This window comes from Mustela putorius, unplaced genomic scaffold (assembly GCF_011764305.1).
Source record: "Mustela putorius furo isolate JIRA1106 unplaced genomic scaffold, ASM1176430v1.1 tig00000083_pilon_pilon_pilon, whole genome shotgun sequence".
Classification (NCBI taxonomy): domain Eukaryota; kingdom Metazoa; phylum Chordata; class Mammalia; order Carnivora; family Mustelidae; genus Mustela; species Mustela putorius.
In genome coordinates, this window is record NW_025421273.1 from 20023099 (window position 1) to 20167277 (window position 144179).

Here is a 144179-nt window from a genome sequence, read left to right on the forward strand (position 1 = left end):
GCTTCCTGCTAGGCGGGAAGCCTGCTTCTCCCTCTCCCTGCTTGTACCCTCCCTTGCTGTCTCTCTGTGTCAAATTAATAAACTCTTTAAAAAAAAAAAAAAAGCCCCACATTGGGTGCAGAGATCACTTGAAAAAATAAAATCTTCGGACACCTCGGTGGCTCAGTCAGTGAAGTGTCTGCCTTGGCTCAGGTCATGATCCAGGAGTTCCGGGATCAAGCCCCAGCCCTATGGCCAGGCTTACTGCTCAGTGAAGACCACCCCCCACCCTCATGGTGCTTTCTTGCACTGTCCCTCTCAAATAAATAAAATATTTTTAAAAAATAAAATAGTTTTTAAAAAAGAAGGAATCAACTGGAAAGCAGTTGCTGTAGGTTTTTAAACCTAGAAGTCTATATACTGAATTTATTTTAAAAGCACAACTGCCGTTGCAAAAAATGTACAGAACATGTTGCAGCCAAGGTTTCCAACGAGGGCTAACTGTTCTTCTGTTCTGATTGTTTTTATAATCACTCAACACTGCTTGTCTATCCCTTCCCATCTCCACAGATAAGTTTCTTTAAATAGTAAATGTCTTTGTTTAACTTGGCATATAATATTATCTATTAGGCTGTGAGTATTTCATGGTGCCTACTGTTTAGGTGCCTATTCCCTTATCTTCGTGGCAGTGGGGGTAATTTTCCATATTTTCAGCAGAGCAACTCCTTTTGGGTCTTCATCAACCATCTGGTTCCAAATCCATGCTCTGTCCCCATAGGGTTTTTCAGGAGGTAGATTTTAATGCCTTCCCTCCTGGAGATGCCTGGGTTCAGCTTCTCCAGCTAAGCATTCGGGAAACAGCACCTTCTTCCTCTTTGGGCGTTACTCATGGAACCCGAACTCCTTGCTAGTGAGATTCAATGGAAATGGGCTGGAGAATACATTCATGAAATATAAGACACTATACAGTAGGAAATTTTCATCTAAAACCATGTGAAGGGTCACCTGTGTGACTCAGGTTATGATCTCAGGGTCCTGAAATTGAGCCTGCGTCAGGCTCTCTCCTTAGGGGGGAGCCTGCTTCCCTCTCTCTCCGCCTGCCTCTCTGCCTGTGTGTGATCTCAATCTCTCTCTGTCAAATAAATAAATAAAGTCTTTAAAAAAAAAAACCCAAATACCTCTAATTTAATCTTCAAAAAATAAATAAAACAAAACCATGTGAAGGGGCGCCTGGGTGGCTCAGATGGTTAAGTGGCTGCCTTACTTTCAGGTTGTGATCTCCAGGTCCTGGGATTGAGCCCCACATGGGGCTGCCAGCTCAGCACGGATTCTGCTTCTCCCTCTGCCTCTCTCCCTGCTTATACACTCTCTGTGTCAGTCTTTCCCAAATGAATAAATAAAAAATCTTTAAAACAATGAAAACATGTGAGTGCCAGACCCCGAGTTGGGAATCCAGAGACCTTGAGCCCTTTGTCCAAAGCAGCTATCCCAACTAGCAGCACTGTGTTTAGGTGTGATCATAAGACGACCCGGGAAGAAGGGCAGGTAGGATCCCAAGTTCACCTCAAGGCCTATAGGGGAAGCAGTTCTGCCCGGGGCCACTGAGGCCCAGCGTCCCCCATCCCCCACCCCTTAGGTCTGTCTCACCACCAGATCCACCACAAATACCTCTCCAAGGTTATCCCCATCCACCAGGCCTGGCTCTGAGCTCTGCAGGGCAGCTAATGCTCTCCAATTTCCAAACTGGAGCATTCTCCCACCCCACTCCCAGCTCCCACCCCCATATAAATCAGCAGTACAACGTTCATTCAACACCATGGTGTTTTTCAGCCTTCAGCCGGTCAGGCATGGTATACATTTTAATAGGATCATGTCTGAGATGATGAGATGATTTGTCAAGTTTGCTCAAAGCTAAGGTGGTACCAGGAAGAATTTGAGCCCCAGGCCCGAGAGCTTGACCCCAAGACATGAGGGGGTCTCCTGCTCAGACTCCCAGGACTGGTGCCCATCTGGCCAGGAGAAGACCTTGATGAGGTTTGGGAAAGCTCCGCTGGCCGTCCTGCCCTTGGCTGGCTTCTCAACAAGATCTGTGGGTACGCACTTGGAACCAGGAGGGAGGGATGTGGTGGGGGCTGACAAGGACAGAGCTGAAAGATTCTGATCCTCATTCATGAGTGCTTCAAATATGTATCCAACATCCAAGAGCAACAGTCTCCATGCTAGGCACTTAGGGCCCCTGTGGGGGCAGGCCCTAAGACCTCTGGACCTGTCTTCCCAGAGGTTCCAAGGCCAGGTCAGACCATGCTAGAGCTCGGCACTGAATCCAGTATTACTTATCACTGCAGCAAGTAGGTGGGACAGCTTCAGGAGCGACATTTAACTGAAACCTCCCAGGAGGGTTGACTCAGGAAGGCCTGAGACCTGTAAGTTGAGACTTGCAGGGACATGGAACTTGGGCAGGCTAGGTCTTCCCATTAGCCTGGTTTTTCTCTCACCTGCTCTGTGTCCTCGAAGGTCTTTCTCCTCGTTGTCACGACCTTATACGTGTGTGTGTGTGTGTGTGTGTGTGTGTGTGTGTAGCTTCCTTTCCCACAGTTGGGGGTGGGGACCCCAGGCCTAGTCAAAGAGGGATTCCCAGAAGTCATCACCCTAGTGACACTCCTGCTCCAGGTCTAGGACGCGTGTGGACCAAACCCAAGCGGCCACTGTCCTCAGGAATACCTGAGACACCTGTCCAAGAAAGGAGATTTTACTCTTTAGTTTTCGATCCTCAGGGAAGAGTGTCAGTTTCACGAGCAAGAGTGTAGTAGGGCGGAACAAAACCCCAGGCCCGCGGGTTGCTCGAAGCTGTGGGGACACTTCAGTGCGGCATTGGGTCACTGGAGCTCTTTGGCGACTTCTGACCCTGTGTAGCCCTTTTGGGCTGCACGCATCAAAGCATGGACCAGCGGGGGACCCCGAGGTCCTGAGAAAATATTGTGGGCACAGCCTGGCAGCACCAGCCTGGACAGGGCGCCCTGCGCAGAGGGCAGCAGCGCTGGCTCCGTAACGTGCTTGTCCTTGGGTAAAAACCTCCGAAAACTCCGCCGCAGAACTCCGTAGCTCCACCGAGGGAGGCCTTGGCTCACACAAGGGGAGCCATTCAAAAATGTTAATAAGCTTATTAAAATAATCGGTTTACTGGCTCTTGTTTTACAGCTTGCTGCCCACCCTTGGTGGACTTTGGGAGAGAAAGTACTAGTGGCATTAATTTTTTTTTTCCCTTAACGTATTTTCCGTGTTTTCCGTCCAGGGGACTCTGCGGGGCTCATTGCGGCCACGGAGGCGGAATAGCCTCAGGCCTCCCACCTCCGGAGAGGGCGGTGCGTGGGGAGAAGTCTAAACCGAGGACCACAGCTGCCCAGGCTCGGGAAGTGCAAAGGAGGCGTAGAGATAATAATTTTGGAGAGACCTATGGTACTGGAATTGGGGGACCCAGCTCTTTTTAAACAAAAAGAAGCAAAACAACCCTCCTTCCAAAATCTGTGCACGAAGGGCATGGCTCATTATTTGAAATGTTTCTATTTCCCTCCATTCCAAGCCAGAGGTCAGTGTGGACTCCAAACATTACTCAGATTTAAGGAGCATCTCATACTCCCCCCCCCTTTTTAATATAGATGCGGAGAAGAGAAGTTAATTGCCTAGGATTCATCAAGTCAGTGGCAGAGTTGCCTCCAGCCTGTAGACACAGGACCCAGGTAGAATCACCTAATGGATCTTGGAGGCCATTGAGCCCGACTTGACCACTTCCCGCCCCCAGATGTGCTGGCTGCAGGGAGACACTCTCACGTTGGTCTCCCAGACGTCCAGAACCGCAATCACCTAAGGGATAAGGCACACGCCAAGTCGTAGGAGCCCTCCTCAGCTAGGTGGCCTCAGTGTGACAATCAGAAGCAGGCCAGGCTGGGGAGGAGAAGGACTCACTGAGAAGCCCCCAGAAACCTCCAGAAGCTCTTGTTGCGATTGTGGAAACCACTCGGAGAGATGTAGGTACTCGTTGAAGACCCTGAGGCCTAAGCAGAGACCACGCCCTCTGGGCTCCGCAGGCGCACTAACCCCTGGGCTGCGGGGGGCCTCACCGGACCTGTGGGCGGGGCACCCAGGGACAAAACAGGGTGCTTATGGGAGGCAGAGTGGAATGAGTGGCGATGGGGGTGAAGGGGCGTGGGGGGAGGAGTAGGAAAAGAGGCAGCTTATCACACACAGTCCCAGCAGCAGGGGAAAGGATGAGCCCAGGAGCTAGCTCACCTTGCCAGAGGCTCCGGGCAAAGTGATGGCTCCGCTCCCGAAGCCACTGTGTATTCCCTTTAAACTTGACCTTCCAACAGGAACCCCTAAGTGCTATTCGCTTGTGCGGCAGATTCTGGGTCAGCTCCGATCCGCCAAAAGCCAGGCGCCCGCCGGTCTTTCCCTGCCCGCCTCAAAGCAAAAAGTAACAGTAACAGCAGCGCTCCGGAGGGGTGCGGGGCGGCAGGGCCGTTTGCCAGTTCTCATGTCCGCAGTTGACCCAAATTTGGTCGTTGGACGTTTCCTTCATAGGTGGCATAGCCTTATACACACCCAACAGGTTTGAAAGAAGTTCATCGTTCAACTTAACCTGGACTCCATACCGGACCACCCCTGCTTGAAAGGCCCTGGGAATCAATCTCCTTTTATAAATGTTTTAATGATTTGAGCAACCTAGTTTATGTTGAATAACTTCTGTGTGTAACTACAGAAAAAATTAATTTATTACATGATGTAACCATTTACAATATAACACATTTTTTTTTTTTGCAACCTGTTTTGGTATTTCTTCATTTTAAAAAACGTATTTATCAGGAGACTTGAAAACTGGTGGAAGCTTGGAGTCTCTACCCCTCTAAGAGACTCTCTGTTGAGCACACCGCAGGTCACTTGGAAACTTCTGAAGGGTGCAAGCGTTTAAGGAAGATTGTTTCAGATCAGCTTACTAAGCATTGCCCAGAAGTTTGTAATAATAAGAATTATAATGATGATGATGGCAACATTAGTAATAAGTCCATACCAGCTTTACAGTGCTTAATGGTTTTCAAAACACACTCACCCTTAGTAATCCAACCACCCCAAAGTCAAACCAAGAGATGCTAGTTCTAAGGGACTATCTATCCACACTGCCGGCCTCAAATACTAAAATATGCTTCTGAACTTTGAAAGACCCTGAAAGGCCTCCTTATGGCCTGTGACTTCGGACACCGTATACACAACTGTAAAATGGAGGCCATGTTCACGCTGCTCAGGCTGCCTCAGGAAAACAGTGCAGAGCAGAATGCAGAAGCACTTTTCCACGTGCAACGTCCCAGACAACCGAACAACCGAATGTAGTTATAGATATTTGTTGTTGTTATGTGTTGTTTGGCTGCTCTCCAGGTCGCCCTCCGATTAGAGCCTCAGCTCCTGCTACATTCGAGGTTCTGGGCGCGGCCTTCCCTGGAGGCCAGGGCTTGTGCAGTAGCCACGCGCCTCTAGCGTGTATAACTACCTGCCCTCAGCGCTTTCTGACTTACAAAGCGCGTTCAAACATTTGCTGTGTCTTGCAGTTCCCCCGCAGCTCGGTGTGATTCCCAATTAAGACTGTTAGCGGAGTGAGGCAGGTCGCCCGCCAGTCAAGTCCTGTAGCGCCTGGGCAGCGGGGGCCCCCGCGCGGGTCGGCGTCACTTCCCTCCTCGTCCTTTGCGGACCAGGACCTCCTCTGCCAGTATTCAGCTTTCAGGGAGATGTCTAAATTTCTCCGCGACTCAGGATCCGTCGGTGGCGGCAGCTTACCCCTGAGGCAGAAGTCTCTTCGTCTGCCTAGTAGAATTCTGTGGACGCGCTCGAGGCTGTATTCCACCCTTTTCCTGGCAAAGACCGACGGAAACGTGAATGGAGTGGCCGCCTGGCCAGGACACAGTTCCGGCGGCCGGCTGGGGAGTTAAAGTCACAGCATCCCGGCCCGAGAGATGTCTGCAGGCCTTGGAAGACGTCTTGCTTCTGTGAGATGCTTGGTATGGTGTTTCCAGGTTTTGCCAGTTTCCCTGCAAAAGCTCCCCATTTCCCGGAAGCCCTCAGACACCGCCCCAGTAGGGGCCCAGCCCTTAGGGGATCGGGGATTCCGGGCAGATGATATCTCGTTTGAGCCTTCCTCGGACCTTCTCCCATAAAATCAGATTCTCTGTCAACCTCTTACCTTGGGCTAGTGCGGAGGAGTGGAGAGAGCACTTGGATTCTCAGTGGCGGGGAAGTCATCTATTTCCTGAAATGCAACCCATTCCCAAACTCCCACTGCCTGACCCAGCTCTTCTGAGATTCTCCTAGGGGTCCCAGGGCCCTTCCTACCTAGAGGTTTACAGTTAGACGCAGCTTGGGAGAGTCGATACCAACAGGCCAGGGATTTTAGTTACACACATGTGCGCGAGTACACACACACACACACACACACACTAGCGATATTTGGTAGTAAATGGATCTCAAATTGCTGGCCAGAGGAAGATTCATGGGCTAAGCCTGACTCCTTGGGATGGATTTCAGGGCTGGTCACAGTGTGTCCTCTTCCCAGCTCTTCCTCCAGGCATAGTTTACCCATTTAAGTGTGCGGGTCATACCCAACTATCTCCAAGGTCAGCTCTGAGATTCGCTAAGGACCCAGAAGGGCGGAGAAAGGTGAATAGGTCCAAAGGCTCCGCTGGCTGACTACTCTGGGGGAAATCAGGCCCCAAGCAAGCCGACAAGGAGCACTGCGCCCCAGGAGCATAGAGAGTGGTGGAGGAAGAGCCTCCGTCAGAAAGCAAGGAGGCCAAAGAGCTCGACTGACTCTTTCTCATCTTTAAAGAAGAAGAAGAAAAAGAAGCAGCAGCGGCGGCGGCGGCGGCGGCGGGGGCGGCGGAGGAGCTGGAAGTGGAGAAGGAAGAGGAACTTCAGAAAGCAATAGCGCCGATTTCCAACAGGAGCCTTGTCAATGGTGGTGGTGGGGGAACCCCAGGTAAAGGCACCGGCCTCAGGTCTCCAAATGAGAGGGGAGTTCTTCGGAAGCCCAGCTGGCCCCACGGGCTGATTCCAACTCCACAAATTGGATCTAAAGGTGCTGCTGCCAGAGCCGGGTGCGGGGCAGCTCAGAGCGAAACTGCAACAATCTGGGGCAAACTGAATTCGTTTGAGTCCTTTTTCCCCGGGCGTCTGGAGCAAGCCCGGCATAGCTGGTCCAGACGGGGAGTGCAGAAGGAACGGGAAAGGGAAGGGGCGCCGCCCGGCCTACTTGAGAGAAAACCCCTAGTTCCCTCAACTTCCCAAATCCGCAGGGTTGGAGGACAAACTCACCTCATAGGATGCAGTCACAACCCAATGCCATTTCAGGAGGGGGGCGGGGAGAAAAAAACAAGCTTCCTCCCCCAAAACCCTCAGTAGTGGCGATCTCTGCAGAGAGGAAGGGAGGGAATTCTAGCGTTATTGGAAATGTTCTTTCTACAGGGAAAATGCATTCATGATTAATTATGAAGCTTACATGGAATTTTTAAAACATGCCAAAAAGAAATAAAATGATTGCAGGAACCATTTAGAAGGTGGTTGGACTTGGGGGTAAGGGCGTGCACATCCCGAGGACATATGCCTTTCCCTTCTCGCTTTGTTGTTTCCACAAGCAGGAATCTTCTCCAAAAGCACTTGTGACGGGGTGGGGGGGCCGAGGGGGGGTTCGCGGGGGGTTCACAGACCCCTGGCTATGGATTTTGGGATACAAAGGCCTGGGAATCCTGAGGCTGGAAAAGGTTGCCGACCCTGAAAAGGGCAGGTAGGCCTTTCTGGTTGGGGTAAAATTGAAAGTAGCTGGGGCCTGGGATTGGCAACTCCCGGCTTCCGCTGGCTGCTGGAGGCCTCTGAGCCTGCAATGTGGCATTAACTCTTCCTTGCTCGACCAGACCCAGAGCGAGGGGAGTGAAGCCTAAGCATTTTGCTCTGGCGAATCCATGACAGCCTGGGGAATTGTGCAATGGGGGCGGGTGTTCGTCTGTAAAATGTAAATAATAAATAACCCTGGCCCTAGTCCTCCTATGAGGGCTCACATGAGACCATGTCACAGACGGAGGTAGTGGCATCACTCTGAAACAATGTAGAGGGCCATGTGCACCCTGCCGGGGTCAAAGCTCAGCTGACCCTCCCCAAGAGACCTCTAATAGATCTGGTTATTATAGCCCTCAGAATTTCGGCGAGTTTTTGCTAGCCTATTCTCCAAACGAAATGAAGACAGGGTCAGTTCCAGAAATGCTGGGAAAATCAAAAGCAGAGAGGATGTGAGCAGGTGAAGGAGACAGCAGGTTAGGTAGGGGTTGAAACTGGTTGTGGGTTCAGCTATGGACACTTTCCACACTCTGAGACCAATCCCATGAGGGAGGGAGAGAGAGAGAGAGAGAGAATCCTAGCCATTTGCTCCTTATTCAGTGGGATTCAGTTGTGACTTTTGCGAAGTCCCCTACTTGCAATTCCCTGAGCTGAGTGGATTTAAACACTTTCTTCCTGATGGGCAGCCAGGCCGCTCCCTAGAGGGAGGAGACATTCTTGGTCCAGGACTGAAAAGTGGTTGGAGAGGAGCCCCAGACATTTTTACCATACAGCTGGACAGAGAGGCTCAGAGACAACACGGTGTCCAGGAGGGCATGTGAAACTAAAAGTTTATAAATTAAAGGAAAAAGAAAGATAAAGCGAACAGAGCTTCCAAACTTCACAAATCTTTTTAAAGTTAATATTCTAGTTGAGTGCACAGTGCCCTTAAGGAGGCAAAAAGCGACAATATTGACAGGATCATCTGTCTTAGGGACAGGGGCTGGAATGGAAGAATCTTGGGTCAGAATGCAGGAATCATGGAGAACGTTAGAAACAGAGGGCCCGGCATCTGAACTGCAGGATACGCTGGGAAAAGGCCGGTCAGGGATATTCACATTGAATACAAAAATAACCGTTATTTGAATACAAACAACCGAAAAGTGCTACACGTTTTAACCTCCTTTAAAAAAATAAAAAGAAATAAAAGAAAGTTTCTGCCAAGGGCTGCTGGGTTTGCCCTTTCCTGATTCCGGGTTCCCGGAAGCTCCCGAGTTGTTGGTGGACTCCGGAGAGGAAAGATTTTGGGGGGCCTCTGCACAGCCCTGTGCTCAGAAGCTCCCTTCTTTACATTCAGCACCCAAAAGGGCGTCCACACCCCAGCTCTGACATGGGGAGGAGTGGGGGCAGAGGGCCCAAAAAGCAAAACTTTCACGTTCAAATCAACCCTCTAAGGCTCGGGGCTCCTTGGGGCTGTCAAGGTTCTGCACCCGTTCCTTACAAATGCAATTTCCAAAAATAATAGATATGTAGATAAACATAGATTGGTAGCATGGATACCATGAACTATTGTGGCCTACTGCACGAAGCTCCCAGACAGCCTGAAATTCTGAGGATTCAGGCTATGTGGATCCAGGAGTTCTCTCCGCTCCAGAGAAACGCCGTGTCCTGGCAGATACAATCCAAATCCAACTTTGTTGTGATAATAAATAATGTCCAAGAGCTTCCACGCAGGCAACGGGGGAGCAAGAACCCTAGACCATAGGGTCCCTCCTAATTAGGCAAAGGGTGCCTTCAAATTAGAAAAAGGCGCCCCCTCTGGACAGACTCAGTCCCGCTGCCACGGAGCACTCCTGGATTTTGAGCCTGGGCTGTACTGCAACCTCCACTTGCCCCTTCGCCGGGGCGCCCTCGTACAGAGCACAACCTGCACAGCCGTCAGCGGCCGTCCGGAGCTGGGACCCGGGGATCGTTTGCTGCCTCGACCCAGGCCGGCTCACTGGGTGCCCGCCGCGGCTGCACACGTGGAGAGCGCCCAGCCCGGAAGGCAATAGTAAGGGTAATAGTAGGAGGGTTGCAGTGGCAGCAGCGACGGTGGCCGCAGCACCTCGCCAGGCAAGTACTGTCTCTGGTCGTCGCGCACCAGCACTTTCACCGCCACCTTCTTGGCGGCGGGCGCTGATGCCAGCAGGTCGGCAGCCATCTGCCGGCGTTTGGTCTTGTAGCGACGGTTCTGGAACCAGATCTTCACTTGCGTCTCGGTGAGCTTCAGCGACGCGGCCAGGTCGGCGCGTTCCGGCCCGGACAAGTATCGTTGGTGGTTGAAGCGCCGCTCCAACTCGAAGACCTGAGCGTGGGAGAAGGCGGCCCGCGAACGTTTCTTGCGCGGCTTGGGCGCGGCGGGCTCCTCCTCCTCCTCCGCGCCGCCCGCCGGGCCGCCCCCGCCGCCGCTTCGGCTGCACAGCGCGGGTACGCGTGCACTTCCGGGGCCAACAGCGTCGTCTTCGGCCCTAGGGCTGCGGTCGCCTGCGAACCCCAGTGGGAACAGAAACAACAGACTGTCAGCGCCGCAAACAAAGGAGGTCTGGCCCCAACTGCGGGGGGTGGAGGAGGGGGACGAAAATACGCTTTGATCCCAGCAGAGCGCTGGGCGAGGGTCTGTAAACCACGGATCCTTTAGACCGGACTCAGAACCCTGTTCTACTAGCTTCTTACATCTAGGCCTGTCCACTCGGGAAGGGGACTCCGCCGCTGTATCAATGCTGTGTGGCCAAGATCCAGCTCCCTGCCCTCACTGTGCCCCAGGCTTCCCTCAGTAATGTGGGGGCACCAGGCCTAAGCATCCTCACAAGCCTTATAAGTATTCAGCGCTGAGCTCTGGGGTGAGGGGGGGAATTCTTGGTTGCTCTCTCCCTGGGTTTACCCGCCACCGACACACTCAACGCTCATACATACTCATTGGTGCAACACACACGTGTCAACTGCACGTAAGGGGAAGATGGGGGGCCGAATCCTCGGACAGATGTATTCCGAGTCTTACCCTCAACCCCCTCAACCTCCCGGAATTGTGTGAGATCTGTGGCAATAGAGCAACTTTGGTGGGCTTCTGTCTCTCTCTTTGCAAGGAAATGAGAAGATTGAGGGGAAGAGAGAGAGGTGTCCCTGCTTCACGTCTTTGAACCCTAATCTGACACCAGCTCCTCAGCCCTTCCTGGATCTCCCCACAGGACCCTAGCAGAGAGGTTCAGAGATCTGGCCTCGGGCAAGTACTATTTACTTGGAGCCAGGGTGAGGCCTACAGCAGCGACCAGCCCACAGGGGAGTGGGTGTGGGGTGTCTTTCTGACCCAGTGACCTGCCAGCTCTGGCAGGGGATGTTCCTCTCCGTGCTACTTGTGGAATGACCCACATTAAGCCCCCCTGCCTTCAGCTGGCTGCAGGGTGTGCTGTCAGGTATTGGGTCCTCAGCCCATCCCAGCTCCCCTGAACTTGGGGTCTGGGAAAGCTAAATAAGTCCTCCCCCCAAAGCCCAGGCTTGGCACATGCATGTTCAGTACCACTTAGAGGTATCCCTCACCACCTATCCTTAAGCAGAGGACCTCGGAGCCTTGGGACCTGGAGCTGGGAGCATTTCTGCTCTATGGGCTAGGGACCATGACACTGACTACTCGAGGTCTCCGGGCCCCTGGATCTTCCCTGTCTCTGATTTGGGGGATTTGGACATAGACAGGGCCGAAGCACTGGCGATGGACTTAAAGGCAGGGTGCAGTGGTTTTCTCTTAGTGCAGTCTAGGGCACAATTGCCCCCAGGACGTCTCAGGCCTCGCCCCAGGACGCAGGCTCTGAGGAGTTTCTCGGTTCTCTCTCGGGCTCGGTTCCCAGAGAATTAGAGCAGCCTGCGCCAGCGCGAAGAGCTTCGGGTCCTGGCCAGCCCCAGGGCCCCTGGGCGTAGGGTTCTCACAGCAGGCCCACCCCATTCGGCATGTTTTCCCTCCTTGCCAGCCCCTCTGCCCGGCCCCCTTCCCCACCAAGCCTCGGCAGACCTGAGACGCTGGCCGACATCTCGCTGTCGCTCCTGCCTGCGGCTTCCTCCTCTAGGTCCTTGGCGGCGGGCAGCTCGCAGACCGGCTGGCCGAGGCCCAGCGTCCCCCCTGCACAGCCGGCCCCGCTGGCCCCCGGCGCGTCCGCACAGCGCCGCCCGCCCTCGTTCTCCTCGCTCAGCGCCGAGTCCGAGTCCCAACCAACCAGGCTCTCCGCGGTCCGCCCTGCAGCCGTTCTGGTCCCGGCAGGCGACGCCAGCAGAGAGTCTTCCGCGCCCCCCAGAGCGCCCGCGTCTGTCTCCCCGAACAATCGCCAGCAGCAGACAGCGGGAGCCTCAGCCACCGCCACTGCGGTGCCCCCGGGTACCGAGCGCCCCTCTGGCGCGGGCAGCCCTCCACGCTCCTCTTTCTTGTTGAGGATTGCCTGGATGGAGAAGGGCGTCAAGGTGTTGGCGCCGCGCACAGCCATCTGCTCCGTGAGCCAGAGCGGCCGGCCGGCCGGGCGGCTGGGGCGCGGGGCAGCACGGAGCTGGACGCAGCGCGCGGGCCGCCGCAGCGCGAGTGAGCCGGCTCGCGAGGCCCCAGCAGCGCACTCCTGCGCGGCCCAGCAGCCCCCGCCTCCCTCTGGCCGGGGATCAGCGCCGACCCTCACCCCCACTTCCGAGGCCCACCCCTCCCGAAGACCCCCTCCCCCCCAATTCAGAGCCAGACGCTCGACTTTCGAAGCTCAGCTGGATTATCTCATCGCCTCGCGCCCTTAGGGGCGGGCCGGGGTCTGCCCCCTCGGAGGATGTTGGGGGCGGATCGGCGGGGCCCCCACCGCGGCTGCAGTCCCCTCCTGAGCGCCTCCGGGGAGCACGGCCGGAGTCACTTTTTCTTTGCGCCTCGGTCTCTTCACTGGCTGCAGGATTTCGCTCTTGGTTAGTCCTTTCCTAGTTGGTCCGGCTCTTCCGGAGCCCACCCCCAGTGACGGCGGCGACGACGGCGGCCTCTGGATTCTGAGAGGCGCGGGGCACCTTTTTACCCCCTGCTCTGGTTTTATCTGTTTCTTCTCTCTTTCCTTCCCCGGCGTTCCACCGTATCCCCCCTCCCGCTCGGGTGTCATTCCTCACCGCTGAGTGACAGCTTCAGGCCACGCCCCTTCACTGGGTTGTCCGGGGCCCTCCCGGCCGCCTATTGGCTGGCTCCAGCTGGGCGACGTTGACTTTTACAGACCTAACCGGGCACGTTGCGCGGAGAAAGTCAGGGTCTGGCTTAACCCCTTTCCTCCCAAGCCTGGTCCTCGAAGCATCCTCCAGCAACCGGAGGCTTACCCACCTACACACCGTGTCTGAGAAACCGCGTTTCTTATCTCTGCAGATGTATCCACCCATTCCTGCGCTTTTGTGGAACACGATATTTGATAGTCTAGTCGAAATCTAGGCTTGGGAGTGTGGGGAGGGGGGAAATCCAAGATAACGCAGTTCGATAAACCGCGCGCTCAGTTTTCTGTTTTCTAGGAAGGGTCAAAGATAAGAAAAAAAATTTTTTTTAACCTTTATAGTTTCAGGGCTTCCTGACTGCTAATTCTTTTCACTGAAATAATCAATTAAAATCACTAGAAATATATTTTTTCCTTCACCTTATTTTACTTGATTCGAATTCTATGGAGGAATTAAAAAGAAAAAGATGGTACAGTTAGAGAACTAAAGGCAGGCGAGAAATGAGAAGTCATCTTTGGGAGAGTTTCTGGAAATTGCGCGGTCATTTCCCTGGACGGTTAGTACTGAATTTAATTGGAGTTTGTTAAATTTTACACCAGGAAGGAGGGAAAAAATATTTCAACTTGTTATTTAAATATTCTGTTACTAGTGAGTAGAATAAGATTAGAAAAGATATGTGTTTGTTTAAAGGACTATGTGGGAATTACCGTACTCATGATCCTGAACTGACGGCATTAAATTAATTTTCTTAAAAAAATAAGTAATGAATTGTTTCATGAAATAGAAGGAACCGTGCTATGAAACACAAATATTGTAATATAAAAACGTTTGTTACTTATTTACGTTAATTATTTTTAAATAAAAAATTTACTCAAGTAACATACTTTACTGCCTTCCATAAATTTTACAAAGGTTTAACTTAACACTAAAGACACAATCTGAACCATTAAGTTTAAAGAACTGTGATTTTAGTTTAGTAAATTTGTGCTCTTGGTGTCACTAAAATAAATAGCATTTCTCCCTGTTGCTTTCTTTTTGGTGGTCCTTGTGCACTGCAGTACAAAATACACACACTCTTCATAGTTTTCAGCTCGGTGTGTTGGAGGGGAAGAGGGCTTTGCAGCATCTGTACTTTCCAGAATTTTAGCTACATGATGCTTTTTTTTTTTTTTTTGCATCCTCAATACACTACAGTGTAGATCCTGTAATGTACTTGGGCTACAAATTCTAACTTGAAAAGATCATTGTCCTTTCTAGTTCTTTAGGGTTACATCACTTTTGAGGGAAAGGTGCTTAAATTTGGTGTCAGTATAACGCAAATATAAGAAACGGGATGCTCTTCAGGCTGGGAAGGAAATAGAACAGAAAGCTTCAGAGGTTTCAAAAGAAAGAGTGTCCTTTCCTTCCTCCCGCTGACCTTGATTTACTCTTTAAATTACCTCCCTTTAACAGGATGGTGGATCTTGTTACTCTCTGGGGATCACGTCTAGGGGAAGATTGACACAGGTGCCCCAGAAGGTGAGAGATGAACAAGTGTGAACTGTGTGCCTTTGTGGGGTGAGGGCTTGGTGTGGACAAATAATAGGGTGAGTTCTGTACACACAGGCAACGGAGATGTTCTGAGGGCTGAATGACCTAGGATAAGTAAGTTTGGGGGCTATACAAAGACTTACTTGTAAATAGCAACTACTATGTAGTTGCCCCCCCCCCCAATATATTTTTAAAGAGAAATCCGATCCACGGTAGGATATGCCCTTTGCCACAGTCTTCAGCAGAGGTCGTCAAAGCATTAAAGATGCAGTTCCGAGGAGGTTTTGAGTTGTCCGTTTTCTGTGAGTCCCCAGACTGCAAGACAGTGGCTGCATTCCGAGACTTCAGCAGGCACAAAGTGAGAGAGACCCGTGTCATCGCTGGGCAACTGACGCCGCTGTCGACCTCTAAGTCTGGTGAGTGGCTGCAGGCAGGGCCAGGAGGTGTGTTAAGTACCCTGGTCTAGAACTACAACTAAAAGTTGCTACTAAGGGGCTGGGTGGGGATGAAAAGGTTTTCGGAGACGGTGAGCAGAAGTGGTCGTAGGCAGAGATTGTCCCGGACACGCGCGGAGTAAAGGCCGGTGAGTTGGGGTGTCTGCCGAGGGCTCGGCAGGTCAGCGGGTGCCAGAGGGCCGGGGGTCCGCGGGGAAGGGGCGCGTCCGCGCGGGCGCAGCGGGGCCCCCACTCCCAGCCCTCTGAGGCCATCTGCCCCGGGAATGGCCACGAGCTCCTGGAACCCCGCGGCTCCTTGACCGCGCCTGACCTTCCGTCGGCGCCGCGCTTCGGCCTTGGGCCCGTCGCGGGAATCGGCGGAGCCGGGGAGCCCCGGCAGCCGGCCAGCCTTCAAGGAGGAGGCCGGGGAGCTCCGCTCCCGAGCCCTCCTCCCTGGCCCTGCGTTCCGCTCTTTCCTAGTCTTTTTCCTCTCCTCCCTTTCTTCTCGCCTCCCACTGCTCTCTCTTCTTTCTCCTCCGCTGTTTGGTTCCTGCGCGCCCCTGGCGTGCCGCGCCCCCTCCGCCCCAGGAACGGCCCCGGGCCCGAAGCGCTGCGGGGCAGCGAAGCTTCGGGCGGCCGCGGGCGCAGGATGGGAGGGCGGTGGGAGAGGCGCGGGGACCAGGAGAGGGGAAACCCCGGCCCTCCGGCGCTAGCCGAAAGTTGCTGAGCACGCGTCGTCTGCGCCCCTGCCGCCTTCCACCTGCTCCTTTGGCGGTCCTCGGTCTGAGTGGAGGGGAGAAGAGAGACATTCTTCTGTGCGGGGGAAGAGGCCCCAGGGAGTGAGGCCACTCCCGCAGCGGCTGTGCAGTGGGAGGCCACGCGGGACTTGGCCCTCAGAAACCGATGACCTTGACAGAAGTCACCTGCTTTCTCTAGGCCAGGGTTCCCAGTCCTTTAAAACGAGGGCTTGTGTGAGGCGTCTTCCAAGGCGCCCCTGAACCGCGCACACTGGCGTGCAGGTGAGAGGAGGAGGCGTGCAGGTTCGTCAGGGCCAGGTCTAGGCAGAGGTCGCGCCCAGGACTGACCGTCTGTCCCCATCCGCGGGCTCCTGAGGGCACTCGAAGCAGCCGCAGCACCCCAAACTTCAAGCTACACGCCACTGTCCCGCCAGCAGACACCAGCTCCTGTGTTCCTAAATCATCCGTTTCCCTACCTCACTAGGGTTTTTCATGAAGATGGTTCAGGTATATTAGACTGAAGAGAGGATTATTATGGGCCAAGGAGGTTCTGTATTTAAACAAGTGTCGTTTACCAACAATATACCAGGAGCCACAGCCTATTGTTTTACTTAGTCTACACAACCCTGGGGGTGTGGTTAGGAGAAAACATGATTATCCCCATTTTATAGATGAACAAACCGAGTCTCAGGGAGTTTAAATGACTTGACATCAGCAAGTGGCAAAATCAGTATTTAAATCTGACTGTCTAATGCCAATCTAGTTGGGTTTTCTACTCTAATCGTTTTTTCCCCCCCCCATTAAACCTTCACATTTTTTCTCGTTAAACCTTTCCCATAGTCTTCCTTACCCACTTCTGTGCTACTCATTCATCAGAAACGGAGCTCGGAACTCAAGGAAATCAAAGAAAGGATCCAGGCAGGCGAATATGACGATTTTTCTGTTCCGAGCGTTTGAAAATAAAGGACTCTGAGGCCTGCAGATCTGAACCCAAACCTTGTTACATACAAAGAAAGAAACACCGTTTTTATTTTAATCAATAAACTAAACCGTGTGTAGAGGGAGACAGCCAGGTGATGGAAGTTAGCTGGGTTCAGAAATATGAGGACCTGAGTTTGCTCGAGGCTCCAAGATGCAGTGATACGGCCTCACGGAAGACACTTTGGAGCTTCGTTTTCTTACCTGTAAAAAGCCTCTCAGGTTTAAAAAGAATTGTCCGGGCTCCGGAACCCGCCTGGGTACAGTGGAGGACGAGCGCCACCTAGCGGGCACCCCTGAGGGATGTATGGCGTTCTCCTCTAGAGAAGAACACGTTGGCTTCGCAAAACGGCATGTTTTTGCTCTTAGTTTTATGTTTCCCCAGTCTCGCATTGTCAGTGATGTCATAGCTGAGGTGTTCCATTTTAAAAACTCATGCAGACACTGTCCGGAACCCCACTGGAGACTCCCCGCACTCCAGGCCAGGGGAAGATGGGATTCCCCCAGGGTGTGCCAAGAGACCAGTTACAGAATGGAAGTGGTTGCAGTGGGGAGATCCCAGAGACCTCCCGACCTAACAGCACCTCCATTCCTGGATACTGGCTCGGTAGGCTGACTGCTTGACCAGGCTTCCGATGGATGGTGATTTAGGACACACACATACGAAGGTTTTCCTGTTTCTTCAGGAGCTAGTTTCTTTATGAGACTAATAGGGGTATTTCACCTCAAACATCAGAAAGTTCAGGCATTACAAACTAGCCCATCTTGTCCCTCAGGTTTTATTTTCTCATTTGGGTTGTCTATTGGACAGTGGGCAGATGATGGCGCTAATTGAGGGGAGGGCGGGTAAGTCTGAGGAGCAAGTTTGAGTAGGTAAAGAGGAAGATGTTATATGCCATTGCTTGTGTCGAGTTTGAGGTGCTTATAAAATACAAGTGGAGTCTTCGGATTTTATCCTATTCCTGTCTCTGCGTAACTATCCTGGGGGGCCTCAAACCCTTATGCCAGTTTCTCCTTGCAAAAAGTTCCAACTTCTTTACCTTTCTCTAGTTTCTTCCCTTCATTCATTTCCTATTCACCGAATATTCCCTGAACACTTACAGTGTCTCAGGAGAGGTTCTAGGCCCTGGGGTTGAAGGCACTGTAAGGCACTGCTCCCCACAGGTTAACATTCTAGTGGAGAAATACCATTCAGAAACAAATGTCTATGAAAGCAGCAGAGCAACATCAGATGGTGTTAGGTCTGGGAAGAGAAGGAAGCAGAGTGATGTGGCCAAAGGTGATTTGGGGTTGCTTTAGATGGAGTGAGATTCGAGGCAGAAAGAGATATGGAGGGTAAGATTTTCTGAGGGAGAAAGTACTACACAGGGCATACAGTGGGGAGAGTCCGTGTGCTCTGGGGACGGGGGACAGGACATTCCTGTGGCCAGAGTGAAGTGGGAGGGGCAGAGTGGTCAGGGACGAGTTGGCATGGGGCTTTATAAAACACAGTCAAGGAAGTGAACTTTATTCTAAGTGTGATGGGAAGCCACGGGAAGATTGTAAGCACAGAGCTAATGGAATATGAGTTTCATCTGGTTGTTCTGCAACAAAAAGATTCCGGCTGTGGCAAATGGAGAATCAGGGAGACCCGCTAGAAGCTAGTGAGTCTTATGCAGAGATGGTGGCCTGGGTTAGGTGGTGCTGGAGATGGAGAAAATAGACAGATTTGACATCTATGTTGGTAGTGTTCTTTTTTTTTTTTAAGATTGTGTTTATTTATTTGACAGAGAGAGAGATCACAAGTAGGCGGGGGGAGGGGGAGCAGGTTCCCTGCTGAGCAGAGAGCCCAATGAGGGGCTCAATCCCAGGACCCTGAGATCATCACCTGAGCCGAAGGCTGAAGCTTAGCCCACTGAGCCACCCAGGCGCCCCTAAGATTTATTTATTTTAAAGGCAGAGAGAGCAAGTGGGGGAAGACGCAGAGGGAGAGGGAGAGAGAATTTCAAACAGACTCCTCACTGAACTCAGAGTCCGAGGTGGGGGTTGATCTCCCAAGCCTGAGATCATGACCTGAGCAGAAACCAAGAGTTGGTCATTTAACTGAATGAGCCAACTAAGCACCCCTTAAAGATTTTATTTTTAAGTAACCTCTACCCACAACATGGGGCTCAAACTTACAACATGGAGATCAAGAGTTGCATGCTCCACAGACTGAGCCAGCCAGGTGCCCTCGGGGTGTTTTTTAAAAAATAATTTCTTTAAAAGAATCATGGTAAAATGTGCATAACATAAAATTTACCACTTTACCCATTTTTAAGTGTGCAGCTCATTGGCATTAAGTACACTCACATTGTTGTGCAACGATCCCCCCCATCCATTGCCAGACATTTTCTTCTTACAGAACTGAAACTCCTAGAACTGTATTCATGAAACAACCCCCTTCCTCGACAGCCTCCATTCTAGTTTCTGTCTCTATGGATCTGACTATTCTAAGTCCTGCATATAAATGGAATCGTTCAGTATTTTTCCTTTGGCAACTGGCTTATTTCACTTAACATCATGTCTTCATGTTTCATCCATGTTGTAGCATATGTCAGAATTTCCTTTCTGTGTTAAGATTGAATAATATCCCATTGTGTGTGTATATACTACGTATTAAACAACTCATTCATCCATCAGTGGATACTTGGGTTGCTTATATGCATTTTCACTATTGTGAATACTGCTGATGTAAACATGGGTGTACAAACAACTCTTCAAGACCCTGGTTTCAGTTATTTTGGGTGTATACCCAAAAAGGAAATTCCTGGATCACATGGTGATTTACATTTAGTTCTTTGAGGAATCCCAATATTATTTTCCATAATGGCTGCACCTTTTTACAGTCCCACCTACAGTGAGCAAGGGTTCTAATTCCTCCACAGCCTTGCCAACACTTACTATTTTTTGTTGTGTTGTGTTTTTGGTAGTAGCCATGCTGTATGAAATGATATATCACTGTGGTTTTAATTCTTTTTTTTTTAAGATTTTATTTATTTATTTGACAGAGAGAGATCACAAGCAGGCAGAGAGGCAGGCAGAGAGAGAGAGGAGGAAGCAGGCTCCCTGCTGAGCGGAGAGCCTGATGTGGGACTCGATCCCAGGACCCTGAGATCATGACCTGAGCCGAAGGCAGCGGCTTAACCCACTGAGCCACCCAGGCACCCCTGTGGTTTTAATTCTTGTTTCCCCAGGGGTTGTTTTTGTGGGCTTATTAGCCATCTTAATATCTTTGTAGACAGTTTTGTTCATGTTATCAGAGTGGTTGTTTTTGTGGTAGTGTTGGGTGAGTTTTAGTCCTCTGTGTATTTTGGATATTGATCTCTGATCAGATATATAATTTGCAAATATTTCTACCACTCTGTGGACTGTCTGGCAGTATTTTTGAAGCATGCAGTCAATTGGATGGAGAGGCGAGAGAAAAGGATTGACCCAAGCTACCTCCTGGACTTGGGCTCAGGTGAGTAGGGTTGCTGCTCACCTAGGTGGGACAGACTTGAGAGACTTGTTGCGGGTGAGAGTGAGAGGAAAGTTCCATTGGAACATATTATGTCTGAGGTGCTTTATAGACATCCATGTAGAGGTGTGAAGGCAGCCAGTGAATATAACATGTCAAGAAGAGGTCAGGCCAGAAGCAGAAATTTGAGTATTTTTCAGACAGTAGGTAGCATGGATAGAACTGGGTGAGGTCACCTAGGAATGAGAGAGACTTCCAACCTGGGTTCTCCAACAGGTTCAGCAATGAAGGGAGACCCACCAAAAGAGACTGAGAAAGAATCACCAGTGCAGTAGAAAGATCCAGGAGAGTTCAGTATTTGAGGAAGCCAAGAGAAGTCTGTGTTGGCACGGTGAAGGAGATTAGTATGCTGCATTCAAGTAGCATGAGACAGAGATACGGTCATTGGGTTTGGCAAATGGAAGTCATTGGCCAACTTGACAGGCACTGTCTTGCAGCGTGTTGGGAATTAGTTGAAAGAGGACTAGATTGGAATGAGTTCAGGAGGGGAGAAAGGGAACATAGTAGATATAGACAACTTTTTTTTTTAATTTATTTTTTATTTTCAGCGTAACAGTATTCATTATTTTTGCACCACACCCAGTGCTCCATGCAATCCGTGCCCTCTATAATACCCACCATCTGGTACCCCGACCTCCCATCCCCCACCCCTTCAAAACCCTCAGATTGTTTTTCAGAGTCTGTAGTCTCTCATGGTTCACCTCCCCTTCCAAACTTTTTAAAGAAGTTTGACCATGAAGGATTATAGACCAATAAGATGGGAGTGGAGGGGTTCTTTCATCTAGAATGTCAGTTTTACATACATGATGCTAGAATATGCTTATGTATTTGTGTAAAGAATCTAATAAAGAGGGACACTTAATAGTTCAGGAGAAAAGAGAGAATGGCAGAAGTGAAGCCCTTGAGAATGTGAGGGGGGCTGATCTCTGGTAAATAGAATGCTGGAAGGTAAGGTCGAAGGGATAACAACGGTGGCTGGTGTTTACTGAGCACATGAGCCAGGCACTGTTCAGGTGATTTATGTTTGTTTGTTTGTTTTTTAAATAAAGATTTTATTTATTTATTTCACAGAGAGAGTGAGAGAGAGCATAAGCAGGTGGAGCTGCAGAAGGAGAGGGAGAAGCAGGCTCCCCACTGAGCAAGGAGCCCAATGTGGGGCTCGATCCCCAGATTCCGAGATCATGACCTGAGCCAAAGTTGGACGCTTAACTGACTGGGCCACCCAGGTGCCCCAAGTGCTTAATGCTTATTACTTGATTTCATTCTCTTAACTGGAATGGGCTAGATGAGTGTGGACAGTGGGGCAGGAAGGACTGGGTGGGGGCAGTGAGGAAGTGAGAAATAGTCACTTTGGACAATGGGATAGGAAGATACCAGGGTGAGGTAGAAGAGCCAAGCAGGACTGAGGGCTTGTTTGAGATTCACATGCATGAACTTGTTTTTTTTTTTTTAAGATTTTATTTATTTATTTATTTGACAAAGATCACAAGTAGGCAGAGAGGCAGGCAGAGAGAGAGGGAGAAAGAGTTTCCCTGCTGAGCAGAGAGCCCAATGCGGGGCTCCATCCCAGGACCCTGAGATCATGACCTGAGTGGAAGGCAGAGACCCACTGAGCCGCGCAGGCGCCCCCACATGCATGAACTTGAAGTGTGACCAGTTAGCACGGATGTGTGCTTCTGTCCAGCAATGTTTCCCTGCTCTGGGTAAAACAAAACAAACCCAAAAGTCAAACACCAAATAAACAAACAAACGAAAAACCAACAACAACAAAAAATCACCCCCCCACCCTGCCAAAACCCAAAATAAAAAAAACAAAAAAACCCCAGCGTAGACCGGGTAGACAGTTGGACTTGCCGAGGTTAGGGCATAATGGGGCCACTTAGAACGAGAGCAGGCAGGGCTTCAGGCTGCCTGTAGGGGAGGGTTTATAATCAGGAAACCAAGAAGTCTAAGCTGGATCAGGGCAAAAATAACGACGAGAGCAAGGTGACCGATAGATTTAGAATAGATTTAGGCTTAGAAGTCTTGGAAGAGTAAGATACTTCATGGAGCCTGAATATCAGGGATATGAGTTGGAAAGAGCCATGGCCATAGATCTGAGGACACAGTCAAGATTTCAGAGGTGCTCAGGTTGTTGGTGATGCTGAGGTCAAGGGTGGGTGGAAGCACTGATGATTAGGGGTGCTCTCCTGCCTTCTAACACAGCCATGTGATGTTGTAATGTTCCTAAGAAGCCCCTTCAACCTTGGCTCCTATTTCTCCCACCTCCCACCTTCTGCCCTGGTACTTATTGTGGAGATCCCACTGACCCACAAAGTCTAAAAAAGAACACGGAAGAAGAGAAATGTACATTTCTTTTTTTAAAGATACTGTTCTCCACCTGCTAAGCTCAGCTCATATATTGCTTTCATTCTGAGTCCTAATGGGACTCTTCCACTTGTACTGTTGTGATTTTTTCCTCCCAGAAATGGGGAAACCCAGTGGTTTAGGATAATTTGCTGAGGCACCTGACCTGAATACTTTGTCTTTAATTAAACTGACTCATCTGGGGGAGCCTGGGTGGCTCAGTGGATTAAGCCTCTGCCTTCGGCTCAGGTCATGATCCCAGGGTCCTGGGATCGAACCCCACATCAGGCTCTCTGCTCATCAGGGAGCCTGCTTCCCCCTCTCCCTATCTGCCTGCCTCTCTGCCTACTTGTGATCTCTCTCTTTCAAATAAATAAAGGAAAAAAAAAAACAGTGGTTTAGGATGATTTGCTGAGGCACCTGACCTGAACACTTTGTCTTTAATTAAACTGACTCATCTGGGTAAGTTGCCACCCAATGATGATAAACAAAGATATTTAATTAGAAAGTGTGGGTTATTTTTAGAATAGCCTTTCCAAAATTACCATCGTTTGGTATGTTTTCACATTTTTTTAAAAAAAGATTTTATTTATTTATTTGACAGAGATCACAGTAGGCAGAGAGAGAGAAGGAAGCAGGGTCCCGGTGGAGCAGAGAGCCTGATGCGGGGCTCGATCCCAGGATCCCGGGATCATGACCTGAGCCAAAAGCAGAGGCTTTAATCCACTGAGCCACCCAGGCGCCCCTGTTTTCACATTAAAAAAAAAAAAGATTTAAATTATTGATTCTACAGAGGGAGACACAGAGAGGGAACACAACCAGGGGCAGAAGGAGAGGGAGAAGCAGGCTCCCCACAGAGCAAGGAGCCCTATGTGGGGCTCAATCTCAGGACCCTGGGATCATGACTTGAGTCAAAGGCAGATGCTTAACAACTAAGCCACCCAGGTGCCCCATCATTTTCACATTTTTTGCCATCCGAAGCCACCTATAATCATTAGTTACTTAACATCTTTATCTAAGTGATGTGCTTTTTTAAACTTGAAAGAGGTTTATTTTCAAAAGAACCTTTGTATAAAAAACATATATTTATATATAAGTATATAAAAATAAATGGAGCACCAAGAACCTCTTGCCAATATAATCTGAAAAAATACTGGATGCTGATAAAACAGTGTTAGTAAAAGAGCTAGATATAATGGGATGCTGAAGATGGGAGCCCGAATTTGGCTCCCTGTTATAGGGACAGCTTCTCTTGCGGTGGGGAGGTGTTGCCACACGCTAGCTCCAGCCGGAGTCTTTCTGACCTAACAAAAAAGACTGAAAGGGAACCGACCCAACAGAAATGTGTACATAAGTTTGCCAAAGACATATATCAGTATGTCCATAGCCCTGTTTTCTAGTTTCCAAAAACTGGGAAATCACTTAAATGCTCATTATGAGTAAGAAGGATGGGGCACCTGGGTGCCTGAGTCGATTAAGCATCCCAGTCTTGGTTTGGGCTCAGGTCACGAGATCGAGCCCTATGTTGGGCTCCAGGCTCAGTGCAGAGTCTGCTAGGGATTCTTACCCTTCCTTCTCATTCCCCCTCTGCTCCTCCCTTGGATCAGGTTCACTCTTTCTCTCAAATAAATGAGTAAAATCTAAATAAAAAAGAAGAAGAAGAAGAAGAAGAATAGATGGATAAATCTAGTCTGATAGAGTCCCAGAATAAGATCCTGTGCAGCAATGAGAATCAGCAGTCTAATCCCACGTGCAGCCACGTGAAAGGATCTCATAAACACGGTGTTTAAATGACTCATGGTTGGATCTCCAATACCTGGGAGGGGCCTGGCACCTCACAGGCCCTTAGCAAATATCGATTTCCTGGATGGTCTCATTTTATCCTCACACAATGCTGGAGACCGGTGGGGTGGGTATCAGAGTTTTTAGTTACAGATGTGGAACCCAAGACTCAGAGGGGCCAAGTGGCCTTATTCAAGGTCATGCAGAACACGGCCACTGCATTAGGGAGCCTGCCCTGTAAAACGTGTGAGCTCTCCATCATCTTCGGTTACAGAGCCGTTCTCCTAGGTTTTTAGCACAAATAACATATTTCAGTTTCTTCTGTTGTTGTTAAATCATCTTTGAGACCTAACTTAGAGATGTTTATTTCCATTATGGGATATTTTGGACCGGGCTTTGAAAGGGAAGGGCCAGAAGGCTGTGCTTTCAGAGAAGGGGTGTAGGGCAGGGGAGAAAGCTCACTGGGGAGATTTATGTTAAGGAATTGCAGCAAACTGTCATTCTGTCTGAGTAAGTGTGGCTAGAAACAGGAAGGGGAACACAGGAGATCGTGGTAGCATGCGGACTTAATGGAAAGTCAGATGAACAGATGGGACCGAGCTGTCCTGGGAACTGTCAAAAGAAGACGCTCGAGGCGGCTTTGGAGAAATCCCTGCACAAACGCAGGTGAACTGGGCTGGAGACAAGTGTCTCTTGTAGGCTCAGAAAGGATTCTTAGTGAAGTACACAAAAAGAAAAGCAAAGGCACCTCCTGTCCAAACCGTGGCTCTATAATTAGTCCAGATTCAAGGAAGTGGTGTTTTGGGGGTGGGAGGCTGGATACATTTATTGAGACATGTATTTCACTTAAAAGTTAGATTTACTTTTTTAATTTTAAAAACTCAAAATGACCCGCTATATCTTTTAATTTTAATTTTTTTAAAAGGTTTATTTTAGAGAAAGAGAGAGAGGAGGGGCAGGAGAGGGAGAGAGAGGATCCCTGGGCAGATTGCCTACTGAGCTTGGAGCCCAAAGTGGGGCTCGATCCCATGACCCTGAGATCATGACTTGAGCCAAAATCAAGAGTCACTGCTCAACCAACTGAGCCGTCCAGGCGCCCTCCGCTGCCAAACTATATCCTTTTAAACTCTAATAGTGTTTCCTGGGAAAAGGACCAGAGGACTTGAAACTGACAGAGATGAAGTGAACAACAATGTTTGAGGGTAAACAGGGACACATGAGCCAAAATAGGAAAACGCAAGCTCTTATGGAGTACTTCCTTTCAATTGAAAAAAAATGTTGACTCTTTCAAGTAAGGCTTGGTGAAGCCCGACAGGTTGGTTTCCACAAATAAAAACAAGTCTGTGTTTTGATGATAAACTCATTTTGAAAAGATGATATTAAAAAAAAAAAACATTGCATGGATTCTGTTAGTGGTCATAAGGAACACATTTATTATAAGCTCACAGAGAGGCTGATCCTTCAGGAGATATAAAGTGAGTGAATGAGGACACCAACGATTTCTGCAGAGGATTTGAAACATGTATTTGGAGTCCCCACTTTAGAAAGCATGCCCTAGTAGGAATTCACCAAGGCCATACTGCAGCAAAACACCCAGATGCTAGGTGATACACACTTGGATTGCAGACTTAAATGCATTGCTGATCTTGCTAGAGAATGAGGGAAATGCACAAGCCACCTATCGTTCCTGTACTGAAATTTCAGGATGTATAGCATGGCGTGGGGGGTGAGTAGTCAGAAGTGTGGCATGTGCCGATTATTAAGCTATTGTGCTTTTTAAAAATATGTATTTATTTAAATTTTACTTAGTTAATATACAGTGCAATATTGGTTTCTGGAGAATTCAGTGATTCATCATTTACATGTAGCAGCCAGTGCTCATCATAACAAGAGCCCCTCTAAATGCCCATCCCCCATCTAGCCCACCCCCCAGGCATCTATGTCCATTAGCCCAACAGTTTGTTCTCTATCGTTAAGAGTCTCTTATGGTTTGTTTCCTTCTTTCCTTCCTGTCCCCTCAGATGTTCATCTGTTTTCTTTCTTAAATTCCACATATGAGTGAGATCATGTATTATTTGTCTTTCTCTGATTGGCTATTTCCTTTAGCATAACACACCGTAGTTCCGTTCATGTCATTGCATATGGTAAGATTTCTTTCTTTTTGATGGCTGAGTAATAGTCCATGGTGTACAGATGCCTCATCTTTATTCATTCATCTGTCTATGGCCATTTGACCTTTTTCATAGTTTGACTATTGTTTTTCATTTTTTTTAAGATTTTATTTATCTGTTTGAGAGAGAGAGAGAGAGAGAGAGAGAGAACATGATTGGGGGAGAGGGGCAGAGGCAGAAGCAGATCCCTGCTGAGCTGCTGAGCAGGGGGCCCAAGGTGGGGTCCTATCCCAGGACCCTGAGATCATGACCTGAGTTGAAGGTAGATGCTTAACCAACTGAGCCAGCCAGGCATCCCCGGCTATTGTTAATAATGCTTAAGCTATGAATTCTTAGCTCCTGAGCCAGGAGGTCTCCTCAGTTTGGTGGTCCGGAACCAGCTCTCTGCAGCCCGACTTCCTCCCTATTCCGCTGGCTCTCTGTAGTCTGTCACTGGAGGCACTGAAAAGAGACAAAGGCTGAAGCTGGGGAAGGGGCTTGCTGCTTCCTGTCGGCTCACTCTTTTGTTAGTGTCACTCCTGCAACATTTCTTCACCCCAGTGGTGGCAGCTGATGGGTCACAATTGACTTCAGTTTCCAGTTTGCCCCACTTGCTTGGAATGGGTCTCCCTGTCCTGTGTGGGGGGAGCCAGTGCCGAATGGGCAGCACCCCTCTGAGTCTGAGCCCCTGAACTCTTCTCTTTCTGTCTCCTGCCAGTCACGACCTTGCCTTTGTGCTTCCCAAGCCACACAGTGGTGATGGTGGCTTTCTGATGTTACTCTGCTTTCCATCTGTGTCACCCTGGTGCTTGTGAATCAAAGCCAGTTCCCTAGATTGAGTTATTCATTACAGTAACTGATGTGTTTTCTCATAGCTGACTGAACCAGGATGAAACAAGCTTCAAATTATTTGCTATAATGTCATATGAAGAACATGAATAACATCAGGTCTTTATCCAATACTGAGAGAGACCCTGAGAAAGAAACAAGGTGACCTGGAGCTGGAAGTTCTTAAAAACCTGCTAATGAGGGGCCCCCAGGCAGACAAGTGATGGTGCTTGCTGTGGGAGACTTGATACTTACGGAATGCTTTTGGCAGGATGTACCTGGTCCCTCCAGGATTGCTTATAGCAACAACAGAACAAACAAACAATCCCTGTTTGGAATCTATGATTTATGGGGATAGCTCTCTGGAAAAGGTCACACAAGCCACATAATCATCTGAGGAGGGCTGTTGCATGATTGAAACATCTTCTTTCCGTGTAAATAACAGAGCTGTAGGTGGTTTTCAGAGACCTGCACTCATAAGGGTACATGGGTGTCCTGATGAGAAGGGACCGAGGGAGTAGGACCTGGCCCAGACCTCTGTGCTTCCTTTGTGTCCAGCAACGACGCATGTCCTTGACCTAATTGGTAACACGTGATGCTGGGTAAGAACTCTGATACAGATGAGTCTGATTTGACAGTTGGTCCTTCATGTTATTACAGAGGCCATTTCTCAGAATGCTACTCTTGCTTCATCAAAATAGGGGAGGAAACAACAGCTGAAGATGTAGGATACAGGCCTAGGGCATCCAAGAGATGAGTGAAGGGCATCCTTGGGGCAGTGGGTAGAGGACCCTGGATGAGGGGGAGGCCAGTTGGCACTGGAGGAGCGTGACCCAAGAGACAGTAGATGGGGAGCTGTTTTCAGCAAGAGGCCTTCTGGCTTTGGGCTGGGAGAACTTGGCTCGATTTCTTCATATACTTGGCTTGCCTGGGTCTCGCGCTAATACAGCCCTTGCTTTCCTTTCCATACCCTAAACCTGAGAGGCAAAACATCAAAACTTGTAGAATATCTATTTGATCTCAATCTTAAGATGCAAGAGCTAACTACAAAATGAAATTTATATTCAATTACATTAAAATTAAAAACTGTTCACGAAAAGTACGACAAAGAAAGATAAACCACATAATATGTGTATTGTGTGCATGTGTGTGGGGTGTGCATGTGGTGTGCATGTGTGGTGTGTATGTGCATGTGTGGTATGTGTGTGAATGTGTGGTATGTGTGCGCATGTGTGTGGTGCGTATGTGCAGTGTATGTGTGTGCACGTGTGTGGCATGCGGTGTGTGTATGTGTGTGTGCTGCATGCATATGTGGTGTGTGTCTGTGTGGCATGCATGTGTGCAGTGTGTATGTGTGGTGTGTGCGTGTATGTGTGTGCATGCGGTGTATGGTGTGTGCGTATGTGTGTGGTGTGTATGTGTGGTGTGTGTGTGGTTTCATGTGTGTGGTGTGTGTGTGTGGTGTGCATGTATGTGGTGTGTGTGTGTGTGTGTTTGAGGGCATGGTATTTATGACACATATACACAAAGGTTATTGCCCCAAATACTAGAGATATATATTTATATCTTTCTGTAAAGATTTATTTATTTATTCAGAAGGGAGAGGGGCAGAGCAAGAGGGAAAGGGAAACCGACAGAGGCTAAGCACTGAGCCTGGCATGGGACTCGATCTCACAACCCTGAGATCAGACCCCAGCCAAAACCAAGAATCAGATGCTTAACTAACTGCACCTCCCAGGCACCCCTGTATTTATATCTTTATGTAAGAATATATAAAGAACTCTCACAAATCAATGAGAAAAACATAAAGAGCCAAATGGGAAAATGAACAAAAGCCAGGAACAGGCATTTCACAGAAGAGGAAATAAGATGGAAAATAAATACATGAAAAGATAGTCGATCTTGAAACCTGTGCAAATAAAAAACCCAAATAGGCAAAAATCAAGAAGTTCTAAATTTACTAAATGTCAAGGGAGAGTAGTACCTAGCTGGTGGGAGTACAAGGTGGTAAAAACGTTTGGGAAACCCTTTGACATTACCTTGCAAAGCTGAAAACATGCTTACCCTGGACATCAGTAGTTGTATCCCTGAAGCAGAAAGCTGGGTATGTCTTGGTGTGGAAAAGAGGGACATATTGATCTTCTAGCCTTCAGAGTGGACGGCTGACCTGGTCCTCTGGTTCAAAGGCTGGTCTCCTCAGGCAGCAACCAGCCTTGTCTTCTGCTTATTTCAGTGTGCCTACAGATAGAATTTTCTGTATGTACAATGATATTAAGGTCTGCCTACAACATATTCATAGAATACTAACAGCACCACTGTTTACCTGGGAACAGCCCAAAGACCAGGACCAGGCAATGAAATGGCTTTAGTATGTTGCAATACTGGCTTTCAGTGGAATACTAGACAGTAGTGAACATGCACTAACCTGAGCTACACCCATTACCAGAAATGAATTCCAAAACACAGTATAAAAGGAAAAAGCAGGTCTCAAATGATCCTTAAAATATGATTCTATTTATGTAATGTGTATAAACATTCACAACTTAAAATGGGTAGAGTTGTATACATATGTAGTTAAAATGATAAACTTGTATTTAGAGTGTTGGTAACCTTGGGGACATGTGGAAGCTTCCAAGATGTTGCTATTATTCTGTCTCAAGCTGAAGGGTAGGTAAATGGGATTTAAAAAAACCAGTTGTTTATATAATATGTCATACATATATTATATATATGTATATTATATATATATAATCTTATAGCATGTGCATATACACATGATATATTATGCTTATATATACATATTAGATATACAATATTCTTATCTACTTGTATATATACATATGTATATGTATATATATAAAAGCTCTCTTTCCTTTTGATTATAAGAAATATTCCATATTGTTGTACACTATTTCAAAAGTTTTTTTTAAATCAAAATTTTAAAATTTTAAAGTTAAAAATCATTTAAAAAAATATTCCATAAAGTTGTATAATATTTTTAAAAGGGTATAAAGAGGTAGATAGGTAAAAATCCCACTTTTTTTTTGTATAAAAGAAGTATCTACGTATTTCATTAATTCAAAGGCACACTTTTTCTTTCCACAGTTTAACACCCATGAAATTAGAAAGTATCTTAAAATTGCCACTGAACAAGCAGCACTTAGGCTATAATCACCATTGTCATGTGTTCTTGTTTCTAACTATTGATATTACTGTCACTTAATTATATGCATCATTGATTCTATGCGCTTTGATTTTAAATACCACTTAAAATGTCTTTAAATAGACTTCATTATAATTTGGCAACAAGCCAGGGGTACTGTGTACACAGGAATCTGGCAACAAGAAATATATTCTATATCGGGGGGGGCAGTACTCAGTGTTGAAGAAATATTTGTGATCTCATCTCTTCTTGCAAAGTAACAGCCAAGGATCTTCTGAGACCTAAGAAAGGAAGATATTCCAGGGTAGTGAGGCCGTTGCATTTTGTTCCTGATATATGCGCAAAGGTATTATCCAGTACATTCCCAGTCACACAGCTAATGGTGAGAGGAATCATCAAATCCCCTGGAATAGAGGAAAGACATTTCAAAGCAACAGCAAGTGGATATGATGGATTGATGCATCTGGTGAGACTGTGATTAATTTTTGTGTCACACTTTTAGTTTTTTTTTCCCCTCAGGAGTATATAAAGTGTACTGTCAATAGCATCTTAGATGAGATGAAATACAGTATGTGAGTTCTGGACTTAATAGAAAAGTCTGGAGGAATTGGCTATCAAAGAAATAATACATTTGACTTGTGAATTTATAAGTGATTTTTTTCATCGTTGCCTATGGCTTTTTTTTTTTCCCCTACAACCAGGACATTACTTTGAGAACAAAAATACCATTATTGAGCAACATTCAGATTTCATATAAGTTGTTAAAAAAAAAGGTCAAGCATACAACTAAGAGAATGTGACAAAATGGTAACTGACGTGCGCCCACAGGTCACACGGATCCTGCTGTGGCAGGCACTGGCAAAGTTGCTCTGTGGAGAGAGGTCTGATGAGACTCACGGCATCTTGGTTCCAGTCCTAGCAGTGTGTAATGTGTGTGTTCTCAACAGTGAGTTCTAGAACCTCTGGGCTTCACCTCCCCCAACTGTAAAGTAGGGGGTCTGATACAACTTTACAGGGCTGTTCACACTGAATGTAGTTTTCAAAGTTTTGTGTATCACCAATGTTCATGGATGTTGTTTGCGTGTGCACAAATGGGGTGAGGAAACAGGGGTTTTAGGTTTAGTAAGGAAGGAAAAAGTTAACCTGATTTCTTGGAAATTTATGTGTACTATTAATGTGTCCCATGAATATCGCAGAAGGGCTGCTGTTTGAGGAGTAGCTCTTGGGACTAGTATTTTGTATGATGTAGAGCTATACAGTGATTATCTGTATGTCATTACCTCTAGTTCTCCCTGATCCTCAGTTTCCAAAATGTCCTCATCTCTAGGTTCTAACCTTGCTTAAAACTCTATTTTATACGTTAAAACCAAACCAAACCAAAAACCCAGTCTTCCTCATCTGTCAGAAGTTAGTCCCTTATCGGCTTCCCTCAGGAAGATTTTCTTCCCGCAGTGTGCCCCGTGACTGGACACCAATCCCAGTGCGGCACAGCTATCTGCTTCTTGGAGCTGTCACCCCTCAAGACTTGCATTCCTGTGCTGGGCATGACACAGGAGCTCATCAGTCAGAAGATGGAGGCTCTAGAACCATTTCCTTCCCCTGAGAGAAGTGTCTGTCTGTGAATAATGAAAACTGCTTTGTTCTTGACTCAATCATAGAATGATAGGTAAGTAGTAATTCTGGGAAATGTGGTAAAGTGCTCTTGCACACAGGGTGAAGAAAAGACATGAAAATAAAATTACAGAAAGCGAATCTATTCAGTATTTCCGAATTCGACTTATCAACCTCCAATCTCAAATTGGTTAGATTTCTCACACAAAGAACGCTGACCTGAGCATTTGAAGAGTTGAGTCTCAACTTTGCCACCAACTGTTGAGTGTGAGATCTTGTCAGGTAGAGGAATGTCACATGATGGCCATTTCTAATTGGAGTGCTTAGGACAAGCCATAGTTAGCAAGTCTAGGTGGTGTGGTGGCAGTGGTGGCCAAGGGTCGTAATGCTGAGAGGCCTGAGGTAGGGAGGGAAGGACTGTGCCTGTGGGCTACCAGCTTCAGCTGAAGAGGAATTAGTCCCATCACGTTTAAGTTTATTTTTTCAGTGTGCCAAGATTCATTGTTTATGTACCACACCCAGTGCTCCATTCAATACATGCCCTACTTAATACATACCACCAGGCTCACCTAACCCCCACCTCCCTCCCCTCCAAAACCCTGTTTTTTTCTCAGAAGAAAGGTCGGGAAGGCTACACCTTCTACAGTGCACAAGATGATCTTTGCATCCACAAACATCTATGCCAAATGCCCATAGCTTCCCCCTGCAGACACACTGAGAAACACTCCAGACCATTGCCATACTTGCCACTGCCTGGTCTCGGCTCACTGCTCCTCCATAAACAACTCAAAGAACAGCACATCTGCTTTTTCCCTTGCATTCAGGTTGTTTATGGAGGAGCATTGAGCCGAGACCAGGCAGTGGCAAGTATGGCAATGGTCTGGAGTGTTTCTCAGTGTGTCTGCAGGGGGAAGTGATGGGCATTTGGCATAGATGTTTCTGTGGAGGCAAAGACCGTCTTGTGCACTGTAGAGGGTGTAGCCTTCCCGGCCTTCCTTCTATTAAATACTAGAAGGACCGAGTTATCATGATGACCAGGAATTGCAGCAGTTCTAGTGCCCCCTAGGATGGTATCTCTTTCCTACCTGTGTTTCAGAACAACTGGAAGCCAAATGGTCTAGTTGAGTTCCCACCAGAAAATTCATTATTCCAGTGTCAATATTTAGTTCCAACTTTAAGAGGTAACATATCTTCACAACCCAACTGTTTGGTCCCTGTATGCTCAGAGCAGGCGTGACGAAACTGAACATGCTGAGAACACATCTTCAGGTGTGTAACCAACCTCACACTCACAGGGCAGAGATTGTTGGTCAGGAACTTTGGAGCCTGGGAACCTACTGGGGACCTACTCTGGCTTCTCCTGACCAACTTTAAGAAAAATCACTTTCGCATTTTGGGCTTTGGTTAAATTCATCTTGTTCCTTGTCTCTAAGGTCCCTTCCAGATCCAACATTCAATTCTACCAGGAGGCCATCATGGACTCATATTTGAACGTGAAAATGGAACAACATACCTAAGACCAAGTATTTGGAGAGAAGAAATGGTTTCCACAGGGAGAAAATTTAAAATATAGAAAAAAAATTCTTACCACTCAAGTTTTGGAAACATTTTATAATTTATATATAAATCTTGTAAGAAACCATGTAAAATGACAGAAATATCCACCTTACATTAAGAGTCAAAAAAAAAAATTCACACACACTGAATGTAAATTTTAATTATAAAACAATATGAACAAAACATTTTAAAATAATCTCAATTATTTGGCAACTCATCACATCATTGCTAGAGACAAATTTGATCTTAAGAAAAATTTAATTTTATGAAAAACTTAAGTTGGACAGTTTGTTCATATGGGAGTTAAAACATGTTTAAAAAAGAATCTGGCAATAAAGCCAGTTTCTATCCTGAAATAATTGCATATAAAACAACATAAAATCCTGAAGCTCGATAGACATGAGTGACCTAATCTCGATGCATTTCCCTTCACTGAAAAGGACAATATGGAAAGAGAATGGGCAGAAGCCTCAGAAAAGCACAGAGGGGAAGAATGAACAATGACAGAGGCATGTTTGCTGCAGGTGACAGGATGTAACTTTACCTGAACCAGAACCTTTCACACCAGTGGGGCTGGAAGTAAAGTCATAGATGCGAGCATAATCTAAAAACAAGTTACATTCTTAAAAACAGTCACAACTGTGAACAGAGGAGCAATGCAGACCCTTTCTTGAGCTAAACTACTTCACTTGGATACATGCGAGAAGATTCTGTATTTCCTGCCAGATCATATTTCAGAGAGTTACAAGGCAGGCAGCATCCTAAAACATTTCTACTAATGACTGCATAGCATTTAAAACCCCCCCTTTTTTTTATAAAAAAAAAAATAATAAAATAAAATAAACAGATATATAGTAAAGTTCACAGATAAGTTTTCTCTGTAAAATAAATAAAGTGTTCATTGATTAGCATCATACATAGAGTAAAATACAACCTATTTTTACATGTTTATATACTGTACACAGATTACCAGTAGGCAGCCTGGTGTCTGATGGGCTGGAAGGGTTTGCATTAGTGATGTGTCACATCGGGAAATCCCAATTTCAAATGTTAAAATATACAACTACTTTGTTTTGAGTTCAGATACAAAGTAAACTTATTTTCCTTTATCTGAAATAAATGTACATAATATCTTCTATGAACAATAGTTTATAAAGCTGTTTAAAACAGAACGAGAAAAAGCTTGCACCTAGGAACTTAGAGCACATGCATGTCCTTTCCCTGGTTTAAAAAAAAAAAAAAAAAAAAAGCTATGGCCCCGAGGCTTGATTCTCTTCTCTTGGCTGTGTCCCCAACAAGCCAGGGGCAGTGGAGGCCAGGATTACCGCTTGGCCTTTTTCGAGGGGGCTTCTTCCACCCTCTGCTGGCCTCTGGTTCGGGCTCCGGGGGGGCTGGCTTCCCTCTTGCGCTTGCTAGAAGGGGAGAGCTGGGCCTTCGATCTGCAGTAAACAAAAATCAAGGTAGTGGTAAGAGCTGAAAGGAGCGGCTTCAATAATTTGGGAATTCTTTAAAACAGGGAAAGTTTCTGACTTGAGAGCCAGGAAGAGAAAACCTGGGTCACATTTATATAGAAGAGGAGACTCTAGAAGAACAGTGCTAATTGGTCATCTGCTGACCAGCTCACACCCAAATGGCCCGAGAGGAGCTTGGAGGCCCGTGCTCCGGTTCCAGCTTGGTCACACTCCCGGTGCTGGCCTGTGTCAAATCTACCTTCTTCTCTGGGTCCTAGTTCTTTTATCTACAAAACAATCAACAGCCAGTCAGTCCTCCACAAGCTGTCCCAAGTTGAGGCGACCAGTGGGAGTAGAGGACTGTGGACTATGTCTGAGTGGTGCCCGATCATGTCTCATGGGACAGTGTTATGGAGGAGAGCCGGCAATGTCAGAAAACGCATGGGAATTTCAGAGCAGCATTCTGGCCAATTTCCCTGCTACCAGCCTATCCCTGCTCTCCCATCTGCCAGATTTATCTGTCAGAAACCCCAATGAATCAGGTCACTGTCCTGTTTATCTTTTATACGTATATTCCTCTTGATTATCGGATGCCCTCTGGATCAGTCATCCTGAGAATTCACGGAGTCCTTTATAATTTGCCCTGGCTTCTGCACCACCTTGGGCTACAGTCCTGCCAAAATACGGCCATTCCAAACACAGGACATTCTTTCACATTTTCATGCTTTGGCATGTGAGTTTTTAGAGATCACCCCATACCTCCCATCTAGCAGACATCCTCATCTTTAAGTCCCAGTTCAAAAGCAAGCCCTCCAACCCTTCCTCACCAGAGAGTAAGATGCTCTCTGGATATCCACAGCACTTTGTGTCTTCAACAGAGTGCTTACCACTGTCAATTACCTGATGGCTTTTGCCAGCTGTAGGATATAGTCATTATTTTGAACAATGTGCAAGTTTTGTTGCAGTGATAGCGGCAGAATGTGAGCATTCTGCAAATGTACTGCAAAACAGAGGTTTAGTGTGGGTGGTGCCAAAAAAGCTTCCAAGTCATGGACAAATATCCCCGCTAGGATCCTTTTCCAGGGCCACTGCTGGGTATTACTCCTTTTCCTCTCCCCAGTATGTTGCACAAAGGCACATATCAGCAAGCAGCCACAGTTCTATCCATGAAGAAAAAGGCCTGGAAAACCAAGACTGCAGGAGATGGACTGATGGAGCTGCACTGATAAGACAGGTCTTCTTATTGTTCTTTTGATGGCACAAGTGAGTAAACTCGAACCGAGTCGCTCGATGCCGCATAGGATACAATTTCGACATACATGCATGTACCGAGAGGGCCGAGAGCAGTGGGCACGCCAGTGCTGTGCAAGATTCCATGTAGCAGGGGACAGCAGCTCGGAGTCACGGTGCATCCTCTGGGCTGTCTGAGCTCAGGGGGTCACCCAAGCCCTTTCCTGCACCCTAAGTGTAGTCTGTGACCAGTGACACCAGCATCACCAGGGAGCTACTAGAAATGCAGACTCTCAGGCCCTACCCAGAATCTTAGCACTGAGTTTTCCTGACTGGTCTGCAATTCCATTTTGAGAAATATGGACCAGACCTTCCTGAGATTCCTTCCCTCACTTATAAAATAAGGATAAATATGACATTTCACTTAATGAGGATTAAGTGGGAGAATGCGTATGAAAGACACCTGGCACTTTACTGTGCTTCCCTTTCTAGAACATGGGGCTGATAACACATACTACATTATCCATATGCGAGGAAGACCATGACAGTTTTTGTACACTGTGAAGAGTCTTTTAGCTCTGTCGATGCTAAAATGTACAGAAAGTAAGACAAGACTCAAGGAAGAAGCTTAGAGTTCAGAGACGGCATACACCACCATCCTGTGCATAGCAGGCTGGTAGTGCTGCGGGAAGGTCAGAGAGGAACTAAAGCAGCAGGGGCCTCCTAAAGAGGGAGTGGGAAGGATGGCAGTGCCTGGCCTGCTGGCAGCTGGGGCAAGGGCACTCAAGAACCAGCACAAGCCAAGGCCACAAAGGAGGGCTGGGCGCAGCCTGTGGGAAGTGGTAGGATGAATGAGGCTATAGACGGTGGGAGCCAGCCAGGGCTGAGCTGGAAGTGACTGTTTTACTCTGTCTACCCCACTGCTTCTCTAACATGCTGGCTAAAACAGAAACGATTCTGGGCTGTGACGCAACTGGCCACGCTGCGCCACTTTAGCCAAGTACTCGGACCTGGGACCACTCGGGAAGAAACACGCCTCACCTCTGGTCCTGGTGGACAGGAGCCCATGTGTAAGGCTCACAAAGCTCAAAGGCAAGTCTGTAGAGGAGGGCGTGAAATGAGGCCTGAGATTCCTTCTGCGGCCCCAGTGCCTTCTGGAGTGGGTTTCCATTTGGGAAACCAATGATCCCGAGGTAGTTATGTGGCAAGAGAAAAATCTTAAAAGGAATTTGGGAAGGAAACATTACCATACCAAAAAATAGTCTCTGGGGATTAAAGATGACTTCAAGTGTAAGCAGGGACTTACCTTCCTAATGGGGGAGATTTACTAACTTTTTCGCGGGTAGATAACTTCTCTTTTGCTAATATTTGGCGATTTCTAGCAGAAATGGTTTCTGGGCTGCCAAACGTGGATGCTGCACGTGCTGATGGCTTGCTATGATGCCTTCTGAAACAGATGACAGAAACACCGGGCAGCGGTGTACTGAACACGCCAGGCCCAGGACCACTTCAGAAAGGACGACGCTCCTCATGGGTGAGTCAGAGAATGGGGACAAAAAAAGCAGAAAATGGTTGGTTTTCTGGACTGTTGGTAAAAAGTAGGTCTGATGTGGTCCACAACTGCCTGCCTGCATGACGGTGTCTTTGCTTTTACTATGCAGGGTTTTTTGTCATGATTTTAGAGAAAGACGACTCTGTGATAATAAACAATACACTGGTGGACAAGATGACAATTCCTCAAGTGCTCACCAGAGTAGAATAAGGGGCCAGGATAGTAAAAATAGTGTAATTCACAAGGCCAGATGGTCAGCCCCTGCAACTGGTCCAGGCAGGCAACTGCACAAGGACTAGGGGATGGAAGAGCAGGCTTGCCAATGAAACTGTAAGAGAAAGGACTCGCTGAGCCAGTGTGCCGGTCCAGCGGAGGGAACAGAGACTGGGTGCATGTGGAAGCAGGTACCCCAGGATAAGGTGGGGCAACCCTCTTCGGAGTTCATCAGCCCACGCTCTGTGTAGAACCTTACAGAGGAGAGCAGATAAATTCTTGAACAAACAGGGGTGAGGAGGGGGATCGAAACAGAAGACCTGGAAGCTGCCCTCCAATGCTCAGGGAAATGCTGCAGAGAAGCCCCAAGAGCAGAATTAGAACAAGAGCAGATGCCTCAGGGAGGCCGACTTCTACTGGACACAAGGAAGAGAATGCTGAGGAGAAGGAGGCTTCCCTGTCCCCAAGGAACCTGCAAGCAGAAAGACCTTCGCAGAGGAGCTGCTGCTGCAGACAGTGAGGCAGTAACCCATGAAGACCCCAGCCAACCCTAAGAATCTGCAATGAGGAAGATGCCAGAGCCCAGGAGCTGAGACTGATGCTGACGAATCTAAACAAAGAGAAAAGGATTCATTTGTAAATCAACAGTTCTCAAGGTCTGTTAAGGAGGAATATTGACAGTCTAGGTATTTACAGAATCACAGGTCAAATAAGATTTGTTTTCAAAGAACGAAGTTTAAAAGGGCAACCTCACTGCTACTTTTGGCTTACGAAACTATCTGAAGTGGGGCCTTTTGACCTACAAAACAATTTGAAGTGGGGCCCTGCTGTCCTGGGTGACCTCTGTGTGGGTGTTTAAGGAGTGGTGGTGCTGGGGTTGTGTGCTCCAGCACCCCCAGCCTCTCCCATCAGCAGGAAACTTGCTTCTGTCTCTTCCATTTATTTGTGTTGTTCCATCTAAAAACAAATATGGGACCCCACCTTACCTTCAGCTGTGGGAGCTCTTAAAGTCTTGTGGCTCTAAAATCTGACTCTTTTGAGAAATCAAACCATGGCATGAATGGCTAATAATATGCAAGTATGAAGTGAACAGAAATAGGCTGATTTTAAGTCTTTATATAAACACAAGACATTATTACTGTTACACTTCGGTGACAGGTATAGTAAGTGATACTCTTGAAATAAATGTTCCTGAACTTTTTGATTAATGATGGCTAATGAAATGACAAAAGATGATACCAAATCAACAACTTCTGAATCACCTTGGAAATGGAACATATTTTTGCTTTAGTAGATTGATAAATAGTAAAGGGATGCAATATGTCTCAAAATGTGCAGTGGGGAAAGGAACACTGGTATTAATAGGTTTGGGGTATAATTGGCAAATAACATTTGTTCAAAGTTTAACAGGTTTCTTTCTTTTAGGACTATGCCAGGCTCTTAATATTTTAATGTGCGCTGTGACTTAAGAAGGAAAAGGAATTCACCAGCATTCCTGAAACTCATTTGACCATGGCACTTTTTTCCAGGGGCTTCTGGCCATACTGGGGTTTGGCAGAATAAACTTTGGGAACATGAAATTAGTTTATGTTAGTAAAACATGGTTGCATATGGGCAATTTCACATGTCAACCTATACCATAGCACTGCAGAATTCCAAGCATCCTATGATGGTGATGGGTATGCCTGCCTTCTCTCTTGCACTTGACCTAGGTGTACTACACGTAGGGACTGTTCTGTATACACAAGACCTGCTTTCACCCACGGGCCCAGAATAGTATCTGAGATAGCTACTGAGGCTCAATAAATATCTGTACAGGAACTGAATGCGTTTTACCGAACAGGCATTTTGAACCTGGCAAAGCCTGGTGTGATCCTCAACAATTGTTTAAGATGCAAGGCAGGTTTCTCTAAGAAGAACTGCAGTGTCCAATGGCTAAGAGCATGTGCTCTCTGCTTAAGATAAAACGAAAGGAAATGGCTTACACTGTGGCACGAGTGAGTCAATGAAAAGAGAATCAATGAAAGCCAAAGCTGCTGTCTGATGGAGAAGGTGGTGAAGGCCTTTGGAAGCTCTCTGTTGCCCCCGTTACCTCTGAGCCTCTGATCTGGTGGTGGACCGTGTAGTGGCTCCTGAGGGCTCATCCTCTTCTTCCTCCTCCTCTTCCTCCTCAGAATCCTGGTCTTTCTTGTCCTCAGTGGCTTCAGAAACTGATTTCTGGCGTTTTCTTTCTGGCTCTGAAGATTCTGTTCAAATAGAAGGGTAACACCTGGATTGTACAATTCCCCAAGATACTTCCAAAGGAGAGTCATGGAGTTTAGAATGTAGGATATTAGGGACTTGGAGGCAGAAGAAGTGGTTTTCCATTTCCTTTTGTTTCAGCACTTGCAATTCACAATTGTTTAACTTAATCTCAAACACATTTGGGATAGTTTACTTAGGCAGTTCACAGCCAGCATTCATGAAAAATTCACATGTACTCAGAAAAGCATCTGGGATGTACCATTTCTGACATGGGATTAGAGTAATTTCACACATATTTACGTAATATTAATACTGACTGTGCCCCACTAGATTTTTTCCTCATCCAGAGAAAAACTCTTAAAAAAGGGGATTTTGAAATGATAAGACCCTGCAATTAAGAAATGTGCCAGAAACACACCAGCATCATCTGACAGAGTGAGTGAACGCTTGGGCTTTCTTCCTCTCCGACGCACACTTGCTACTGTTTTTTCTTCACCATCGTCCTGGAAGCAATAAAATTAAAGTTGAAAGGATGGCTAATTGAACATACCTTGTTCAGTACCTAAAGGACATACCTTGATAAGAAAACTGATACTTACATTGCTTATACCTCTTTCTTGTAGGGTAGTGGTTTCTTTATTGGACTCATCTTTAAGAAAAGGAAAATGTCTGCATTAACACTCTCTTAGTATAAAATTAACTTTTCAACAGTCTGGCTTATTGTCTCTGAATGTACCAGTGCTGATTAATGTACTGTTTAACAATTCAACATTATTTTATATCAGGCAAGCAGAGTTGGAGTCAGAATACCTAGCAGAAAGTACATTCGAATACAAGTCAGGACCTCCAGATTTGTACTTCAGATTTTTCACAAATAACCTATGCAATCTGAGAAAATTACTTAAATTCTTCAAGCCTCAGTTTTTATCCATAAGATAAAAGGGTCAGACCACCTGTATGGTCCCTTTCAGATCAAATGCTCTGCACCCAGAAAGAGAGGAGGGAAAGGGACATCTGCGGAGCCCTCAAACCACACCAGGACCCACAGGTCAGGATTACAGATCTCGCTGATAACTTATATAGCTCCCTCTCCATTATGATACCCCTTTGGTAGTTAGGAAAAATGAGACTCAAGTAACTTGATTTAAGTAATTTGTTCAGTCACAGGACTAATAAGTAGTGCAATAGCTAGAGTTCTCTTGACTATAAACAGTTCCATCAGAGCAATTAGAAAAGTACATATTTAAGTTATTTTAGGCTGTGTATGCCTACTCTTTATATATTTGCTTTCTGTAGAAGTTACAATTTTCTGACAATGTATCTTGGGGGAAAATGAAGTTTAGTTTAATGGACTGTTTGAAATTAGAGTTCAGGGATGCTCCCTAGACACTCGACAACCCAAAGGTACTTCTCACTGGTGGCGAGGTCCCTTTTTGCAAGTTCAGTACACTGATATAGACAGAAGAGTTATACCAAGAAGGCTTACAGCAAAGAAGCCTGTCATAACTGGTCATCATTACCCAGACTTGGAAAACTGCTGCCAAACCTCAAAACATAATCACACAGCTCAAATTACAATCCTTAAAGGGCAATCAAATTATAAAGGTTTCTTTATAATTATTTCTCGTTGTATTGATTCAAAACATTATAAAATTATGAATAAAACTGGTTAAAATCCAAACATAAGCAGAATTCCCCCTTGTAAAAAAAAATAATAAATTAACCTTAATTTTCCAAGAGACAAGAAAAACTGAAATATGATCACAAGATCACACACAGTTAACTACGTGGAAAGGTTTCTAAATTACATATTTGCTTTACCTTGGTCAGATTATGTACATACTTTCCTGATCTAATCAGCTATTTATTTTATCCAAAACAGTTGTCACATTCATCTTTTTTGCCTATGCCAACACTTTGAAACTCACCAAAAGGCCTTGTTGCCTTTTAAAAAAGAAAAAAAAAGATTTTACGAGAGAGATTGAGAGCGTGTGTGCTGAGGGCAAGGACAGAGGGAGAGGGAGAAAGAATCTCAAGCAGATTCCCTGTTGAGTGTGGAACCTGACATGGAGCTTGATCTCACAACCCTGAGATCATGCCCTAAGTCAAAATTAAGTGTCAGATGCTTAATCAACCTAGCTACAGGTGCCCCAGTCTTGCTGTTGTCATGTAGAAAAAAATTTTAACCAAGACATTAATATATACACATTGTAAAAATTCCAGAAAATTTAGGCAATGTTAACAACATGGAATGTTCCCATTATCTAACCACTCAGAGCCAATCATTGTCAACATTTTGGAGTATTTCTCTCCTTGGAATGAGGACAAAAAATAACTGAAACAGTTTTATCTCTTGCACTCTGGCTTTAGAAACTACACAGGCTGCTTTCAAAATTCTTATTTTTCTGAGAATAATAGGCTCTTGAGTAAATTCCCGACTTCCTGGTAAGAGTGCCTAGTTCCCAGGCTGATCTATTTCTCCCTTAAACATATCCAGTAAATTATAATTTGGACGCAGCTATGTCATCCCCATTTTACTTTTTGTTGCCTTTATCCTCCTCTCTGGAGGCTTCCTAGAGACTTCCAAAACCAAGAAGAGCTCAGATCACAAGAAAAGCCAATAGCTGTAGTCTCCCAGGGCTAAAAGGACAACCTTCTAATCCACTTCATGGTGAAACAATGAAACTCTAAAACCTTCCCCAATAGCCAGCTGCCCCCACCCCTTCCTTAGATCCAATGCAGAATAATGCTCTAGGTACACACCTGTCTGTGTTAATTTTGGTTTGCCGCCAGGTGGAGACTGTTCTACCTAAATTTAAACCAACAAAAAACTGAAGTCAGCAGTTAGTCATCATCACAAATAAAGTCATCTGTTCTGCAAGGCAGGTTTAGGACCTCTATTATGGAGGCAGAGTACTTGGAACCTATCTTTTGCAGCTAATTAAGAATACCAAGCAAATATAGATGCCATGTTTCTGAACACATGGTCTTTCAACAAGACAATCAGGGCTCCCACGAGCCTCTTCCCCAGCCATTCCACTGCAACCCTGGGAGGGGGCACAGGAGGTGACGCAGCCAGGCCACTGCTCATATTCCCCATGATGTCTTATGTGTCGACAAATGTGTTTGCCTATGGCGCTTTCGTTTTGCTGTCTTGTAATAATTCTATTGAGATGAGCACTATAGGTATTATTATGCTACTTTATGTCCAATAGGAGCTTTAAGAGGGTCACATGATCAGCTCGGCATCATAGTTCTGGGAGTAAGTGGCAAAGCTGAGGCTGAATCCTCATTTGCTTTTAGGACACTGGACATATATTTGTCCTTCTATTAATGCTGTCATGCAATAAAGTCTTGATACAATGATTTTTGCTGAATATACACTTCAGAGTCAAAGATAAAGTGTCACTGAGGATTTTCCTGCATTGAAATCAGTGTACGTTTTGTTATGAGAGGAACTCTACAGAGAGGAATAAGAGGAGAGTTCCATAAAGAAGTAATTACCTAAAAACCGTATAAAACAACCATCTTCTGTATTGTAATCAAGGATGACAAGAAGCGAAGTCCCTAGATAATTTTTATATAAGCAAACTCACAAGTGAGGATGGGATCAGACTGAAGACTATTTATGTAAAGACATTAGTAACTGAAATATTATTTAAATGGTTATTCAGTGTTTTATTTAAGGGATTCTTTTAATACTTTTCTAATATTTGAAAAAATAAAGTAGTGGAAAATACAAATATTGCAGTATACACTATCCAGGTCAAGAACTCCCAGAGTTCTCGTCTGTTACAATTACTTACAGTGACAATGCCAGTATCTGTTTTGCAGTCTTCTTCTAAAAAACAAAAAATAAAAATCTCATTTAGAAAATCAGTTTGAAAATGTCTTTTTTTTTTTAAAGTTGGCCCCATACCCAACATGGAGCTTGCACTCACGACTCTGAGATTAAGAACTGCACACTCTACCAGCCAGGCACCCCCTGAAAATGTCTTGTGTGTGAACCGAAAACACAACAAATACTTACTTGTTTTTAATGCTGTTTCTAAGGGGTGTTTACGAGGTCTTCCTCTTTTCCTTTTAATAATTACTGGCTGATCTTCCTAAGGGGGAAAGGGAGGGAAAAAAAGCAATAAAAATTTAGAGTTCCCTCCTCAGAGGTCTCCGATCCTGTCACTTGTATTTAAAAAAATACATGACCCCTGTGCTTCATTTCTCTCTGTGCATTCCATCACCTGACAAACACTGAGAACTGTACTGTGAATCTATGATGAGGTAATCTAAGTGAGCACTTTGTGTCCACTTTGACTTCGGCAATCGGTATGCATGCACATTTAAATTTGGATTTAGTTCTAGTCACTTGTGACCAAATGTTATCCCTTAACGAAAAATAAAGGAGGCCACTGAACTTCTTATACAGAAGTGTGAGAAAACAATAGGAACTATTAAGAAGTTGTACTGGGTAGAATGTAAGAAACAAAACTAATCAACACAGGAGAAGGGAAGGAAAAATATAACAAGATAAAAACAAGAGAGGGAGGCAAACCAGAAGACATTCTTAACTCTAGGTAACAAACTGAGGGTGGTGGGAGGGGAGGTGTGTGAGGGGATGGGGTAACTGGGGGATGGGTATTTAAGGAGGGCACTTGATGGAATGAGTGCTGGGGTTGCATGCAACTGATGAATCATAATTCTACCTCTGAAACTAATAATACATGTTAACTAACTTGAATTTAAAAATAAAATTAAAAAAAGGGTGTCAGACAAACTTGGTAATGGTTATCTAGATGTGTCTGGTGTATAGGTTGTCTCCCTTGATTTAGGGCCTGTCTCAGGCCAGTGGATTCCTCCCTGCACTGGGCTCCCTGTAAATCCCCTGAGGCAGGGAGGGGCAGGGCTGGAGGTTGGCCTGCTCCTGCTGCCTTCCAGGAATCCCCCACGGGGCCTCACAAAACTGGGTTCCACTGGGCATCAGCTGTAGGCCTTCTGCACACCCTGCTGTGCTGCACCCATTTTGTCCTGTCCACACTCCAGGGCACAGCAGCCCGATTCTCTGACCTAAACACTTGCCTGACTCGGCCATGCCCCACTGCCAGGACAGGAACGTGACTTAACAACTGAGGTACAGCTCTGGGCTTATCCTATGCAGTCTTGACAGAAATAGGTCTCAAACAAATGTACGGATGAAATGAAAATGAAGAGACCAAAATTAATCAAACTGACACTGATAAAATGCACAGTATGAAAGGGTGTCCCACTGCACTAAAAAAATGAACTACTTCAAAAGCACTTGACAAAAACTTTAGGTAATAGCACTTAATGCATTTTATTTGCCATTAGTACTTAAATATCTGAACAGGAAGATACAAAAAAGACATCCCCTACCTCCTGAGATTTCACGTTGTCATCGTCATTCTGCTCTGTCTTTTCGCCAGCAGCTTCGCTGCTGCTGTATTCGTCTGCAGAGACAGCAGAGCTCTGTTCAGGGCTGGGGACCTGAGTCAGCCACATGGCCACCACACCTGCCCAGGTGTCCTGCACGGCCCCAGACACACATGCACATGTACGTCATCGCAGGCCTATGCCACTGAAGTTAACAAGCAGGAGTCTGGCTAACTGATAAGAAGCACACTTTGGGTTAAGACCCAAATTCAAAATGATTCCCAAGCCCTGTGAGTATAAAGTACATTCTCAAGGGAGGGCAAACAAGTTGGCGAGGTTTAGGCTACGAAGCCTGGTTGAGAGGGGAGTCTCATCTCAAAACAATTCATCCAAGTCTGTATAGTATACTCACCTTTTTCATCCATGGCCCTTGAAGCAGTGCTGTTTGTCTTAGAACTTGTTTTAGATAATCCTTCCAAATCTCCAGTGTTCTCCTCCTGTGGAGAAGTTAAACAATACAAGAAGCTTCTTAACCCTGCCTCACTGGTCCTCCCCAAGGTTTTCCTTTTTATCTCAAAAACAAATTTCTAGCTGTTTTTTAATAAGTTTGTTGCAGAATTTTAAAAAGTAACTCTTTTTTGCAGCTAGTGAGGCTATACAAAGAGATACAAATTCTGAAGGTGGAACAGAATGAGATAAAACTCAACCATAAAGCAACAAGGGCACTATCTTCCTCCCTGCAAAATAGAATCGGCCTTTTCCTCCCTCATCCTGTATTTCATCTTTCTGAGAGAAACTCCAAAGAAGGAACTGATAGGAACTTGCAACAGATTTCTTTCCTTTATTGGGTGTCGGAGGAGGGGACTAGGGGGAAAGGATAAAGAGGGAAAGCACCTATGAGAATTTGAGGGTATCAGGGTAGGCTGATTTAGAGCAATGGTCTCTCAACAGTTGAATCATTCACTCTTAGTTGCAAAACAGTTTTCAGCATGAAATACCAAAATGTTGTACTTTAATACTGATATAGTATGTAAAAAACAAAACAAACCCCAACCCACACAAATTAAAATATAAAATTAGAATTGTCTTCTAAACATTTGTCTTATAAACATTGAAAACATTATCTAGATGTGATTTCTTAGTGAAAATGGTTGGTATATTTTAGTTAAATTCTGCATTAAAAAACTTTCATGATATTGAAGGGAAAATAAAAAGATACCCCTTCAATATTCCTGCCTCTCTCCAAATTAAAGAGTACTGTCTCAGGATTCAGATAGGGCAGGCGGAAGGATGGGGTTAAAATCCTGTTTCTTTCCCTCACCATGACCAATTGAAATTCATGACGATACATGACTCTCTGCTTGGTTGTTAAAAATTCTTTGACTACTTTTTATTTAGTTCATCAGTCACTGGCAGAAAACAGAGACTCTGAACTGGTTTTAGTAAGCTAGAATTCAACTGCATATATTTCTATAAGTTAACTTAAACACTTTTGGAACATGGTGGAAAAAAATAAATTAGGGAAAGACAGAGAAAAAAGATGGAACTAGTTTGGAATAGACAATGAGCAGCACTGAGTCTCAGAAATGGAAGCATGTCTAAGAAGAGCTATCTAGCAGGAAATGGAGAAATCTGGGCCTAGAGAGCAGGAACAGAAATAAAATTTGTGAGCCACTTCCCTGAGTCATCAGATGAAAATAAGACCATATGAAAAAAGGCAATGAGTGAGGCCAATCCTTGGACAACTTATATTTTAGAGGCAGGAAGTAAAGAAGAGAGAAGGCAGGTTATTAAAACTTTAACATAATATGTATCACTGTATTTTAATGTTTTGATACAAGCACATCTGTGGTAAAGCATCTGACACTTTGGAAGGAAGCACCTAGAAGCCTGAAGTCAATGACATCATTGAACAGAAACCTAAGCAACGGTTATATACAAACTGAAATTATTACACTCTCACAGTATAAAATAATAAAGTGCAGTACTTGTTTTTTTTTCCTGCAGGATCCTAAAAAATATACATTTTATAATATAATGAATATTAGAGATACATAAAGTAAAAAGAATACTAGAACGAAAAAGAATATTAAGTGTTCACAGTGATGAAATTAGGTTACCCCAAAACTTAAAATTAATACATGGAAAGAATACCTTTATATCTTGCGGTTCAGTTTCAGAACACTGCCTCTGTGCTGTTTCTATTTTGGAATCTAGGACATCTGGATTATCATCTGTAAATCAGTTTGGACAGAATCACAAAGGAATAAAAGCTAAATGAAAAATGAAATGCACAGTTCTATTTTAAGACAGTTTAAGACTTCTTTTTTAGTCTTGTGATACAGTGAAGAGAAAAGTTATTCTAAATGTACTTATGTGATTTAAGTACTAAACACTGACTGTGGCCCCTGCAAAACCAAGAAAGTAAAATATAAAAAGTAAAATAAAAAATCCACAAATGCTTAGCTGATATCAATATGCTAGAAGACTCTATGGTAAGGGCTTAGGGCATACAAAGTTCCCAGAGATCTGTTTAACTTCCCGAATGTGTTACCATCTAGGAGGTACAGCATAGTGATTGAGACCATGGGTTTAGGAATCAGATTTACTTGGTGGGAATAAAGTCATAATCTTGCCGAATCTTAATTTCTTTATTTATAAAACGGTAATAATTCCTAACTCACACAGTTATTATGAATGTGTATAAAATACATGAATAGTACCTAAAATATGAACTCAAGAATTAAAAAATAATTACATACTCCTAACCAAAAAAGGAAAGTATTTATCCTTTCTTTCTCACATATTACTTAATAAATATTTGCTACATTTGTACCTTATGCCAGGTATCAATGTATAAGTCTCTGTATCATCTGATATGGTAGCCATTAGCTAGATGTGGCTGTTGAAATTTGAGTAATTAAAATTGAATGCAATTATAAATCCAGTGTTTCATTCACACCAACCACATTTAATTGCTCAACACTCACATGTGGCTAGTGGCTATTGTACTAGACAAAAGAACATTTCCATCACCGTGGCAAATTCTGTGGGATAGCACTGTTATAGACTGTGGGAAAATCAACAGTATGAAGCACACAAGAGCTATTACATGAATTTTTATTAACATGCTTCACTAGCTCTGTGGGGCATCTGTTGATGATATAAAAAAGGAGTTAGATGGCATCTGGCTGGGTCCCAGGCACAGGTTATAGAGGGAGTGTGGGTCTGTTTGAGTTCCAGGGTTTGGGTCTTCTGCAGGTAAAAATGTAGTTTCTAAATCAACTTCAGAAACAGCCCTGGAGGGACGCCGGGGTGGCTCAGTAGGTTAAGCCTCTGCCTTCGGCTCAGGTCATGGTCTCAGGGTCCTGGGATCAAGCCCTGCATCCGGCTCTCTGCTCAGCAGGGAGTCTGCTTCCCTTCCTCTCTCTCTCTCTGCCTGCCTCTCTGCCTGTCAAATAAATAAATAAAATTAAAAAAAAAAAAAAAAAAAAGCCCTGTAGATGTCAAGCCAGTCTGGATACAAACTGGACTCCAGAGCTGTACAAGTAAGCAATTATTCCTCTCAAAAATTTTTGATATTGGCCCAATATTTTGGATGTAAAAATAATATGATCTTCCAAGATGTCTGAAAAAGGAATATATATGGTCTAAATATGTTACCCAGTTCATCTTCTGAAGAGGGGTAATGCTTCTTTCTTTTTCTTTTAGGCATCTGCCTTTCTTCCTCTTCATCCTGGAATCAAGAATGACTATATATTAACGTCAATAGAATTTGGAACCAAATCTACTAAAATGACAGTACATTTATTAGCTTTAGTCTTTGAAATAAGTTTTTTAAAAATCTAGAATAACACTTTCAGCATCTAGATTTGGATGATCCTTATTTTGTAAGGTTGAGTCTTCTTTTTTTTTTGTATTGTATTTGAATGTAAATCCATACAAAACATTAGAACATGTTTCTGGTTAGTCACTGTATTCCAACCATTTTAAAATATGTTTTAAAAAAAAAAACAAACAACATACTGCTTCTTTTCCCATCTCTGAAGTCAAGATATGTCTTACAATCAGTGGTATGTCCTAAATTAATTGGTAGTGTTCTCCTCTTTCAGTGGCCTAGCAAAGAACTGAGGAAAGACAGTGTAAGAAATAACATTTAGCATTCCTGACTGCAATGTGGACATAGTTACCAATAATTACCTACACGAGAGTATAAACAGATAAAAGTGATATGGAGAGCCACTTAATTTTTAATTCATACAAAGAACTAAGGCCTTTGTACAAAAGCACTATATACAAAACATGAATACTTGAGTTTCTTATGCAAACCCACCTCTTTAGGATTTGTTTCAACACTGTGATCTCTTAAGCCTTCTGTACTGTCTTTTCTGCCGCTGGATATCTCTGATTAATAAATACAAAAAAGAGGAAAAAAAAGCTAAGTATTTATTCATTCCAATACTTATTTTAGGGTGTGCATGGCAGCTGGAAGGACACTTTATAAGTCATTTTGACGGGGTCCTCAGAGCAACCACGTAAGCTCCGTGATTCCCATTTGAAGAATGTAAATAAATGGGTTTATGGAGGGATGAGGTCACTGGACTCTGCACAGTGACTTCACAGCCAGTTTCCTCCAGCTCATGGAGCAACACAATGTGAAGATGTATCCAAGGAAAACAAGAGGTATTATTTCATAGCTGTCAGATTAGCAAACATTCACCAGTCTGGTAAAACCAAAAAAGAGAAGGTGTGGAGTTATAACTGGTACACCACCTGGGGATAATTTGGCACATCCCTGAAGAGGTGCCCACTAACTCAGCAATTCCACACTTAAGTTCCAGGTAAATGACATATGCATTGGGAGACAGGTACAAGATCATGCACGGCAGCACTCTGAAATTGGGAAAAGTTGCAAAAGCCCAAATGTCCACCAGCAAAAGCAAAAGAGAATTACAGTGGTATATTCACACAATGGAATACCAAAGAGCAACTGAAATAAAGTAATCAGAGTTATACATATCAACATGACACAATTTGAGAGCATAATGCCAAATGAAAAAACAAGGGGGAGACAGTTTCTCTAACATGATCCCCTCTTCCTAAACTATGCGACATCAGGCTATATATTTTTTATGGAAATATATATAGCAATTGCAGAACAGTGGCTCCCTTTTGAGCAAGATAAGAGAGATTGGGATCAGTGAGGCATAAGTGATTTCAACTATATCTGTTAATATTTTTTTAAAAAGCACCTGAAGCAAATATACTACATTTTTAAAGATATGACAAAACTAGGTGATAAGTACATGACTGTTTATAATTATTGCTGCTTTACTTTGGTTTGAAATATGGTATATTATAAAAAGACTTCTTTCCCCACTCTTGGAATAAGGTATCAACAACATTCTATGTTCTTTTTGAGAGGAGAATTATTCCTGTGGAGTAGGTAGCCTCCACAGGTTTCATGGAATGAGGCCTGACTCCTAGGAGAAGATCGACATAAATGTGATACACTTGATCTACCAAATAGAGACTGCCTGTCAGAAGTAAACACAGAACTTCTACAGTACAAACCTCAGGCAGCTACACATTTGTATTCACATTGGATTAAGTCCACAGTGAAGTTACTGAGAAAGTTCTAGTAGCTATTTACATCAAGGCGCCACTTAATAGCTGCAGGACCTTGAACAAGGCAGTGGACCCCTCACACCCTTGGTTCCCCAGCTACAGAAGTAATGCTATTAATACCTACCAAATGATATGAATTAAGAGAAAATTTGTGAAGTAATTAGCACAGGGCTTGGCATATAGAAAGCATTCAGCAAATGGGAACTACAATTAAAACCAATATTAATACTATAAAATTCATTAACTTACCTTCTGTGTTAGGAGATTTGCTACAAAGTTCTTCATTTGCTCTTGAGCCCATATTTTTGGCCTAAACATACCACAGAAAAGGTTATTTATGGATAGTATCACCAAAGTCTTAAAGGCAGAAAAAACAAGTAAGAGAACTGACATAACCTGGTTGTTTATGGGAAATGTGGAAATGGGCTGGAATACATGCTCTTTTAAATTTCATCTACAAGAGGTAGAGCACAGAGAATCTTCCTTTTGAAGAAGTTTGGGTTTAACAAATTATCATCCTACTGTTTTATTCTCCTTGTTTTTAAAACAGTTATAACAAAAGTGTAAGAAATTAAAAAAAAATAAATTCTGAATTCTATGAATTTTCTTCCCATTTCATATTCTCATGACTTTTTTCTTTATTTAAAAATGCTAAAGCATCCTGTCATTTTGTCATCATCTCTCTGGCAAATCTCGTCAACTGTACTTTTATTTTTTTAACTGAGGGGAAGTCTTAGAGTTTCCTACAACATTCTAAATCCTAACTACAGAATTTCATGCATATTTGGAAAGGCCAGTGATATTCTCAGATTAGGGAAAGGCAGCTGCCAGGGTCCTCAGGGTAATGAGGTGTGGAGGAGCACTGGCTCCACATTTGGAATCCTGTTGGAGAGTAAATCTGAACCAAACCAAGTGGGTTTTTCTCTTTCCTCTTACTCAGCTGACTGTATATGAGTTTCTAGCCATAAAGCAGGATGTTTCAAGGGGTGAAGATAGCCCTCTGATGTCTGGCAGTGCACAGAGCTCCCCGGAGTTCTCTTGGGACACTAGAAATAATGTGTCTCTTTGCAATTTGCAGGCATTTTACAGAATGTTCTCTCCTGGTATCAGGTCCCCTGTGCATTAAGAAAGACATAAAATTTCTTTCAAGCACCAAAGACATTATGACAGCCACAGCTGGGAAAGAATAAGTATATGTGGCAATTAGAGTGTAGTATCTTCATAAAGGCTTTCCAGAAACACAAAAAGAACTTTAGTTCTCAAAATAAAATGTTTTGTTTATAGCACTAGGATAATTTCAGATGTTGTAATCCAATTATCAAACTTGTTACAGTAATAAAAAATAGAAAGTTCATGGTTCTTTGAAGGATTTCATTAGTAACTCCGAGGTGAGTTTCCTAGTCTGAGGTATCTGGGCCTTCTTCTGTTTCCTTAAATGTTTCACAAGTGATCTTTTTTCTTGGGGAAAACAACTAAAATTCCTAACATCAGTAAATACAATTGTACACTGGCCTGAGTATCTCAGCTGGTATGTTGCACGTGAGTGGAGAGCATACTACAAATAGCCTCCTGTCTCCTAAAGAATGCACAGACTACCTTTGCTAGATGTCCCTTTTACATTTGCTCTCAAAACACCAAGCCCCATAACAAAACTCAAACCATTATGGTGACTTACATTATTAAGTGATTCATTCACCAAGAAAGGCTCCCTCTGTAGTTCGGCTGTTCGAAAACAAAAATGAGAAATAACGAAACTGAATATTGTTTCTGAACCACAGAGAATAAACTTAGAATTTTTTATCTTAGAATTTTTTTTTTTTAAAGATTTTATTTATTTATTTGACAGAGAGAAATTACAAGTACACTGAGAGGCAGGCAGAGAGAAAGAGAGAAGGAAGCAGGCTCCCTGCTGAGCAGAGAGCCTGACGCGGGACTCGATCCCAGGACCCTGAGATCATGACCTGAGCCGAAGGCAGCGGCTTAAGCCACTGAGCCACCCAGGCACCCCTTATCTTAGAATTTTTTAAGGTAAAGCAGGACTATGTCGCTATTGCCTAGCTGCCTTGTGAACTATTAAATTCTGACCAATTATTTTCTATAAACTGTGCCTGCCATTATTCCAGAAAAACAACAGAAATTAATGTTAACTGCATTTTTATAATAATGGCAATGGTCCATTAAATCCCTGCACCTATTTAACTATGTTGATCAAATGAAGCTTAGGAGAAAGGTAGACCTTTGCTGTAACTGTTCCGCAGCAAAGTGACACTTGTTCATTTAAAAATAATGCCATCAAGTGAAAAGTTAGATTCTATTCCTTCAAACAGCATTGGTCTATTTATATTCTCTGGAAACTTGAAGTACGAGGTCTACTGTTTCTACTCAACAATGACAGAACGCACATTTTTCTTTTAAACAACTTCCTTTTACGTAAGTACATCCCTTATTGAATCGTACCTAAACACAGTGAAGTCATCTGGAATAAACTGTGGGAACAAAGGACTTCAGAATCCAAAAATGCTACCTTCTTGACAATTAACAAATGGGATTATTAATTATTTGTACCTTTTAAAATAAAGATTTTATTTATTTATTTGAGAGCTTGTGTGTGTGGGGGACGGGACAGAGGGAAAAGCAGACTCCTGCTGAGCAAGAAGCTGGATGTGGGGCTCCATCGCAGGACCCTGGGATCATGACCTGAGCCGAAGGCAGACGCTTAACTAAGCCACTTAGGTGCTCAATTATTTGTACTTTAACACATATATACAAGTTTTAATTAATATATCTAGGTTTTGAATAAATCTGTCATCATTTCGGTTTTAACACATCAGCATGAATGGTTTCTCAGGCCTTGGGGTGGTCTTCCAGGACTGCCTGATACTTCTGTTTATAAGGCTTTTGAGATCACATACTTTGAAGGTCACTCCTTCAGATGGTTTTGCCTTAGAAGGTCCCTGCCCTGATCACCCCAGATAGTCCTGGGTGAGGATTTATACACACTACTCCTTACACATTGCCCTTCCCTTTGCTGTGTCCACCTAATGCAAACCTATTCATGCCTCCATATCTGGTTCCAACTTAGGGGGAGTGACGAGTGTTATGAAAATTCAAAACTTACATATTCTTTGAGCCTTCAATTCTCTTTCATGGAAATACTTAGGGAAACATGTAACTACACACATATGAAAGTTCATTGCAGCTTTATTTATAATAGTAAATACTATAAAACGAGACCACTGAAGATCTAACAAGTGGGAAAAGGCGTTACAGACTACTTTCAGCTGTTAAAACAAATGAAGTCAATCTGTATACACTAAGTAAAAAAAAAAAAAAGGAAATTAGAAAACACTACAAATACTATGATTACATTTTTGTTTGAATATAGGGTTGTATTTAAGGAGGGTATCATGAGAAGTGGGAAAACGATTATGCGCTTCTATGTGTCTTACTTTCTATAATTAAAGGGGAGAGAGAGATTGGTTAAGTTTAAACCTTGCCCTCCCCAAAGCCCTCCCCAGCAAAGCTGACCCCACCAGACACGAACGTATCTTTATTACAGAGAGCACCTTTCTCCCGGCATGTTATTTCTGCAAACTCCCTGAGCGCAGACAGGGACTTCATTCTCTACCTCAATTTCCCTTACCTTGCTTACCAATGTTTGTTGGGGGAATAATTTAAAGAACCAAGGTCATCACATTGTAAACATATAGTTGCTCTCCTAGCACCTTCCCTAAGAACTTGGATTGTGGTCTGGGGTACAATGTGTTTCCAGGGATACCAGCTCTACTCTCACCCCAGAAACAGAGCACTTGATTTACTTTTAATCAACCAGCAAGTATGTTCATCTGGCCAAAGTAATTAGTTTAGGATGGACAAAGGTACCTAAGCTGAATCAGAATAAGTCTTGGGATTTTGGCCAGGAATGAGAGGACAAAGATATTTCTCTAGAGACTTACAAATGAGAAAGCAATTACCTCAACTGGGGTCTAAGGGAAAGGGAAGAAAATTGGGTCTTTGCAAGATGGGTCTTTGGGGACATCACCATGCTCTTGGATCATGCTCTGGCTGAACTTTGCAATTTTGTGAATAATATTATGAACTGGATGTTTGAGTCCCCCCAAAATTCATATATTGAAACCCTAAGTTCCTAGTGTGATAGTATTTGGAGGCGGGGCCTTTGGGATGTTTAAGTATCATGAGGGTGGAACATTGTGCTGGGATTAGTGTCTTTATGGAAATAAGGAGAGGAGATCTCTTTCTCTACATGCATACATGCGAAAATATAACCAAAAAGAGATTCCTTACCAAGAACCTGACCATGCTGGCACCCTGAACTTAGACCTCCAGGCTCCAGAACCAAGGGAAAGAAGTATTTGGTGCTTAAGCACTTAGTCTATGGAATTCTGTTCTAAGAGCCTAAACTGCCTAAGATGGTGAGCTAATACATTTCCTGTAAACATTTGCAGGTTTTTTTGTGACTTGCAACTAAAATCACCCTGACTGCTCTACGCAGCTTGCATGGACATTTTAACATGGGTTGGGGGGAGAAAGAAATAGCATAAATTTGGTGACAGGCTCTAAAGTTGCTTTTACTTTCCCCCACTAGTTAACATGCAGATCAGAAGAGACAATACCATAATGACTAGAAAACAAACCAGAAATAATTGTCCATTGTCACAATTCTCATTTCTATTTCCCTAACCCAGTGGTTCTCAAAGTGTGGTCCAAAGACCCCTGGGGCTCCTGAAATCATCGTTCAAGGGCTCCACGAGGTCCACACCACTGTCAAAATACTAAGATGTTATTCGTCTTTTAAATTCATGAGTACACAATGCAATTTTCCAGAGGCCATGTGATGTTCCCAGAATTATCTGAAAAGGCTATTAAAATCAACCATGTTAAGTGTGATGTTGAATTTTCTTCATATACTTCAACCAAGGCAACAACAGCAACATATTGAATATAGGAACAGCACGAGTAACCAGCTGCCTTCTATTATGCTAGATTTAAAGAGATTTGCGAAAATGCAAAACCATGTCGCTTTTCTTACTGCATTTTGTCATTTGGGAAAATCTGCTACTTTTCATGAAAAACAGTGTTATTTATGTTAACCTACAGTGAGTTAATTATATTGGATGGATATGTATATTATAACCTTCTCAGTTTTAGTTTGTTATTTGGTAAATGTCAACAAGTATAATCCACATAACGAAAATTCTCTAGGATCCTCAATAATTTTTAAGAGTATAAAGTGGTCCTGAGTTTGGGAGCTGCTGCCTTAAGAGACTTTCTCCTAGAAAACATGAAGTAGACACTGAAGACAGCGCAGAGACTGGGAAGAGCCTGTACAAACTGGTAGCAGCGTCAGTGGTCATTGGGGCCCAGCTAGAGTCCAAAGGCCAACAGGCAGAGGTGTGAATGGGTGCATGGGCTGTAAGCTAGCTTTTGGAAAGGAGGTGTGACAGCACCTGGAAGGGCAGGAAGGTGCATGGAGACACATTTTGGGGAAGGAGCTCAAGAGTCTGCTTCAAAGCAACTTGCTTTCTGCTGTACTTATTTGGAAATAAGAGATTTACACATTACCTTACATAAAACTGACTGATAACTGATGAGAAAAAGTATATGCTAAAAATAAAATAGTAAAGAATCCTTTCCAGCCTATTTTAAAAAGTGAGAGGCAAATTCACATAGCCTGTCAGGTTTTTATTATGAATCAGCTATTATTTTATTTTTTTTTTTAAGATTCATTTATTTGAGAGAGAGCAGAGCGAGTGAGAGAGAACATGAGTGGAGAAGAGGGGCACAGGGAGAAGGAGAAACAGACTCCCCACTGAGCAGAGAGTCTGATGAAGGATTTGGTCTCAGGACCCTGAGATCATGACCTGAGCCAAAGGCAGATGCTTCACTGACTGTGCTACCCAGGCACCTCTCAGCTATTGATTTTAAGCTGTTAACGAAAGATAAAACCATAGGCCAGGAAATTAATGTGAACCACTGCGGAAAGGAGCTTACTTACCTACTCCACTTGGCTTTCTCCCACATGGACTTGCTGGTGCTGTTACAATTTCATGGTTTTTTTCTTCCTCTGATGGTACAAATGTCTAAAAAGACCAAAGCACCATAAAAAACTAAGTTAACTGAGGTTTTTAGAACAAGAAGTCATGACTAACCTAAACTTAATTAAAACATCTAGCATATTGTAACAACATAAAAGACTACTTTCAAGTCTGTGCAAAATTGAAAATGAATACATGCCAACTTTCTAAAACAAAAAACAAATCAATCTAATCTCATATTTCATCCATCAATGGTTCTCCCATTGCTTTAAAAGTTAAACTCCAAATCAGTAACGACACACATGATCTTCATTAATCATGTCCCTTCCCTCATCAGGTCTGCATTTGTCCACACAATGCAGTTATCGCTGCAGTGCCCATGGCTCACAATTGGCCCTCCTGCTCTGTGTCTAGAACATGCACCTTTGCCTGCAAGGCTCTTTTTGTTTCTTTCTCCTCTGGTAAACTTCTACTCTACTTGTAAAACCCCACTCTAATATCTTCCTTGCAAACCCTCCTGTCTGTGTACCCATGGCTCTGGCTAGTAAGTGGAGTCTCCTCTGCATGTACATTGCTACCTTGTCTCTCATATACTCAAGAGGGTGCCATGAAGTCAGGCTGCAAAGGGGGTGTGGAGATTCAAGTTATATTTTGGAAATAGATCGGGCAAGAACTGGCAATGGATTAAATATGGGGTGACAAGAAGAGACTGAACTTGACTCCTGCTGTCTGGTTTGAGAAAATAGAAATATGATGGCACTATTTACCGAGATTGTTGAGGTTTTTAGCTTTCCTGCCTCATGATATGACAGAAACAATGTGTAAGTGTATTAAGTACACTGGCAGCAGGAGCCACATGATACTTAAGGACACATACATCTGCGTGCAGTCAAATGGCACTCATATGACCTATAGCTCAGCATAACTGGACTATCAGCCATACCTCAGTTTTCAAGGTGCCTTTCAGTGCTCGTCCTCCCAGAACATTCGGTGGAGATTCTTCATTGCCTAATGAAATTCAGACCATTAAACCAATTAAAGAATTTGCTTACAAAATACACGCTGAATTAAAAGGTAACAGGATGCTATTATCTAGCATGCCATGACCCCTTCCTCTGCTGTTTTATTTTGCCATCAGTAGAAAACAATAAAAGGAATATGGATGAAAAATCTTGGATGAAAGGCAGGGGTCATTTACTCATTTTGGGGAGTGAAATTGTTTCTTGCTGTTAAGACGGCGGCCCAGAAAGAATAACAAAAGACTATTTCTGGAGACATCACATTTCCAAATATTTTTCTACAGTGTTCTGTATCAAGTTTGGCCCTAAAAGAAAATATTCTGGGCCACTGATATATATTCTCAACAAAGAAAATGTTTATGAACAGACTCACTTTGTTGCTTCACTCTGACACAGCAAAGCTGAAAATCAAATTAGGAAGCTGTGAGGCAGACAAAAGGAAAATGGCATTTCCTCTGGTGGAGACTCAATCCTATCCCTGTTGTAGTCCTTTCTTTCTCTCTCCCTTGTCCCTCTGTGACTGTGGCTTCCAGTTCTTTCACCCACCCATACAGAAGCCTCCAGGGAAAAATCCTTCTTTTCTCTAAGAGGCTGCAGGCTTTTCCTTGGTAAAAACTCTTCTGTTTTTTGCTCCTTCACAGAAACAAAGGTGGGGAGGGGAAGGAGTAACAGACTGTAGCAAGGGTTAAGTCATAAAAATCTGCAAAGCATTCAATTTACCCAGGCTAAATTCAATGGAAAAATTTCAAGTTATTTCAACCCTTGGAATACTTTCTTAAGTCCCTATAATGAACAGGACTCAATCTACTGGCCTCAGCTTCCTGAGGCTGTATTTGATGACATTCAAGGTCTGTTCCAGTTTAAAAGTCCAGGACACCAAAATTTATACAGCCAGAGTAGAAAAGTCAACATCCCTGACCCTTCAAGTCTAGCCCATGATGTCCCTCTGAGTTCTCAAAGATTCTAAGCACCTGCCACCAGAGTGTCACTACCTACTTAAAATACAAGGCTGGATTCACAGCTGTTCCCCATTTTGAAGAGTTACCTTTGCATTCCCAGAGCCTAGCACAATAGTAGCTGGCCCTACTGTGTGTATGGCATAGTGAATGACTGAGCCCCAAAGCTTACCCCTTTGAAAGTTATCAAGTATGTCTAGCAAGATTGACACTCTTTGAAGCCTGTCAGGAGGAAACATTTTTCTTTTCTTTCAAATTTCAAATCAGAACTCATTTTACCTGAACATAAAACTCAGTTAAAAAAAAAAAAAAAAAGTGCTTCCCTGATTTTAAGTAGCCAGCTGAACTAAACTGACATATACCACAAGACAATAGGACATCAGATGAAGGCTGGAATGGTGTTTATAACTATTGTCCCCATCTTACACAACAGAAAACTGAAGTTCTGAGGTAATTTTTTTCTAACAGGCCCGAAGGACTATGCAAGTTATTTAAACAATCAGAACCCATTTCCTCATTTGTAAAATGAGGATGATAAAAAAATACTCATTTCGCAGGGCTGTTGTAAGGTAGTGTTCATTTTGACTCACAAGAAACCTGAGGGTCAAAGGTTTAGCAACTTGCACATAGCTAGCTGGCTGCCTTCCCCTCCCCCAGCTTCCTGACTCTGCTCTCCTAGCACAGGAAAAATGGGTCTAAGGTTTTCAGTTTTTAAACTCAAGTTTCTAAGCCCAATCTTCCCATTTGAGAAGTTATTTTGTGACATTCTGGAATCAAAATCCTCTTTTGGAAGGCTGTTTAAAATGTACTCTACAAGCAATCATTTTTGTTAAGATGTTAAAATGTACAATTACAGAGATTCTCACCTATGTCATGCAAATTTTCTTCAGGAGGAACCTTGAGGTCTACCTCCTCCTGGGATGATTTCCTCATGCCATTACCATCTCTTGTTTTCTCAATGGACCCTTGAACCAGCCGTTTGCCATTGTTATCACCCTTTACAGTCAAGCCGTGGTCATAGTTTGGAGCAGACAGAGCTACATTGTAGGCAGCTGGAAGGACTAGCGCGTGGCAAGGGCCAATTTCTGATTCTTGGCCATTAATACATTCAGTGGTAGTGTTCACGGGGGCCGTGGGCCAGGACTGCTCAGGGGAGGACGGCTCCACCGCAGTGTCTCTGGCAGGCAGCACGTCATCTGTGTTCTTAGCACCAGGACTTACTGCTGGCAAGCAGCAGATCCCGAGAGAGGGGTCCTCAGTTGTTGGCCCCGCCCTTTGCTCTGGTCCCGCCAGATTCTCAGATGAGTCCACTCCCCTCCGCAGATCCCTTCCTGCCCAACAGGTGCTATGGCCTGCGGCAGCCACCTCCTGGCTCCCCTGTCTTCTCGGAACAGAGCTCAGCCACACACTCCTCTCTGCCGCATTTATGAGGCCCAACTTGCTCTCACTCTGTCCCTTCCTCACTAGTGGCACCTCGCAGGAACCGTCCCGCCTGCACCCCTCCTCCGATGCTTGTGCAGCCCCTGGCGGGCCGCCCGCAGCAGAAGGCTCATAGACTGCCACCCTGCTGCTCCCGTCCTCGATGCCCGCGGCTCTGCCCCCTGCTGGCGGCCCAGGGTGCGGACAGCTGTTTGCGCACATCAGGCGGGGCCTCGGGGCCTCACCCTTGCTCATCCTGTGAGCCGACAGTTGCGCTTTCTCATCCACGCTACTTGCAGTCCGTGGGTTCTCATCCAGCCTGTCAAGGCCGGCCGGCGCCAGCACGCACTCAGCAGTGCTGGTGGAGATGATGGCGGCGTCACTCAAATCTTCCATCCTTGCCGTGCCAGGTGGCTCGTCGTCCTGCGGGAGAGCGCCCATCATGACTGCTTCTCGGCCTTCAGAGGTGCTTGTGGAAATCATGGTGGTGTCGCTGATCTCCTCTGCTCGGGTAACGGAGGGCTGGACTTCCTCCTGTGGGGCGGCGCTGGACACGGGGCCCTCGCAGTCTTCTCCCGAGCTGGTGGAGATGATGGCGCTCCCATCTTTCTCTTCCAGACCCACAGTGGTGGGTCGCACCTTTTCGCTTTCTGCGAGGACGCCAGAAATAGAAGCCTCGCACTCCTCTGCTATGCTGGTGGAGATGAGTGCGCATTCGTCTTTCTCCTCCTTGCTAGTTGAGGCAAGAGGGCTCTCAACCGCTGTGGCCGCACTGGGCATGGGCCCCTCGAAGTCGTCGGTGCTCACTAGGCCGGAGTCCTGAGCTCCTTCTTCCATGGTGGCCACTGGCTGCTGACTTTCTGCACATGTGATGGTTGTGGCACTGGAAATGGGCACTTCGAACTCCTCCCCTATGCTCGTGGAAATCATGGCACACTCATCTTTCTCTTCATTTCTCATAGCAGGGAGCTGGCTCTCATCTCCTGACACTGCACTGGGCATGGGGGCCTCAAATTCCTCCATGCTTAGTCTGGTGCCTTCCTTATTTTCTTCGGTTCTCAGCACACTTGAATGACCTTCTTCCACGCCTGTAACTGTGCTTAACTGAGTGCTGTAGTCATGCGTGGTACTGGTGGAAATCATCAAGCCTTTGCCTGGACTTTTACCCCCAGCTAAGCAAGTCTGGTTGGTAACACTGTCACTGGCTGTACTAGCCATAAGGCCATCGCATTCTTCATTGTCCACTGAGGTGATGATACCTTCGTCTTCTTTTCCACTGGGTGATGTGTGACCAGCTTCACATTCTGGGACTGCCCTGGATGCAAGCACCTTGTAGCTGCCCCCCACCAGGCCGGTGGAAATTGTGGTATCATCAACTTTTTCTTTTCTGGTGAGCAAACTGTCACTCTGACCTGAAGCTGCACTAGTCATGGGACCCTCAACACCTTCGGGAACTGGTGCCACTTCACCTTTCCCTGAGGCCACGCTGGTTACACTGCTTTCTACAATCCCTTTTGCACTGAAGCAGATCTCCCTATGTTTCATGCCTTTCTCTGCACCACTCATGCTGTCAACATTGCTCTCGTTGGCATTGGTGATGGTGGCTCCAGCCTCTGCTCCCACGTGCCCTGCTGCAGTACCAATCTGACTGTCACCTTCTTCGGCACTTCCACAAATTGATACCCCTTCACTCTCCTCCTCTGTCCCAGTGCAAGTGGATGCATGCCCAATTTCATTTCCCCTTCCAGTACTGGTCACTACCCCTTCACCTTCCTCATCCTCCTCTTTTGCACCGGTGCTGGTTACAATTCCTTCATCATCACAAGGCCCAGCAGCGACGGATGGTATGTTAGTGGCTTCTTTGGCTACTGTACTGTCCATTGCACTCTCTCCGTTGTCTTCTGATTCAGAACTTAGAGGAAAGCCCTCACTGCCCTCTTCTGAACCTGTGCAGCTCCCCAACCCCTCTCCATCTTCTTCTGTTATCCCTGTGCTGGTGACGGCACTTTCGCCTTCTGCCCCGTCATTCACAGAAGCATTTCCTTCCTGGGGGGCACTGGTTCCTGGTGGTGTGTCATTACTGACAAGGGCCACAGCTGCGCCTGTAACCACATGCTCTTCCTGTCGTTTGGCGCCTGTTACTGGGCACATAATAGAAGTAGCACTTCTCCTTTCTGCTCCAGTACATGTCACAGTTCCCTCAGTTTCTTTTTTGGGGCCCATTCTCGTCATATTTCTCTGGAATCCATCCACCTCTTCACTGCTTAAGGAGCCCTCCCTTATTTCTGTCCCAGCACTTGTCACCGCACCATCACTTTCAACCTCACTAATAAAGGTAACAGTTCCTTCAGCCATTTCTGAGTCTGTACGTGAAGAACCATCACATTTTTCTTCAGAGCCGGCACTGGTGACAGCGTCATCCTTCTCTTCTGTCACACCACTGTTGACATCATCTTCAACCGTAACTTCGTGAGCAGTCACGGGGCCCATTGCTCTCTCTTCAGATTCAGCCATAGCACACTCTCCACTTTCTCCCTCCTTGGTGCTTGTAAGGAAGGTTTCACTTTCAGCAAATCCTTCTGTGACAACGCTGCCGCCTTCTTCTGCTGCAGCAAAAACTGTGTATTCACTGGCTTCTGCCCCAGTGTGAAGAGGATTGTTTTTAGAGCATGCACCTGTTATGAAGCCTTCATCTGCCTCAATGCTTGTGCAGGGCACAGCCACCTCACCCTCTCCTGTTTCTGAGGAAGTGGTCGTGGCATCCCCTGCCTTTACTGTATTTAGGGGAACACCTTCATCTTTCCTTGCAGTGCTAGTGGCAAAAGAAGTCTTTTCTGCTCTGCCAGACCCGGTTGTGCCATCAGCAGTTTCTCCATTCCTTTGCTGTAAAACTGAGGAAGCAGCGTTATTTCCAGCACTGGTGTCGACCTCGCTACTTTCAGTCCTTCCTTCAAACACAACTGATTTGTTTTCCATTTCACCTGGGCCACTACTACACTTAAGTTTGACGGTCTCAGCATCTTTTTCTGTTCTCATGCCTACCACAGGGTCAACAGTGATGCCATGCTTTTTGCCATTTTCTAGTACCACTCTTGTTGTCTCCTTTGAACTGGGCTCTGTGTTGAAGTCATTTTCTTTTCTGGCCATGTCCATAAAGCTGCCTTCTTTGTGAGCATTCTCATTTTCTGTATTGACATCCATTAACTTGCTACCAACAGGCACAATTACTTTTCCTTGTTTAGTGTGCAGCACAGCAGGCTGGAAACCTTCTGGAATGTGTCTTCTGCTATCCATGCTTGCTTTTGCCAGTGTATCTACTGTGGAAACTGCCCCACTTTCTTTGCTGTCACTTGTCCTAGGGACTTCTGATTCCCTAAGAGTCAAACTTTGGTTAGGAATATCAGAGTGCTCTACAAGGGAAGTGCTTGCTGTGCCACCTTCCAAAACAGTCCTTTTGTCAATCAAAGGACTTACATCTGCATCACAAGATTCCTTCTGAGGGATCACAGTTACTGAACTTAAGGACGGTGAAGGATCTAAATTTGGGGAATGCTCATGATCAGCATTTCCTTGAGCAACATGTTCTTCAGTGAGTGTGGTTGTGTTTTTCAAATTCTTCTGTGTCCTATCATTTTCTGATGGGGCTCGTGACAATAGTCTATGACTAGTTTCAGAGTCTGTATTTGTTTCATGAGTTCCCTGTTGAATGGGTTCTTTTTCCCCAGGGTTCAGTTTGGACACAGCACTTTGGATATGCACTTTCTTGGTAAGGGTGCCTTTATGGTCAGTGTGCTTTTCAGAATTACCAGTAACTCCTGTTCCACGTCCTGATTTATAGGCTGGAGCTGGTGTTTTTGAATCTACTGTGGAAGTTCTTAATTCATCCTTTAGAACGATATTGGTTTTTTGTTTCATAACATTTTCAGAGTCACTGCCTTGCTGAGAACTATTACTGCTGCCATCTTGGGTTTTAGATACTTCAAATACATTTTCAACAGATGGCTCAGAATCAATTTCCATTGGCTCTTGTTCAGGCATTACTGTGGTATCACTGCTCTTTTTTGGTTTCTGAACAGAGGAACTATTGGGAGTGCTCAAGGAGTTTGCTGCTGGTTTTTCTTCTCCTTTGGTCATTTCTTGGGATAAGCTTCCTCTTCGGTTTTCACACAACCTTCTACTTAATTTCTTTTCCAAAACTGAACTATTCCCTCTGGCCTTTTCATGATTACTGTCAACTTCTTTACCATCCTTGTCATCTGATTTATTTTCTTCCTTCCTTTTCATTTCCTTACTACCATGCTTTAAGGTTCTGCTTTTGTGCCCATCTGATAACTTTCTCTCGGGTCTGGAGGAGCCTGAATCCTTATCAGCTTTGTATTTCTCCTTTGCTAATGGTAACTTGGTTCTGTGACTAGAATCCTTCTGTGTACCATGTGCTGAGGAAGCAGCACTGTCCAATACAACTTCGACACCAATTTCCTCAGAAGGTTTGTCTTCAACTTTAGACTTCCGCTGTCTATCTGTGTCAATTTCTTCTGTGTTCTTCTCCTTATCTGGTTTTGGAGTGGCCACCTGTTTTGTGACACTTTCTTGTAATTCCGTTTCAACTACTTTTAACTGTTTGCCTTGACTTTTTGGTTTAGACTTTAGCATAAGTTTCTCTTCTAGTAAGCTCTTTGTTCTTCGCTTCTCCTTGTGAACCACCTCTTCTGGTTTTGAATTACTATCTAAATTAGTTGAGTCTGTATCACACTTATCCTCTGAATAACTTTCACTTCTTCTCTGTAATGCAATTCCATGTTGCTTAGAACTCAGAGAATCTTTCTGAATTTTAGAATCACTTGATCTTCTTGATTTGTGCTCTGCCTTAGTCTTTTCGGCTGATAGGTGCCTCTCTTTTTTGTTGTTTTCTTTACGAACATTCTCATCTGTTTTTATAATATATTCAGAAACTGGCTTTCCATCTTTGCCCAAAATTGATAACTTCCTTTCATTCTTATGTTTACTTTTTCGTTCCGTTTTTTCATCTGAAGAAAGTTTCGTTTGTTGATTTTGCTTTTGGATATTTTCATCCATTTTTAAACCTTTCTCTGAAGAATGAAGCTCAGTCTCATCACCTGTTTTATGCATACAGTCACCTTTATATTTATGTTTTGTTGATAATTTGTCTTCTGACAGAGTCTTGTCTTTTTCAGGCTTTTCCTTGGAAGATTTTGTCTCTTTCTTAGGTAGGCTTTTCACATGTACTGTTTCAGAATCGTCTTTTTTTAGATGCTTTTCATTTTTAAGTGTGCTTTTCTGTTTCTGGGGCTCTTCTGTGCCAATTTCCGACCGTTCTGCTTGCCTTTTCCCATCTCTTGTATCAGGCTCTTCTTGTGCCCCTTCCACCACAACAGGGGTAGATGTGCGTCTTTTATGTTCTCTTTCTATTTTGGATTCATTTTTGTTTTCATCAGCTGAATGCAAAGATTCTGAAAGTCTCCGGGCAGGTTTACTTGGTTCACTTTTTGCATGAACATGCTTCAGATCCTTTGAAGAAGATACCTTTTCCTTTTCACAATGCTGTAAGAAAATAAAAGTTAAAATATGAGCAATACTAAAATCGACCTTTATATTTAAACTTAACATTTGGGTACACTGGATATGCTGAATGTTGTCATGTATGACATGTCACTTAATCTCAGCCAGCAGCCTGTGGTAGGTATGGGTGACCTCATTTTATGCACCAGGAAACTGAAGGTCAGAGTGGCTCCATAACTTGATACCCAGGCAACAAGTTGAGAGGATTTCATTCTCAGTTGGGGACTCTTCCCACTATATCACAGACATCTGTGCACAATTAATTATTTCTCCTAAGATGGGTCCATGCATTTGGGAGGCCTTTAACTTTAAATTACTAAAGCTCACTAATACCCAGTAGCCATTAATAAATATAAGCTGCACAAATGACAGTCTGATATTTTTAGTCCCAAAGCATATCTGACAATGAAAATAATTAAAAATATTATACTGAAATAAATAAAAGTTTCCTAACATTTTAATTTAGGAGCCTGAATTATTTATGGAAACCTCATGAATCCAGGCTACTTGTAGGGCATTTTACTTAGGAAGTTTCAAATGCACATGATAACTCACTGTAACACTAACCATATCACATATAAAGCATGTGTATGGTTTTTTCTTTTTTAAATATTTTATTTATTTATTTGACAGACAGAGACCACAAGTAGGCAGAGAGCCCGATGCAGGGCTTGATCCCAGAATCCTGGGATCATGACCTGAGCCAAAGGCAGAGGCTTTAACCCACTGAGCCACCCAGGTGCCCCAAGCATGTGTATGTTTATATAACCAAAGGAAGACACTGATGGACGAGCACATCTGACCTTCCTTCCAGCCCCAAGGCATGGCACTGAGGAGATTATTAGTATTAATGAATGAAATATACTTTAGTACAGTCTCACTATTACCTGTAATTATTCTTATTCAAATAATGGGGTGAAGTTCTCAGAAAGATTTCTGTGTTTCTGGGTCAGTTTATCAATGTACTGTCTTAGCATTTAACACAAAGATTAATGAAATTCTACTAACTCAGGGAGTAGGGCATAGTGAAATCTTTAAAAAAACACTTTAAAATTCATCAAAGAAAGAACAGGGATTTTATCAACCTAATTTTATAGTAGTTCCAACCAATTAACATGAATAAAATTTTATGAGATACTTTTTCAAAGAAATTTATCACAAAATTAAGCTAAATATTTAAAAATACGCCGTTAATACATCAGGATATACTCATAAATATATCTGTAATTTCTAAATAAAGAAATGAAGATTATTTATTGGCTACGAACAAATAATCTTTATTAGTTTTCCCTAACATAGTTAGGGTTTAGGGGCACCTGGCTGGCTCAGTTGGCAGAGCATATGACTCTTGATTTCAGGGTCATGAGTCTGAGCCCCATGTTAGGTGTGGAGCTTGCTCAAAAAAAAAAAAAAAGAAAAAGAAAAAGAAAAAAGTTTGGCTTCAGAATTATAAATATGGCAGGGCAAATAAGAATTTAAATCCAGTGAAAGTAAAAGTTTATCCCAAGAAAATAATCCAAACATTCATTGAACATAATTTTTACTATTTCAATTGATCAGATCTTGTAAGTAATCTAAGTGTTCAACTCTAAGGAAATGCTTAAATCATGGTATGTCTATTCAATCAAACACTAGGCAATCGTTAAATATAAGTTAGAAGCCTACAAAGAAACATGAGATGAGTAAGAAGGAATGTTAAAATCATTTTGCAAGATTATATCCACTCTACAAAATTACATACATTTATGGATGAAGAGTGTGTGAGAATGAAATGGATGGTCCGCTACGGTGGAGGGATTTTAGAGCCCTCCCTTTTCTTTCTTTCTTTTTTTTTTTTTTAAAGATTTTATTTATTTATTTGAGAAAGAGAGAGTGAGCAAGAGAGAGGGAGCATGAGTAGAGGGAGGGGTAGAGGGAGAATACTCCCCACTTAGCAGGGATCCCAATGTGGGGCTGATATTGGAACTCAGATCATGACCTGGGTGGAAGGTAGACGTTTAACCTATGAAGCCACCCAGGCGCCACCCCCCCCACCCTTTTTCTTATTATCATTACTGGCAATTTTGTTATTGTCAGTATAAGAAATAGTGGTGGGGGGTTAGGGGGTGAGGGAAAGGAAAGTAGGAAAAAGTAGCTGTTAACTAAATAAAAGATTACATGAATCAACTAGTTAAAATGAGGAATTTAGGCCATAATAGAATGGGAGTTCAAGAATGCTAAAGATGAGGGATTTTTTATTTAACTTGGAAAAGAGCAAATTGAATTTCTAAGTTTTACTCCAAAGGACTGAATGGCCTATATCTAACAAAAGAGAATTTAAAATAGGCTTTATTAATTAAGACACACCTCACTTGTCTTGAGAGTTTCTTTTGAATCTTCTTCAGACTGTGGTTTCTTTTTAGAATTCTCTTCAACATTCCTAAGTGAGAGGGAAGAGTCATACATTAACTTGATTTGAATCAAATATAAGTTTTTCTCAGAAGGTTTAAAAAAAAAAAAAAGCTTCATTTTTCTTTATTATAAACACTTGATCCATAAAGGAAGCCTCCTTGCATTTCAGTTTAATTCCTATCTCAGTCAACAGAAGCAAATATAATCCCCACTGTGAGTAACTTACTCTTGGCACTAAAGTTAAGTATACTTGAAAAAAAATTCCTAAATTTGTTGCTTGAAAATGAATACCTGATTGGCTATAATTAGATTTCAAACGTCTTACTGTCTTTTGAGTAAATATGGTAGTCGTATTTATTCAGATCAATAGTAATGAGGTACAGTAAGAAAACTGAGAGCAGACTCCTCTGAGTTCTGCAGATTATTGATTCTGCTACCTTGAAGTCTGTGATAAATGTCCATAATTGCAACCTGGTCATAGCTTATGGCTCCAAGGACTTCAGAGTCACATTGAGAGTCTCTTCAGCTTTCTAATTCTTACAGAATTAACTATGATAACACAAAGATAAGTAAGAATTTGGTTCAGCCCTCTGGATTATGGGGAGATGCATGAATACTAGCAAGCCTGGAAAATGCATGCAGTCACTGTAAATAAGAGGTTATTGAATGTCCACAGTGGAGATATTTCCTGAGATTCTAGAGGGGCTATGAACTCTGAAATTCTAGAAACAACTGTTTATGCATGTGCGTTTTTCTGGGGACCACCCTCCAAAAATGATTTAGAAACACTATTTTGAAATATAGATATTAACACAATGAATTATGCGACAAGAAGTGAAACACTATGGTTTTCATAAACATGTGATAAAGACACACACATTCAAGGTATGGCTCTTTATTAACCCTATCAATGCCTCTCTTCTGAAAGCATGCTGGGGGAATGTTACCATAGGAATGCTGCCAGATAAAATATGTACCTCGAATCTTTCTTTCTTTTTTTGCTTAAGGCTACTTTTTTCTCTAAAACTTTCCGTTCTTTAAGGACTTCTTTAATTCTGGGGGTTTTAGGTTCCACACTCTTTGCTGATGATTCTTCTAAATCCACACTATTTTTGCCTAGGAAAGAAATAATCAATAAACTACATTTCAGAACAGAGTTTATAAACAACATTAGTATTTCTTTTTCATTAAGATTTTCTAATTACTGTAAAAATGCTAGATAGCTTTAATATCCTTAAGTTGTGCTGGGATAAAAAAAATATTTTAGATGGAGGAGCCATACTTTTTTAATTGCAAGTGTATATATGTTTTTGTATATTATATAGGATCACTGCCCAGAGTAAGTTCAGTTTGGGTCAATGAAATACTCCAGATAAATGTCTGAAACTTTAGATAACATAAAGCATTGATTAATTCTACTCATATCACCATCAAGGCTTGATTACTCATGGATTAACAACTGATTTTCCAGAGATAATTCATTCCACAATCACAGAAAATAAATTGCTAAAATGTGGGTTGTATAAGCTGGCACCTGACAGAATGTTTAGACACAGAAATAGAATTTAAAAAGTTATTCAACACATCAGATTAAAAAGGAATCTCCCATACCTGAAAATAGATTAATTTTTTAACACAGTTTTTTGAGATGTAATTTAGATAATTCTATTTTATAATCATCTCAGAAGTAAGATGGATATCTAAAATTAATGAAGTATATAAGACATTTAAAATATTAAAGTTAACACTTCCTATACCTTGATTCTTAGCTTTTGAAGACTTTGTCTTTTCAGCTTTCTGCTTTCGTTTTTCTTCAAGTTTCTCTCTATTAATTTGCCTTCTTAAAAGTCTCTCTTCTTTTTCTTTAGCCTAAAACCACAAAATAGTCACAATTATACTGACCATGAGGAAAAAGCAAAAACACTGAAAAAAAGTATGTTTACCCTTCAAATGTTCTTACAAATAAGGGGCTTTGCAATGCTGCATATTCATTATACCATTTGGAAGCTACCAGAAGAATAAGGGACAGATGTGAAAATTTTTAATTACTCTTTCAGATTGCCATTAGTTTAAAGAATGGGAAAGGTATCATTCTGGGAAATGGTGATTTAATAAACCAGTTAGTTTAACTAAAAGGAGGGCTGTGAGCGGCCACTGGGTGGCTCAGTCAGTTAAGCATCCAACTCCAGATTTTAGCTCAGGTCATAATCTCAGGATTATGAGACTGAGCCCCATGTAAGGCTCTGCGCTGGGGCACGGAGCCTACTTAAGATTCTCTCTCTGTGTCTCCCTCTACCCCCTGCCCCACTGCTCACTCTCTCTCTCAAAAAAAAAAAAAAAAAAAAAAAAAAAAAAAAAAAAAGCTAGAAATTATGTATGAACATCAAGTATACATAAGCAAATATATCGTAATTTTTAAAATTATTCTAAAGGAGAAAGTTGTACAGATTTAAGAGACAGGCTAGTCCTACAACAAATACAACTGGCTGGTTATGTTCTTGGAAACCCAGGTTTTAAATGTGGGACTTTCTGCCTTTCTATTTAAAAAAGCCAAGAATCCAGTTATTGTGGGTTACTCACACCACCCCATACCCATTCAGAACTCAAAGTCTCAAAGTGCCAAAAATCCTAGGTATTGGTATAAATCCTGATGAAGCCAGTTTCTCAAGAGATAAGCCATTATTAGCATTCTCACTTCTTTCAAATAATTTTTCTATGCAATATTTCCTTATTCTAAAATGTGTAATTCCGTATTTTAATGTTTCTAAAACTGTTAAGTCATCTTAAAACAGATGTACACATATGATGAAGTGGCAATCTTTTTCTTTAAGAAGCTGTTAATAGGGCGCCTGGGTGGCTCAGTGGGTTAAAGCCTCTGCCTTCGGCTCAGGTCATGGTCCCAGGGTCCTGGGATCGAGGCCCACATTGGGCTCTCTGCTCAGCGGGGAATCTGCTTCCTCCTCTCTCTCTGCCTGCCTCTCTACCTACTTGTGATATCTCTCTCTCTGTCAAATAAATAAATTAAATCTTAAAAAAATAAAAAAAAAGAAGCTGTTAGTAATCCAAGCACCCATCTTTAACTAGAAAATATGCAGACTGTACCCCCTCTTCATATTAGACTGATGGCTGCACATCCTCTTTGTATGGCTCGATCCACGCTGGATTCAAACATGTCCATACTGTGAAGCATTGTTACCAAGTTCTCACTACTGATCAAGACACAAAGACCCATATTCCATGTTTATGTCTGTACTGCCTAATTAAATGTCAAGTTCCTGAAGGCAGAACCGACATGTCAGTTTGGTGTGCTGTCCAGTACTCTGCATACAGACCAGTCAAATAGGTTAAAATAGCAACAGATCTAGTCTGAACTTACAATCGACTGGCGCCGTTGTTCTACAGTAAGCTCATCATCGGAATCACTGTAATATTTTGAGTAAAGATAAGGTTTGTGAACATAAGCGTGCCGTACACTTTTTGCTTTTCCTTCACTGGGATCACTGGTTTGAGTTTTTGTTTTGTTCTGCTTGTTCTTCTCCTCATCTGGAAGAAAGCCAACAGAAAAAGGAGTGCTTCTGTGAATGACCAATAAAATTAACATTATGCTTGATCCACATCAAGTGGCAAAACAGTACCAATGTAGTTCAAGTACATCTGAGGTCCAACAGGAAATATCAGTATGCAAAAAATCAGAAATAAACATTTTAATGGCTATAATCCAAATCTTAATTTATTTCTTACAATTAACTTCTCACACATAAAGAAAGCAAAGAAAAATCAGATCTTATCGCTATTTATTGTTCCTTGACAAATAGTTAATTCTCATTTGTAGGTCAGTGGACCTGGTATGAATATTTTACGACCGTAAAACTGAATAAATTTACTTGAAGCCACATTTTAACGTGGGCTTGAAATTCTTTTCTTTAATTTGAGATTTTAATGATACAAGAGTCCCTACACAAGAGGCCCTACACAAAGTATACACTAAAACTCCTCTACCTTGGGGCACCTGGGTAGCTCAGTTGGTTAAGTACCTGACTTTAGCTCAGGTCATGATCTCAGGGTCCTGTGATTAAGCCCGGAGTTGGGCTCCCTGCTCAGTGTGGAATCTGCTTCTCCCTCTCCCTTTGTTCTTCGCCCTGTTTATGCTCTTTCTCTCAAATCAATAAAATTAAAATAAATAATAATAAAACACCTCTACCCTAGGATGGTGGGTATGTTGCCCCATCACACAGTCAAGTAGAACACTTGTAAACAAGTTTTTCATTTCCTACCACTTAGTACTTTAAAAATAATCACCTTCTTACTTTCTGGATCTCATACATAGAAAACCAGGAGTCCTGTCTAGGAAAAAACTTGAAGAGCCCCACAAAAGCACCCAGAATGAGAATTTTAGTCAGCTTCAGAAAGTGGGGTGCTCACAGGATGAGTAGCATTCATCATCCTACATAAAGCCTACAGAACTGACCTCATGAAGAGGTATGAAAAGTGGCTGAATACTGATGTTGCTTTTTAAGCTGGTCATCCTGGGGCTACTAAGAATGCAAAATGGGAGAGACTGAAAAATACATTTGTGGAATTAAAAGCATCTACTTTTTCTCCTCTAGGATTTTCTCTTTACAGACATTAGAACTTCCTCCTCGGTATCTTCTTCAAAAGAGGAAAGGTCACTGGTATGGACGGAGCCAACAGCAAATTTACAAGATGCTACTTACAAATAGTTGCAAATATTTGATTTTTTAAAAAGGTCATAAAGCAGAAGTTAATCGTGTGATACAGAGCCACACAAAATGCTGGTTAGAAGCCCTGACTCAGGTTTGAAACTGGCCCTGGAGCTCAACAGCTGCGTGACCCTGGACAGGAACCCTTCTCTTGGAACTTTGTTTCCTCACTTGGACCTACTCCCCAGGGCTGTTGTGAGGATTACAGAAGCTCATACACACAGGAATGTGAGAACTTAACACAATGACTAGAATACAGTAAGTGCTTAATAAGGGTTAGCTGAAAAACAAACTGTAAAGAGAAGTATGGTTTTGTTTTGGGACAAGGCATGACTGTGGTCTAGCTTCTGGGAGGTGATCTCTGAGTCTCTGGAATGTCATGTCTGACAGGTGTTTGTTTGCTTGGGGCTCCTGGGTCAAATTAAATCATATCACAGTATGATCTGGGTTGGAAGATTTGGGCCATGAAGTATCAGCCTGACTTTCAGAGAGGCTGGGGACTGAGATCAGACACTATGTCTACATGATGGAGCCCCAACAAAAACTTTGGGCATCAAGGCTTATGTGAGTTTCCCTAGTTGGCGATTAGCCATACATATTGTCTGACATCAATGGCAGGAAAGTAATGCTCTCCATAACTCTACACGAAAAGGCCTACTGGAAGCTCAGTGTTTGGAACTTTCTTGGACTCTGACCTATATGCCTGTTCCTTGGCTGATTTTAATGTGTGTCCCTCAGCTGTAACAAACCATAACCATAAATTTTAAAGCTTTCAGTGAGTCCTTCTAGAGAATTATCAAACCTAACAGTGGGTTTGGGGATCCCAAATTTGCAACTGGTGTCAGAAGTAAGGGCAATCTTATAGACTGTTCCCTCAACATCACCTGTACAAACCCAGACACATACACTTACACATACAGCATCTTCATGTACACTGTCTCATCTACACCGTCTAATAAACCTGAGGAATGGAGTTAAAAGATGGAGTACCAAGGCTTACTGAGTAACTTACCAAGCTTGCTCAGACAGACAACCTCGGAGCTGGGACTCAGAAACAAATCTTTCAACTACAAAGTCCCATGCTCTTGCCACTATACCACACTGTCTTTCACGAAACAGCCATCTGAATATACAAATAATGTTCCACGGAAAGCTTCACAGAGGCATTATTAAGTAAAATGCTTTACCATCTGATGTAATCTCTCCTTCTTCCATGCTATCAGACATTAGAACTTCCTCCTCGGTATCTTCTTCAAAAGAGGAAAGGTCACTGGTATGGACGGAGCTAACTGTAATGTCTGTAAGTCCATCCACATCAGAATCTATCAAAGAGCAATCTTCAAAAAGGAAACAAAACACGAAGATAAAGCACGTTGTTACAAAAACATATTCAGCACCCGATTCCTAAATTACATCTATAATTCCTGCATTAAATACATGTCAAAGATCTTCAACTTTAGAAACAAAAATCTCTCAAAAAATAGAAAAAAAAAAAAATAGAAATCTCTCATCATTTGTAACCAGTATCAAGGTAGAGCTGTTTTGAGAAAATACAAAGACAAACTAGTATTCTGTAAAAATAACTACTAATTTATGATGTAAATGACATATACCAAAGCAAATATTAAGAAAGTGAATTATTTACTAATATTTTGAAGATTAGGATATATAACTATAAATTAAGTTGCTTGGAATAATGTATGTGCATAAATTATAAGTTAAATTATAAGGTTTAGACTTTTTCTCATTTACTTTGTGAGTTGGTACATTGGCATGGAAAATATACAAATGTTTATTCTTCATTTTTTAGCAAAGGGGATATGACTTTTTAGGCTTTTGAAACAGCTGAAATAGTTACTAAAATCTGAAGGCAAATTTGACACCTCGTCCCCAATGGACACTTTCTGATGTGTAAACAGTTGTAGATTTTTGCAAGTTTTTATATACCTTCTTTTGTCCCTTCAATGGTTTTAGGTTTATTACTGTTCTTTTCTGAAGGGAGTTTTGAACATTCTATTTCTTTTTCCTTTGTTTGTTTTTCCTCTTTTACTTTTTGTAGGTCCTCGTTCCTTTTGGAGTGATCAAATTTCTTTTCAGTCTTTTCCTTCTTTTCTTTTTTTCTTTCTCCTTTGTCATTGCTCTCTGGCTTCTTTTCACCTTTGTCTGTAGATTTGTTCTTTTGGTCACTGCTTTCCTGTTGAACATCCTTATTCAGCAGAACTGAATTATTGCTCTCTTTTGTGTGATTTTTAATTTCTTCAATTGGACAAGGGAGATCAGTAAATTCTTCAGGCTTGGGAGCTGTCTCCTGTCCTTCCCCTGCAGAATCGGGTGTAGGTTTTTCTTTATCAGCTATGTCCTCTGAAGTTTTTTCCTTTTCAGTACTAGTGTCAATGCTTGGCTGAGAAGGGAGTTTTTTGGATACTCTCTCACTGGTCTTGGCATTTGACGTTTCTGTCGAAGCCCTGGCCGCACTGGCTTCTTGGTTAAGAGAAGTTATGGTTTCCAAGATTGACATGGCATCATTGGCTACATTAGCGCTGGGTCCAGGAACTGGGACACCTTTGAGGGAAAGACAAGTGTTAAAAAAAAAAGTGACGCAGAGGCGCCTGGGTGGCTCAGTTGGTTGAGTGCCCAACTCTTGATTTTGGCTCAGGTCCCAATCTCAGGATCGTGGGATTGAACCCTGTATGGGGCTCTGCACTCAGCAGGGAGTCTGCTTGAGAATTCTCTCCCTGTCCCTCTGCCCCTCTCTGTGCTCATGCACCTGCACTCTCTCTCTAAAATAAATAAATCCTTTAAAAAAAGAGAAAGAAAACATTTATGCAGAAGATAAGCCCCTCTGCTGAATTAACACTACAAGCCACTGCCATCTTTATAAGACACATATGCTATACACACCATTCATATTTCTTTAGACTTTTGGATACCATTGTTAGTACCTAGCACATTCTAAATTCTCTACTGAATCACGGGAAAGCCACCATACTGAGAATAGTCTTAATTCCCTTTAGCTATTTCAATTATTCCCTCTACTGAAACACACATAAACACACACACACACATACATACATATGCATACACTCTCACTACATTAGTAAAATGTCTATTATTTTGTGATAATCTAAAAAAGAAACGTTCTGTCAGTTAAGGAATATAGGTGATATTTAAAATAAATATAATTTCACTAGCATTGCCACAGAGATAGATGTTTTAAGGAACTACATATCCCTAACTTTATACTCGGTTCAAGAAGCAAAGCAATGGAACTGACCAAGAGGAAAAGCAAGGCACCTTGTGTAATGATGGAAGAGTCTGGTTTCTCATCATCGGGGGCTGTGCTGCCACTTGCTTCCTCTTTGTGATTTAGTGTGGCCAAAAACTCATGCACAGCTTTCTCTACTTGAGGTCTGAATGTGTGGTTGATCTTTGGATCCACAACCTGAGAAATAATTCGGTCAATACCAGACTCCAACATTCCTGATCTGAAACACAAGAAAATTTTTACAGAAAAGTAAAAAACAATTTCAAATTATTTGCATTAATTACTTTTAAGTAAACTGTATCTATTACATGTATGTGCAACCTTAAATTGCCCTGATCCACTCATCTTAATATATGGAAAGAACAGGCGGTGGGAAATACACCACACTACAAGAAAGTTGGTATGCTTTTTATCATTGGTATCACTAGTGGAAATACTAAAGCAGACAAAACAAAAACCAAATCCTTAAAAACTAGACACAATAGGGGCACCTGGGTGGCTCAGTCTTTAAGCATCTGCATTTGGCTCAGGTCATAATCCCAGGGTCCTGGGGTTGAGCCCTGCTTGGCGGGAGGCCTGCTTCTCCCTCTCCCACTCTCTTGCTTGCGTTCCCTCTCTTGCTGTCTGTCAAATAAATTAAAAAAATCTTAAACAAAAGAGAAAGCTAGACATAATAGACTATCTAGAGTCCACACTTAACAGGTGATGCCTATCTTACTCCAACCCTGGCAGGGCATATGAGAATAAATGTTCACTAAAGCTGAATTCTGGGTATAAAATAAACCTATGTACTCCACAACTTTTTTTTTAACAGAAAAATATAAAACTTTTATAAGTATTAGGATCTTTAGGAAAACTGAAGAACACACAGCGTGTAATTTCATTAAAACTTACAAAAAAAGAAAGAAAAATTCAGAAACACAAAAACAAAACTTAAGACTTAAGACTTCAGGCTTTCTTTTTATTATCTTCCTCTATAAAAACTGGCGATTTATTCATTCAACAATTATGTTATGACTGTTACTATGCTGGTCACTGTCCACTACAAATCAGACCTGGTCCCCAGCTGGCAGGAGAAATAGAAACAAACAATTAAAATACCAGATAGGCACTACAACACACTATCTACTGTAGGGAAAAAGTGGAATAAAGAATTATTAGATATATTTAAGAACATTTGGGAATGTGTCACAAAGAAAAGACATTTGCACTGAGCCTTGATTTCCACAGAAGAGGAAGAAAGAGCTCAGAGAAATATACACTAGAGATACAGGAGCAAAGGGAGCAACGGAGTCTGAAATTGTAGAAAATCACAAAACCTTGAGTAAAATAAGAGGACAAGCATTTTCTTTTTTCTTTCTTTTCCTTTTTTTTTTTTGAGAGAGAGAGAGCACGCGATAGAGAAGAGGACAAGGATTTTAAGAAATGTACCTAAAACGTGTTTCTTCCTTAAGACAAAACAAAACAAACCACCCAAGGAGCCAAAGTTCCCTGGAGAGTGCTGCAAGAGCAGGGTGCTGGTCCCTCCAGCCACTAGGCCTCAGGCTCTCTGCAGAATGGGGGAGGTGTTTCTTCTTTTACATTACAATGCTATTTTTGACTGCAGCTCAGTCTGGAGTAGAGGATGGATTAGCTTTCCATTTCCTGAGGCACCTTGCAGCCTTGTGATACTATAATTCTACTTATGTGGGCCATAGAGAAAAATGAGTCAACACCATATAAAGTAGGTAACCTGCTTTTTAAAGTTCTAAGATTAAAAAAAAAAATTGCAAGTCCTGCAAACACTGTTACATCTTAGAGGTACCTTCAAAATGTAGCAGGTGGAAAAGAAAAGGACAACCAATCTAAAAAATGTTTTAAGGCATAATACAAAGGCGTTACATAAAAAATAAAACCCACTCTCCCTAAAATTACTGCTGCAGCCTCTTTCTCTGCTTATATTCCAGGTCCTCGTCTACTTCAGTCTAGTCTTCCACCAAGGTCAGCTCTGATCTTAAAGTGGAGGCCAGTTCTGTGACCACACTGCGCTCAAGTAAACCCACTAAGAAAACTGTGGGCTCCTAGTGGGCTCACTCAATCACAGTGTGGTCACATCTGCCTCACCTGAGAAGCCACAACCCTGTATCCATCCAAGGGCAAGGCCAAAAGGCCAGCAGGTGGTATTTTTCCTGATTGAAGCTACTTCATTGTCTTCCTTTTAAATTGCTCAGTTAAGATCATTATTTAGAGCTAAGTAGCATTTTAGACTTTGTTGTTCAAATAAATGCATAAAAAGCATGCTACTGAGTCAGAATACCAACGATTAAGTTCAACTATTTGAAACTGCTGAAATTAGATGGTTTTTGTTCTACAAAAATGGCAACTGTAGATGGTTCAAGCTAATGGTCAACTGAATATTTCTCAATGTCTTTGTATGAAAAACTCTTTGAAATTCTATTTATGTAAAAAAATAAAAATAAAATAAAATAAAATAAAAAAGAAATTCTATTTATAGGGACTAGTCTCTCCCTACAACAGTAGTTGGAGACAACTCTTTCTTTAAGGAAGCCTGAAAATATTATAATCAGTAACATATGACTTTACTAATGGAATTTAAATAAAAGAATATTTTATTTAAAAATAAATAACATGGCTAGAAGAAAATTAACAAATGTCCCAAGAAGAGTAATGATTAAGCTATCCAAGACACAGCTGTTTCCCTTGTTCTAAAATGTCTCTAGAAGCCAGTCACACTACAACAGTAACTATTAGTAGTCATGAGAACCCCTTACTGATGGGGTATAGCAACCCCTCACCAAACAAGAGTCTGTGAAAATGTCTTAATATTGGTGCCCTAAGAGTTTTAAGTGCCTTATTTTACAGGAGCAAGAAAAGAATAACTGACAGCTTCCATCCTTTCTAGGTTTTGTATGCTAAGGAGTAAATGCAATACAAGGAAATCTGCCTTCCACTTTAGTCTCTCAATATATGAAAAAAAGAAAGCACCTCCCCTTCCAACCCAAGAAAAACTCTGTTTTTAAAGCTATGTAATCATTTGTGAAAAGGGTGAGAGCCCTCAGTAATTAGGAGTACTCTGTAGAAATAGTCAGTAGGTTTCTCCCCCTTCCCCCTGTTTTCTTGAAAGCCTGGAAATAAGTACCCCACCAGGCCCTGTCCCCAGCAAACCACGGCTGCCTCAGGTTTTTAGGAAGGGCGTTGGCTTCTCTCATCAGATCTTACTATGCAGTCCTCCCTGGCATCTTCTGATCTCTCCTAGGCTCTTTTATAAAGGTTCCTTAAACTTCCTATAAAATGTAGACAACAAAACTATTGTTCTATTTCCCTCCTCTCTTCTGTGGTAGAAGCTAGTAAGGGCCCCCAGGCTCCTGGTTTCTCATATTACCTGGACCTAAATAGGTCTTTGAGTCAGAGTAGGAAGTTCTGTGGGGTTTCTTGCAGATAGAACTATCAATGGAGTATGCACACTATTAGGTTAGTGAGGTTCCTATAGGACAAGAGGGTATGAAAAGGTGGCAGGTAGAAAATGGATTTAACGGTTTGGAAGTCACATTTCATTCTAAAAGATGAACTTGAATGTAAATATTTGTCAAGAGAGGAAGAAATGGTACTCTTTAAATAACTTAGTAACCCCTTGAGCAGGCTGTGGGGTGGTGAAGCAAAGATACAGGGTCGAGGTCTTCTTGTCTTGTCAAATATTTATATTCAAGAACAAGATAGTATTGTAAATCTGCTTTTTTAGGAACACCTTTTTTTTTTTTTTTTTTTAAAGGTCCCTCTAAACATTCCAGTTCTTTTCATTCTCTTTATCTTATGTTTACCCAAACACACTTTCCTTCCTTTACTGGGCATATCATCACTAAAAACAGAGTTAAAAGTCATAGTAAAGTGCAAAAAAAAGAGGGGGGTACTGGGAGTACTGTATTAGAAGATACAAGACACAACCTCAAGTCAGAGGCAATTATCTTAATTGCAATAATCTAGAATGTCTTTTTACTTGTCAAAGAGGAATAAAAAAGCCTGATCTTTTGGGGTCAAGAAAATAGTTGTGAATGAATGGTATAGCAATATTCTGGCACTTACCATCTATTAATATTCTACGCTAGGGCTAGGGTTTTTTTTTTTTTTTTTTTTTTAAAGTCACATTGTCATCCTCTTCCTTCAGTTAGTTCCCCAGGTCTACAGAGAAATCAGACTGCTATAATTTATGGGGAATGTGCAGTGATAAGACAGCTCGCTCTAAAATTACACAGCATCACATATGCAACAGCCAATCAAACTTGACAAAATAACATCAGACCTCCATGTAACATCCCTGCCTTCCACAGAGTAGATGGACATTGTCAGGCCTGCCCAGGGGCTGGGCCCTTCTGAGACTTACTTGAGCACTTGCTGCCTAATATTGTTTCTTAGCTGGTTCTTATTGAGGTGGGGACTCCATGTATGAGTTGCCAAGTGGTTCGCAACAAAGTTGTCAACTCGCTGCCTCAGGTTCTGATAGGCAGGCTAGAGAGGGGAGAAAAAAAAAACACAAATGTTAAAAATCTTCAATGTTATACAATATCAGTATTTATAGCCTTAGGAATTTGAGTATTTTTAACAGTGTCAATATGTTTTAGATTACCGTATCAAACTTAGTGGCAACCAAGTTTCTCAGCTTATGCCTATGCTGCTTTAGGATAACCTAGACATTCAAATACTACTTTCTTTGCCTAAGACAAGATGTTTGGAGATGGGAGGAACACAAAGAAGAAAGACATGTCTTATTTGTAGACAAGGGACTAGAAAATAAGACACAAATAAATATTAATGTTAGATGATTTGGAGCAAAGAAAGGGAGAAGAGCAAAGGAAGAAGTCTTTGCTGATAACGTGGCATCTGAGTTGGACCTTCAAGGTTCCCCAATGCTACCGGCAACTGGAAAGGTGGGCCCTGAACAAACAGCCAACAACAGAAGCAAAGAGCAACTGAATGAGAAAACGTGGGGTCAGGAGCATTTGTGGGCATCCAATTTGTCTGGATAAGAGAATATAAAAGGGCAGAGATAGGAGGTTGGAAACAGGTTGGGGCTGGGGGCTGGAGCACGTTGGGTACCTGTATAAGAAGTCTGGGATTGGGGCACCTCGGTGGCTCAGTGGGTTAAAGCCTCTGCCTTCGGCTTGGGTCATAATCCCAAGGTCCTGGGATCGAGCCCCGAATCAGGCTCTCTGCTCGGTGGGGAGCCTGCTTCCTCCTCTCTCTGCCTGCTTCTCTGCCTACTTGTGATCTCTGTCAAATGAATGAATAAAATCTAAAAAAAAAAAAAAAAAACCCAAAAAACAAAAAACCAAAAAACGAAGCCTGAAATTATGGAGTTGAGGAGAGGAACTGAGTGATATGTGACAGCTGAGTTTTCTGATGATTAATCTTCCAAGAGTGAGAGAGTAAAGAGACCTAAAATATATATAGGAAAGGATGCAGTACTCCAGTGATGAAGGTCTGTACTGCGGTGGCAGAAATAGGCTGAAAGGCATGGAACCAAGAGAAGTTACAAAGGGGCAAAACTAGAACTGGGCATTAATTTGATGTAAGGTAGTGGTTCTCAACTGGGAGCAACTTCGCCCTCTACTTTCACCTCAGGGGACATTGGATGATGTCTAGAGACATTTTTGGTTGTCACGGCTCAGGAAGCTGCTACTGGCATTCTGTGGGTAAAGGGTAGGGATACTGCTGAATATCTTAGAGTGCAGAAGGGAACCCAGAACAACAAAGAATCATCTAGCCCAAAATGTCAACAGTGCTGAGGCTGAGAACCCCTAAGATAAGGGAATCAGAAGAGAGGACACAGATTATGTCACTTCTTTGTTTTTTTCTTTTAAAGATTTTATTTATTTATTTGACAGAGAGAGAGAGAGAGAGAGAGAGAAAGTGAACACAAGCAGGGGAAACAGGAGAGGGAGAAGTGGGCTGCCTGCTGAGCAGGGAGCAAAATCCCAGGACCCTGGGATCATGACCTAAGCCAAAGACAGATGCTTAACAGACTGAGCCAGGCAGGTGCTCCATATTGTGTCACTTCTTAAAAGGACACTGCCTAGAAGGAATGTTTGCTCACCCCAGCAAGGCTGCACACTCCATTCCTAGAGGCTGCCCCCCCCAGCTCATGTTCTATCTTTCATGTGGCTTTTTATGTAAATGAGTTTGAACATCTCTGAATGACTTTCAGCAACACTACAGCTTCATCTTCTGCCATTTGCTGTTCTCTTTATCCTTCAAAGCTTATACTCCTGCGATAAATTCTCATGCCTTTCAATCTTCTATACTTATCATTCCCTGTTTCCATTTGGCAAACTTCTCACCTTCAGAGCTCAAGGGTAAGCTCTGCGATGTCATTCCGACACCCATACTAGGCTCCCCTAGCCTTCCCCCAAGTTCCTTCTATATATACCATCTTTCCAACAACTCTTGTTACTGTAGGTGGTTGGGGCCGGCATTTCTCTCTCCACTGAAAGGAAGCCTCCTCCTCCCACGCCCTGAATCTTTGCTTTCACATAGTTTACAACATTGCTTGGCAGATAAGCAATTAAAATGCAGTTGTTAGAGGAGATGGCCAGATAACTATCTCCAGCACAGATGGTAAGGTTTCATCCCTTTGTTATGTCAGCTTATCCCTCCCCAAGTTCCAGACTTTTGCTGATACCTATTTTCTATCCTACAAGAAACACTCATGATCATCTCTCACACCCCCCTCCATTTAACTAACATCAATGTGAACTAAAACTAATTCTTTTCACCCAGTGATTCTAAAACATAATCCTTCCCACTGGGCTCAAACATCACAGCGTATTAGCCCTCTAGTGGCTCCATGGCAAGTTCCAATGTGAAGGATAATAGGTAATTCTCCCTGTTGCCACACTCTCCTTTCAATAAAAAGCCTAGTGATTCCAGCAGTATCTTGGATTCCAACCTTCCTCTGAGATGCTCTCTCTTTTCTTTCTTTGCCAGTGCTCTCTGGTAAAAAGACCTGGAGTCATCCCTGATTCTCCCCAGCTTCACACCTCTGGCAAATTGTCATCATTAGCATTAAAATACAGTCTGAATCTGGGCAGACCCACCCCCCTTCTCCCACTCTGGTCCAAGGCACTCATCTCTTGTCTAGATTTGTCACTGATCTCCTGGCTTCTTTCTACTCCTAAACAAATGAAGTCTATTTTTCATACAGCAGTTAGGTAAATCTTCTAAAATCAGGGTAATCATATAATTCATTATCCAAACCATATCAGGACTACTAATAATTTCCTAAAACCAATCCATCTACTAACAGAGAAGTTGGATCATGCCCTTAGGCTCAAAACTTGCCAGTGGCTTCTCTGCTCTAGTAAAAGCCCAACTCTTATGATAGCTTCCAGGGCCTGTCAGATCTGTGAAGGGAGGACAGGAGGGCCACTTCTCTCTCATCTTCTATCACTTTCCCCCTCACCTGTGGTCTCTACTTAGAATGCTTAGCCCCATATAGCTAGATGGCTTCTTCAGTTCATTCAGTGATGGCTCAAGTATCATCTTACTGAAATCTTCCCCAGACAACGTACTGAAAACAAATCAGCATCCCTTTCCACCTTCACCCTGCTTTATTTCTTCCACAGAACCTATTACACTTTATTCCCTGTGTTTCTCTTTGCTGGGATGCAAGCTCCATAACAGCAGGGATGCTGTATCCTGGCACCTAACATAGTGCCTGGTACGTAACAAATATTTGTTGGGTGAATAAATTTATATGCTCTTTGATATTCCTTTCAAATCTAAAAGGAAAAAGACAGGCAATAATCACAGTGAGCAGGAGACACTTGTAACTGAGAAAGTATGCAAAATTGACCTTTATTACCTGGGGAGAAAGGTGCTACATTTATTTAGTTGGTGAGCTCCCTGCCTGGGATAGAATGATGGGCCTCTCTTGATCTTCCCTCTTCATACTCTCCAGTGTGACCTCAGAGCAAAAGGTCAGAATAACTTTGTAACCTCTCGGTTTGCTCCAGCGATCTGGCAGTTTGTAATCTACAGCACAGGAGCCTTAGCATTAGTTAGGATGTCCAAGGTTCCAATTCTTTGGGTAGGAGATTTGGTCTGCTATGGTCAGATCCCTCTCTTGGTCGGCTAAGGACCCCAGGACAGTTTGAAAGGTTTTACAGTCTTCTGGAATGGAGACAGACTTTGGTACTTCTCACCTTGTTTTAAACACACTGGGCTGGATGACAGTTCAGCTCTTGGAAAGCACCTGATAGGTATCAAATGTCTTGATTCTTAAATATGCATGTGACTGACACTTCAGTTATTGCTACAACCCTACAAAGTATATACTGTAGGTTAGAGTTTGACACAAAGCAGGTCAGTCTTCTGGGGTCAGTGACCAAAAGCACCATACCACAAGAGGTCTCAATTGTAAGGTGTTCTTACAGCTGAGATTCAACAGTTCTATTCGTGATGTGCCTCTGCATGAGGCATCTCAGGCCTACTCTGGTCCACTCAGCACACTGGGAAGATGTTAAGCTCATACCAAAGAAAATCGTGGCTTCTGTATTTTTTTTTTTAAGATTTTATTTATTTATTTGACAGAGAGGCAGGCAGAGAGAGAGGAGGAAGCAGGCTCCCTGCTGAGCAGAGAGCCCAATGTGGGGCTCGATCCCAGGACCCTGAGATCATGACCTGAGCTGAAGGTAGAGGCTTTAACCCACTGAGCCACCCAGGCGCCCCTTCTGTATGTTTATTGAGACTTTCAAACTTAAGACCTTTTTTTTTTTTAAAATAAGAAAAGGGAGTATAAGATGCTATAAAATAAGAAGCAATACCTTAAATTAAAATTGACATAATTATTTGTAAAGCTAAGAAGAGGAAGAGGGAGACAGTCACGGGGAGAGGAGCAAGATAACCAGAAAGAGCAGTTCACAGAGGTAGAAAGACAAAGAGAAAACGAGGGGGGCAGGCATCAAGAATAAAGAAAGAGAAAGGACGTGAGGGCTGCGGAATTTCCACCATACCCAGGCAAACTCTTCTGCCAGGGAAGGGGTATCATTTCGGTTCTACTCTTCCCTAGTTTCAAATATTAAAACAAGAGATCTTGTTGAACTCCTTGAAACTATGTATTAGTTTAAGCCACATGTAATTGTCTGGAGTTGACCATTTCTGAATTACAAAAACTGTATTTTAATATGTATGTGCATTTTTCTTGGGAGAAGGTCCTAGCTTCATTAGATTGTCAAGACAAAAGTACTTCCTTCCTTCCCCCAATAAAGGTTTTCAAATTCTGCTTTGAGAGGATCTGGCAGGGACATTATTGACATGCAACAATAACATTTAGTGGGAAAGAAGAAGTTGAGCCTTAGGGTGCCTGGGTGGCTCAGTGGGTTAAGCCTTTGCCTTCAGCTCAGGTCATGATCTCAAGGCCCACACTGGGATCTCTGCTCAGCAGGGAGCCTGCTTCTCCCTCTCTGCCTACTTCTGATCTCTCTCCCTCTGTCAAATAAATAAATAAAATCTTAAAAAAAAAAAAAAAAGTTGAGTCTTAGATAATGTAGCACCCCTTTCAACATATTTAAATTTCCAATGTGGGTACACAAGGATAACATACAGATCCTTAAGTTTCGGAATAGCAAACTGAGATCTCTACTTGATGGATACAAATAACCAGCTTTATTTAGGTAACATCTACCTGGACTTGTCTAATCTCCCATTGGGGGGGGGGGAGGAGCAAAAGGGATTTTTTTCAAAATGATGGCTGTGCATATTCCCTATAACAAAGTAAGAAAACTATATACTTCCTACACAGAAAAACATCCACAAGTATACTTAATTCTCTGTGATGTAAAGACCCCAATTCTGAATTCTACTCCTGGTCTATAAGGTGGATCAGAGCCCTTATAAGAGAAGATACCCCCAGACTGTCCGAAGGGTTTTCCCAGAGGAGACAGCAAATTTGTGTGCTGTTCTCATCAAATCCAGGTGAACTCCAAGTCACAAGGAAGCATCTATGAAAGCTGCAAACACCCCTTTCTCAAAGAAACGAGGTTCCTCAAAAAAGCTGAATTTGCTGAGAAAACCCTCATTCCATCAAAACTACAGTCTCATGGACCCAACCAAATATAAGACCAAATCCCCAATTTTCTAATTGTTTCTTTCAAGAGTTTCCAGAATTCCAGACTCCCTTTTCCATCTGTCTCACTGACTGCTCTGTCCTGGTGTTCTCTGCTCATTTTTCGCAGAACCAGCTCAGTGTACCCATTCCTGCTACCACCCCTTTCACTCTGACATTTGGTACAAAATCCTTCCCCTTCTAGCCCCTAACTCTTTCTATACATGGAAGCACTTTGCTGACCATCTTCCCCTCTTCCTATTCTCCAGAACTCACTCTTCTTTCCTGTCTTTTTTCCCCTTCAGTACCTGCTGTCACCTCTCCTCCAACCCTTCACCGTATCCCCAACCCCTTGCCACTTCAGAGAAGTGACCTGACCTAAACTACCTTAATCAGGTAGTCATTGGTAGAAACAAGAGTCCCGATCTCCCTAAGCCACCTTCCAGCCATCTAGGTCTGCCTCCTTACCTTTGCATCCCCACAGTGTACAGCAAGGCACACTGCAAGTTAAGTTGATTCATTATCACTTAAACATTTTCCCAAAGGACAAAGACAAGACTCTTACCGCCCAGAAATCTTCAAAAGAGGAGGTAAAAATAACTTGGATACAAAGTGAGGCGCAGGGGGGTGGGGGGGAAATCCGAGATGAAAGCCCGATTAGCGTTAGTGTTTCAGACGAGTCTCCTTGAGAACAATGACTTAGTGTTGGTCACCACTATATTCCACGCGCTTAAGCAGTGCCTGCACGTAGTAGCTTATTAACACTAGTCGGTTAAACGAACGAAAGGATCGGCGAATGAATGAACGCACCGAGACCTGCACAGTGCCTGGTGCTTGGCAGCCTCTCAAAGAGGAAGCAGTGGCACAGTGAACCTGGGGAGGGCTCAGGAGGAGCCCCAGCTGAAGAAGTCAAAGCGCAGCCTGCCTATGAACGAATGAGAGTGAGTGGCGGAGAAGACGGCCCTTGGAGTCCTCCCCTTCCCCCGCCGTCCCCGCGCGCCCCGAACCTTGGTGTCCACGTCGGCCAGGCAGTCCCTGCGGAACTGGTCGAAGAGCCCTTGGCTCTTGAGGTGGTTCACGATCATGGCCACGAGCTGCGGGTCTCCGGCACCTGCACCGGCCCCCGCGCCGCCCGGGGCACCCGGGCCAACCCCGGGGCCCGGCGGCGGTGGCGGCGGCTGCGGCTGCGGCGGGGGAGGCGGCGGCGCCGGAGGAGGCGGCTGCGGCTGCGGGTTGGTGGCCATGGAGGCCTGGGCCAGGGAAGGCGCAGGCCCGGGCGGGCGGGCGCTCCTGGTAGGCGGCGGCTGCACCGGTCCCGCCGCCTGAGGGAAGCCAACGGGATGTTGTTACGGAACCAGCGGATCCAGAGCAACCCCGGAAGTGAAAGGGAACCAGGGGAAGAGTGGGGGTAAAGGCGGTGACAATAACAAGGAAGGTGCGGCGACGGGGGCCGCGAGGGGCCAGTTCCGGCTGCCCGCGGGCGCCCTCGCGAGGCCGGGCTGCGGCGGAAGTGGCGGCGACAAAGCCGAGCCAGCCGCGGCGTCTGGGCCAAAGGTCAGTATCGGAGTCGGGGGTGGTCTGGCGCGTGAGCCTAGCGACTCCCCGGGCCGGGGGCCGAGGGGGCGCCGGTGCGGAGCTGGCCGGGTTCCCGGTGGCATTTAGGCCTGACGCTCTTGCTCCTGTTTCACGGAGCAGTCGAGATCCGCAGGCATGATGCGAACCGTAGGTGGAACTGCTCAACTCTCCTACCCGTCTGCGCTCGCTCTCAGCCTGGGACCGGCTCCCGTTCTCTTCCAAGCTGGGAGCTCCAGGGACCTCCTGTCTCTCTTCCCCTCTCTACGTCCTGTTTTCCCGGGGACATCCCCCTCTAATTCTCCGAGGGTGCCTCTGGTCCATCCCTCCAGCATCTTCCTAACGGTGAAGACAAACGCACAAGCTTTTAGTTTTGAGGGTTTGCTATGGATTATTTTACTAGGAGTAACAGGTAACGCTTATAAAGCTCGCACTCTGTGCCCGGCATGGGGCTAAGCGCTTCCTATACGCATTAATTCGTTCAGTCTTTAGAACAACACTGAGCTACGTCTTAGTAGGTACTGTCCTCAGGTACTGCAAAATCAGGAAACTGAGACATTAAGTAAAATGCCAAGATTATACAGACAGCAGGCAAATCGGGTGATTCTGGACTGAGGTTTTTTTTCTTTGTTGTTTTTTTGTTTTTAATTACTGTTGTAGGTGGTCAAAATAGAATAAGTATTTTTCCTAATTATTTAATGGAATGTAAAGTTTATTGGAAAATATTTTCTTGGCGAAGTGGATATTTTACAAATTCATATGTGTATGGTTGAATATGTCTCGTTTCTGGAAAGCTGAGCATCACTTCTGTTTTTTTCTTTTTTTTTTTTAGCTTTTATTCTTATTTCTAATTTTTACATCTGTATGCCCTGAAAAACCGTATTCGTATAAACAGGCACTATATCTGGGAATGGACTTTTATTGGAGCAATGCCGTTCAATTCTTGGTATCAAAAAATTAGATTTGATGACTTACGAATTCACTGTTCAACCTTCCTTCAAAGCAAAAGAATTGAAAACCACCTGACTTGCCAAAGGATTTGTTTATCTAGTCCTTGTTCACTTTTTCAGTTTCTGGGAAATAAACCAAATAGACTTTATTAAAATATCAAATGACTATAAATGAGACTTTTTTTTTTCCAATGAGATGTACATTGTTTAACCTGATATATTCCAAAGTTTGGGGAAAATCTAGACATTGTTAATTTTCATAAATTGTTTCAGTTAAAGTGCTTTTTTAAATTTTGTTTTGTTATCCTATACTTCAGTTTTGTTTGGGTCAAAACTTTTCTGCTAATGATACAGCTCATTCAGGTTGAAACTTTGTCAACCATGGAAAGTGTGTCATGTACCCTAATTAACAGAGCCTGTTTTCTTTCTTTCCTTTTATTAAATTTATTTTTTATTTTCAGCATAACAGTATTCGTTATTTTTGCACCACACCCAGTGCTCCATGCAATCCGTGCCCTCTATTATACCCACCACCTGGTACCCCGACCTCTCACCCCCCGCCCCTTCAAAACCCTCAGATTGTTTTTCAGAGTCCATAGTCTCTCATGGTTCACCTCCCCTTCCAATTTCCCCCAACTCCCTTCTCCTCTCTAACTCCCCATGTCCTCCATGCTTTTTGTTACGCTCCACAAATAAGTGAAACCATATGATAATTGACTCTCTCTGCTTGACTTATTTCACTCAGCATAATCTCTTCCAGTCCTGTCCATGTTGATACAAAAGTTGGGTATTCGTCCTTTCTGATGGAGGCATAATACTCCATAGTGTATATGGACCACATCTTCCTTATCCATTTGTCTGTTGAAGGGCATCTTGGTTCTTTCCACAGTTTGGCGACTGTGGCCATTGTTAACAGAGCCTGTTTTCAACATAAAACTAGCCAAATCGGATTCACTTTCTGTGAGAAACAGTTTGGCTTCATTGTTTCAGTTCAAATAAAGTGTCATGCTTTTTGAGGATCATAATGAAGACTGCAGAGAGAAAAAGTCATGGAATGAATCTTAAAAGATTACTAGAAGCAATGAAAATTAAAATAGTGTAAGACATAATTGTTTTATCCATTTTTAAAATTAGAGAAAATAAGATGCAAATATGATGTTTCCCTTAATTATCAACAATGCAATACAATATGGTGCTAAATATGTGTTATTTACTACGTGTATAGTATGATAAAAGACGTGGCATTTGTTTGGTATATTTATGTGCATGTATCAAATTTATTCAGCTTTTGGGGAATAACTAAGAATCACCCATAAACATTCAGCAAAATTCCATAAATTTAATTAGGCATAGTGATCTAGGTTTTAAAAATATAATGAGACAATAAGGCATTTGCTGGCAAAAATAAATTGGTTCAGTGGGTAGTGGCTTCTCCCTCTCCTTCTGCCCCTCCACCCTACTTGTGTGTGCTCTCTCTCTCTCAAATAAATAAATAAAATCTTAATATTTTTTGTTTTTGTTTTGTGAGTAACCTATAGAAAATCCTAAATATTTTCTAAAATGTAATAAGGTGAGAACTGATTATAATCTAAATAGATGATTCACAATCAATTTTATAAAATGTGTGTTAACTGTTTTACTCAATAATACACATTGAATCTAAAAGAAATAACTGTTTTACTCAAAAATACACATTGAATCTAAAAGAAATAACTGTTTGTATCCATGGGTTCAAGTTACACTGGGTATACACATACTAGATACAGTGTAACTTGAAAATTTTGCAGCCTTGTCAACTAGTTACATTGAAAGAATGAGGGTCGATAATCCTCACTGCTTTGACTCTTCAAAGGTACTTTTCTTTACTCTTGAAGACAGGTCCTAGAGATGAGTATTGTGAATACCTGGAGGGGAAATGGCATATATTTAAATCTTTTTTTTTTTTTTTAATCTGTTTTAAGCAGTCATCATTTCTTACCATGACCTCTTTGCTTTGATATCTCTTGTGACAATATAATTGTCTATATAATTTTTGACAATAGTGATGTGAGGTCTTAAAAAAAAATGCCATTGTTCCCCTACCCCACTGTGTCGGAATTTGGAACATTCTGATAAGGATCAATTGCTTTTCTCAAAGAACATGATTGCGATTTTGTTCCCTAAGTCTGATGCTAAGATGATGGTTAACAAATTTTATGAGTACTTTGGGAATGCGGGGAATGATATAATATATTGTTAAGTGTATGTTATTTATTATGGCAGCAACTCATTGGTCGCCATTTATATCCTTGGACACCATACTCCTGCCAGGTGTCTGGGCTGTTGGGTCCATAATCAAAGGAGTGAGACTGATACAAAGTGAAGGGTGAAGCAAAGCTTTATTTCACGCCAAGCATTGAGAATCAAACTGACTGTCAAACTGACCGGTCGGGGCCATCTCTTACAAAGAGATGACCTCTCTCTGCCTTACAGACTAGCTTTTAAGGGTAAAGGCTCTGTGATTGGGCCTGGCCACACACAGGTGGCCAATGAGATTGTAACACACAGAGAAAGCTACACAGTCATGCTAGGTCACACATAAGTGACCAATTGAATTACAATTTACCCTGTAGTAGATATTTGAACTAGCCTATCACCTTAGTCAGAATTGGTGTCCAAAAGGTGCCCAAAGGGCAGGGCCCATACTCCTTGGTTGCTAGGGAGACAGTATGGGTCCCCACTGATTGGATACCTCCACTTGGCCTGACCCATCCTTGTATTTGGGCTTTGTTACCTGGGACTGGTTTCTAGGACTTGTTTTTAAGTAAGTCCCCGGGGGGGGGGGCAGGGACAGTTTAAGTTCTACTGTATAAACAACAAAATCACTGTTTAACTGGATGGAATCGCTCTGGCTAAGTAGGCCCTTACAGGGCCCTGTGATTTCCCCCTCTTTACAGACCAGCCTGCCTGACCGCTCACCTCTACCCCATCCTCTAAACTCTGTCTCTGAGGGTTAATCCAGTGAAGGTCAGTGGTTTATGGCTATCTCCTAACCCCCAACGAAGCCCATTGGCTTATTGGGCGGGATTGGTTCCTTTCCCTCCCCTCCCCGGGCTTCTCCACTCCAAATCAGGCCCTAGGCCTTGCCTTTCATAATCAAAAGACTGACCAATATCATTTCCTAAATGACTCTCCATCAACACTGATCCCAGTTGAAACCTCGAAAGTTCATGTTTTCAGTGAGAATAGAACACGTTTTTAGGTGGGGTTCAAACTCCCATTAAGTTCTTGTGACAGTTTTTGTAAGGTTGTATGGGAGAGGACAAGTATTATTTGCCTTTCCATAGCAAACTCCAAGCTCACAGCTATCTCTCTATTTCTGCTGCAGTATAAAATCACCAGTACAGGTGGAGGTAATAGTTGGGCAGAGCGTTATCAAATGTGAATCTGGAAGAGGGATTGCTTTTTGTCTTGAAGGAGCTTGAAAGAATTGCCTTCTTGCTCTGGGGTCAGAATATGGAGATGGGGCGGTGCAGGGGGATGATAAGCTAGAGAGGGGGATGGGTGGTTCCTGGGCAACATTTGGCAGACACTGGAAACCTCATTCCTTGCGATTCTAGGAGTGCTCAAGAGTAGGGGTGCTTTGGAAATGGGGGCTGGAAGAGCTGCAGAATTCAAGAAGGCAGCTGAGACCTAGCTGGTAGAATGGATGATGGAACTGGGAAGATCATGGGAATGGTTGCAGAGAACCAGGATTGGGCAACATAAGCCCCTGGAATATTGGGGTAGGAAATCCAGAGGAGGAGAGAAGTCAGGAGGGGTGGGAGGCAGGGAATAGACACTTTCTGGTGAAGTGGGACATATCTGTTACCTTAGTTATTCATACTTTATGCGGTAGGAGAGTTCTGTGGGGGTAATCAGGAACATTAGCAGTGGCTCTCAAACTTTAGCATGCCTCACAAATCTGGAGGGCTGGTCAACACACAGTGCCAGCCCCATGCCCAGAGTCTAATCTAGTAGATCTGGGTCATGACCCGAGCTTTACTTTTCAGCAAACGCTGAGGGATCACCATCTGAGAAACATCAGACTAGACAAACCACGGACCTAATCCTGTTTACCTGTCTTTATAAATATTAATTGGAACATAGCCACACCTGTTGGGTTTGCTTGGTTTCAATTGTCTGGCTTCTTTGGCTGCAAGGCTACAGTTGAGATGGAGACTGGTTGGCAAAGGTAAGACGAGTTACCATATGGCAATCTATAGGAAAAGTTTGCCAATCCCTGGGCTGGAAGGAGGCAGCAAAAGGTGTGGTTGTGAGACCTTTCAGTTGGGAAGTCTGTATTGAAGAAGTGCCATTCACTAGATAACAAGTTACTTTTCTGAACAGAGGAAATAATGCTTAATTCACAGGGTAGCCAAGTCATATAAATGACGGTGGTTTGTAATAATGCATCTCAGATGAAGTAAATCATTAAGAATGGTTGGAGTTGTGGGATGCCTCTGTGGCTCAGTTGTTGAGCATCTCTCTTTTGTAAAGATACTTATTCATGAGAGAGAACACACACAAGCTAGGGGAACTGCAGACTCCCCTCTGAGCAGGGAATGTGACCTGGGGCTCAATTCCAGGAATCTGGGGTCATGACTTAAGCCAAAGGCAAACGTTTAACCAACTGAGCCACCAAGAGCCTCTCGGCCTCTGGTTCTTGATTTCGGCTCAGGTCATGATATCAGGGTTGTGAGATCAAGCCTGGCATCTGGGATTTTCTCCTCTGCCTCCCTGCCACACAGAATGGGTGGAATTTGGACAGAGAGAAAGGGGGAAGCTCTGCATGTTGAGCAGAGGTCAGGGTATAAAGTAAAAGGTCAAAGTGTGCCATAAATGAGAATATAATCAAGGTAGAAAACCAGGTCTTTAGTATGGTACTGGGTATATACTATATGCATAATAGATGCTAATTTATTATGGGATGTTTATTTCATTTTTGTAAGAAATATTCTGTGATGTAGCCCATCAGTTAACATTAAACTGTCCATTAAGATACATGCAGATTTGCTACTTTGTGAAAAAATTGCTCTTAGCCTTGGGGGAAGGAGATGGTGGGTATACCAAGATAGAATTTTAGAATATGAATTTTTCATCTGTGTTTGGGGAACTCTGATGGCCATTTATCTTTCCCTTAAATGAGTATTTTTATCATATTTTTGTTCCATGCTTTCTGGTGTGAACACTTTTTTTTTTTCATAAGAAGATACTCCTTTAACGCAGATGACTTCACTTTTTTCATATTACTCAGCTTTTAAGATTTAAACTGGTAATGATAGTGATCAGATTAACAAAACTAAGATTTATTATGCAGTTAAGGAGCCAGTATCTATTAATGTTACTGAGTTGCTGGCTATTTTGACAACTGGGGTGACATAGCAGATGGCTTAAATAAAAGATATTCTATATGTGCTTATAAAGATGGAAAAGAGCTTTACAGTAATAAGAATTAGTCTTCATGATGGTTGTCTTTATTTATTTTTGCAAGAAAGAGAGAGAGAGAGAGAGAGGGAGGATGCAGGGTGGAGGGGCAGAGGGAGAAGCAGATTCCCTGCTAAGCAGGGAGCCTAATGTGGGACTATGATGTGGGACTCGATCCCAGGACTCCTGGGATCATGATATGAGCCACCCAGGCACCCAATTGTTTTTATCTTAAAAATAGCTTTAGTATATATATATGTTTCTTGAATATTCTAGATGATAGATGGTGCCCTGAAAACTAAAAGTCACACCTCCTGGAAGGAAATTAGGGAGAGTGGAAATGAAAGGAAGATCTGTGGAAATTATGTGATATTATCTGAATACCTTAAATCCAATTCAGGTCTAGGTGGAATCTAGGTAGAAATTCTAGGTAGAAATTTTGAGGAGGAGAAAACAGTGATTTTAAGCAAGAAATTGCATACTTAAGTAATAAGACTATTTGATCTTAGAGTAAGGAATATTTTCAGAGGGGAGATGGTTGACAGGCATCTGTGAAAGGAAGGGATCCAAAGTGTCTAGAATTGGCATTGTCTATGGAGAGAATATGTTTGGTATGTAGGGGCAGAAGAATTATCCCTTCTTCCCTGCTAGGTTATTTGGCTGGTCAAACAACTAAATGGATATGAGATTTAACAGGAGAAAAACAAATATCATTCTGTACATACAGGAACCCTATGAACATATGAGACCCGAAGGGCAGCCAGGTAACAGCTGAGGAAAGCGGTAGAGGTCTGGGGATATGAAGGGAAGGAAGGCTATTCATGGAAAGGCGAGAGATGTTTGGAAAACAAAGCTTGCCCTGCTCTGCAGGTACCTTTCTTAGGAAAGAAGGGATCTCTAACCCCTTTCTTCAGCGCCACTAAGGTGCTCAGCTATTCAAAGGAAGGTGAGGCCATGTTGGAGTGAGGTCCTCCTTCATCAGTGACTAGCATGGTGCCTGGCAGAGCCCATCCAGCAGTTACCTGCAGTCTGGCCTCCCCCTGGAGCTCACTTGCATCCACTCTGCTGGATGATGAGTTGACAGTCACAGAAGATAAGATCAATGCCCGCTGTAAAGCAGCAGGTGTAAATGTTAAAGCTTTCTGGCCAGGCTTGTTTGCAGTGACGTTGGCCAATGTCAGCACAGCTGCAGTGTAGGCACTAGTAGACCTGCCCCATCAGCTGGCACTGCCCTAGCAGGAGCTCCTGCCCCTTTCAACCCTGCTGTCCCATCTGAGGAGAAGAAATGGAAGTAAGGAAAGAAGAATCTGAGGAGTCTGATGATGACAGGGACTTCGGTCTTTTTGACTAAACCTCTTTCGTAACATGTCCAATAAAAAGCTGAACTTTTTCAAAAAAACTGGTAATAGTTCTCTTCGTGTTACAGGCTCCCTTTCCTGTGTAAGCTTAGGCAGCTGAGGAGGAGGTAAAGAGCTTTTCCTGAATCTGCTGGGTCTTGACTACCTTTAGTTCAAAATAATCCTCATGACAAAGTGGCATATTTTGGAAACACTTGTTCTGAACCCCTTCAGCTATTAGGTGGAAGCCATTAAGTTTAATTAGATGATCTTAATTGTTCCTCTTGTGACTCTGTGATCATTTGGGGCATATTTGGCTTCACATTTGGATTTTACTAGAAGTGGGGGTGGTGGTGCCTGGGTGGCTCGGTTGGTTGAGTGTCTGCCTTGGAATCAAATCATGGAATCAAGTCATGATTCCTGAGTCCTGAGATTGAGTCCCACATTGGGCTCTGCTCAGCAGGGAGCCTGCTTCCCCCTTTCCCGCTGCCTGCTGCTACCCCTTCTTGCGCTATCTCTCTGTCAAATAAAGAAATAAAATCTTAAAAATAAAAGGGGGGGATAGTTTACTATAGGAAGAAAAGATGCTGTCAACACCTGGAGAGATTCAAAGTAATCTCTGCACTGGGTGGAAGTACCTCTCCCCATGAATGATTTTAATTTTTTAGTCTAATTCCAGTCCCCGGAGTTATTTTAATGTACAAAGCTCTAAGAGTTTGGTTAATTGTCAAACTACCGGGATTCACATCCATTCTTCGTGACCTGATATTCACCTTCTGGCCTTGCAAGACTGAAGGGTCGCCCCACACTATAGTGAACCAATTGAGCCATTGCCATAGGGAGCAGTGTGGGTGATCAGCTAGGCTATCTCAGGTTATATCCAATTTTATTGGCTTTAAATTCAATTGGCACTGATTACACTGCTGACTCATGTTTTTTATAGACAATGAGGAAAATAAAGAGGTTTATAGACAACCGTTAACAATCTAGGGTTAAGCCGTTGATCTGAGCTGCACAAATTAGAATTTGTGACATTTGAAGGTAACTGGTGTCCCTCTCTGGTGGCCATGATGTAAACACACGTCTGGAGTAGTCAACCACCGGGTCCTGTTCCACACGGACAGTGTCAGTCTGTGAGAGGGGGAAAAAAAAACCAAAAACTGTGAACCCGCCGAGTGAAGCACAGATGAGAGATCGGCGGTGAAGGCTCTGCCTGCATTCCCCATAGTTCTGCTACCCAGTTACTTGTCCTAGTTATCTTTGATTATGTGAGACAAATTGCAGAAATCATCCTAACTGATGAAAGTCCTATTGTTTAATATGGAATGTGTGTGTTATGTTTATGGGAGGGAACTCCCATAGATGTTCCCACAGATGAGAAGGGATGCTGAAAAGTGGTGTCAGGTGTGCAGGAGCCTAATGAACACCAGTGTTCATCACTGTTTACCCCTTTGTAAACCACCTTGACCTCAACACTTACTCCTAATCGATACGGATGTGCATCACAGTGTCAATACAAATGTGATATTTTTCAAGGCAGATGAATTGTTCTTTCCATATTAGTGCCTCAGTTATTCAGAGAGGCCATGGGTTGGGTGGGGACAACTCTTAAAATGCAAGAACTTTCTCACTACAAAGATTTGACTTGAGAAGGATTTCTTTCTTTCTTTCTTTCTTTAAGATTTTATTAATTTATTTATTAGAGAGAGCAGGAGAAGATGCACACATGCAGGGGGAATGGCAGGCAGAGGGAGAAGCAGAACTGGATCCTAGGACCCTGGGATCATGACTTGAGCCAAAGGCAGATGCTTAACTATTTGAGCCACCCAGGTGTACCTAGATAATGATTTCCATGGAGTTGAACCATATGCCTCAAGATATATCAAAGTTAGTTAGAGAAAGACAAGACAAATGCTCACTTCAAAGAAAACAATAAAATAGTCATCAGTAATTATTTTTGGCAATGAATACTAAAGCAATGGTTGTGCTTCTCTGGATTTAAGTTAGGAAATTATTCAAATGTTTTGCACACTCTGTGCAAAAGAGTGAGATCATAATTAACAGGTGAGATTCAGGTAACCATTTAAAAAAAAAGATAATAAAAGCCTGAGTAGCTGGAGCACCTTGGTGGCTCAGTTGGTTGAGTGTCGCTGACTTGATTGCAGCTCAGGTCTTGATCTCAGGGTCATGGGATCCAGCCCTATATTGGGCTCTGTGCTGGGCATGCAGTCTGATTAAGATTGTCTCCCTCTCCCTCTGTGCCTCCCCAACCACATTTCTCAAAGAAGAAAATAAAAAGCCTGACTAGCTTTCAAGATTCTTTTAGCTTGAATGTAAACTTGAATTTCCACTATTTTAGGTGATCAGAAATACATACTTTGATGTGGTAAATATGTTGAACAAGTTACAGTCGTGGTTAAACAGTGAGTTTTGCAATAAAGAAAATATCTGTGTTGTTCCCCAAATCTAGACATTTCAACAAGGAAGGAAGAGAGAAGAAAGTGCATTTTTATTTATATATTCAATTTTCTGTTAATAGGCAAGTGAAGAGATGTTCTCCACTATCTTGTTGGTCTCATGTACATTTGCCTAATACAGGAAGCCCCGTGGGCATGGACCCCTTTCCCAAGGAGCCAGAGTGCTCACTGTAAAGACAAAACATGCTTGGCAGGTACAAACAATAACTACTTTTTAAACTTCAATTTAAATTATAATATATATTTGAAGTAAAATAAATGCAGTCAGATCATGTAAAAAATGAGGACAACATGGGCAAAAAATGAACATGTACATATATGGAAGGGTGCTGGGGTAAGCTGAGTTCAGAAGTGAAGCAAGCAGTCTGTAGGAAGGCAGCCTTGAACCTGGTTTTAAAAGAAATGATAGTCAGTGGGTGGGCAGGGGGTGTGGAAGGCATTAGTAAGTAAGTTAGTAAGCTTAATTTTCAAGGTTAGACATAGGAAAAGTATAGTCATACAAATATGGGCATGTTCACCCCTGAAGTGAGCTTGTTTCTTGATTTTGATTAACATAAAACAGTACATAGCTCTTTGACTAATGAATGCAGAAGAACAGATTAAAGTCTAAAGCAAGGTCAGATTTATACCAATTTTCTAGACTAAATGTGTAATATATAAAATAGATTATATGAGTGAAGAAGCTTGTTTTTACAGGCATGACTATGAAGGGGTAGAGCCTGGGGGCTTTGGAGCAACAGCTGGGTTTGCATTTTTAGCTTTGCTGGTTCTAGCAGTCTGACTGGGAAAATTGTTCCACATCTCTCTGTGCTGTTTTCTTATTTGTTTAATGCAAAGAATAATAGAGCAACCATATGGTTTAGGAGAAGATATGATTGATATCATTCATTCATTCCACAAATATGTTTTGGGCTACTACTACAGGTCAAGAAATGCTCCTTTTTTTTTTTTTTTTTAAAGATCTTATTTATTGATTTGAGAGAGAGAGAAGGATAGCACAAAGGGAGAGTGAGTGGGAGAAGTAGACTCCCTGCTGGGCAGAGAGCCCAATATAGGACTCCATCCCAGGACCCTGCAATCATGGCCTGAGCCAAAGGCAGAAGCTTAACTGACTGAGCCACCCAAGTGCCCTCTCAGGAAATGTTCTAGATGTCGGAGGGAGTGCAGGTAAGCCAGACAGATAAACCTTTGTCCTAACGGTGCTTCTGTCCCAGTGGAATTAGCTGGTCATCAAATAAATGCAAAAATAACATTTCAGACAGAGATAAGTGCCCTACAGAAGATTAAGTAGAGCCATATGCTCGAGGGTGAGGGATTAGCAGCTTTCAGGTTAGGGATGGTCTTTCTCGAATCTGAAGGTCCTAGGGAAGCCAGCCATGAGAAAAGGAAGAGAAGCAGCCCTGGCAGGGAGAGCAGCTAGTGTGAAGGTCCTGGGGCAGGATTCAGCTTTATTGTGTTTGAGGAGCAGAAACAAGGTTTGCAGCTGGAGGATATTGGGCAAGGGGTAAAGGGATAGCAGATGGAATCAGACCATGTAGGGCTTTGATATCAAGGATAGGAGATGTGTTTTCTCTTAAGTGCAAGGAAAAGCCCCTGGAGAATTTTAAACTGGTGAATGACATGATTTTTTAATGGAAGTCAAGTGCTCACCACTGGTCCTGGCACAGGACACACATTTAGTAGAAGTTAACTGCTGTTAGCACTTCATTTAATCCTCACACCAGCCCAGTGTGATGGTTACCACGAAAGGAAATCACTCCAAATCTGATCTGGGGCAGAACTTTGTGGGCTGATGTGATTTTTAGCCCCTTTGGGAAGGCTCCAGCCTTCCTGATAAAGTGCTGGTGTTTTTTTCTGATGGAGTTTAATGTGATTTAGAGTCCTTCTGGGAAGTTAGATTGACTCCATTCTGCTAACTCTTGTTCTTTAGATACATGCAATAACTTTTAACCAGATATTCAAAGGTACAATGCTCTTTTAAGCCTGATGCTATTCTAATAATCTGTAAACCACACATTCATCTTTTAAACCTCCAGTCAAGTAATGTTTATTAAATCACATTTGTTTTCCTCCACAAAGAAAACCTTTGAACTAGTGTTCTTGAAGTATTTTCCCTTGCCAACAATTTGAAATAAAATGTGGATAAATGTTCACACTTGATTTACCTAAGAAGTGGGTTTGAAGGTATCATCAATACCACCATTCTACAGACAAGGAATCTGAGGTTTATAAATATCATGTGACTTGATCAGTGTCACAGGCTATCCCCCTAAAGCCTGTGCAGGTAGGCATTCCACTGTTTCCTCCCAGGAAGACCAAACTTAACCCAGTGTTCTAAGAAGGAGCAAAGTGAATCTGAATCCAAAGGAAAGCACGATTCCCGGTTACCATAGTCCGTCTGTCTCCCTCCCTTCTGCCCTCTTCCTCCTTCCTTCCTTCCTCTCTTTCTTCCTTCCTTTTTCTTTCTAAAGATTTTATTTACTTTAGAGAGAGAGAAAGAGTGAGAGAGGATGAGCAGGGGGAGGGGCAAAGGGAGAGGGAGAAAGAATCTCAAGCAGACTCTGCACAGAGTGTAGGAGTCCCATGTGGGGCTTGATCTCATGACCCCAGGATCATGGCCTGAGCTGAAACCAAGAGTTGCTTGCTCAACTGACTAAGCCACCAGGTGCCCCTTACTCCTTTTTCTTTTATAGAAATCCCGTTATTATCTGTTTAGGTTTATATTGATGTTCAAAGACGAATATTCATTGTGACCTCCTCTCCCCTAGTGGGAGAGTCATAGAGAGAGAGTATATACATACATATGTAGTTCATCTCCACTCTCACTCTGCTTTTTCATTTTTAAGGGTTCTAATTTGTTCCTTCATCCATTGAACCCAGTCTTGACTTGGATGGATCTTTTCTCCAGTTTGATTCATGAAACCTATTCCTCTGGTCTGGAATGTCACTCACTTGGATTTTCAGCCTGTGGAACCCAGAGCTTTCTTTTGTTTTTCTTTTTTTTTTTGGAAGACATTTTTTTTTTTAAAGATTTTATTTATTTATTTGACAGACATCACAAGTAGGCAGAGAGGCAGGCAGAGAGAGAGAAGGGGGAAACAGGCTCCCCGCTGAGCAGAGAGCCCGATGCGGAGCTCGATTCCAGGACCCTGGGATCATGACCGGAGCCGAAGGCAGAGGCTTTAACCCACTGAACCACCCGGGCACCCCAGAGCTTTCATTCATTAGTGTTCTGTGCACAATGCCAGTCGCAAAACCCGGTTGTGTGGGTCTGCCAAAATGAAGTAAATTACACATTAGCCCTTGTGAGAAGAAACCTGAATGAGATCACTGAAGGGTGCTAAAACACTCTGGGTTATTTGGACCGACCGGGGGATGGGGTGGTCCCTACTTCTAACTGCCCAGTATTATTTTCTTCGACCAAATCGGTTCCATAGGTATATTGGAGCCACTTCAGACAACAAGCTTGTGTTAAATTATTAGGAAATTTGTGAAGTAGTTGATGCCAAGTTGGTAGCTTGAAATTGGCCACAGTGAGAATATTTATACCACAGACATTGAAAAATGCCACGAATGAGGGTTCCCCCCAACAAAGCCAGTTTTTAAATACTTACCAGTACATTACTCAAGTGCCCCTCAGGTTCACCCTTGTTTTCTGCCCAGTTACACACCAAGGAGAGGGCATAAAAAGACAGCGAGTGGGACAGTTGCCAGGACAGGTTTTTGGCTGGCATTCATTTTTCCTGCCTGCATTTTCCCCCATCACATACTCTGCCAAGAGTTCTGGAGTCAGATGGACCCTGTATTCCTAATAGCAAATGAGGGTCACTATCAGCCCCCACCCTCCATCCTGAGCCCAAGGTTGACTCCCGGCTCATCACTACTTGTTCTGTAACTTGAGCTAGAGACACATCTCTAGGCATGTCTCCTCATTGCTGTCATGAAGAGAATACCGCCAACCCCATGGTTTGTGTGTTTGTTTTGTGTTGGTGGGGGTGGCTGGTGAAGGGTCCCCTTGAACGGCCTTGCTTAGAACACGGTGCATTGTGAGCTTTCAATAAATGATAGCTCTGGTTCAAATTCTAAGGGAAGCTCTAATTGAAATTCACTGCGTATTCACAGACACTCTGAGGAAAGTGCTAGTGCCCAGAGGCCCTGGTCTGAGGCTCTGGGACCAGCCTGTCTTGCACTATTTCTCCCACAAGGTGGCGGTCTCTGTCTGAGCTCTTTGTGGCTGGGAGCCCAGGCACGCCTGCGATTCCCTCGGAGTCCAAGCCACACCAGCCGTGTTCTTTCTCCCTTTCATGCAGCCTCCATACCTTCAGTGCTTTGAGCTTGACATTTCCAGCTACAAAGAAGTGGGAAGAAAGAAGCCTTTCTTGAAATATGTTTATCTGACCTGAGTGGCTTTTCCTTGCTATGCAGGAGTATTGTAAAATCCTTTTACTTCCTGCAAGGATATTTTTAACAGGTAGGAAGCTGAAGTCTTGGAGGGTGTTTCTGTTCTGTCTGTCCTGGTTTCTTTTTTCTCATTCTCCAGTTGTGAAAGCAACATGATAGAATACAGTCCATGTGGGGCAGCAATCAGACTGACCTTGATGTGACCTAGGACTTTGCTACTGACAGAATGAACTGGGGCTGCTCCTTTGAATTTCGAGCGCCCAGCTTCCTAATCCATAAAATGGCAGCATCTGCCTCTCTCTCTCTCTCATCTACCCCTCTATCTTGAGTTAGTCCTGTACTTTACAATCTGGCCACACATTAGATTCACCTAGGGAGCTTTTCAAAAATTGTCAATTCCTTGGCTCCACTCCAGAGGACTGGTTCTGTTGGACTAGGTTTCAAACACAGCATCAGTTTGTCTGAGAAGCTCCCTGGGTGGTTCTGTGAGTTGTGAGGGTTAAGAACTGCTGAGATCCTCTTATTAAGCCTCTCTAAGCCTCAGCTGGCTCATATGCTCATAAACTGAAAATCGCTGGACCTCAACAGCTCATAGAAATACAACATGGTTCCCTTTGCTAACAGTCCTCCTACCTGCAGTCCTGCTCAGATGAGCAGGCAGTGCCGTCTCTTCCCCTGTCCACCCCTTGTCTTCAGGGGCCTTTCATGAGATGCCCAAGAATCCCCACTGGGGTTCCGCTGAGGGAATGCAGGAGACAAAGGCAGAAGAGAAATTACTAAATTTCCCTACACCTATAGCTCATTGACAAGTCTTTGAAACAGGCAGAGTGACCTTCTTCTAGGAATTCAGCTAATATTTTGCTAAGGGCAACAGGTAATCTTAGCCCAATCTCTAGAATCCTGTAAGTCTACTTTAACATATAAAAATTGCTTTGGAAAGATGCCTTTCAACGGACAAATGGATAAGGAAGATGTGGTCCATATACACTATGGAGTATTATGCCTCCATCAGAAAGGATGAATACCCCACTTTTGTAGCAACATGGACGGGACTGGAAGAGATTAGGCTGAGTGAAATAAGTCAAGCAGAGAGAGTCATTTATCATATGGTCTCACTTATTTGTGGGGCATTAGAAATAACACAGAGGACATGGGGAGATGGAGAGGAGAAGGGAGTTGAGGGAAATTGGAAGGGGAGGTGAACCCTGAGAGACTATGGACTCTGAAAAACGATCTGAAGGTTTTGAAGGGGCGAGGGGGGTGGGAGGTTGGGGGAGCCAGATGGTGGGTATGGGGAGGGCACGGATTGCATGGAGCACTGGGTGTGGTGCATAAACAATGAATTCTGTTACACTGAAAAGAAATAAATTAAAAAAAAATTGCTTTTTAAATTTTCTTTATCTCTATCCCCTAAGATACATGTTGGCCATCATCCTCCAAGTATGACCAAGCATCTGAAGGGTCTCATAACTAGGGTTTTATTAGACAGTAATAAATGACTTTCCCAACAATAAGTAGCCCCCCTCAAGGTCCTGGAAACCTTGCTTCCAAAATTCCTTACAGACTTAGGCTACCCTAACCCCCTTCCAACTTGAAAGCATATAATGGGCCACTTCTCATGACCCCAGTGCAGCTCTTTCTGTCCACTGGTCCTGTCTCTGTTCTTTCTTTCTTTTTTTTTAAAAATTTTTATTAGCATACATTATTAGCCCCAGGGGTACAGGTTTGTGAATTGCCAGGTTTACACACTGTCTCTGTTCTTTAATAAAACCACCTTTTTGCATCAAGGATGTCCTGAATTCTTTCTTGTCCATTGGCTTTGAACCCTAATGTCTTTTCCTATATCAAACGATACCTGGGAACCTTATCGCTATGCTGAAGCTGGACTGTCCCTGTGGTCAGCAGAAATGGTCCCTCAGAACAATGCACGATAGTCCTTCTCTGGGTTACCTTTGACTAGGAATACTCCTCTCTGATTGGCTTGGGTTGCAGGTCCATGGCCCATCAGATGTCAGCTCTTCCATTTCACCACAGAGCAACCATATTTCCTAAGTCATGGCCTGGTACCCAGAGAGCAGTGTTGTGAGTTACAGCATCTACTCATGACTCAGAACCAGCACTGTGCTCCAACAACACATGCTTAGGGTGCTCATCCATACTCCTCCCCCTTGATAAATTTCCTCTTGGAGATCCTTCTTTTTCTTCCCATAATCTGGCCTCATATGTGTCTACCCTTGTCCATTGGATGTGTTCTAATACATGTAATTAGTAGGTAAACACCAAACCCTCTTCTCCCAGAAGGCTTCTTGGCCCACTATGTGGATTCTTTCAGATTTAAAAATGCTAAAAAAGAAAGAAAGAAAGAAAGAAAGAAAGAAAGAAAGAAAGAATCAATTTTTTAGAAAATATATGAGAGAAGATCCATTATCACTCCACTTACCAGCTTCTCTCTTCTAAACACAAGCTTTTCCCAAGCACCCTCTCCACTAAAACAGCCCCTTTTCCCAAAATCTGTGGGTAGGAATGAACTTACTTTGTAAGTTTGTATACTTACTTTGTATACTTTGTATATGTGTAACCCAGAGGGATTTCTGAAATGGGGATTTCCAAGACAAAGGACCACTTGCCCCAAAAGTAGGATCAAGTTTTTCATGTGAGAAACCACACAAAATACTCTCTTCTGGGCAACCTGGTCCACATAAATGGGGTTCATATGAATGGCAACCTCGCAGGGCAGTTGAGAATAATAAACAAGACATGGAATGAGCAACTTGTAGTGCCTTATTATTATGTCTGTTACTAATTCATTATTCTAATCAGCATCTAATCAGAGTTGCCCCTCCGGACAGCGAATACCCCACAACTGAGTCATCTTCTCTCCTCTTACACACACATACACACACACACACACACACACACACACACCACCCCCCCACCCCCGTGCAGTTGTCAGTGTAGTGGTCCTGACCCCTAACCAATACAGGATCACCATTGGGAGGCGTCACCTTAGCTAGAGTGATGGGGCTCTTCACTGAAAGGCAGGCTATGGGCCCTGTGCTATTTACTCTCTCCCTCTTGCTCTGGAAAATGATTGCTTATATTGAGCTAAAATCGGGTGGACAGAAAAAGACGGTTCAAGTTTCATTGTTTATGATCCCACCTCCAGGCTTCAGACGAGGAAGACTCCATCACCAGCAGGGTGGGCTGGGCTGCTGGTGTGTGGAACAGCACAGTGGGTGGGGAGATCTGCAGAGGCTGGCGTGCTCTCCAGGTGAAACGATACTGGATGCCCTGAGAGAGAAAGATCCCGAGAACGGGATGCCAGAGGGGCATGGCTGGAGAGGGATAGGGTGAGGAGAAAAGGGAGGAGTTGAGGAAAGAGACCAAGATGTGGAAGCTGTCTCAAATTATTCTTCAATCTTTGTGGAGTAGGATTTGGGTTTGCTGGTGGGTGCGTTTCTAGATGCTTCAGTGTCCGTTAGGGGAGAACGGGGGCCCAAATGGTCCAGGTGCATTTGAATTGTGTCTATTTCCCTGAAGCTCTCATGCGTTGGTTGTATATTCTCGGTGCAAAGAGCATTCAGAACAGTAGCACCTTGGTCATCGTCGTCCAAACCCACTGTTCTACCTTCCGTCCTGGCCCAGATTGCCTCTTCTCATGCTTCAAGTGTTGTTCCAGACCAGAGGTGTGGAGGAAGCCAGAGGAGGAGGGAGACCATGGGCTATCTCCTTGGCACAGTGTGGAAGCTTTTGCAAGGCACAAGGGTAATACAGGTATCTCGAGATATTATGTCAGAGGTCTCAGGCTCAAGATCTTTCCTGCAATCACTTCCACGTTCAATCTTTGCTCATCAGCTCTCTTCCCTGTGCCTCAGTTTCCTCCTCAAGGACAGTGTCCCCAGTACCCCTCTTTGCACTTTATGCGATCTACAAGGAGCAGCCAAGGGTTCGGGATGGGGTGGCAGCAGTGTGGATGCTAAAGGGTTGTGGATGCTACTCTTTCATCAGAGTCACTATGCTGTGGACTGGGTTGGCTGGGTTTCCTTAAAATCCCCTAGGACCACTAAATTTCTTTCTTTCTTTTTTTTTTAAACTTCTAATTTTTCTTTAATTATTTTTTGTGAATTCTATGCCCAATGTGGGTCTTGAACTCACAACCTGGAGATCCAGAGTCACTGCTGTACCAACTGAGCCAGCTAGGTGCCCCTCGAAATGGACACTTCAGAAAAAAGTTATTTTATTTATTTTTAGTAATCTCTTTATCCAATGTGGGGCTTGAACTCATGACTCTTGAGTTCAAGAGTCAAATAAATGCTCTACTGACTGAGGCAGCCAGGTGCCTGTACCACTGAATTTCTGCTACTACTGAAAAAAAAAAAAAAGGCTAGAATCCAACAACCTTTAGCAATATTTTGTCATCGTGTTAATGGTACATGTCCCACTAGGGGGTTACATTGTTGATTTTACATGTTAGATGGCTGAATGATTTTTTTTTCTTTTTTGATATACACTTGACCTATAGCCTTACATGAATTTCAGGTGACAACATAATGATTGGACATCATATATATGACAAAATGATCACCACAATAAATCTAGTTACCATCCATCACCACAATAGTTACAATTTTTCTTTCTTGTGATGAGAGCTTTTAAAGCTCTATTTTCTCAGCAGTTTTCAAATCTATAGTATAGTATCAACTATAGTCACTATGCTGTACATTGATTCCCCTGGACTTATTTATTTTATAACTATTTTCTCCTATCCTTCATACTCTGCTTCTAGTAACCACCAATCTAATCTCTGTATCTATGGGTTTAGTGTTTTAGATACCACATGTAAGTATTCATTCTTTGACTTATTTCACTTAGCATACTGTCTTGAAGATTCATCCATATTATCACAATTGGCAGGATTTTGTTGTTTTTCATGATGAATAATATTCTATTTTACATACAGACCCCATTTTCTCTACTCCTTCAGCCATCAGTGGACACTTGGGTTATTTCCATGTCTTGGCTCTTGTAAGTAATAATGTAATGAATGTGAGGGGGCAGATATTTTGTTGAAATAGGGTTTTGTTTCCTAAATGCCCAGACGTGGAATTGCTGGATAATATTGTAGTTCTATATTTAATTTTTTCATTTCTTTTTTTATTGAGGTATCCTTAACATACAGTGTTATATGAGTTTCAGTTGTACAATATAATGATTCAATAATTCAATATGTTGCTTAGTGCTTATGATAAGTGTACTCTTACTATTTTTAATTTTTTGAGGAAGGCTTCATACTTTTTCCACAGTGGCTATACCAATTTACATTCCCACCAACACTGCATAAGGGTTCCTTTCCTCCACATCCTCACCAACACTTGTTTCTGGTGTTTTCCATTTAGTCATTCTGACATGTGTGAGGTGATATCTCATCATGATTTTGGGTGAACATTTTTAACTTTCATAAGTACCATATTTATTTTAATATCTGTGAGGAAAACTACAGCTAGCACACCAAGCGTATAATTTCACTGATCTGCTTCCTAGGATGAGGGTCAATACAGTCAAGTAAATGGACTTATTTAAAGGAAGAGAAAAAGTAAATAATAGTAAAGATGGCATAGGAATATGGTAGTCATGACTGGCATTTGAAGAAATGGGCAGAATGGCATCTGCAGATCCTCGTGGCTCTAACAGTCTGGCATTCTTACCCCACCCTGTCTTTTCTCCTGTTTCCTCTGCTTCCCCAGGAGAGAAGGCATTACAGTGTGTATTTCCAGATTCATAATGGCACAGGGCCTGTGCACACTGGGTCTTCTCAGTCTTCCCCAACAAAGAGCTCTGTTTTGTCCGAGGCCAGCTCTGTGTTCCCATCTCTGATCTCTGATGAGATACATGGAATGGCAGGAAAGCAGACCAAACTGAAAGCAAGAAAAATCGGCAGGGCTCTGCCGAGATTGTGAAGCTGACCTTCAGTTGGGATTAGCCAAGGCGCTCTCTGCTCCATTGACAGAATACCTCATGTGCTCACGTTTGAAAAAGCAAATCTGCAGAATTAGCAGCCAATAAATGATGACTGTGGTAGACTGGCGATTCTGTGTTGCTCCTTTGTAACCATCAGGGCTCACTTATTTTTATTTACTTCTTGGCATGAAATCGTTTCCTATGTTTTCTTTTTAACTCACTCTTAATGGCATCATGCATGTCTATTTTCCTTGTTCCCGATTCTGAATGATTCATCCATAATTGTCTGTTGTCTCACGATAGGCATGCATTGGTTTTCCATAGTTGATGAAGTGTGGCATGCCATGGTGGAAAGACCTTGGGCGTTGGGACAGACTGACCTGGATTTATACCTGCCTTCGCCACCTGTGATCTGTGAATTGGTGCTTCTGACTTCAGTAAGACTGAACATCATTTTCTTTGACTACTCAACAAGAATTATGCTTCTCTCACAAGATTTTTGTGAAGATTTAAGAGGTACCAGCTCTCTCTATATAACCCTGGGCTGAGTTGGTTGAGCTTTAGATGCTAAATAAATATCAGTTCTTTTATCGTCTTTCACAACCTCGACAAATCTTTGTACCAGACGCCACAGACAAGGCAGAGATTAATACAACCTGGGTGAGGATGGCGCATAGGTTTTATTTCATGTGCCAGCCCTCATGGAATGCGAAGCTTCAGGGAGCACCTCGTGGAGATCGCGTTCGGCGTCAGCAAGGAAGAGGAGCACCGCCGACCGCCCTGTCCTCAGGTGTGGGAATGGACAGTGGGGGATGAGCCCGTCCCGCGTTTGCCGTCACAGACACAAACCCTGCTTTGGGGAAGCCAAAGGGAAGGAACTGTGAAATTCCTGGAGAAGGAATGGAGAGCTATTGAACACAATAGTTGGTAAGTATTAGGTGCTGTTTCACGGGTTATGTGTAGAATCCTCTCTGCAGACTGGAGACAACTGAGTTATTATGCTCATTCTGTAAATGAGGAAATCGATGCTCAAGACAGGCTAATAGATTTCTCAAGTCCTCACAAGGTAGGAAGTGGTGGAAATGAGACTTGAACCCAGAACTCTGATTCCGAAGGCCTTTTATTTGCAGTTACTAATTTGTTAAACTGGGGTGTTCAAAAAAAGTCCTTAAAAAAAAACCCCAAAAACTGAGGGGCGCCTGGGTGGCTCAGTGGGTTAAGCCTCTGCCTTCGGCTCAGGTCATGGTCTCGGGGTCCTGGTATTGAGCCCCACATCAGGCTCTCTGCTCAGTGGGGAGCCTGTCTCTCTCTGCCTGCCTTTCTGCCTACTTGTGGTCCTTTTCTGTCAAATAAATAAATAAATAAAATCTTAAAAAAAAACAGGTAAAATTAAGAACTTCAAGGTTTGTCAAAGTGCACTAATTTTAAGTGTTCAGCTTGTGGACTTTTCAAATATACCTGGGTAATTTGAATACACCTATATAACTATCAGTGAGATTAAGGTACAGAACTTTGTCACCTTTCTAGAAAGTTCCCTCGTGTGCTTTCTCAGTCAGTAACCTCTTCACCTAGAGATAACCACTGTTCTGACACTTAGCCTCAATGATTAATTTTCACTGTTCTTTAACTTCACAAGAATGGCATTTTATAGTAATTTTGCTTTTGAGTCTTCCTTCTTTGTTCAACATAATGTCTGTGAGATTTATCATGTCATATTAGTACTTTGTCTTTTTTATCCATTGTTATGAATATATAACAAGTTATTTATCTAATCTCTTCTTGGGGGACATTTGGGTTATTTGCTCTTTTTCCTTATTGTGAGTAAAGCTGGTGTCAACATTCTTGTAGTATCTTTGGGTGAATATATACTCTTATTCTTTTCCGTCTATACCTGCTAGTGGAATTACTAGACCACAGGTTTGGTGATTATTTAACTTCAGTAGATATGGCCTATGGCCATGGCCTATGGCCAGGCTAGGGCTGGTCCAGAGGTACTTGTGAGGCCACACTCCAAAGAGCAAGTGAGAAAGCCAACAACTAGAAACTGATCTTAGGGTGTAGAGTCAGGGAGTCCTTCAGAGACTCTGTCTTTTATTATAATAAAATTATTATTATTATTATTAATAGTAATAAAGAGGAAGGTCTCCTGCCGTTTCTGGACCGGATGAAGCTCAGCTAAGGGTGTGAGAGCACCAGTGGGGCCTCCCTCAGCCACAGGCCAAAACATGGCCCTTTGGCAACTTTGCAGTCTCTGCAAAGGTGGTCATAACTTTCGTGTAGCACCTTCAACATGGAAACCAGAGGCTGCAGCACAGACAGTCTTTGAAGGACTCCCTGACTCTACACCCTAAGATCAGTTTCTAGTTGTTGGCTTTCTCACTTGCTCTTTGGAGTGTGGCCTCACAAGTACCTCTGGACCAGCCCTAGCTTGGCCATAGCAGCAGACTTCTCTGCTCCCTGGTGGGCAGAGCCACACCTTCTCCAAAGATGTCTGGATCCCTCCCAAGCCTGGTTCTTCCATGGGTACTCATCTGAAGCCATAGGGTGCTTTACAGAGTCTCTTTGTATCTTACGGTTCCTCTAGCACAGTTAATGGTTCTTTGTACTCAACTTGCTTTGTGTGGGTTACTGTGTATTTTCTGTCTCCTGATTGGACCCAGATTGTCATAGGGGGTGATCCCAGGAAAAATACAAGAGAGTGGAGAAGGAAAAAGCCAACAGAGAACGTGTCAATGAGTGGCTCACTACTGTGAACATTTGGGGCTCATTTGCACTTGTGTCCCCCGAGAGTCTGGGTACAACACCCTTCAGCATCACTCCAGCAAGAGGGAAGGAGGCTGACTATTTATGGTATGTATCTACCAGTTTTCATCCTGCATTGCTCTATGGGGAACTTCATGTCCTGGCACATCTGTCCTGCCTTGCATGCCTGGACTGTACAGTGTACTTCTGTAGCCAAAAAAGCCCTTGGGTAGAGAGAAGCAATTCCTTGATGGTAAGATATCTGTGTGCTAGCACTGAAGCTGTGGGGGACTGCTAGGGTGGACCCCGGAAATGTGAGTGGGCACTGACGCATTGACTAGTTGCAATACTGACATATTGCAGTATGTTGGCCGACAAAGGGAAATTGGTCAGCTGGATGCTAACCAATGGTGCAAACTGCTTTGAGGGTGAATTTTCTGGAAAAGCCAGTTGTAGAGGATCGAACATTTTTCTGGCTGGTATAATTTAATTGTACGGTCAGTGTTTGTTATAGATAACTGGATTTTTCTTTGACCTTGACAATCTCACTGACTTGCTGTCTGCACTGGAAGCACCATTTTCTAACTGTTTCAAATACGCCAAACCTGGCTCCCACTGCCACGCTTGGGAGGTGCTGACGGCTGTGGTAACCAACTAGCAAAAAGGCAACGGTGTTTGTATTTTCTGTTTTGCCCTTTACGAGAGCATTTCAGCTGAAGCGAAAGGCTTTTTTCTTCACCCTGGGTTTTTAATAGAAATCTCAGTGGCATGAAGCTGTTTTAGTTCTGAGCACCAGCTTGTAAAGTTCATTGGTGACAAAGCTCTGTTCTGGCACGGAACGCGGTGGGTACCACAGCAGAGATGCTAATTCACAGGAGGACCGGAACAAAAATCTAAGCAGGAGACAAGTTTATTACAAAGGGTCATGGACAGTGCTTGTCTGTGGGTCATGTGGGCTGAAGGTCATATCTATGCTAAAAATTTTAAATCATTCACATTTTGCAATTAAGTCAACCAATGTATATGGTTTCCCAACTGGCAGTGTATTTTTTTTTTTTTCTTCTGTATTTAAGATGCTCGGTGAAGAAAGAATGAGGAAGCTTACAGTGTCCCGAAATGGAAACATCTGTGAGACATATCAGTGACAAAAACAATATACAGAACAGTGTTGAGTAGCTACCTATTGTGTGAGAAAGAAGGGAAAAGATTATATAGCCGCATATGTTTGTATTTACATAAAAAATCTAATAAAAACATCTGAAGTATGGGCAAAGAAGGCAGAAACAGGGGTGACACTTTTCAACATATCATTTTTATATTGTTTTGATTTTAAAATCATATTAATGTATTTCCTGTTCAAGAAAAGAAATAATGTCCTGTGAAGAACATAATCATTGGAAAACAGGCCCCTGTTCTTTGACCACTTCTACAACATTTGAAGGTAGCTTCATATGGGAAAATGGGTTCCATAAAATTTAAATTCAAATGCACGTAGTGAATCCTTTGCAAACATTTAGGGCATGAGTGGAAATTTTTTACATCCACACTCATGGAAATTTTTTACATCTATGCTGCTATTTACCTTATTACCAGCAGGGGGGAGTGTTTCTCTGTTTTTCTTTGTGCCTTTGCCTACCTCCCCAACTTCAGATGCAAAACTAACCAAGAATTCTAATTCAAATCTATGCACAAAATGCACCACATTTTCTAGATTCATGGTGTTACTCTCTCATCCCGAAAACCTTTTGGGGACTTGGAGCTTCCAGTAGGCTGCTAATGATTATTCAAAAGCGGCTGATTATTGGGCTTGCTGGTGTAAAGTCTTTTCTTCCCCATTCTTTGCCCCCTTGTCATTCCACTGGGCCCCTATACATCACTTTCCATAATCAGATCGTAGGAGAAACCCTTAAATTATGAAAATTCACAGCACGTGCTCTCTCTCTCTCTCTGTCTCTCTCTTTCTCTCTCTTTGTTTTACTTTGCAGATGAGACCCAGGATTTGGGAGGCAAAACAAACAAATAAACAAATATGAAGAGGGCAGATTTTGGACCTCCATGAATGATGCCAAAGTTAAGAAAAGCTAAAAGAGGTAGAAGAGGTATCTCTGGGGAGTGTTCTTCTCTTGCCTGGCTGGCCTTGTACCTGACGGGACTCTGGACATCTTCCCAACAGGAGCCATTTTGCAAAGGACGAGATGATAGCTCTGAGAGGATGAGCAACTCACCCAAGTTCATGTTGCTGCAAAATGATAGAATTGGAAGTAGGTGCCAGACTGCATCCAAGGAGGAGACACTGAAGTGTTTTTTCCCTACACCGTGCTAAATAAACTAAGGCAGCGCCTCCCCTGTGCTCTTTCCTGCCTCTACTCCTCTAGTCTCTGTCCTGCTCTTCCTCCTCCTCTTGGTGTCTCTGAAGAGAGGAAAGGGAAAAGGACAAACTGCCCAGAGGCTCCTCAGATGTTCAGGGGAAGCTGTTCTTGGTTGTACGCTGGCAGTGATTTCTTGCAAAAAGGCAGCAACATTGAACTACCCAAGGTCAGAGAGTCCCAGTGCTGTGGACTTGGGGAAGAGCCAGGGAAGGCAGTGTGCTGTTTGTTTGTTTGTTTTGATTTAAAAAAAATTTTTTTTAAGCTGTTAGGGGGCATTTTGTGCTTGTGTGTAAGGGTATGTTTGAGTATTCTGCTTCCCTGTCCTGGCTGCCTGGCAGTACCCGGAGGTGAAGGAGATGGTCACAAATGCAGACAGGGACACTTCCCAACGCTGTATCATAGTGAACAAAGAACAACAGTGAAGATGTTTTACACAAAGAGTAGGATGTGAGAGTGAACTTGGGTGGCATGGTGTCCAGCCTTTCTGATAAATAACACCAGCACGCCTTGGGGAGAGAACTGTGGCCCTTGTCAATGGTGAGTAAGGCCAGGAGAAATCACCTTTTGTGGAAGCATGACTCTAGCCACCTTTCAACACTAGCTATGCTGCCATTTCAACACAGAGGTGCAAGCAGCTGGCTAGCGTCTTGAGGTGGGTGATAGTACCTAGATAGAATTTTCTGTTTGCTCTATTTTCTTTTAGTTATGATTCTGTTTATGACAAAAGATTATGGTTTTCTGATTATGGTAGTGATACGTTGTCCCTTTTAAATACAGGCCTTTAAGCAAAAAAGTCAACTTAAAGGAAAATAATTGAGTAAATAATAGGATAGTTGGTATGGAGATGTGGAAAACCGTTGGAAGATGGAGGGGCATCTTGGATTATGTCGACACCTGTCTTCCATTTCAGATAATTTAGGACTCGAACGCGATCATTTGAGAATCATGTGAAACTGGAATGGTGTCATTTCAGAACAGAAAAGGATGACCTAGTCCAATCTCCCCATTTTAGAGTTGATGAAATGTAGGCTGAGAAGGAGGTGATTGGCCGAAGGTCTCAGAGTTGTGTTGGCTGATGACGGGAGTGCGTGTATGCGCATGCGTGTGCGTGCAACTGCTGGGAGGGGGCTGGAGCTGGGAGAGGAGGTCGAGGTAGTTGCCAGACATAGCTCTGCTGTAAGTAATTCGGGTTGTCTCGGCACCATAGGGGGAAAGAGGGAAGAGGAGGTGGACACAGTCTTTGAACAAAGTGAAAACCCCTAGATAACGAGAGGGAAAATGTCCCGAAAATCTAAGTTCCTTTTGCTTGCTGCAGCAGCAAGGCCAAGAGCTGGCGGGTTTCCCTCAGTCATCTCAGCAGTAGCTTTTTCCTGTGGAATGTGGCGTTAAATAGGATAGGTCAGCATTACGCTTGAACAAAATGTGATGACTGATTAGGAAATGAATGGTAAGTCATGGATCATGGTGATGCTTATCAACATCCTCCCCCTGCCCCCACCGGAACAAACAAAGCTGCACTTGCAGGCTCACGAAACTGGACCCAAGATGGCCTTGTCCTTGAGACAATGTAGCTCTGGCTGTGACAGTCATCTATGAGTTAATCAGGTGTCACAGGAAGAAGAGACTCAATTGTGCTTCAGCTGTTTCAGGAGGAGTGCTGTGGGGTCTGTGGCCCCCAGCCTCCCCACTTCACTGTGAGGTCTGCCCCCAGTCTTGCTTTCCTGTGTGTATAACTGTGAGTCCAGCAGTATGGTGCAGCCCAGGATTAAAGACCGCCTCCCTTGTGGATGGGGTTGGGGAGCCCAGTGTGTGGTCCAGGACAGGAACTTAACATATATTTGTGGAACAGACAACTATGAGGATGGTTAAATCAATCCATAGTCAATCAGTAGGGCTTTGCATGGTGCGTGGCATAGAGCCAGCCTACTGCTCACCCACATTCCTATGTGGATAGTCCATCTTTCAGTGTCCCTATTTCTTCATGTCTAAACTTCATATAAGAAACTATGTTCTAGGGGCACCTGGGTGGCTCAGTCAGTTGGGCATCTGCCTTCCACTAAGGTCTTGATCCCAGGGTCCTGAGTAGGGTCCTGCAGGGGCTCCTTGACCAGTGGGAAGCCTGCTTCTCCCTCTGCCCCACCGCCTACTGTGCTCTCTCTCCCTCTCTCTCAAGCCCTCTCTCTGTGTCAAATAAATAAATAAAATCTTAAAAAAGAAAGAAAGAAAGAAAGAAAGAAAGAAAGAAAGAAACTGTGTTCTACAAATATGTTGTTGGGATTTGAGAGATGAGTCATGTGAGTGTAGGGGTTGCCTATTCATTCATTGACTCATTAAATCATTCATTTATCCAACCTACTGATATTTATTAAGCATTTAGTGCAGAGAGAGTCTAGGCTCCTTCTTATAAAGGTTGAGACCTAGTGGGGAAGTCAGGTAACAACCACATAAAAGAAATCAGAAGCCAAGATAATGCTTTCAGAATATCATACCTGCTAGAGTAAAATAGCGATTAGATGGAAATAATAATACTAAGACTATTGATGAAAGCTAACATTTGTGAAACCCCACGCACCATACCTGTTGTAAACATTTACCTGTATAATGTGTTTAATCCATATCATCACCCTAAAAGAGGTATAATTGTTATCTTCATTTTATAAAGGGAAACTGAGGCACAGAGTTAGAAAGTCATGAGGAAAGGGGGGATATTTCAGACAGCGTGGTCAGGAAACATTTCAGGGGAAGCACACTTAAGCAGGAACTAGAAGTAAGCATTTCTTGTGCCTCTCCAAAATCCATGATTTCCTTTCTAATCACCCCTCTTCCACCCCACCAATGCCATTCATTGTCATCGCAACTACCTTCTAAGTAGACCAGCGCTCCTTGCAGCCAGAGTGGCACGAAGGTGTGGGGAGGACAGAGAGATTGGTCAAACGCATTGGCCCATTTATTGCTCTGTGGACCTTACCAGGGTGTGGCTTATTAGTGGCCTCTAAACTTGAAGGGTACAAGGCTTAGACCTCTGGGATGGCATAGCATGGAGTTATAGCTTGTTCTCTGTACTTGCCCATGGGGAGGCTTGATCTACATCTTCTATTCCCTTAAGCATTCAGTCATGGTCATTTACTGTGGGAATGGGAGCGAAGAAAACATAGTGGTGGGGGGAATACTCAGAATACTCTTATTCACGCACACAATACATTACGTTTCAAGGCCTTTCAGCTGCACATCCCACCCGGGTATCTGGTCCCAATGACCTTGTGAAGCAGGGATTGTTACGCGCATTTGGAAGATCAGAGACAGGGAGGCTGAGAATCTTTAGAAGTGCAGCCAAGCCCCCATCCACCAGCGGGGGGGGGGGTGGGGGGGTGGGGGGTGTTGGGGGGGTGGGGGGACAAAGCCAGTGCTTGAGCTGTGAAAAACGAAAAATCTGTCAGTCCATCTGAACGGGCTGTAGGGATAACATCTTTCTTCACAGTAACAAGAACCATCATTTATTGTTTTCAATGTTTATCCTGTGTTGCATTCTGAACCGGGAGCTTTAAACACGTGAACTCATTCAATCTGGTTGCATACGGCATGGACAGCAATTGGCAGAGCGTCTAGGGTGTAGTAAGAACTTAACATTAACTTCTATGGCTCTCTTTTTGGATAGGTGAAACCTGAGGCTCAGAAAGGTTAAGTGATTTGTCTAAAGTTACCCTATCATTAAATATAGCCATGTGGCTATGAGGTCCAGTTCCTGTCTCTGATGCCCATTGCTGGCCAGCCTGCCTTGGTGTGTGTTGTGGGCAGTGCACAATGAGGTTTTACCTTTTGCAGCTTGTCACTGGTGACACTTAGACTTTCTTCAGGTTCATTTAAATTATGCTGGAAAGCCACGTACGCCTTCAGCCTTGCAGACACCATTGGGACAGTAGCCACCTCTGTTGTTCCCTTGAGAACTCATTTTCTCTTTACTCAGGAGATGCTGAGAATCTGGGGTGTTGGACAAGATAGCTAGCCCCTCATTGTGTCTGGAAGATTCGTGTTTCTTGGAGGGGCCAGTAGAATTCCTTCCCTATGAATGCCATTGGATTTGGAATTCAAATTGGGAGGGTTTCCTGTTTTGAATTTTACCAAAGTTGCAAACATAAAGCTGTTTCCTAAGTAGACAATGTCCTGGCACTCCTCATCTCTACTCCAGGCTGCAGCTTTATGTTTACTTTCCCTCATTTCAAACAGAATTTATCTGTGGGGACTTGTGTTCAGCAACACAGAGAAGGCAAGCGGAGGTGGATCTGGATTCTGTTTCCCGGCCTCTGGGATGTGGCAGAGAAAGGGCAGATGATTCCCAGTGGAAGCTTTTATCAAGGATCCATTTTAGCCAAAGTTTGAAAGACACTTGGATTTTGATCAAAGGAGGAGGAAGGCAAGCCCAGGAAGCCATGTATCCTACATGAGGTCAATATCGGAAATATATAAGAAACTCAAACAACCTAGCAGCTTAAGAAAAGAAATACACTTGAGTTACAAAATGGACAAGGGGTCCGATAGACATTTTCCCAGACAAGACTTACAAATGGCCAGCATGTATATAAAAAGGTGTGCAACATCACTTGTCATCATGGAAGGGCAGTTTAAAACTACAATGACATAGCACCTTACCTGTTAAAACGGTCATTATCAAAAAGACAGAAGGCAATAGATGCTGGCGAGCATACGGAGAAATTGGAACCTGTGTACACTGTTGGTGAGGTGTAAATTAGTAGAGTACCATGGAAAACAGTAGGGAGGTTCGTCAAAAAATTAAGTTGTCTCACTTCTAGGCATATCTATATAAAAGAAACGAAATCAGCATCTCAATGTCTGCATCCCATATTCATTGCAGTATTGTTTGCAGTAGCCAAGATACACGAACAGCCTAGGTGTTTGTTGATGGTTGAATGGATAAGGAAAATGTGGTGTATAGCTACAATGGAATATTATTCACTGAAAAACAGAAGGAAATCTTGTCATTTGTGTCAATGTAGATGAACCTGGAGGATGTTATGCTAAGTGAAATAAGCCAGACACAAAGATGCAAATAGTCCATGACTTCACTGATATGTGGAATTAAAAAATGTTGGACTCCTAACAGCAGAGAGTTGGATGGTGGTTTCCAGGTTTTGGGAGGAAAGGGAAACGGGAGATATTGATCAAAGGGTATAAAGTTTCAGTTATGCAAGATGCATAAGTTCTGGAGATGTATGATGCAGTATTATGACTGTAGTTAACAATACTGTCTTGAACACATGAAATTTGCTGAGAGATCTTAAGTGTTCCCACCACACAAGAAAGATGGTAACTATGTGAGGTGATGGCTATACTAATTGGCTTGATTTTGGTAATTGTTTCTTAATGCATACTTACATCAAAACACCACAGTGTACACTTGAAATACATTCAATTTTATTTGTCAAGTTTACCCCAAGAAAACTGGAAGAAAAAAAAAAAAAGAATACCACAGACTGGGTGGCTTAAACAACAGAAATATATTATCTCACAGGTCTGGGGGCTGGAGGTCCAAGACCGAGTTGTGGGCAGGCTTGGTTCTGGTTTATAGATGCACATCTTGTGCTGTAGCCTCACAGAGCTTTTCTCTGAGTTCAGGCATCTTTGGTGTCTCTCTGTGCCTCTGAATTCCTTTTTATAACACCAGTCTGATTGGATCAGAGTCCACCCTAACAGCCTCATTTTTACTTAGTCATCCCTTTAAAGGCCCTGTCTCCAGATACACTCACATTCTGGGGTACTGGGGCTTAAGGCTTCCATATGCAGATTTTGGAGGGATGCAATTCAGCCCATCACAGACATCAAGCCAAACACTTTACATACTCATTTGTAATGTTTATAATAATTCCATTACTAGTACTATTAATAACTTCATTTTCAGATATAAAATCAGAGGCAAAATAGGTGAGGTATCTTGTTTCTGGTCACGTAGGTGGTAAAGGACAAAGCCAGGATTTATCTACATTCAGGTCTGTTTGATAAGAGACTTCATTCTTTACCACCCAGTCTGACCAAAATGGAACCATGATGGGTATGTTCGGGTTGTGGCCAAGGGCCTGCTGTGCCTTATTATCAGCTCCCCCCTAAGTAGGTGTGGAAAAACAGCACCAGCAGAGAGGGTTTTCAGGATGGTGGAAACACAGGCACGGTTTCATTATTTTTTTCTGATAGATATTTCTATCTTGGAAGGGAGTGGGAGTTTTGTGAGGAGCATGGCTGGCTGTGTCCATGGGGTTGCATCATGGAATTGGCATTCTGAGCTTGGGCGGAGATGGAGATGGCTCCTTGAGCTGTTTCCATCCTGGGAATACAGAACAGGTTATCTGTCCTAAAGTCCAGTTGACGGAAGCACAAGGATCTAAAGTGAACAGGAATGGTGTTCTCCATTGAATCATGTCTCCTCAAAAAGGTATATTGAAGTCTTAACCCTGGTCTCTGTGAATGGTTTTATTTGGCAATAGGATCTTTGGAGATGTAATTAATCAGACTGAGTTAGGGTGTCCCTAATTCCAATGATTGGTGTCTTTAGAAGAAGGCTATGTGAAGACAGAGGTTGGAGTGATGCTTCTACATGCCAAGGAACACCAGGGTTTGCTGGCAACTACCGGAAGCCAGGAGAGGGCACAGGGAGGATTATCCCTCATAGGCTGTGGAAAGAACCAACACGGTAGACCTCTACCCTCCAGAACTATAGGACCATACATTTCTGACATTTTAAGCTGCCAGGCTTGTGGGACTTTGATAAGGCAGCTCGAGGAAACTCATACAGATAGGAAGGCAGAAATAGTCATGAAAATAATTGCTCTGGATGATAATAAGTATGACTTCAAGAGAAGAATGGAGATGCAGACTGTGTCTTAGAGGAAAGAACAGTTTTAAAGGAGGTGAATTATGTCTCCAAACCTCCATACAGATGGGCAGATTATGAGAAAAAAAACTAATCACAAAAGGCGGTAGATGTGATATTTAGAGTCACCAAGACTTGGGCTGGAATTCAGTATTAGTGCATGCTAAAATGAAGCCATATACCTATTATGTGAGGAGGGTAATTTGAATTAATAAAACCCACAGAGATATTCAAGGATATCAGGGCACGAGAGGGGAAATAAGCCTGCAGAGAAGAGGATGCAGGTACAGATATAGATGTGCGGAAGTGCCATCCTTAAAGGTATAATAAAAGCCCTGTGGGTCTCTGAAGGAAGTGGCCAGATGTCTCTCTTGCCCAGATCACAAAGTGCTCAGAGTTAGGATACTGTAGTCATGGGGGCTCACATCACCTCTCCAGCTAACTGTGGCGAATTTATCTGTCTGCAAGTGGAAAAGTGTGGCATATTTTTGTTTTGTTTTACTGACAACTTCCCCTCATAGGGGGCAGTGACTAAGGAATTTCAACTCTGGACCTAATTATGAATTGTTAATTGGTTGGTGAAGTGGAAGTGACAGAGCTGTAAGACGAAGCCATATGGGATTTCTCCTTTTGGGTTGACCATGACCTCATAGAGTTTCTGAGCTCTAGTGAAAAGAAAATGTATACACAGTCCAGACTGTGCACTAGACTTTGGGAAGAAAAGATTTTACAAATTAGGATATCCTTTTCTTCGGTTCTTATTGGTAGATGATGCAAAATTCCAGAGGTTTTCTTACCCTTCCTCCCTCCTTCATTACTTCCTTCTTCCCCCTCTTCTTTCATTTCTTTTCCAAATGCCATGCACTTCTACACTTTACATGATTCATTAAGGGATATTAAACTTTAGTATTGAGAAACTGAAATTAAGTACTACTGGAGTTTGTGAAAGGCTGAAATTGGTGTTCAGTGAGAAGTCAGACACCTTCAAATAGCTCCCATGAATGGGGACACCTGGGAGGCTCAGTGGGTTAAGTGTCTGCTTTTGGCTCAGGTCATGATCTTGGGGTCCTGGGATCAAGCGCCAAGTAGGGCTCCCTGCTCAGTGGGGAGTCTGCTTGTCTATTTCCCTCTGCACTTGTCCCCTTCCCCCACTTGTGCTATTTCTCTCTCTCAAATGAATACATAAAGTCTTAAAACAAATCAAAACAAAAAGCTCCCATGGATGGCTGCATGCAGGCTGACATTCCCACTATTTTCTGGAAGGACAATTAGTTATTATGTATCATTGAGCAGTCTGTTGGTTGTGGTTTTCATATGTGCTATTCATACTTGTTAAATATAAAGGGCAGCTTGTTTTGTTTTATCATTATTAATTTAGATTGTTGTACACTATCAGATGAACCTCACAGTGTTTTGTTGGCCCTCTTGGGGGAAATAAAAATATTTACATCACTTGCATTTTTGAAGCTACAGTTCTCTAATAACTATGCCTTAAGATGTGTGGCACTGTGGATTCTAACATGGAGGTTAAAGCAGGTTAAGGCAGAGGGTGGACATCCTCTCCACCCCTCCCCCAAATTATAGAGTATACATTTAGTGCTAATGCTAGAGTCAGACTGACTAGCTTGAATCATGGTCCTACCTAAATTGTTTTAGCCTCATTTTCTTTACAAAATGAAAAGAACAGAACCTACCTTAGGATTAAACATCATGCATGTACACTATTTCAACAATGCTCAATAAACAGGAACTAGAAGTTACCAGTGTTTGCAGAATCCTTACAGTTTGCTAGGTATCATACAAAGTGCTTTATATATATTTACTAATTAATCCTCAGAAGATTCCACAAGGTAGGTATGACTATTATGCATGCCTTTTTTAAAAAAAATTCAATTAGCCAATGTAACGTAGTACATCATTAGGTTCAGATTTGTATGCTTTTTAGATGAGGAAAAGCCTGAGGCAGAGGACAGTTGGTCAGTAGCAAAATGGGGTTTGAACCCTGGAATCCAGACGTATTGCTGGTAACTACCACACTACCTGGGAAGATAACAAGAATCATCCATTTCTTTACCAAATGGGTCATACAGTGAAATCAGAGCCAAGTGAATGGTCTCTATTCATTTGCAAATCACTTCTCTCCTCACCTGCTGTGGCATCTGGATGGGCAGTGTCTTACTCCCTAATCCCCAGCATTTAGCTCAGATCTTGCTCCATGAGTGGCATTTAACTCAGCTCTTGCTCCATGAGTGGCCAAGTCAAGGCCTTCCCTCATTGACCTTTTCAATCACCATGCTGATGATGCTAACTAAATATTGTTCTGTCCGGGAACACCACCTGGACAGAAGTCATCCTAGATTCCACTTTGACCCCAGTGCTCCTCGAGGTTAACATTGTTAAAATTTCATGAAGTTAAGCCTCCTCCAGATGGACATCATCCTCTTGAACATCTGGAAAATGTCATTTTCTACTACTATTTCTTCTTTTTTTTTTAAATTTATTTTTTATTTATTTTCAGCACAACAGTATTCATTATTTTTGCACCACCACCCAGTGCTCCATGCAATCCGTGCCCTCTATAATACTCACCACCTGGTACCCCAACCTCCCACCCCCTGCCCCTTCAAAACCCTTAGATTGTTTTTCTACTACTATTTCTTAAAATTCATGGAGCTCACTGATGATAGCTTTTTAGTCTTGAAATGAACCTCAGTGATATCCTACAAGAGAGGAAATAGGGATCCAAAGCTGTGATGTTACTGTCTGGAGCTTAGTCAGGGGTAGACAACAGACTGGATCCCAGGACTCCCCACACTGTCCCATGTACTTTTCAATTTGCATATAGTAGGAGAAGCTGGGTATTACAGAACTTACAAGATGGACTTTGCTTATATGTCACATAACATTTGGGCTGAAGCTAAAAAATCCAAATAAATATTCATATATTGCTTTTTTAACTAATAGAAACCGTGGCTTTATAAGTTTATTTTGGGACTTCTCTAAGGACATTTATAGAATGCTCATGGGCAACAAAATCATGATACTATCAATGAAGGCACTTGGTGATATCTTAGTGAAAGTTCTGTACAATCAGTCTTTTGTTTTGCACACCATAAACCAAGTAAGTATTCTGCAAAAGATTAAAAACATCTAAAATATTCAAAAGTGTATTATTTGTGGAAATTTCTAGGCACCCATGAAGCAAACCGATAGTGCTTTGGATAAACTCAACTGACTCCACTAATGGAAAGCTTAGAAAAGAAGGTTTGAGTAAGGTTTGAATCAAGATCCATTAAAATATTACTTTAACAGTTGAGCCATTTGTGAAATTGGATTTTCAAACAAATGACTGCACCATATTTTGAAATGAGGGACTTTCAGGTTTACTTAGAAAGGAAGAAATTTGTGAATTTAGGGGAAAGATATTTTCTCAATGACTCTACTGATAGGAGTCAAAGATACCAATGATGATCAATTAATCAATATCAGGCAATTACTAGGTATATGACCCAGATACAACCTGTCAGTCCTTCAGGGCTACCTCTGTCCTTTGTACCTAGATTCAGTATGGAAATAATCTCACTCTTAAAGCGTTTGTAGCCTATAAACTAACTGTAGGTAGGGACACTGCCTGTTTAAATTTTTTTTTTAAGTGGTAAGACCAATGTCACATATGAAATGAGTGGCAGATCCGGTACTAGAACTAAGATTCTTTGATTCCAAGATCTGTGGAAATAAAGAGAAATCAACCAAATGAGGAGCGCAAGGCTGTTTTTGCTGAGCCTGATACTGCAAAAGAATCCTTCACCATCACCTCTGTTTCTACAGAGACTCAAAGACAGGCATGGGAGTGGGAAAGCATTTTAGTGGGAAACAAAGAAGGCTTTGGGTAGGTCCTTACTGGAGACCGGAGGCACCGGGAAGACGCAGGGAGGATCCTTCAAAGCTGAGTGACCTGTAAGATTGGGTGGGGCACATACCTGGCTTTCTCTGGTTGGTCTTTCTTTGGAAGTGAGGATGAAAATTAGCAAAGCTGTCAGTTATTAATCAAGCCCTGGCTATTTGGGGCGGAGGGTTACAGGATTTGTTTGCTGTACTAGCTGCTAGAGATAGTGGTCTCATTTCCCCCAGGTCTAACTTATAAGTAGCAGATTGGATTCCCGAGCTGGTTATTGGGGGTCATGGATTGGTTTCTCAGGCTGGTTGCTGTGGATTATGGATCAGAATTCATATGGGTTTAGGTGAGTTGTTTTTATATTTGGTTGGTCATATGTGTATATATATTTGCACATTATATATATATATATATATAATGACGATAATCTCATCCTTAGAGTACATGTAGCCTGTGAGCCTCCATGAGCAGGGGCCATCAGCCTCTTTAACTTTTAATTTTGATTTCCTTCCAGGTGAAGTGAATTGTTCCATGTCACATAGGGAGTAAGTGGCAGATCCAGGATTAGGACTCAGATCCTCTCAGTTCTGTGGAAATCAACAGAGATCCGGCAGATGAGAAAAGCAAAGGCCTCGTATCCCGCACTTTCAATGGCAAGGGAGTCCGCCCGAAAACCTTAGTTGTGAGTGATAGATATATCATTTGTATCCTCAGCCTGTCAGTCAGTCCTCTTCCTTCTAAGTTGTGGTGGCAAAGCTTCGGTAAACAACCAGATAGAAAAAGGACGGTCAGCTTTACACGCCGCAGAGTCTCTGCCGTGATTACTCAACACTGACATTTCAGCACAAAAGCAACCCTGACAATATGTAAACAAGTGGATTTGGCTGTGTTCCAACAAAACTTTATTTATAAAAACAGGGAGCAGGCTTGATGTGGCCATAGGGCTGCACTTTGCAGACCCCCGTTCCACAGTAAAGAGTGCACAAAACCAACAAATGTGCATTTGACAGCTGCCTCCTGTGTGGTGACTCATTTCCTTCAGTCCAGTTTTCACGCTATTGAAGCCGTGATCATTGTGGTCTAGCTTCTGAGTGGCTCCTATTCAAGAAGCATAGTTCAACAACCAAAAAAATTTTTAAAAGTTCCATTATTTTTTCCTTCCTCTCAAAGGATGTTATGTGGTACCCATTTAATAGCTAAAGTGATTGTTCTCATAATGGTTTTTTTTTGTCCCTTTCCCCCTATAGCCCATACTACCTTTTTAGAACCTCTTATTTATCAAATCCACCCCCTGGCCCCAAAAGAAACACTGTCATGCATAGTGAATCAGCACAGGGAACCATCTTTCTTTGAATACATGACAAGAGCTGGTAAGAGCAATTCTGTTAAATTGATATGAATCCTGGCACTGCCACTTACTAGTCTGTGACCTTGGTCTGTCCTTAGCCTGGTCCCCTTACGTTTGCAACATGGCTGCCACAATTCTAGGCATCATGCATTGAGGAGCAAAGTATATATTCAGAAGAAGCAGAGGTCATTTCCTCTTTGTACCCTCTTAAAAGTGAAGAACCATCTCCCAGAAGCTTCCAGGCTGACTCATCCTCATATCCCATGGGCCCAAATGTAACACATACTCATATCTAAGTCCATTTGGATAAGGGAATGGGACCTTCGTGACTGGCTTAGATTAGAGTAGATTAGATTAAGCTGGAGTCACCTGCTGAGACTGGGCGTCTGTGGCCTTGTGGAGGAGGGAGGATGAGAAGGGGTGAAGCCGAGTTTCTGCGGGAAAGACAAAGGAGAGGGGTCAGTTCTGAGAAGCCAGCTACCTGTATCTTCAGGTGGAGGGCAGGTGGGGAGAGCCTAGGAGGAGCTCATCTCTAGGTTTTTAAAGTTCCTCAAAGCAGAAACAGTCAAGGATTCCTTTTTGTGGCAGACAGAAGGCTTGGGTTGCTGATGGAGAGCTGACTCCCATCTTCCTCGGACACATCACGTATGAGGCCACTGTGGATAACAACATTGTCAGATGGGCAAAACTGGTCTGCCTGTCTTCTCTCCTGCCCAATCGGTTGTTGGCTTTCACTCTTTCCCCCAGTCTCACCGTCTTGGGACCGAGGACCTTGCATGCTTGACCATGAACTCACCAGAGGGAACGCTGGTCAGGGAGAGGGCAAGACCTGGGGATGAATCCTGACTCTGCCACTTAATCGTCTATGACCTTGGGCATGTGGCTTACCAGCAATGAAGATTATTAGTTACCCAATATGTGATGAGGGAAGATGTCTGCCTTCCTAACTCATGTCATTGCTCTGAGGATTAAATAGAATTTTTTACTGCTTATGGGAGACAGGCACTAAATGTATGCATTTTTTTTTACTTTGCTAATTAAACCTGTCTACTCATTGTCCCCTGAAGGCATTTACATGTTTTGTGATTTTCTACTCTCACATGCAGCTCACACCCTTTCTACCTCTTACTCTTACACTCCACCCATTTGCAATGCCTTTCCCTCTCTTCTCCACCTCGGATCTTAACTGCTGTCTGAAGACAAGCTTGACTCACATTGCTTGTGAAGCCCCCTGGTCCCTTCCAGACCCGGGTTCCCATTCTCTGAAGGAGCCATCAGGGGTCTATGGCACCACTGGAGAAGCCCTCATGGTGCGGAAGGGTGTCCCAGAAGGTCTGCACTGCCCAGGAGATAAGCAGTCCTCAAGGTCCTCCGAGAAGAGGAAGTAGGAGGCTGTCAGCTCTGGGATTGGGGTTATGCAAAATAATGGAGTAGAAGCCCAGGGCTAGACAGAGAGAAATGACACTGGGAACTTTTGGCTAGAGTCCTTTTCTTCAGCATGTCACTTTTTTTTTTTTTAATGGATAAATTATACATGTTATTTGAACATTGGTTTTCTTTTTTTCTTTTCTTTTATTTCTTTTCAGTGTTCCAGAATTCATTGTTTATGTACCACACCCAGTGCTCCATGATATGTGCCCTTCATAATAACCACCACTAGTTTTTTCATCTCCAAATTGCGTTCCATACCCATGTCTTCTTCCAACTTAGCCTTCATGAAAATGTTAATTCCAGAAAGCCCAGCACCTGTATTTTATTTTTGATTCACAGTTATATCCAGCTTATAGGTACTATCTGAATCTTAGGAGGCACAAAATACACTTGTAAATGAAGTGAGTGTAACATAAGGAAACATAGATGTGAATGTTTGTAAACTTCACTATGTCACAAGTGGTATGCATTTGCCCACTACCTCCAAGAGCTTAGCATATACCTCTGAACACTCATGCAGTTTATGTTAGCTGATAGCCACATATCCTGTATGGAGTGTGTAGTCTCCTATGGCAGGAGAATGGGTGTCTTGTGTGAGGCCAACCCCTGTACATCTTGCCTTCAGGTTGCCTAACACCTAAAAGATAGATATCATGCATGCCTCTGTCTGCCTCCTCTACATTTGGGGAAGACGTTGCTAACTGATAGGGGTACTTCCCCGCTGAGCCTGGACATGGCCTCCACATCCCTGATTAAAGCCATTTTTATAGGCGGCTGCTACCAATGGATCAGAATTGATCCAAATTCAACCTAACTTGAGGCCTATTAGCTACCTTGGGCTTAATTCAAGCATTCTCTCTTTTTGCTTGTTTATTTATTTTCCTGAAGATCTCCATTGATGGAATCTCCAGTCTTCTTTCGTTGATTATCTCTTTGTTTGCTTAGCCATCAGGAAGGTCCTATCCAAATACAATCTCTCCTGCTATAAAAACAGGGCTGTCCTTATCTTTCAACCCACGCAAATATCTCAAAGAAATATGATTTGGTTTTGCTCCTAGGAAATAAGAGAAATATCAAAGGGGAAATGAATCAATCCACTGTAGTATGACAACTGTGAAATCTATCATAAGAAATTTATTATAAGAATGCCCCTGTACACACAAAGGCCATATCTAGAACACCAGATTCCCTGTTTGGTGCACTGCCACATTTCTGTGATATGCTGTACTTAACCACACTTTTTATTTTTTAAAGCCACTTTGCAAACATTTCCTAATTGACTTACTGCCTTGGAGCCAGTCTAGAACACAGCAATAAGGGTGATTAAAAGACCAGAAGAACTGATTTATGATGAACAATGAAGAATAGAATATGATCTGAAGTTGGCCAAACAGAGATCCAGAGGCAGACGGCCCAACCACCTTTAGTTACCTCGCAGAGCGTGGAGAGACAAATTATTTCACTTGGCAGTTTGAGGCTTCAAAAGAACAAGTTGATTTTTTTTTTTTAAATGAAGAAAAATTCAGTCAAGCAGATTGATTCTTGAGGCCTATGGGCTGTCCCTGAAAGTGGACTCAAGGTTGCTGCAGGACCAAGGTTGAGAGCAGAGAATGATGTTCTGCCATGTTCAGGAAATAAACCAAAGTCTTCTTCTACCCCTCTGCTCCCTTCCTTCTCTCTCCCATGGTACATCTGCTTCTAATATATGATTTTGGGAGACTTCACTGTCTAGGAATAAACTGAGAATCTGCAACATTCAACTTGCAAGAAAAAGTACAACCTGGTTCACTGTGCAGGAGGCTCCCTGTCAAAGAGATTCTCTATTGATCACAGGTGCCAAATTGGGCATTTTGTTATGATTTGTTCTTCGAGGTTTTTAGAGGTAACTCTTCTCAGGTTTGTGAAAATGTAGAGTAATCAAATCAACAAAATAGCTCACAGATTCTTTTTTTTTTTAATTGTGTTATATTAGTCACTATAAAATACATCATTAGTTTTTGATGCATTGTTTCAAGATTCATTGTTTATGCACCACACCCAGTGCTCCTTGCAATACTTGCCCTCCTTAATACCTACCACCAGGCTCACTTAACCCCTCACTCCCCTCCCCTCCAAAACGCTCAGTTTGTCTCAGAGTCCAGAGTCTCTCATGGTTCATCTTCCCCTCTAATTTCCCCCAATTCACTTTTCTTTCCTTCTCCTAATATCCCCCATGTTATTCCTTATGTTCCACAAATAAGTAAAACCATATAATTGATTGTCTCTGCTTGACTTATTTCACCCAGCATAATCTCTTTCAGTCCCATCATCCATGCTGATGCAAAAGTTCTGTATTCATCCTTTCTGATGGCTGAGTAATATTCCATTGTATATATGGACCACATCTTCTTCATCTGTTCATCTGTTGAAGGGCATCTTGGTTCTTTCCACAGTTTGGCTATTGTGGACATTGCTGCTATAACCATTGGGGTGCATATGGCCCTTCTTTTCACTGCGTCTGTATCTTTGGGGTAAATACCCAGTAGTGCAATTGCTTATGGATTCTTATGTTTCAAAAATGGGTTTTGGTTCAATTTTTATTTATTATTTAAGAATATACATTTCTCACTGGGTGCCTGGGTGGCTCAGTGGGTTAAAGCCTCTGCCTTCGGCTCAGGTCATGATCCCAAGGTCCTGGGATTGAGCCCCACATCAATCTCTCTGCTCGGCAGGGAGCCTGCTTCCCCCTTCTCTCTCTGCCTGCCTCTCTGCCTACTTGTGATCTCTGTCTGTCAAATAAATAAATAAAATCTTAAAAAAATATATACGTCTCTCAACTAAAGATAAATTACATTTCTTACCTCCAAATCGTTCATCAATTTGTAAGTGCATTTACCTAAAATCATTAAGTGAGTAATTACTATGTATACCTTATACTTTAACTAGTTGGTAAAGAGAAAATTGTGTGTGTGTTTTGTTTTTGTTTTTTGTTTGTTTCTTAGCAGCTCTCTCCTCCCTAAGAATAGGAACACATTAGAATAAAGATCCTGAGATGCTCATGCTCCAGGCAGAGACTGGTGAACACAATGCCCTGGGGCCAAAACCGTGATCAGGTGGGCTCCTGCTCTGAAGTTTCTGTTGTTAGGTAACATCTGCTCACAGCCTAGTTGGGCGTCTTGTAGACTGATTTTTTTTTGTTGTTTTGTTTTTTTTAATGAAGCTCTATGCAAATTTGCCTTCTATCCTTGTTTATGCAGCAGCTGCACTGACCAACCTGTAAGCATCCTTGGCTTGCCCAAACCTAGAAACAAATAGTATATGCACCGAAGAACAGGGCTAACAGTTTCTAATTCATTCTCCTTAAGCCTTTGCTAAAAGCAGCAGCCAGGGAGAAGACAAGTTAACGGCTGCCTTCTGGGACTGAAATTAACCCAAGTGCCACCGAGGCTGGTAGGACAATGGAGCCAACCTCTTTGGCCTTCAGAATGAAGTCACCTCACCTGGGGAGAGAGAAAAGGTTAAAAGAAATAGAAGGTATGACCCTTGTCTGTAAAGAGCTAATGCTAAGACTAAAGGGGCAAGGGGTCCCAAACTCTTCCTTATTACTATTATGTGGCTGAATTCTCATCTTTGTAAGGAGCCCTGGGACTCTGGTCAGGGAGGAATTCTGGGGCTTAGGGCTGTGTGGGGAATGGTGCTGCCTGCCCATGGCACATATGACCCTAGTGGAAGTCAATGATACTGACTCAGACAGAGTTGAACTTGAGAACCATTGGAAAAATGAACACTTTCAAATCCCAAAGCACAGAATCTGCAAAATGGGTTTATTTGATGGAATTGATAGGTTTGAAGGCTGAAGGTTCAGAAGAGAACCTGAAGACCCACAGGCGAGAAGAGAGCCTCTGAAAAGAGCTGTGGTCATGACTGTAAGTGGAGTTTGCTGTGGGGGTAGTGAGGGAGAAGGGCAGGAGACAGGCATGCACACACCTGATTTGGGTGCAAAGGCTCAACACTACCATGTTGGATAACTCCAGGGAGTCCTATTCATTGTGTTCTAAGGGAATGGTACCCCTATTATTGGGAGGGGGTATGCCGAAGCACTGAAAAGATGGTGACAGGGTTACAGGGGTGCAGAGGGAGAGACACAGCTATTCAGAAGTGTTTGGGAAGAATGTTGGAGGAGATAACATCCAAGCTAATTCATGGTGATGCAGAACTAACTAAAAGGAGAGAGAGACACACACACAAATGTCAGGCAGAGGAAAAAGCAGCTGGGGATGTAAGGACATCTGAGAGAGCAGGTTGTCCTGGGCAAGGCCTGTAGAACAACAGAAGGGAACACTCAGGTGTAGTAATAGGAGTGGAACAGAGGAGGCAGGGCAGAGGTGACCTACCCTATGGAGATCATAGTAGGGTTTGGGCTTTGTTTGTTGTCATGGGAAAGCCATTGCAGAGTGATATAGGAAGCCATGGCCAGTGGTATAGAGGACAGATCTGGGTGAAACCAGGGGCAGGGGACCAGTTAGGAGGCTGTTGAAATAACCCAGCCAGGCAGCAATGAGGGTCTGGAAAAAAACCATCAGGGACAGGACCTCTGCTCTCTCCTTCATGCTTTTGCCTGTGTCCGTCTCCTTTCAGCTGAATCAGATTGGGCGTCTTTCACATTTTTGCCATCCAGGCCACTCCTGGATAGCATGGAAATACCTAGAAATATTTTATTCTTAACTTGCTTGGGCATAGAGGTTGGCAAGTACCTAGAACCACAGAGCCTGGCACATCCTTCATCATCTGGCAAAATGACTCTGCCTTAGGAAGAACAGCGGCCACATCATGACTCTTTTTGTATTTCTAACAAACAGTTCTCCTTTAGTGGGGTTGATGAATTTGAGAAAATTTCGGAGTAGTATGGAAAGGTTATGCGGAACATATAACATATCCCGCAGGTTGAGAACCAGATAGATTTTAAGTCAGAGACTCTAATCATGTGTGATATTACAGGGAGCGAGACACAAAAAAATATTATGGCAGGTCCCAAGCACAATACCCACCACAATCTTCTGAGTTTACAGCTCTCCCACCAGATACCTAATATATAAGATTGCCGTGCAATGCTATAAAAGGACTTACACAGTCTATTCTGAAAAACTGATACTTCAATAAAGAAGATAAGTGGAGAAACCAGGATATAAGAAAACATATAAAAAACCTTTAGAAGGTCAATGAAGCCTGGGGAGATAAAATTCAATAGTTCAGGGACAGAAACAAAATGGAGTTTTCTTTGTTTTAGATAGAGAATACAAGGCACTATTTGAGGTTATAGCTGTAGTTGGACTAGTCCCTTGAAAGAGTGCAATTTAACAAGCCAGCTAGGAATCTGATGCCATCCGCATAAAGGGAACGGATAACTTCTGCCGGCTTTTCTCCATGATGGGAAATGTTCCACCGGCAAGGAACTTTGGAGGACATGGAAAATGTTTTGTCTTGTTTTGGGTGGTGGTTACAAGGGGCTGGGGTACATTTAGCAAAACTCATCGAGCTGAACATTTAATATGGATACATTTTATTGAGATCAGTACACCAATAAAAATAATACAAATAATAAAAAGAAGCTGAAAAGGAGAAGAAATAGTTTGTCACTGTCTCAGTGGCAAATTAATGGCACTGGCTAGTGGGGCAAGTGATACTTGGAGTGCTTAGGACCTTAGGAGGGCAAACCTAGCCCAACCAGACCAATTGCTTGGAGGAGGGCCAAATTCATTTTATGAAGCAAGGGAGCTGAGGTCATCTACAAGCAGTGCATAGGCTGGCTAGACGGCAGGCACTATTATACCTTTGCTTCTCAGGCTATGTACAAAGCTAATTAGGTCTCTGTGAATTTGGAAGCCAGTGTAGGGATAGCTAATAGGTTTCATTTCCTCTCATCTGTGAATCACACACAGAATCCTGGGCTAATGAGGACTCCAAGATCTCCTCCATGTCTGAAGAGGAGAATCAGCATTGATGAGTGACAGCTGTTGAGGGTGTAGTCGGGTGGATTGAAGGTGTGTGTGCCAAGTATTTACTAACCACTTCTTGCCTAATTCTTTGAAGGGAGAGTGGGAGTTCGTTTCTTAAGGCCGCTAGGAAATTTCTCCAGTTGTAGGAGTAGTGACTATGGTGATGCTGGGAATGTTCAGGCACATTGGGTCTTCAGATTAGATTCTATGTCTTTCAGAAGTTTTGGAAGGTGAAGCTGGCTTGAGAGAGCCAAACAGCAGGACTGAAGCACCAGCCTGAAGGGGCTGGGCAGGAGTTGAATCCAGGTCCATGAAAAGTCAGAGAGAATGGGGGAAGAATAAGTGAGTGTTGACTAGTTTTGGAGATGGCTCTGGTGGTCATATAACCCCAGAGGTTTTGTGGGAGATGCCACTGTTTCCCACATTGTGCTCCTGAGAGCACGGAGGCCCTGATAGTCCTCAGACAAGAGGGAGTTTTGTTCCCAAGTCACCAGTGTGTGGAAGTCTGGAAAGAAAGGACCTGTGAGTGTTTTGGTGGGATGGTATTGATTAGTACCATCTTTAATTTGGACCATCAATAAAAAGCCCTGGATTATTGAATTCTGGCTCCTTCAACCATTTTTTCCTTCCTTGAGGACAGATGTGGTGCCAAGACCTGAGGTCTAGTAGTCAGATATGAGGGAAGGACAGAGAAGGGAGTGAATGCAGAGATTTGTAGGGATCCAGAAGGGAAATACCCACTTTGGGCACTATCTCCTGCACTGTTGGCCATCTTATTTCTCCAACAGCTCATCATCTTTTCTAGATCCAGGGTTTTTTGTTTGTTTGTTTGTTTGTTTTTGGTTTTTTTAAAGATTTTTATTTATTTATTTGATAGACAGAGAGAGATCACAAGGCAGAGAGGCAGGCAGAGAGAGAGGGGGAAGCAGGCTCTCCGCTGAGCAGAGAGCCTGATGTGGGGCTCGATCCCAGGACCCTGAGATCATGACCTGAGCTGAAGGCAGAGGCTTAAACCACTGAGCCACCCAGGCGCCCCTTTTTTGTTTTGTTTTGTTTTGTTTTTAAAGGCAGGCTATAACTACTGTAAAGTGCATGGTGTGTGCTAATCTTTGTTGCTCAGCAGGATGATTTTTATATGCGTATGCAGCCTGTAAACACAGGACAAATCAAGTTCCCCACTCCCAGTCTCGATGGGTTTCTTCTGTGACTCTTTCTAGTCTGTAACATCCTCTTATGGACTAGTCATAGGGTGACCAATGGTCACAGTTTGCCTGGAGCTGAGGGGTGGCTGGCATGAAAAATTTTCAGTGCTCACAATACTTTCTGATGTGAATAATAAACACATTGACTAACTAACTTGCAAAGAATACTTGCCTTTATTGTAGTTTCTTCAAATTCATAGAAATTAGGTAGGAAATAAATTCCAAGCACATCTATGATCAAGCGGGGGTTGGTGATCATTCCATTTACTTAAAATGATTTCAGGTATTGTGTCAGTGACTAGGTAAAGAACTTAACTATTTGATTTTTATGCTAACTCTACATGGTACCAGAATCATACCCCATTTAGTAGTTGAGAAAATTGAGGTGCAGAAACGTTAAATAACTAGTATGTGCCAAAGTCAGAATTTGAACCCAGACATCTAGCCCCAGAACCTGCTTTCTCAACTACTTCACTCTTTGCCTCTTGCAGAAATGTGTAAAATCTTATCAGGTGGGGATTCAGCCTCAAGTCTCCTTAAAGAGAATATTGAAATCTGAGTGGTTTCTGTAAATTCAGAAAATCAGTGCTTTCCCACCTACCCGAAGGTTATGAATGAGCAAAGATTCTAAAGTGGTGTGTACTCATGAAGAAGTAAGGAATCTCTTTGGTAATATAATGGTCCAGCCATTCCATGGTCTCTAGCTAAAGTTCTACTATAACTTGTTCCATGATCTTGATGGCCTCTGATTTTCCACGGAGTTCTCTAAGGTTGAAAAACTATGATTGCCCAAGAGTTAAAGTACTTATTGAGTGTGTCCTGTGGTTTGAATAGCTGGGTGTTCTGAAGGACGTAACAGAGACAGAAAATGGAGATCTCAATTTTATTAGCAGAGTGAAAATGATTGTTTCCCACATTGTTTTCCTGAGAAAAGAGGACTTGGTAGCCCTCAGACGGGAGGGAGTTTTGTCCCCAAGTCACTGGCAAGTGGGGGTCTGGAGTGAAAGGACCTGTGAGTGTTTTAGTGGAGTGGAGTTAATCAGTACCATCTTTAACTGAATTGTTTTCCACATAAACCAAAGGCCAAAGGTGAAGTGGGCAGATAACACAAATAATTGCTTTATTTCAAGGGTGAGTCATTTCTAGCTTGAGGCACTAGATTCACATTTCAGTTTGAATTCATCACATTCCTCTAGTTACCCCTGCCTTAGCACAGAGATTAATTTCTATCCTGGTGGGCTTGTGTGGTGAACCCATTAGACAAGATGTTTCAAGTTTTAATAATGAAGGCAGATGAAGATCTGTGAAGAATCACAGTTTTAAAGGACTGTGACTTAAATGTAGAGCCCAGTGAAATCAGAATTCATCTAAAAAATCTGCATTCATACCTGCTTTGTCTGTATCTCTCTCTCCTTAGCTCTTTTTGTTCTCTCTCAATTTTTCTGCCCTGTCTGACTCCTCTGTACCTCCTGCTCCTTTCTTTCCCCTTAAAGATTTTATTTATTTATTTGACAGAGAGAGAGAGAGAGAGAGAGAGATCACAGGTAGGCAGAGAGGCAGGCAGAGAGAGAGGGGACAGCAGGCTCCCCGCTGAGCAGAGGGCCCGATGGCAGGGCTTGATCCCAGGACCCTGAGATCATGACCTGAGCAGAAGGCAGAGGTTGAACCCAGTGAGACACCCAGGTGTCCGCATCCTGCTTTTTTCAATTCCTTCCATATGCTTCCTGCTTGCCTACATTCACTAATGGGTCTGGTGTATATTGGAGACGTGGAACTCTAGATATGAACAGCAACCTCTGTGTTTTTTCCTCGTGGACACCTGGCCCAGGGAAGGGATTTGAAGCAGAGTTGGAGTGGGAAAGTGGTTCTTGCAATTTACTGCTCAATATTCTTATTTTCCAGAAATATTTAAAGACATTATTTTTTCTTGCTGTAAAGCATTATATGGAGTTGTGAAATGTGTTTAAAAATAAAGAAAACTATAAATAAAAAATAAAAATCAACTGCTATCTCTTCATTCACGTATAGCCACCATTAATAATTTCAGTATGTTTCATTTCACTCTCTTTTCCGTTCAGATCAACAGACATTATATATATTTCAAAGAAATAGAATTGTATTTTAGAGGTACATTGGAATCATATTTTGTTTTGTTTTGTTTTGTTTTTAGAGAAGGGAAGAGAGAGAGAGAAGAGGAGCGGAGAATGAACAGGAGAGGGGCCGAGGGAAAGGGAGAAAGAAAACCTCAAGCAGGCTCCACACCCCACATAGAGCCTGACATGGGCACTGATCTTATGACCCTGAGATCATGACATGAGCCAAAATTAAGAGTTGGACCCTAGCTGACTAAGCCACCCAGGTGCCCCTGGAATCCTCTTTTTTTTATGTGTAATCTTCTCTTATTAGCATTGTCTCATGGCATTAACTATTACTGAAAATATGACTTCTAGTAAGGCCATATTACTATAATCTATAGTTATACCATAATTTGTTTAACCGTTTTTGGAACTTACTGAATAAAGATTCCTGTTTTTGATTTAAAAGCAGGGGAGTGAGACATTTTATATGTCCCAAGCGGGAGACCTGGGGGCTCTCTGGTAATCCTGAGTTGCTTTTTGTTGCAAGCTCTCAACTGATTTCCCCCCTGTGGATCAGAGAGTCTCCCAAGGAAGAACCAAAGATATTCTGTACCTTGATTGTATTGACTTAATTACTACCTTTGTCTAGAGACTTCCTTTGCTTCCTCCCCTGGTCCCATAGAACATAGGGTAGAGAATACACTTCATTCTTTGCCTCCTCAACTTGCTACCAGTCTCATCTTAAAAACCAATTGCCTGATGGCTAGTGATGATGAACATTACTATAGACTCTGAAAAACAACCTGAGGATTTTGAAGGGGGGGTGGTGGGAGGTTGGGGAAACCAGGTGGTGGGTATTAGGGAGGGCATGGATTGCATGGAGCCTTGGGTGTGGTGCAAAAACAATGAATACCATTACGTTGAAAAGAAATAAAAACAAACAAACAAACAAACAAAACAACAATTGCCTGGGGCACCTGAGTGGCTCAGTTAGTTAAGCCACTGCCTTCAGCTCAGGTTATGATCCCAGAGTCCCAGGATCCAGTTCTGCAGCTCCCAGCTCCGCGGGGAGTCTGCTTCTCCCTCTGACCTTCTCCCCTGTCATGCTCTCTCTCACTCTCTCTCAAATAAACAAATAAAAACTTAAACACACACACACACACACACACACACACACACACACACACACACCAATTGCTTGCTTATGCTGCCTGCCTTGCATACAATATCCACACAACTGGCTTTGTTCAAAATCCTGTGGAAGCAGAGAAACAGTGCCTGTTGGCACATGCCAAGCATTGCCAGAGGGGACAAAAAAGAAACTTGTCCATTGTCTGCAGAACAACACTTTACAGTTTAGAAATCCTTGCCTGCCCGGGAAAGATAGAGAGAATGTCTTTGAGATCCATGCAGACTCACTCACAGTGTTAGAATCACAAATTAGTCTCAGTTTTTGAATTTTTTTTTCCTCCATTACAAAAATGAGGCAGTATATGTAGCATAGATTTTGATGGCAAACAGCTCTCTGCTTGAATTACACCTGTGCCTCAACTTGTAGTGGGATTTGAAGTAGATAATCCGTGTAAATCATCTGAGCCTCGGTTTCCTCATGTATGATTTCAGAACAATAAGGATTAAAAGACATCATAGAGCTGAAGAGTTCAATGTGCTTTTTGGAACATCAAAGTCATCGTTAGATGGTGGCAAGGACCATCATTTGTTCTCCCTGTCCTGTCCTGCTTCTCTATGTTCAATGTCAATGTGTAACTTTGCAGTGAATAGTAGAAAGTAAAATTAAAATGATAGCCATGAAATGATTCCTTATGTAGGTACTGAAGACAAAGCATGCTTAGGGTTAGATTAAAGAATGAGAGTCTTTGATCGTTAGAACTTGACAAGGGAGCTTGGGCATCAAGTTTGATTGTGAACATCTTACCAAACCATCTTAACGTATTTAGTTTTCTTTCTCCAGATGCTTATAGGCCTGTGAAACTCTGCGGGTACTGACTTCAAGGGCCTATGTCCTACACTCTGAACTTCCTGGACAATGGCCCATTCCTGAGAAGTTGCACAATCAATCTTCCTGGTCCCAGGTGGCTCCATGGGCTGCCTGTTGGCTTTGGAAGCTGATGGGAGCTGTCACGTTCACTCACTCAGACTGACATGACCTTCATTGCTCACCTGCGGGTGTTCTTTGTGAGCTAAGTCTGGACGGCCCCAGTGTAGAAAAGATGTTCTGTGCCGTGGAGAACAATTTAGAATAATATCTGCTCATAAACATGGCCGTTCCCTCAAAGTGATGCATTAGCAGGCTGGCGGCTGCTCTGTACTGTTCTCTCAGGCTGAACGGCAGCGACATCTGAATCACCTTCCAGAAGCACCTTGGGGCAATTTGCTAATTATTTTTATGATGCCAGGTCAGCAATAAAGGTGGCTTTCCTGCTTCTCTCTCCACAGCCGTGTGACAGGAGAGACCATTTTTCAAACCCGAGTTTAAGCACCCAGCCTGCCAGGTGATGGAGGCCCTGAACGTTGGCTGCCTTGCTCTGCACCCCTGTCCCATTGCTTTTCCTTGTCTCAGGCCTGATTTTCTGTCCTTATTGAAGCTGAAGGCATATTTGTTTTCCAGGGCTTCCACGATAAGATGCCGCAAACTTGAGTGGCTGAAAGCAACACAGATATATTCTTTCGCAGTTCTGGAGGCTGGAAGTTCCAGATCAAAGTGTCAGCAGGGCCACGTCTGCTTGGATGGCCCCAGGGGAGAAGCTTCCCAATGCTTTTCTCTTGGCTTCTTGTGTTGCTGGCGATCCTTGAAGTTCTGTGACTTACAGCCTCATTATTCCCATCTGTCTCTATTGTCACATGGCATTTCCCTCGTGTGTCTCTACTTTTTTTTTTTTTTTTTCTTAGAGTCGGGGAGGGGCAGAGGGAGAGGGAGAGAGAGAATCTCAACCATGAGCAGGCTCCATGCTCAGAGTGGAGCCTAACCCAGGACTCGATCTCACAACTCTGAGATCATGACCTGAGCCAAAATTCAGAGCCAGATGCTTAACTGAATGAGCCACCCAGGCACCTCACCTATCTCAACTCTTCTTATAAGGACACCAGTCATACTGGATGAAGGGTCTGCCCTACTACAGTCTAACCTCATGTTAACTAATTTCTTCAGCAAAGACCCTAATTCTAAACAAGGTCACATTATAGGGTACTAGGGATTAGGGTTTCAATATATTTTTACAGGGGCCACAATGAAAACTATAACAGAGAGTACCTAAGAGTATTTCATTTATTAAAGTTTGGGGCATAATAATGAGATACGTAATGAACTGTCAAGCCTGAAACTGTGAGAGGATGCTTTTTAAGTCTTTGCTTTGTAGGTAGGAAGAGTAGCTCAGTTCCAAGCTTACACTTGCACACATGTGTTTATGAACATGTCCTCTGTGAGCTACGTTTGTTTGGGTGCACACAACTCTCTCATTATCCTAACAAGATCATAGTGTTCTAATGAATAATAAATAAAAGACCTCCTACCTCCTTTCTGGATGGGACCATTTGCTGGGGGCTATCTCCTTTTTGTGGCACCTCTACTGTGACAAAACCCAGTTTCCAGCCTGGAGGAAAAAAATTTACAGGGTCATATTAAATTACCAAAGAAGAGTTAAAACTCTGGAGTTCGTCTTTTCAGGAAGGGCTGAACTCTTTTAACTAAACAGGGCAACTTTGAAATGTAATGGAAACCTGCAAGCTATAATAAAATGTGAAACCCTCTATTCCTTTTAGTTATTTCATGAAAGGCTGGGCATTTCTGTGGTGACTTTCATCTCACGTGCCTCAAATGCCACGCTAATTTTTACAAATTATGCTGTCTATGGGGATTCTATATTCTGTTCACATTTCTTCTCAATTTCCAAAACCTTTGGAGGTTCAATCCCCTCGGAGGTCCAGGTTGAAGGGCTCTGTGCAGTAATGACTCTGCTTTAATGATTTTTTAGGATTTTGAGGATTCTTATTCCTCATTTTTATCATAAGGAAATACTTGGCGTTATAGTAAGGAATACAGATTTGAAATTAGCTATGTGAATGAGCCTCAGTTTTCTCAGCTGGAAAAGGAAGCATTTGAGATTACAACTTACAAGGTTCTCTTCCTCATCTAAACTTCCAGGAGTCTATGGTTTCTGGTGACTTTTCTAAATTGCTTCAAAGTGTTGATCAGGAAGTTAATCATGCTTTTAGAGAACCGTCTGTGACTTGGCATTCCACTCAGTTCTGCTGACAAAAATCTTCTGTTGCATGAAAGATTTTCCCCGTATTCGACCTGCTTGTTCTTCAGGCTTGTCAATGCCGGTAGCACAGCAGTGACCTTGCAAAGGTAACAGCCACTTTGCATTTTTTCTGCAAGCATTCCTGTTCCCTAAAGGCTGTCCCAAAGATTATTGATGAAGGCTATGTCCCATTGTGATCCCTAATATTTAGGGAGCTCTTTATACTTTTCACAGTGAATTCATGAACATCCATTTATTCAATCCCCACAGTAGTCTAGAGGTAGGCTAGATTGGCATTGTTATCCTCATTTAAAGACTGAAGAAACCAAGGAACAGCAAGTTGGTATCACCTTCCCAAGGTCACAGAGGAAAGCAGTGGCAGAGGAGGGCTGGAATACACACTTCTCTGGCTTCCAGTTCAAATTCTTTCCACTCCATTACATTTGAATTGAAATGTACAGATGCAGAAAGGAAAAAAAAATTAACATATATACCTACTATGTGCTAGAAACTGTCCAAGACAGTATTCAAACCATCATCTCTTTGAGTCCACAGCCCAAATTCTCCCCATTAACTAGTATTTCTTCCTTGATGACTGGAAATAAATTTTAAACATCAAGTGCCATTATATAAAATAAATCAAATTAGTTTGGTTTTATTAACATTTTGAGCACTCCCAATTGTGATGGGCTATTATGATTAGAGACACAACTAACCCTGGGTTAGGTCAGTCTCCTGGTGATCTCCAGGGACAGTCGAGGGGAAGGGAGTGGGGACACAGGGAAGCTGTAGCAGGAATGTATTGTTTCTCTCTGGGAGATTCCATCTGAAGATGTGAGGATCCAGGAATGTCCTGGCTTACCCAAATGGGTGATGTGATGTCAGAGGTACCAGGGAATCCTTGTATATACTCTAATGTCCTCCTCCCCTGGTGGCTGGACCCACAACTTTATCTCTAGAGACTGACCTCATGGAAGTATTACCAAATAACTGTAATAATGCCTGCCTTACTTTCCTTCTTTGCTGTTGTGAAGATCAAATGAGATAACATATATGACTGTGCTGTGGAAAAGCAGTCAACTGATCATAGTAAGAAAACATAGCATTTTTATTAGGGAATGAGCATGGAATGTAAGAACTGCTCTATCATTTACTAGTTCTGGGTTCTTGGGCTAGGGCCTTATCTTGTTGGGTTCCAATTTTCTCATCTTGCCTAATGATCATTCTGAGGATTCAATGAATTGGTCTTATTAGTTGCCAGGCCCATCACACTTGTCAGAATGGCTAAAATTAAGTACACAAGAAACGAATGTTGGCAAGATGTGGAGAAAAAGGAACCTTCATGCACTGTTGGTGGGAATGTAAACTGGTACAGCCACTGTAGAAAACAATGTAGAGGTTCCTTAAAAAATAGGAAATAGAACTACTCTATGATTCAGTAATCACACTGCTCCCCAAATACAAAAACACTAATTCAAATGATACATGAACTCCTATGTTTATTGCAGCATTATTTCCAATAGCCTAACTACGGAAGCAGCCCAAGAGTCCATTGACTGATGAATGGATACAGAAGATGTGGTATACTATTTGGCCATAAAAATGGGAATGGAATTTTGCCATTCACGGCAACATGGATGGTCTAGAGATTATAATGTTTAGGAAAATAAGCCCATCAGAGAAACACAAATACCATATGATCTCACTCATATGTGGAATTTAAGAAGCAAAACAAATGAGAAAACAAAAAAAGAGGGAGACAAACCAAGAAACAGACTCTTAACCATAGAGAATAATTGATGGTTACCAGAAAGGGGGAGAAGGTGGAAATAGAAGATAGGAATTAAGGAATGCACTTATTGTGACAAAAAAAAAAAAAAGTGATAAAAGAGATAAAAGAAAGTTGCCAAGCTCAGTGCCTGATCTTTTCTATGGTCACTCCTCACTAAGAAGCTCCCCTTTCTTCTCTTTTGGCTTAATGACTTGATTCCTGTTAAGTGTTCTGGGGAAAAAAAAAAAATTTTTTTTTTTTTTAATCTTTAGGAATATAAGATCTGCAAGCATAGCAGTGTTTTTAAAAAACAAATTTTCAAAGTGATTTCCTCACATCAAGTTTTGATAGAACGTTGTGTAGTTCTTCCTTAGTAATATACTGTGCCTAAAGACTCTCTCTTCCTTCTGGGAACTCTCCTCCCTCTCTCCAGGTATTTTTGGTGGGGCTGACAAGCCCGTGGCTCTGCTGTCCTTGCTGCAGTCGTTGGCTCAGGAATGGACATGTGAGGAGCCAATCGCAGTCCTTGCTTGAGTTTGCAGTGGTTGCTGGTGGGTAAGGAGCAGCTCTCTTCTTTCAGAAAGCTAGCTCTGAGCAAAGATAATCTTGGAGCTTCTGGTGGGCTATGTCTCATGCTTTGAACAAAGAGCTTCCTGAGGATGATGCCCTCGTGATGGAGGGCAAGAGAAAAGAATGTTGGAAAGAAAGGCTCCTCTCCTGGGGCTAATAATGCATTATATGTTAAGAGCAAGTTTCTTGATGGCACATTTGGACCCCTGTATTTCACCATGTTCAAAGTCACCCATGCCTCTGGTCTGTTTACTTTCCTTGAACAAAAGCTTTGTTTATGGTTTAAGCTAGTCTAAATTGGTCCTCTGTCATTTTTAGCTGACAAAAATCCTAATGAATCCTTGCAGTACTTGGAGGAGCCAAGAGTCCTGAGGGCTAAGAAGCATATAGTAAAGGGGTCCCTATGGAAGCCAGTCAAGTTGTTAAAGTGGATCATTCATGACTAGCTTTGCTTAGTTTACAATGCTCAGGAGCTGACTTGTTCTTCAGAACACATTTGTATGGAGAGTTCAGCATGTGCAGACTGACTTATCATGTCTAACACAGCTGTAAGAATAATAGATGTTTTGAGGAGTTGGCCAAAACCCT

The 144179-nt window shown here is 43.2% G+C and overlaps 2 protein-coding genes and 1 long non-coding RNA gene across 8 annotated transcripts; 1 reads left to right on the forward strand and 2 right to left on the reverse strand.

Moving 5' to 3' along the window:
* Positions 1-8661: 8661 nt before the first annotated feature.
* On the reverse strand, positions 8662-12935 carry NKX3-2 (NK3 homeobox 2). Its single transcript, XM_004781552.3, has 2 exons — positions 11870-12935; positions 8662-10353 (listed from the first exon to the last, which is right to left on the reverse strand). Exons 1-2 carry the CDS (start codon positions 12333-12335, stop codon positions 9824-9826), a joined length of 996 nt encoding a protein of 331 aa, XP_004781609.1. The 5' UTR covers positions 12336-12935; the 3' UTR covers positions 8662-9823.
* A 20927-nt stretch (positions 12936-33862) lies between these two features.
* On the reverse strand, positions 33863-88326 carry BOD1L1 (biorientation of chromosomes in cell division 1 like 1). 4 transcript variants are annotated; one of them, XM_013050509.2, is made up of 27 exons: positions 87936-88326; positions 81211-81335; positions 76862-77052; positions 75515-76129; positions 74755-74904; positions 72223-72389; positions 70604-70715; positions 69824-69962; positions 68802-68874; positions 60323-66437; positions 58425-58489; positions 57442-57526; positions 53101-53147; positions 51675-51735; positions 50131-50201; positions 49461-49533; positions 47952-48031; positions 46210-46294; positions 45801-45874; positions 44443-44518; positions 44219-44253; positions 43176-43221; positions 41012-41061; positions 40831-40915; positions 40261-40414; positions 37710-37847; positions 33863-35161 (listed from the first exon to the last, which is right to left on the reverse strand). In XM_013050509.2, exons 1-27 carry the CDS (start codon positions 88170-88172, stop codon positions 35044-35046), a joined length of 9267 nt encoding a protein of 3088 aa, XP_012905963.2. In that variant the 5' UTR covers positions 88173-88326; the 3' UTR covers positions 33863-35043. The 4 variants fall into 4 exon arrangements, with proteins under 4 accessions (XP_012905963.2, XP_044931602.1, XP_044931605.1 ...); XM_045075667.1 differs by having other exon boundaries at positions 37710-37850; XM_045075670.1 differs by lacking the exon at positions 87936-88326 and adding an exon at positions 87494-87630 and having other exon boundaries at positions 37710-37850.
* A 53-nt stretch (positions 88327-88379) lies between these two features.
* LOC101686105 lies at positions 88380-117530 on the forward strand. 3 transcript variants are annotated; one of them, XR_006605474.1, is made up of 5 exons: positions 88380-88482; positions 109372-109995; positions 111729-111918; positions 113172-113251; positions 113796-117530. It is a non-coding gene; the product is annotated as an uncharacterized LOC101686105 (long non-coding RNA). The 3 variants fall into 3 exon arrangements; XR_001177604.2 differs by lacking the exon at positions 113172-113251; XR_006605475.1 differs by lacking the exon at positions 113172-113251 and having other exon boundaries at positions 88383-88482; positions 109393-109995.
* Positions 117531-144179: the final 26649 nt, after the last annotated feature.

Excerpts from the sequence above, each read along its gene's own strand:
- NKX3-2 (XM_004781552.3), bottom strand. The coding sequence starts at position 12,335 with ATGGCTGTGCGCGGCGCCAACACCTTGACGCCCTTCTCCATCCAGGCA. Across the intron at positions 10,354-11,869 it reads GATGTCGGCCAGCGTCTCAG|GCGACCGCAGCCCTAGGGCC; the intron begins GTCTGCCGAGGC and ends TGGGGTTCGCAG.
- BOD1L1 (XM_045075667.1), bottom strand. The coding sequence starts at position 88,172 with ATGGCCACCAACCCGCAGCCGCAGCCGCCTCCTCCGGCGCCGCCGCCT. Across the intron at positions 76,130-76,861 it reads CTCTTCCATCATTACACAAG|GTGTCCCAGTTCCTGGACCC; the intron begins GTGCCTTGCTTT and ends TTTCCCTCAAAG. Across the intron at positions 70,716-72,222 it reads AACAACGGCGCCAGTCGATT|GCTAAAGAAAAAGAAGAGAG; the intron begins GTAAGTTCAGAC and ends TTGTGGTTTTAG.